This window comes from Euprymna scolopes, chromosome 11, assembly GCF_053919585.1.
Source record: "Euprymna scolopes isolate OS-2025 chromosome 11, ASM5391958v1, whole genome shotgun sequence".
In the NCBI taxonomy this organism is placed as follows: domain Eukaryota; kingdom Metazoa; phylum Mollusca; class Cephalopoda; order Sepiida; family Sepiolidae; genus Euprymna; species Euprymna scolopes.
Genome location: NC_136492.1, coordinates 119,554,519 through 119,675,786, shown reverse-complemented (window position 1 = coordinate 119,675,786; position 121,268 = coordinate 119,554,519). Strand labels below are relative to the sequence as shown.

Sequence of the window (121,268 nt, the reverse complement as noted above, 5' to 3'; positions counted from 1 at the left end):
TTCCAACAGACCGGAAAGCAAGCTTCATTAAGGCATTTGTTGTAGAGTTTGGAGAGAACTGAAGCTACTTCGGCTGAGCACATTTTTAATAGCACAGCTGGGATAAGATCGGGTCCACATGCTTTTGAGGTATCAAGGTTTTTTATGATAGCATGCACCTGAGCAGGGGTGGTTTTCAGATCGTCTAGAGTGGCGTCTGTCCGCATAGGAAAGTCAGGTAGGGGGTGGTTGGAAGGGTCCAGTGTGGAGTTTGAGGCAAACCGACTGGCAAGCATGTTAGCCTTGTCGGTTGCCGAGGAGACAACCTCGTGATTGTTGGTTAGTGGGGGAATTGTTGATTGCCCATTATTTACTACACTGTTGTAGATTTTCCAGAAGTCTCGAGTTCCTAGTTTTCGTGCTTCGATGCGCTTTTTAGTGGTTTCCGTAAATTCTCTCTTAGCTGTCGCTATTTCTTTCTTAACGTTATTTCTAGCTTCTATATACTTCAGTCTGTTTGAACTGGACTTATGTCGGTCAAACCTACGGTATGCATGCTGCTTTTGAGCAATGGCAGTTGCACAAGTCGACGTAAACCATTGGGGAGAGTGGGGCTTACTATAAAATTTCCGCATGGGAACATGCGCTTCGATTGCAGTTTTGAACCAGTCAGTGGTCTCGTTTGCACATTGTTCAGCAGGGAGAGAGAAAATATTTTTCCATGGAGCATCTCTAATTAGTTCCCTGATGGCTTCCCAGTCAGCCTTATTATAATATCTCGTTGTTTTGAGCACTGGCTCTTCAGTTTTGGGTCTAGAGTTTAGGGCGATTTCAACCATTATCACTGCATGATCAGCGTTCCCGAGTGGGCTGTGGGCCTTCGTTATGCAGTCATCGGGAACTGTGGTCAAAAACAGATCTAGAAGTGATGCGTGTTGTTCTTCCTGGTCAGGGAAACGGGTTGGAAACGTAACAATTTGTGATAGGGAGTGAGATATAGCGAAGCTATGGGTTGTGCTGCCCGCTGCATCTGTGTGAGTAGAGAATCCAAGCCAGTTTTTGTGGTGGACATTAAAGTCACCAAACACATGTATTTGTGCGCTAGTGTCGAGGGTCAGTGCCGTGTCTATGCTGTCAGATACTTTGTTTATTATGGAGCAGTCCTGAGTCGAGGGAGAGCGGTAGAGAAAATAATAGTAGCTAATATTGTGTTGCATGTTTAGTCTAAAGCACATAAAGGCTTGATCATCTGTTTCTAGGTTTGTTTCTCTAGTCAAGGGAAGGGTATTACGAATGTAAACTCCAAGTCCGTGCATATGTCTGTCAGAGTCCTTACGGCAGAGTGGGAGATATCCAGGCATGTTAAAGTGGTTAGAGGGAATGGAGGAGTGTAGGTTAGTCTCACAGTGCTAAGATATCCGGGGTATTTGTTAAGAGAAATGCTTCAACATCAGCTAAGTTAGTTCTAAGCCCACGGATATTTGTGAATGAGAGCCTCAAGGGAGGAGGCAAGTTGAATTTGTTTGTCCCTAATCCTGGTTTAAGCTTATTTTTAGATTGTACTGTCGTCATATTTTTTTTTAAAGAGTTTCGGTAAGGGGGAGCTAAACAAGAGGTTATGCGGAGCTTCAGACATGCATCACAAGTAGACCATCAGCTGACCTTTTTCCAATTAGGATTGTGGCCTCAGGAAAGCCCACCGGGGATGAGTGCAGGGTCCCTTTCCATGCGTGTCATGGCACTACAAACAACCCAATATTATTCAACTGTTGATGGAGCAGCCGCTCTAAGCGCTACCAAAGAGTTAGGTCTCCTGTACTACCAGTCGGGAACAGCAGCCAGGAACTGTCAATCCGGTACCCTCAACCCTTTAGAAGAAGGTCAACCCAATCTAATCGCTCAGTCATATCTTATACTCCAGCACTCCCAAATGTTCAGTTTTAGGGGTGGGGCGTGCTGGGAATGGGGAAGAACGGCGTTCATTGCCCTAGCCAGGAAACAAGATCTACCGCTGGGTGTTTCTGTCGAATCACTGAGATAGTGTCTCTGCGCTTGACTAATAGGCAAAGAAGGAGTATGGAAGCTGGGCGATAGACAGAGCCTATCTACTCCTTAAGCAATTTAGGTTTACAAACCGGTGAATTTGTTTGAGTCACCAGCTCTAGGAAGGTTGTCATCCAAGACTGAAGAGGCCTCTCTCCCCTTTGGTTTTGTTTCAGAGTTTTCCTTCTCCTAGACGGATGATCTGGGAAGACCTACTGGGTCCGTCAGCCCCGAGAGGGTTTTATCCGCGCCTAGGTTCTAATCCAGGTATTTCTGCGACCCCTGCGTGGTTAGTGTTACTGGGTTAGTTTGTGGGGGATTATATCTCTACTGATTAGTTACACTCCTCAAAGTGATTTAGGGACATGCTATTTACTTGTTAATGGATAAAGGGGGTGGGTGAAGTTCATGCAGTGTAAGCGTCTATGATTGTAAGAGGGCTTGTTAGGGAGGAGATAATGTGATTTTAGTCTTACCCCTTTTTTTTATTATTTTATTTATGTTAGCTTAGGTCTAGGATAATGTTACAGTATGAGTAGGTATTAAGAATTGAGCTACGAGTTGTGCCCGAGCTAGCGATTCCACTGCAGATGCGGGGCAATGTGGGAGTTTAGTGGCAGATAGGTTGGAAAGAGTAGATTGTTAGCGTTCAAGAGAAGAAGAGGGGTTATTTATTTACAGATAGATTTCCATTAGGATTTGAGTTACAGGTAAGTTTAGTTTGAAGAAGGGGGGAACTTTTTTTTTTTGCATGCAGGTAAGACAAACACAATCGTCTTGGAGGTAAAATGTATAAGATTTCGTAGCTAGCTATTAGGTTTTTTTCTCCCAGTTACAGGAACAGCTAGTTTGTTGGGATTTGGAATTGTAGTCATTAAGGTCAGGCGCAGAGTGTTGCATCTACTCAGAAAATTAGCCCTAGTATCACAGCTTTTTTTTTATTACATGGAAAAACATTGAATTATCTCAGTCACAGAGAGAGACTTTCGACTTCTTTTTTCTTTCATTTACGATTTTTTATAAAAATATTTTTGTAAATAATTTAGTCATTCGTCTCAGTCATCTTTGCATATTATTATTCATCCTTGCTTGCTTGTCTGACTCCATTTTACACTTGATTTCACCTTCTGATTCTTAACACTTATCACCATCTCCATCTTATCACTATCGCCATGATATACATCTATTACCACTATCACTACTATTCCTCCTGAATTATTATTTTGAGTTTGCGTCTTCAACATTTAACACGGACCCGCGGGGCCCGCAACATAACCAAGCCATTAACTGCTCGATATTTGCTTTCATAAAAGTATTATTTATGCAGTCTTTATACCTCCATATTGAATTTGTCCGTTTACTAATTCTCCATATAAGCGTTGTTTAAAAATTAGTCAATTTGTAAACGACTTTTTCAGGACAAGCTATTAGAAATTTGTCAATGTTTGTCGGGTTTTTAATATTGTGAAAACAACAGTTTTGTCCCTTAGACCACGTGTTGCCTCCCTTTGTCTGGGTTTAGTTGGCATGTCTTAAACTTTAACTTAGAGTTATTCCCCTTTGTAAGCAATCATGTAAATGAAGACAAACGGTTTCTCCGTATTTGTGTTAAAAAAACATGTTACGTGTTGATTGATTTGTATTTTTGTCAACCGTCGATAGGACTTCCAATATAAATTTTATTTGAAACAAGCAAGGTATATTTTTTCATTTAATTCATAATAAACTATCAAAGGTTATTAATTAACTAATTAATTAACTAATTAATTAATTAACCAACACAACCTGGCATGAGGATACTTCTCCCTACAAGGCCTGACCAAATATTCCAATAACATTATTTGGGTTTCAAATACTAGGATTCATACGAGGAATCGTGTGCCTTCTCAAGTAACAATACTTAGTTGGATACTCGACCAGACCAGATAAATTCTTGTCGTTGAAGCTGGTAAGGCCAAGAAACCAAAAGGAATATATACTATAACATTAGTTAACAGGTTAGTTCGAGAGAGAGGAAAATTAACGTTCTTAACTTTCTTACTAACTCAATTTTTGAAAGGAAAAGGAGAACTAATGGAATATTCGAATATCTATATATCTCATATAGAAAGCGAGCGACCCCTTAATTTCTGAGAACTTCGACTGAAGTAAAATGAAACAAAGAAATAAAAATGGAAGATTTTGACTATGGTTTATATATATCGAGTTAAGTTAAATAGAATTTATTTCAGTTCAAGTTCTCAAACATTACATGATGATTCACCACAAGAATCAGTACAATTTCCAATGGATCAGCATCTTTAGACTTGAGAGTGTAAAACATTGATATGGTTAAACAAACATTCACTCTATAATCTAATATTACAATAGAAAAATGCAAGCATGAAAAGTAATATGGTTAAGCTTAAACATGGAAAAGTAAATGACTAGTTGTTAAAACTGGAAAAGAAAAGGGAGAAGATATTCTAGTAAAAATGCCTGTGTAAAAAAAAAAAAAAAAAAAAAAAATTTATAACTTAAAAATATTGCAGCATTAAGAATTGATTATATAATGCTATAAATTGAATGAAAAAAATATTGATGCTGCAATATTTTAAGTTATAAATTTATTATATTTTTTACTAGAATATCTTGTCCTTTTCCAGTTTTAACAACTAGCCCTTTACTTTTCCATGTTTATGTTTCCTAGTTCAGATTTGTAGTTTAAACACAATTTATTTTATTTTGGGAATTCATAATTTGTGATTACTTTTTTTTCCTGTAATAGATCGGTTTGGAACTTTGCAAAATGTTACATCAACTATAAAGTTGATTTTTACATTGATGATAAAAAAAAAAAACGTCAAGATTTCAAAATCTCTTTCGAATTTGAATTCATATGTTATAGTGAACAGCCATTTTAATCTATTATTAACAAAATATTACCAAGCAACATTGGGAAGATACAGCTAGTGGTTAAGAAAACACAAATTTATGGAAATATTGAAACAAGACTTGCGGCTATATATATACGGCATAATCGCGTTGATACACCGGTTCTCATCAGATCAGCGAAGTTAAGCAACATCAAGCCTAGTTAGTACCAGATGAGTGAATATTTGGGAATTCTAGGTGCTGTATGAGCTCTCCGCTTATCTTGGCATTTGTTTCTAGTCGTCCTGTAAACACTTCACTTGCCACTGGTATTAAACAATGTCGATTAAGGAGAGGTGTGGTTGGAGATCGCACACCTGTCACAAAAATTTCACATGCAGGCACCATTTCGTGGGTATCCATAGTCTGTCAAAGACTAAAAGAGCCCCCCCCCATATATATATACACACAGGGTGACCCCCCCCCCTCAAAGAAAACGGGCCCAATTCTAATTAGGCCTCGTTTCTTAGTGTTTTGTCCAAATGAAATGAAACTTTGGTCATAACTAGTTTATTATATTCAAAACATCACATCAAAACACTAGGGTCTTTGGCCTTTTTTTCTCCGTTGACTGTAAAATGCTCAGAAAAACAATTGAATATCCTGTTTTTTTTGGGTCACCCTGTGTATGTATATATATATATATACACACACTTCACTGTTTAATATAATCAAATTTCAATCAAAGTAAACCAATATGTCTAGCTCAATAGATTTCTGAATTTGGGTTTCAATAACAGAAAAGCATTTGGATTCTAGAGCAAAAAATAATTATTTTTAATCAAAAATATTTGTATATCCACATTTTACAAATGTTTCGTCATTAAAAAAATGTACAAACAGAATTGTCATTTTACAGTTTAAATGTAGTTTGAATTGCTATCGAGTCTTAATTGTAAAATCATGATTCTGTTTATCAAAAAAAAAAAAAAACTGTATAAAGATGAAACATAAGATGTGAATATACAAATATTTGGAAATTTGGAATTGTCGGAAATACAAATTATAGTCATCCACAAACAGCTTTGTTGTATTACAGCTCTTTAGTGCGGTTAGAATAGCACTCATTTTGAACCATCTAGTCGGCAATCAGTGTTCATAAATCATATCTCCAGGTCTTTATATAAACACTGACCACCATTTTTTTTTTTTTTTTTTAAATACTCCGTATTACACAAATTAATTAGCAGGCAATATCAATGAAAGTGCTTTACTCTAGAAGATGTATTATGATGTAAGCCATTAAGAAATTAAAACCAAACAATTAGATGTGTAATATTGTAAGTTACGGGCAAAATGTGAAATCTAATAAGTCATTCGGTTTCCGGAAAATATGTACATTTGTTTAAAAAGATTAAAAAAAAAAATTTTTTTTCAACCATTTTTTTTTGCATGAATTTGCAGTATGTTTACTTGGGTTTAAGATAAATGTTTTATTTTGAAATTTACATGTATCAAAACATACATTCATAAATCATTCAATGAAAGGAAAATTAATGCTGAAATTTGTTCAAGTTTCATTTTATTTTTTTAAAAATTGCTTTTTTCATCTTTTATTTCATTTACATGTTTCAGCTACTAAAAAGTTCTTCGTATATAAAAAAAGGGACAAAATATAATAAAAACATGAAACCAAATATTAAATGATGAAACTTAATGTTTAAAAGATTTGTCATTTTTTGTTAGAAATAAATACACAAAAACAGGGCTATCCGATACTGCCCAGATGGAGGGAATAACATCACATTTAACAGTTTAGTAAGAAAATTTTTTTCTATAATACATTTATTATAGAATGACCAAGTCTCTTACTTTATTTTTTTTTTTATTTATTTATTTTTACACAGAAGATCTTTATAAAAATCTACATTGGAATAAAATTTTGTCTTCTTGCTAAATTATCATGAATATGAGAATACATTTTAGGATTTTGCGATTGTTATTTTTGTTGATGTATAAAAAAAGGTATAAACAACTTTCGCTTATATGCATATGAAAATAAATACATTCAGGGGAGGTAACTTCACATCGACGAATTTATCTCCCCTCACTTTTTTTTTTTTTTTTTTTTTTTTTTTTTTTTTTTTTTTTTAAATTAGGAAACTTTCTTTCACAGGGAAAAGAATCCAAAAGTACATATGATTCCACTCAGGACCAGTTTCAAACCAAATTAACCTTTAAGTATGTTAACATAGAAAAGTTTATCGTGAAACCTTCAGTTTCTCCCAATAAATATGTGGCATTTTGAATGCAGAGATTTAATATGAAGAAAAGATTGGGAATAATGATCCATCAAAATGTACAAAAATTAAAAAAAAACAAATGGGTGCTTGTACAATATAATGGAATTTCAAACAAATGTATTTTAGGTAAAAACATGATCACGTACTCGTGTATCAGGTTGAAATTAGTATAAATTCCAAAAATTATTAAAAAAATGATCCAGTAAATGTGCTAGATCTATTTTACACACACACAAAAGAAATCAGACATTAGCCGTCCAACATTTTCTAGTTTTCAAGGAAAGCAAGGGAGATAAGTCATACAGAATTTGTCGCACACCTCTTCCACATTAAAACATACAATAAAACTCGATAATACGACAAATTCTATTTTTACTTTTAATTATTCTTCTACTGGATCATTTTTGCTAATTTTTGGAATTTATAATAATTTTGTTATGACATATGTGATAATGTTTTTACCTAAAATGCATTTGTTCAAAATTCCATTATAAATATATTATTTGAAAAGCTTCACGAGGAAGAAAAATGAAGGGGAAATATTTGTAGAAATGTTATGGTCATTACAATGGCTAGAATTGAGAGCGAGTAAAGTAAAGTGTTCTTTCATTTCTCCATTAAAAAAAAAAAAAAAAAAATTTCTGCACATTCCAAATGAAGCTTTTGATTCGAATGAAATTAAAATGTTGAGTACTTTTATCATTTTCTTTCTTTTGCACTTAACACACACACACACACATATATATACACACACACACAGATGTGCAGACATGCACAGCTACATGTCTGTATAAACAAATGCAGATGCATATATATATATTTACTTTATTTATGAGGTTAGTTTGCTTTTTTCCAATTCATTTATTTCATCTTATATATTTATACGTGTACAAACATATACATGTGTATATACATTATTTATGAGTTCAGAACTTACTTTTTTCAAACCAAACAGGATATAAAAACCCCAGCTGACAGGATAAATAAAGGGACAGATTTTGACCAAGACCAGTTTAACCATAACCTTCACACATAGACATGGCCTCTGTAATCAAATATGAAATAACCAAATTGTTCTGATTTTCATCAGCCAAATTTACTTTTTATGTGGAGTGTGTTTTTTTTGTTTTTTTTTTATATTTACAAAACTTTTTAAATGGTAGGTATTTTAATTTTTAAATAAGAAAAAAACTCGCTGTTCCAAAGAAACTGAAAAAGAAGAAAAGAAAAATTTACAAAATACTTTGTGGGGAACAGGATTTTCCCTACATTAAAAAAAAAAATCGACGTAAGAATTGAGAATTTTCTGTCTGTAGTCAGTATAAACAAGCAAAATGTTAAAAACACAATCTTATTTACAAATATTTATAGCTTATTTTATATAAAGAGATGATTTGCTATTTGCCTGCCTCTCCACAAAGTCAAAGTTATATACAAGTTTTTAATGTAAGGAACCAAACATTTAATTAAGACATTACAAAATGAAAATATTAAAAAAAAAAAATTATATTGTACGTACTCGTTATGGAATTAAGTTCTCATCAAAAAAAAAAAAAAAAAAAAAAAAACTTTCCTTGATTTGATCAAGTAGTTTTTTTTTTTTACAGAGGAAAATCAAATTTTAATGAGATTGATCGTATCTCGACCATATTGCCTATTTCACGGATGAAGAGCAGGGGGCGCCAAGAGAGGTAACTCCATCACTGCTTAAAGTTTGTCAAAATTTGACGAGATTTTGAAACATGGGCAGAAAAAAAAAATACCTAGATAAATATTTTAGTTTTTTGTTCACTTAAAGTTTGTCCTTTTTTTAAATTCCTTTTTAATTTTGTCCATTGTTAATCACTTTTTCATTTAAAGGCACCCCCCTCCTCGTCTGTAAAATAGGCAAGATATCATTAAAATTTGATTATCCTCTGTAAAAAAAACAAAAACAAAGAAACTGCTTGATCAAATTAAGTTAAATTTTTTTACGAGAACTTAATTCCATAACGGGTAGGTACAATATAATTCTTTTTCAATATTTTCATTTTTTAATGTTTTGATTAAACTAAACAAGTACCAAAAATACATTTAAATAAATGGATGTTGTGCAGAGATGGTATCATACAATTTGAAAAAAAATATTTTCCAAGTGCCTTTCATGTCACAGGAATTCCTTCAGATAAGAATCTGAGATCTACGACAAAGCATTACACCATTCATGGCAATTCCAATAACTTCTTATTGTCTGTGTATAGATTTGGTTGAGTTCACAAAATAACGTGAATGGTTAATCAGTTGTTATCATACAATATACTTTTTATTCATCGCCATAAATGGTTATTCATTGTAAAACATTTTTTATTATTAGTAATAATGCCTCTTTTTGCTACTATCTCCATATATCCTATTTCACGCTTACTGTTTGTGTCAACCAAGTCAAAAACCCGTGATGGCTTGTGAGTGCCTCTTCCATGACGATGCTTTGGTCTGTCATCTATCTAGACGATTGTTCCAGACCAGAAAGTCCTATGGGGTTGTTAATAAAATATTTCATGTATATTGAATGTTGCATACATATATTGTGAGCTAGTGTTGCCAAAACATTCAATTGTATCATGACATTTTTTGATTTGTTCTTTGGCTACTTAGCTATATTGCTAATATCCATGTCTGGGAACTTAGATTAAAAAACAAACAAGAAAAAAGTTGTATCATAGATATTCTGTTTTTCTATTTCTGACACTTTTTATTTTGCCATTTCCAAACGTACCATTGAATGTTTTGTTCATTTTGTTCAGGACCATTGAATGTTTTGTTCATTTCATATGGATATCACAGCATTCACAATTTGCTTGTAAGTAGGCAATGCTGTTTCATCTATTCAATTACGGATAAATTGTCTGTTGAAATCAACTAACATACAAAATCTTAAAATTTGTTACAGTATTTAATTTTTTTTTTCAAATATTAGATTTTTTTTTAATGTCCAATACAATTTTAACTCCAACTTTTCATCATTTAATAAATAGATCATGGGACAGGTATCATGGGATTAAATAAAAATGTAATATTTTAAAAATTGTTTAGAAATATAAATTATTGTTGCCAAATTTATTGTTTTACAGAATAATTAAATATTGAATTGTGTTAAAAATGCACACACAAAATTTTTTCAAAACTAGCCTTGATCATTAGGCTAGGAGCAAAGTGTAGTATACATTGTGATACTACACTTTATCTTTATAAAAAAGAAGTTGTATAAAGATTTGTAAATAAAATTACATAGTTTTAAAATTTTGCTTGTTTATACTGATTGCTTGCAGGTGTGATTTTCATATGTATAAAAATAGCCTTGGTCTTGAAGGATTTCTCCTTCACTGACTGTGAATAAAGAGGGTCAGTGCTCTAAATTCTCAATTCTTACATTGGTTTTTAATGCAGGGAAAATCCTGTTCCCCCAAAATGTTTTGGAAATAGTATAATTTTTTTTTTTTTTTTTAAAATCCAAAATATAAATGCCTACTAAATATTATCTATAATAAAATACATACTATTCCACTCAAAATGGAAAACTGGATTAGAACAGCAGGTTTTTCCTTATTTAAAAACTAAAATTTCTGCAATTAAAAAGTTTGGTTTAGATAGTGTTATTAAAAAGCTTTGTAAATGTAAACATACACACTCTACATAAAAAATAAATCTTGTTGGGGTAAATCCGAACAAGTCGGTTATTTTATATTTGTTTACAGAGGACATGTGTATATGCAAAGGTCAAGGTCTAACCGGTGTTGACTAAACTCTGTTCCTTTTGTTTCTACCATCGACTGGGGCCTTCATACCCTGCAAGGTCCCTTTTTCCATGTGATTTATAGATTCACTTTTGTTTTCGTTTACTTCAGTTCTCAAAAATTGAGGGGGCCCCTTTCTGGAGCTAACACTTGGTTTCTATGAAATATATAGGTATTCAATACATATACATGTGAGCACACACACATTATATATATATATATATATATATATATATATATATATATATATATATATATATATATATATATATAATGATTGTACTGCTGTGATTTCCTAGACGTTAATCCAATGAAACTTTGGTATATATAAAATAATGTTCAATAACAAGTAGATTTGTATTTTATTTATATAATATATATATATATATTACTTGTTTATTGTTATATAAACATGGTCACATCCTGCTGCTACAAATAGCCACTTGTTTCAATCAAACAACAGATATCATCAGGCAGCGACTTGACTATTCAAAAGTTCAATGAATATTCATTGAACTTTTGAATAATCAAGTCGCTGCCTGATGATATCTGTTGTTTGATTGAAACAAGTGGCTATTTGTAGCAGCAGGATGTGACCATGTTTATATAACAATAAACAAGTATTATCAGCTATTTTTATTGAGCACTATCTAACAACCTCGTTGAATTCATTAGTCCATTAATTTTGAATAAAAAAACCCGAGTATATATATATATATATATACACACAAACACACACATTACTTATGAGTTCAGAGTGCTCTATCAGGGATAAAGCTTATGTATACAAATTCAATCAGTGTATCTATGGTATTTGATCGTAATTCTCAATTAAGCACTCAATATTATCACCGGATGACAATATTGTGATGTGTTAAATGTTTATTATAATTTACATGCGTAAAATATTCATTTTATTCTTGAGCCCATTCAATCCACAGGCAGTTCATTTCAGTTCTACTATTTAGATTCATTGTTTCAATTTTTTCGTGACACAATTTCTGATTTCTCATTCTTGTTTTCCTATCTTTCAGGTTTTTAACTCGCATTCTTTTTAACTCGCTCTATCATCTTTACAGGAGAATCTTTCTTGTCACTTAATCTGCCACGTTTTATCTCGATACATCTTGATGTTTTACAGCCTACATGGTCATACTTTATACAAGTTAGCGTCGATTCCACAATTTAAACGTTGTTGCAGTGAGGTGAAAGTAAAAGCTCATTTAGTTTTGTTTAAAACAGTGGTTTTCTTAGCACGTCACGTTTATGTTTGAAATAAAATCTTTAAGATTCAGATTGACATGTTGCATTTTCATACTGGATTCATTCTTGTTCTTACAGACTGCCCAACAAACAAATACGAAATTTAGATTGTGGCCAATAGGATGCCTTTATACATGCATTTAACTATGTACAAACGTTCAGGAACATAAACCAAATAAGACAAGACCTGTTTTAGAATACAAGTGCAGGGCTCCTCCTCTCAGTTTGATAGATCCACACACCTTGTCAGATCATCCATGTAGAAGGAAAACTGTGGTGTAAAACTTGTGCTACTAATTGCATGTGCCTTGCACCAAACAAACTACTGGGAGAGGGACACCTTAATCCTGGTTGACAATTCCTAGAGCTGATGACTCGAACCAATATGACAAGACAGAGCCAACGTCCACTCATTCAATGATATGGTTGCCTGGCTCAAAGCTGATCAATACTTATGATGCTGACTAAATCAAATGAATGACCTCCAGAAAGATTTCAAAGTAATGGATTTTTATCATGATAGTGCATGTATAGGTGTAGTGACTTGAAGAGTAATTTTAAAGCCCAACTTCAAGTGTAGATGTCCGGGACAAAAACAGCATATTTAATGGTTGTACTAAACAAATGGGATTAGATGACAACACTCTGGAGGTAGTAGATTCTTTCTGCTATCTACAAGATGTGCCGAGTGTAGATAGTAGATTTAAATTCAGTACAATCATAAGAGCAAAGGTAACATGGTGTAATTTCATAAGCTGTTGCCTTTAATATCATTGCGAGCCATCTTCCTCTACAGTTAGAGTAAGTTGTATAGCAGCTGTGCCAGGAGTATATATGGCAGCGAGTGCTGGTCTCTTGCCTAGTCCAACTGCAGTGTATTAACAGATCAATGAGATATGTATATATATATATATATATTATAGTGATCTAGGTAAGTTTATATGCACAGGATAAAATATCTAAAGACTTATTATTGTGTTCATATAAACATGCTCAATAATAAATAGAGCCGTTTATTAGGCATTAATAAATTATTTTTTATGCAAACATCTTTTTGGCAATCCAGACTTCTTCAGTACATCTTTTCTTTATAATTGCATTTAGAAACTAAATTCCACTAAATGCAACTGTGAAGGAAAGATGTTGATTTGAAGAAGTAATTCTGTAAATGGCTCTGACCATGGCTGAATATTTGTTGCCAAAAAATATTGGTGTAAATTTTATATATATATATATGGTTTATAAACATCCAATATATTTCATTCAATGGAACTATTTTATATTATATATATATATATATATATATATATATATATATATACACACACACACCTTGTGTGTGAGGAACTGTCTCTACCAAACTACTCTGTCAGTTTTTCATCTACAGACTTTAAACTTGATATAAGTGTAGAGATGTGATTCAGAGGATAATGAATAAGGCTGGAGAGCTGTATGTTTGGATTTCAATTCTAGCTGATGGCACCCAAGTCTTTCTTTTTTTTACTTTTTAAATCATTACTTTATATTGGGTACAATATAATAATCGCTAGAGAATTGACTAAAATACGAAATTTGCATAAATAAAAATACTATATTTACACATATTTTACAACCAGACAAGCTTGCTAGTATATCGTAAAATTCTTTAAGTTCACACAAAAGTTTATGTTGTAGATCAATATTGTACAGTAGAACTAGACGTTATAAAATATTATTTAGGAAATATTCCGAATTTCATTTAAAAACAGATTTAACAACTCCTTCTGTCCATTCTTAAAATATATATTTTCATGATATACAAAACATCAAAAAAAAAAAAAAATCTTAGGCAAAAAAGAAAATGTCAAAATTGCAAAAAATTGATCATACATCCCTTAATTTATACATCCTTTTTTCACTTCCTAAGTAAAATTCAACAGTAGTTACAAGTTCAAAATATGTTATGACAATCAAATATTTTTCACATTTTCCTTTCAAACCGTTCATACTAGATCAACAACAAAGCATACTTTGCATATAAATGAATAACCAATAAACACTAACAACATAACAGTTCATATCTATTTTTTCCCCTTTTTTCTTTACTTTTTTATCCTTTCATCATGACTTGGTGACGTTCATCCAGGATGGGTAGAATCAGCTCCATCCATAGAACACGATTTCCATGCACGATTGTGATCACAGCAGCCATGATAGTTATGGGCAGCTAGTCCGGGAACCAATGCTGAACATTGTAGACCTGTGGACAGAAGGTATGTTCAACTTCAGCTTCAACAATGTATAACCACATCTTCAGCTGCCATCCCAGGTGTCTTTTAAGATCCATAACTCTCATCAGTCAAGTCTCTCAGCTTTAGAGAAAAAAAATCATATGAACAATGTGGGAGACCAACATTATGTAGAGGATGAGTCATCTAAGCTGGTAAGCTGGGTATAAATTATGAACTAATGAGTTTAAGATCTATAGTAATCTCTAGTTTAATTTTATAAAAATATATGTTTAAGGTGTTATATGTAGGCTGCTAAGCAGGTGTGAAGTAATTGAAGTTTTTTTTTTTTTTTTTTTTTTTTAGAAACTTACCCGAACCACTAAATCTATTTCCAATCTTTTATGTAGGCATTGGTAACCGGGTGTATTTAGATATACAGGTATTAGTTTTCTAATATTTCATTTAACTATTAGTGTTTGTTTTTGGTCCCGTGGTATATGGAAAGTAAGGTTTGTTTGAATAATCAAAATTATTAAAAAAGCATTTTTGGTTGGTGCATCTTTCTTTGAAAGAATCATCATCAATGTCGATATGGTATTTGTTGGTTGGATCTTCTTTGCAATTGTAGGTTGATAAACATTTCTGCTGTAGTGGACATTCTTTTTTATTAATGCAATTACATGCATATCTTTGGCTTTTATTAGAGTTATTATCATTCAATATTTTATTGTTTTTTTTTAAATTATATTTTCTAAGTTGTCACTACAAATGTAACTTAATTTAAGAGTATTTTTATTAAAGATTTTATTGAGGATATTGATAGAAAAATGGAGATTAGTTAAATTAAGGGATTTCTTTTTCTAGTTTGGTCTTAAGCATTTGGTTAAATGGAGTTGTGAATCAAATAATTTTCCCGTTTTTTACTTTTTAAGTGTGTCATTATTAATTTATTTGATTTGGATATTTTTATAGAAACTATCTTTCAAATCTTTGTTTTAAAAGGTTTCATGTGCATTGAAGATTACTTCAATAGCAGAGTTGTTGATAATTTCTTTTCAATTGATTTAGGAATATGTTTATAGTTTTTGAATGATTTGAATTTGTGTATGTACATTAGCTAGCATTGTCTTTACTATTAGGTTAACAAAAAGGTTCTTGCGGAATTTTTAATTTGTATTCCAAATAAGGTTTTGTTATACCTTTCCTTTATATATAATTTTAAAGAGCGCTTTTCCCTCTAATTGTTTAAACTACAATCGTTTAAAAACTATTGGAAAAAAAAAAAAATTTGCACAATTTTCTTATTTCAATTCAAGCTAAGCCAAAAAGCTGCTGAAACAGCTTGCGATATCAAAGCATTTGGCACAGAACCACTACTGAACACACAACACAATGGTGATTTAAGAAATTTCGTGGTGGCAACGAGAGTCTTGAAGGTGACGAGTGTAGTGGTCAGTTATCGGATGTTGACAGCAATCAATTAAGAGCTTTAATCGAAGCCAATCCACGCACAACATTTTGAGAACTTGCTTCTGAATTAAACGTAATGTATATAATGATTTCCACCCACTTTAGAGAGATTGGAAAGACAAAAAACTTAATAAATGGGCATCTCACGAATTAAACAACAGCCAAAAGAAACACTGTTATGATGTATCATGTTCTCTTCTTTTACACAACAAGAATGACCCGCTTCTTGGCTGCGTTGGAACTTGCAATGAAAAATGGGTTCTTTACAACAATTGGCAAGACTCCGCTCAGTGGTTAGACACCAATGAAGCTCCACAACATTTCTCAAAACCATTACACCAGTTAAGTACTGTCAACAAATGGACGAAATGCATCAGAAACTACAACAACAACAACAACAGCATTAGTCCACAGAAAAGGCCACATTTTCCTCTACGACAATACCTAACCGCACGTTGCTAAACCAAGTTGCAGAAGTTGAACAAATTGGGTTTTGAAACTCTGCCTTATCAGCCATATTGTCTCTCACCATTGAATACCACTTTTCAAGCATCTCGACAACTTTATGCATGAGAAATGCTTCAAAATCCTAAGTGATATCAAAAACCCCTTCATCTACTTCATCACCATAATGCAAAATTTTTATGTTACTGGTATAAATACACTTGTTTTGCGTTGGCAAAAATGTGTTGATTCTGATGGTGCTTATTTCGATCAATAAATTTTTGTTTGAGCCGAGATATGTTCATTGGAATTTAAAAGTTCAAAATCACAAGAACTTTCTTGTCAACCTGATATAAGGCTCATACATCCCTTTAATGTTTATGGGTAAGAAATTAATTTGTTTTGTGTTTGATGTTATTTCTACACTTTGAGTCCTAATCTTTTCATTTCTTCCCAAACATTTTTTTCAGGTTTATTGGAACTTTATTTTATTTCAGTTTTTTTTTTTTTAAATATAGGCTACATGGTTGTGATATCTGTATTTAAATAGACCACCAATTAATCCAATATGTACAAATTATTTACTTTTTTAAAAATAATTTCAGATTCTTACTATACTTGATGTCAAACAATTTAGTGGGCAGATTACATTTTTCATTCCTTCTTTAGTTTGTACAGTTATTTATAACATTTAATTTTTTGTTCAATGAAATGATAGCATTTTTTCTATACATATCATTGTTGAATAACATACCTTCATTGTTGCAATTTTGTTTAACAATTTTCATTAAGATTTGAAGCAATATGCAAAAACTTTCAATAGTTATTTTTATGATCAATTTAAAAAAAAAAAATAGATTTCTAAAGTCCTTTTAAAATTATTTCTAATTGTCTAGATGAGCACTTTTGTGGTAAATAAGGAACCATCTCAATATAGAACTCCGTAATTTAGATATATTATTCTCTATTCCACAAAGTATATATAATCCTACCAAATAAGTTACCTACGTTGAATCCAAAGTAATGTCAACATTGAAGTATCTATCCTTTCTGCTCCATAGTTAATCATCATATTAAATTATCTTCTTTCTAGCTAGTTTTATCCAAATGTGTATGTGTGATTGATAAACAGTATGCATCTATATCAAATTGTATGCTTCAAAAATTGAAATTGATTTTAAAATAAAAAGATGAAAAAGATTTGATTGTTATAATATATCTGGAACTTATAAGAAGTGAATGGAGTTATAGTATGAATTTTCCTTCAGTCTGTGTGAAAAAAAAAAATGAATACATTAAATGAATACAGTTGCATTTTGACATTTTCATTGGTTTCATTCTAAAGAACATACACTGATGTTAATATTTTGTATAATGTGAAAATATCTACTTTTGGGATTGGACAGAAACAATTACCTGATAATAAAGTGTTGCTGGGTGGAATGTGGAATATTTTCTGAATAATTATTTAGTTATTTATTTTTAATAAAAATTGCTCCAGACAAGTTGTGAAGCTCTTTAAATATAAAGGATAAAAATTAATAAAAAAAATACTACTTCAATGTCAAAAAATAGATTCTGACACAAAAACCAGCAATTTTTTCTCCTTTGTTAGAAATATTATTCATGGACTGTGAGAAATGAGTGTTACAGAACTATGCAAAAAAAAAAAAAAAAAAAGTTCACTTTCTACTTTCCTAAAGTATTATATATATATATATATATATAGATTCAATACCTATTGAAAAAGATATGTGAATCCAGCTCCATTACCATGTATAGCAATAAATGTATGATGCATTCTGTTTTTGAAGCTGGATTTAAATATCTTTTGAATATGTATTGAATCTATTCATCTATATGAAGCTCTAAGTTACTTAAATAAACTACTGAATTGAAACTACTTGAACATTTGGAGCAATTCGCATAGCGAACCCAGAACTGGTTTTCCTGCGAATGTAATTCAAAATTTATTTAATAATTCTTACTATATATAAAACATCCAAATTTCCTGTTAAATGCAATATATCTACTTAAAATATGCATTAAATGATACATGTGTGTGCACGCATATCTGTTCTGATTATTCAACACCTAACTGAGACTCGTGTCAAGTTAATGGTTCTACTTTGCAAGCTGGTAAGCTCTGTGTTGTCGGATTTGCCTGTTGGCTCAATTGTCGTTGAAATTTTTGCTTTTGCAGAGCTCTCCACCTCGCCACACGTTTCTTGGTTTTTTCACGCCTTTCTCTCAGAAGTCGCAGTTGCTCTGCCTCGGGCAGCAACTTTTCCCGTTCTTTTCGGCGATTCCGCATCCTCCGCTGCTGCTCAGCATGGGTCTTCTTGAAAGTTTCATAATCCCCGCATTCCTTCAACTTGTTCCGATGTCGGGCTTGTCTCTCAGCTGCCGTAGGTCTTAATCTGGCATCTGAACAAAAGAAAATATTTTGTAAACAAGAAAAAACAGTTATAAATTAACAACTACACTTCTAAGTGTTTAAAATTGTTCAAATATACAAATGCAAAAAAAAAACAAAACATCTTTTTCAAATAATAAATGAAGTGCTAATTAGTTTTGGTCAGCAATCAACTAGAGATGATGTCTCCATAAAAAAAAACACTAGCCTCCTAGGTTGGTGTCAGAAAAGATCTAAAATTTTATAGCCTCAACATAGTAAAATAACTTCCAAAGAAAATTAGTCAAATTTCAGGTTGTACCATTTGAGTGTTAAAAACTATGTGGAAAGTCTGGTGAGAATCATAAGCTACTTGTCCAACACAAGTAAATACTTAAAACAGATGTTAAAATAAATATGACAATATGAAGATGAAAGCAAAAATTTTAAAAATATTTCTTAGAGATTTTTAGGAATAATAAAACTTTTCTTTTGCAGTAGTGATGGAAATTTGATTTTTATATCATTTTTAAAGCTGTGTTAAATTAATCGTCAGAAATATTTTTTATTTTTATTTTTGAAGCTGTGTTAAATTAATAGTCGGAAATATTTTTGATTCTCAAAATTGTGGAAAAATACAATTTTTGATATCTTCTGCAAACACGTAAATACAAAATATTTTTTCAGCTACAAGTGCTCTGGATACCCGCTACAAGCCAGCTAGCAATGAGATAACTCATTTTGTGTATTATTTGGATTCATCGGACTATTGTTCTCATTTTGAGTGATTTTCACGTTTCGGTTGATGTAATCTCTGACCTTCTTCAGGTGTATCTTGACGAATTCAGGAACGTTTCTGTTGAACTCAGGAATTTGGATGGAATTTCAAACGGAACCCTTTATTTACTTCATGCGTGTAGCATGCTCGATCTGTCAGCTATGACTGAATAGAGGTCTTAAGCAATTCGCAACTTTATTTGTCGGTTGCCCACACTAAGAATTGAACTTTCAATCTACAGGTGAATATCACAATTTATTTTTGTAAGTACTCTAACCACTGCACCATGGGCCCTTTTTTTTTTTTGCTATCACAGTCAATGAAATATGTAGCAAAACAGAAAATGTCCTCTGAGAAACTTGTAGAACTTATGCTCCCTCAACATCAATACCCCCAACCAATCAGTGAATCAGCAAAATCATACCCTTTTGTTATAAACCTTCTCTTATAGTTTCTTCCATTGAACTGTTAGACTTTAGAATCCCACCCCCCTGATCCTCAGCTTCCGACTATACTAACATGCAGAAATTTAAATGTGATGTAGAGAGACATCTTGCTGCTCAGCTCCCTACATAGCATTTCTATAAACATGGTCCAAAATAGTAGCTCCATTACATCCAAGTGGCAATATGCCTTGTTTGGAGAGAATAATACGTCATTGTCCTATTGACCACTGTACACTTATTAACCCTTATCCTCGAGTGGCATCTGGACCTTGATAAATGGCGACTCCTTTTAAAAAAAGAGAAACAAAAACAAGAAAAAAAAAATGTCATTTTGGTAATATCAATGAAAAAGAAACTGATGTTTTTTGATGATGACAGAAGAATGGCGTATATTACATTCTTTAATGAATCATTAGCATCCAACATGAACCTTGCTTCTTCAATATATCTTTCTCTCTTTCTGGGGACTGAATTTTGAGTTTTATGCTGTTTATTTTTTTAATATATTAACTTTCAGAATGTATTTGTATTTTTAAAGAAATCATGATGGAAATGTACTCTATAATAGTGTTTCTTTGAAGGTGTTAGTTATACATATGCACAGTTGGTTAATAAATGTTTTTGAGATTTCTTTTTTTGTAAAGTGATTTTTTGGAGCTTAAAAACTGCTATAATACTGTCATCTATGGTAGATCTACTTATACAATTGAATTTTTGAAAGAATGGAGCCTGCAGTATTATCAAAGTAACTACTCTATTCCCAACACTAATGGAATATGGAACCTGAGAAAGTACAGACTAAGATTCAATGACAGTGAAAAGTAACATGAAATAGGGGAATATTAGCATCGCTAATTGACAAGATCATTCGAAAGACAAAACTTAGTGGAGAAGTATGATAATGTCTTGATGATGATGTTCAGAAAGTGGTCATCATCACTAATGGAATGTATATGATAACAGACGATGATGAAGGCCCTAGCATTCAAGGAAAGTCAACAAAATCCAATCTTTCAGAATTTTTAAAATAAAGATTGATAAATTATATCAGACTAGCAGGACCTGTGAAAATTCCACAGCGGCATCTTCTATCTGCAACATATTGCTGCCGGGCATCCTGTGGACGTTCAGCCTGAATGGAGACCTTGCGATATTATTGTAGTCCTTTTGTTAAAACTGTAAAAGTATTTACATAATCTGGTTATATAGTGTCAGAATATATCTGGTTATAAGTGTTTATTTCTAATATCCTTATAGGGGAGTGTGACATATTTCCATTGTATGGACACTCGGTGTGAATGGAAATCCTACGATATCATTATACCATCTTTAGACAGAATAGATACTACCCTTGGATCCTAACCAGAAAACCAAGAAGGTTTATCTTAGTTTCACGCCCAGAAGTGAAATCATTTTTTTTTTTTTACATTGCGTCTTCCGTGATTGGGAAATCCTATTTATTAAAAAGGAGGATAGAAGTTAACATACTACGAACATTAAATTAGTGCATTTATATACTAATTTAATGTTCGTAGTATGGTATCACCTATTCTTTTTAATAAATAGGATCTCCCGATCGAATAATTCATAATCTGGAAAGCGCAAGACATGTAAGTACCTGCATTAAAGATGCTCTGGTATTATTATATACATTTTTATTATAATATACATTGTTATTATATACATTATTATATATTACATACATTATTATATACATTGTTATTATTATATACATTATTATATATTATATACATTATTATATACATTGTTATTATTATACACATTATATACATTGTTATTATTATATACATTATTATATACATTGTTATTATCATATACATTTTTATATACATTGTTATTATCATATACATTTTTATATACATTGTTATTATCATATACATTTTTATATACATTGTTATTATTATATACATTATTATATACATTGTTATTATTATATACATTATTATATACATTGTTATTATTATATACATTATTATATATTATATACATTATTCAGACTAATATATTAATCCGACATAACTTCTCTTCTTCACGTGCATTTTATTGAACTCCAGAGTCTATGCAAAATTTTAAATTGAACTCTTTATTTAATCCAAAGGAGCAAATTGTTCTTGTTGGGTTAACCATAATTGCATAGAATTCAATAACTTTCATTATATTCTTAGTGTTTCCCAGTGATCATCGAACCTTCAAGTTCCAGAAGTTGGTACCTTGGAACTACTTATTATTTACTTCTATCTGTTGTGGACGGCATACATGGTAGCAACAAGCCAAGAAAATTAATTGTACACTGATATCAGCTTCAAATTCAAACAAAAAAGAAAAAGTTTCTTACCTTCACCCAAGACATTTGCATATCCAAATGAATTCCCTGGGTTGGAAGCACCAACATTAACCAATGACTGGAATTCATCCATAGTGACATTGGTTAGGCCACTCAGTGTTGAGAAACTGGCATTGTTGTTGGCATAGGTTGATGTTGCCAAAGTGTTAAGGCTGGCAGTTTCACTCGCGAAGCATTCATTTGTGTAAAGTTGTTGTGGCCGGAGAAGGGAATGAGTTGCTTTAAAAAGAAAGTAAAATAACATTATCACACTTACTAAGACTTATCGATGAGCAGCAATAGTGTAAAATCGTTTTTAAAATCAAATTAAATGTTTGAGAACTTGCTATCCATGTCAGTTGTTTTAAAAGAAAAACCTTTATCTGGAAAAAAAAAAAGAAAAAAAGTGAGGCATAAAATTATCCAAATTGATGCAAGACATTGCCGACAGCAATAAAAGGAAGACTAGTTGTGTAAACTTTACGGGCTAACCGAATTAGGAGAACCAGTCAATATCAAAATAATCAGTTGTTAAAGTTTAACATTTTAAAGGATATGTTCACTAGTAGATATCTGATAATTTAAATTTACAGGCTAATGTTAACAGGTGCACAGGAAATTGGAGTTGGGGGTAAACTTGTGTATCCAGATGTCACTTTGGCTGGACTAGAAATGGACATATCACATGGCTTAAAGAAAGAGTGAGTAAGAGAAGAAGTTTATTTTTGGGGAAGCTTTGAAGTGGACAGCATGTGTAATGATATGACATAAGAATTAATCATTAACAAATGCAACTTCAAAACATATCTCTATCCCTACTATTATATAAAAGAAACTGTGTGCATGCATGTGTGAGTTTATTCCCCATGGACTCTGAAACAGCTGAGCCGATTGTTTTAAATTTAACACAAAAGATTCTTAATATGTTTGAGAGTGTTCTTACATAGGTTTTGTATCAGAATGCATCTGGTAAGTATTGAAAAATTAATAATCCAATTAAACAAGGAAGTCCAATTATAAACAAAGTTAACTCTTTTATATAATCTAACATCACAAGTGCATTTATTTATCAATTTGTGGACTGTTATCCCCATCTTCATAGTTGTTGTTTCACAATGTTTCGGCCAACTATTCCTCTGGCCTTCGTCAAGTCATTAATCATGAGGAGATAGGAATGCTGAGTCCTAACTGTATCCTCAGTAATTACTGCTTTCCATAGTTGCTGTCTTATCACCATGTTTCAGCCAATTAATCCTCTGGCCGACTTTGGGTAGGATTTAAACCGCTATCTTTTAGACAATGCTCACCTGGAACCATAGAGATTCAATGCTTCTATCCACTGCGCCATGAGTCCTGAAGGTGAAATGACAAATATGAAAGGCAGTAATTACTGAGGATACAGTCAGGGGTCAATCCTGGGCCCAACTCTCTTCCTGATCTACATCAATGACCTCCCTAAACACATACTTAAATCATTCGTTGACATCTATGCTGATGACACGACCATCTACGGCAAAACATCAAAGGCTGTAAATGACAAAGTTCTCTCTGATTCTCTCTCCTCTGATCTCGAGCGCGTGGTTCAGTGGGGGAAGATGTGACTGGTTACCTTTAATGCATCCAAAACCAAACTCCTATCCTTACATCATCAACGCTCTGATCCCCAGCTGGCATCAATTGTGATGGATGGCTCTCGTCTGGGTGAGGCCCCGTGTTTTGATAAGCTTCTGGGTTTGACCTTTACTCCTGATCTGAAATGGAACACGTACATCAAGTCTATTGCCAAGGTCGCTGGAAAGATGGTGGGATCCTTCTACCGTTCCAGAAGATATCTCACTACTGATGCAATTCTCTATCTATATAAAAGCCAAGCACGTCCAAGGATGGAATACTGTTGCCATATCTGGGCAAGAGCTGCTAAAACCAGCCTATTCTGCCTTGACAGAGTACAAAATAGACTTCGTGGCTTAGTGGGGGATGCCCTTCTTTCTACCCTGCAACCTCTCTCTCACAGAAGAGACGTTGCAAGCCTGTCCTTGTTTTATCGTTATTTCCATGGTAGATGCTCGTCTGAACTCCAATCTCTTGGTCCCCCCTCGCCAATCTTTCACGAAAAACACCCGTCTAGCTGAAGCCACTGTGAAAAATTTCACCCACTCTATATCTGTGCCTAAATCAAAACGTAGATTCCATGAACAAAGCTTCTTTCTTAGAACTGCACGACTGTGGAACTCTGTTCCGTCTGCCTGCTTCCCTCCGGACTACAACTTGGATGTCTTCAAGTCCAATGTTAACAAATTCCTAATGAACCGCCCCCCCTTAAGTAAACACTTCAGCAAATCTCCTCACTAACGTAATGTACTTGCAATAACCCTTATCCCTGAGTGGCTTCCGGGCCTTGATAAGTGGTGATCACTGTGTAAAAAAAAAAAAAAAAAAGTTAAGAGATTCGGCATTCCTATCCAGTCACGTTAACCATCCCATGAAAAGAGACGAATAGTTAGCTGAAATGTGAAACAACTATAAAGAGGAGTATAACAGTCTGCAAATAAATAAATAAATAAATAAATATACCAATTACTCATCTCAAAGGTTGTTTGGTTGTTTTTGTTTTACGGCATATCAACCCTTGTCAGGTTATTTAATGCTGAATTCAAAGATTTTGAAGAAAAATTTTTTAATAGAATATATTTGTTATTTTCAAGTCAGTTTCTATTTAACCCATAGTTGGGACCCTAACAGATACTACCACTCCAGGTGAGAGTGGACCTGGGAGCAATGGCAATTAAAGTGTGGCTCCACACTCCCCAAAGCCCATAAGCTGAGGCCTCACCACTAGACATAGTTTAAGGTCATATCCAGGACCCATCTCAAAGGATGGCAATAATGAAATAATCATAAGTGCATTTGAGAAGTTTTATCATCACACAAGTAGAAAGACCCAGCCTATAAAATCAACTGTAGATTCTTTTACAAGACAGAGGTGCGGCCGAAATGTTTCTTTTTTGAGCACAATTAAATCCTGATACTTAACTTTTGTACGTTTAACTTTAATTCAAGTGATTATGCAAAAATAATTTAATAAAATAAACAGTTCTTTGATAAAACAGAGGCACATTTAAAATGAATGTTTTTGTTAGAGCACAACTGAACCATGATACTTGACTTTTGCATTTTAAACTAAGTGATTTACAGATAATTTTATAAAACCAACAGTAGATTCTCTACAGTGCAATGTTGACTGCAATGTATTATGTACAAAGTCACTGTGGGGAGACATGTGAAGCTTTCTTCTGGTACACTGTGGGGGGTGGGAGGTCCCTAACTAAAGCAGGCAATCAATCTATTTGATTAAAAAATGGGTGATTTAACTGATTTCAATGACAACAAAAGTATGGGAGGGTGGATATTTGTTGATCCTCATTTAGTCCCAGACAATGTTGGGTCTCCTTGCTAGTATATATAGATTAAAAAAATTTTTTTTTATCCATAACTATATAATATCTATTTTCACACATACTTCATAAGCATTTTTAGTTTTAACTTAAAGTATTTTAGAGTCTCAGCTGTATTTCTTAAAGGTTTCCTTTCTAGGAGCGAGTAGTATTAGGTCTATCATAAAATTATTTGAATAGTTTTAACAAAAGAATTTCATTAACTCACCAAAGTTGAGATTCGTTGACTGATCCATAGCAGACCCCATGGCCTGCGATTTGTTTGCAGCAATTGCCGCTCTGTTTATTGTACAAGCAATCGGAACCGGATTCAAGTGGTTGATGGAAGACTGGTTAAAACTAGGCAACGTGCTTGCAACGGATGATTCCTTGTCTGTCAAATCAATTTGGCACACATCTGAAGTGGTTGGCACAAAACCATGAAACATTTGGTAAGGGGGAACTTCATTCTGCGATGAATCCAGACAATTGTCAGCTGATCTATCTAAAAGACATGTTCAAAAAATAAAGATTGAAAAAGCGTTGGCTCATGACTGTCACAAACATAAGATTCATTATTATTTTGTTATAGTCACATGTGACACACATTATATAGATTCATTATTATTTTGTTATAGTCACATGTGACACACATTATATAGATTCATTATTATTTTGTTATAGTCACATGTGACACACATTATATAGATTCAATATTATTTTGTTATAGTCACATGTGACACACATTATATAGATTCATTATTATTTTGTTACAGCCACATGGGGCACACATTATATAGATTCATTATTATTTTGTTACAGCCACGTGTGACACACATTATATAGATTCATTATTATTTTGTTATAGTCACATGTGACACACATTATATAGATTCATTATTATTTTGTTATAGTCACATGTGACACACATTATATAGATTCATTATTATTTTGTTATAGTCACATGTGACACACATTATATAGATTCAATATTATTTTGTTATAGTCACATGTGACACACATTATATAGATTCATTATTATTTTGTTACAGCCACGTGGGGCACACATTATATAGATTCATTATTATTTTGTTACAGCCACGTGTGACACACATTATATAGATTCATTATTATTTTGTTATAGTCACATGTGACACACATTATATAGATTCATTATTATTTTGTTATAGTCACATGTGACACACATTATATAGATTCATTATTATTTTGTTATAGTCACATGTGACACACATTATATAGATTCATTATTATTTTGTTATAGTCACATGTGACACATTATATAGATTCATTATTATTTTGTTATAGTCACATGTGACACACATTATATAGATTCATTATTATTTTGTTATAGTCACATGTGACACACATTATATAGATTCATTATTATTTTGTTATAGTCACATGTGACACACATATATAGATTCATTATTATTTTGTTATAGTCACATGTGACACACATTATATAGATTCATTATTATTTTGTTACAGCCACGTGTGACACACATTATATAGATTCATTATTATTTTGTTACAGCCACGTGTGACACACATTATATAGATTCATTATTATTTTGTTACAGCCACGTGTGACACACATATAGATTCATTATTATTTTGTTACAGCCACGTGTGACACACATTATATAGATTCATTATTATTTTGTTACAGCCACGTGTGACACACATTATATAGATTCATTATTATTTTGTTACAGCCACGTGGAACACACATAGAAATTTACTTGGAAACAGATCTTGAATGCCTACTAGATACTATTCTCAAGTGCCTAAGGTCTCTCTGTACAGGGGGTTTGTCAGGATAACCTTGCATTCAGATACTTCCTCCACTGCAAGTAAACCTTTAACAAATATTCAAAATAATATAGTATTCTAATCCCAAATAATATCTCACTGACATGGCTTTTATTAGGAATGGTGTACCTTCTCCTAATGATGTTGCCTCTACTAACAGCATGAAGCTAGATACTTCACCAGACCAGATGTAGCCTTGTCCTGTAATCTGTCAAAGAGACCACAAGAATGATATACTATAACAAGGTCAATTGGGGAGTGAAACATTTTTATTTAAAATTTCTTTTTTTATTTCTTTACAAACTCAATATTTAACAGCTAAAGAACTTTAATAGAACGCCTGGATATCTATTATCTCATATAAAAATCAAGTGTTAGCCTTAGCAAGTAGCCACTTGATTTCTGAGAACTTGCACTAAAAAAAACCCAAAGAAAAACAAAGATGGCTTGTGTGCTTGGTACTGTGACGTAAAATGGTTGGTTGCTTGTTTTTGTTTTACGGTATATCAACCGTTTTCGGGTTATTTAATGCCGAATTCAAAGATTTTGAAGAAAGATTTTTTTAATAGAATATATTTGTTGTTTTCACGTCGGTTTCTATTTAACCCATAGTTGGGACCCTAACAGGTACTACCACTCTGGGTCAGAGTGGACCTGGGAGCAATGGTAATTAAAGGGTGGCTCCACACTCCCCAAAGCCCACAAGCTGGGGCCTCAACACTGGATATAGTTTAAGGTCATATACAGGACCCCCATTGAGGGACTTTCATCCTCTGCAGGGGGGCAGTCGGCGTATTCTAATGCCCCACCGACAGGGCCGACGTAAAATGGTTATGGCAGATGAAGAAACATTCCAACGACCTAATGATACAAAGCTGAACCAATAGCAGCCATAGAAAAGAGGAAGAGACAAGCTATGTGTGAAAGCATGAAAAATGTTCTCTTTTCCTTTATATATCTAATGTGTTCAATTGCAATCCTAAAACACATTCACCGAGACAGAAATACATTAATAATAGTGACATGAATGGAGCCTCAAATCATCCTGTTTTACCCACTTCAAAACCACCTGAAAAATGTGAATAAAGGAAGAACAAGTAAACTGTTATCAAAGAGGCGCATAACTAATCTTAGCTTGTATTATTTAAATTATTCCAACTATGGTTTTCATCTTTAATGTTATTTTCCACACAAGTTTTTGCCAATATAATCTCCAACCTTCTTCAGATGTATCTTGTCGAACTCTGGGAATCTACACAGAATTTCTAATGGAACCCTTTGTTTAATCCACTGGAGTAGTGTGTTCTCGTTTCATCAGCCATGAATGGGTAGAAGTTTTAGGTAATTTGAAATTGGATATTGAGTATCACATGCACTGATGATTGAACCTTCAACATCCAGAACAGTGTGACTTACAACTGAATTTACCAATCACGGGTCCTTGTAATCTTAACTTTTTTTGTATCTTTTATCAAATGTCTTGTTTTATATCTTTTAAACATAGTCAGCTATGTACATAAAGACTGAATACCAATTCATGAATTAAAATAACATCATCATGCTGTAACAACCTTCCTATACATCTAATAGTAGCTTTTTCTTTCCTTCAAACTCAAGAAAGTCATCAAGGGAGCCCACTTTGATCATGTGGAGGTCATCAAGAGACAAAAAGTGTCCGTCGACTAAACAAGCCGAGCATGCGGGGTCGCCTCCATGAGAGAAAAATTTACTTTCACCATGACCAATGTTTTACGGCACAATCACGTTGACACACCGGTTCTCGCCAGATCACCAAAGTTAAGCAACATTGAGCCTGGCCAGTACTAGATGGGTGACCATTTAGGAAAGCTAGGTGCTGTATGTATCTTCTGGAAAGGTTGGGCGTGTAAAAAGAACTTCTTACTACAAAAGCATCTACAAAATTGTAAATGGCCTATGCCCCTCCAGGGGCTCAAGCTATGGATGGGTGACCAGTGTTTGTGCAAAATTTTTAAAAAATCCAAGGCGTGGTTATTGAGAAAAGTGCAAAGGGATAAACAGGAGTAAACTACTAGGTCCAATCCCTCCTTTTTCTGTGGACTAAACAAAGGGTTAGATTAACTAGTGTTCTCTCAAATAATCTTGTAAAAAGTAACTGAGCAATAAAGAGACAAAGGAGTCATAACAGTAGGAAAAAAAAGTTATGATAACTAGTTTAGTCAAAGATTTCAAAGAGGAAAGCCAAGCATGTCCCAGGATGGAGTACTGTTGCCACATCTGGGCAGGAGCTGCTAAAAACAGCCTATTCTGCCTTGACAGAGTACAAAATAGACTTTGTAGCCTAGTGGGGGATGCCCTTTTCTCTTCCCTGCAACCTCTCTCCCACAGAATGGACGTTGCGAGCCTGTCGTTTTATTGTTATTTCCATGGCAAATGCTCGTCTGAGCTCCAATCTCTGGTCCTCCCTCGCCAATCTTTCACGAAAAACACTCGTCTATCTGAAACCACTGTCAGTAATTTTCCCCACTCTTAATCTGTGCCTAAATCAAAACATAGATTCCATGAACAAAGCTTCTTTCTTAGAAGTGCCCGCCTGTAGAACTCTTCCATTTGCCCGTTTCCCACCTGACTACAACTTGGATGTCTTCAAGTCCAACATAAACAAGTTCCTGATGAACCGCCGCTCCCCTTAAGTAAGACACTTTATCAGATCTCCATTACTAGCGATTACAATATTATCCCATTGATTACTATACACGCAATGACCCTTATCCTCGAGTGGCTTCCGGGCCTTGATAAGTGGTGACTTCCTTGTAACAAAAAAAAAAAAAAAAAGAAAAGTTTTAAACCAAAAGAAAACTATTTGGGCAGTTGGCATAAAACTCTGTCAATGAGCAAAGAGAGATATATTATAACTGAAAAGATATCGAGAGAAAATCGAATGCTGATGTAAGATAACAAAAAAAACTGCATGAAAAAGACACACAAAAAAAATATATATGTATAAATATATTTTGAAACACAAATAACAGTATAACATCCGTGCTAAGAAGCAATAAACTGACTTTATTACTAAAATAAAAATGTTCTGTTTCAGTTTGGTAAATTTTCAGACTCAGGATCAACAAATATTAAATACTATGCAAACTCTGATTTGATCTTGCAATGATTTGATTAGCTTTGTAAAATATTTTTAATATTTGAAATTGTATTCTTGCACAATCAAGCTGAAATACTTCAACACTGCGCCAGTGAAATTTTTGAAAACAACAAACAAACCCCCAAAACGTCCTCATAATTTAAACAGTTCACGGATTTTTTTTTCCTTTGCAATGTATTAAAATATTGCCTTTAAATATTTGAAAGAAAATGTTAGAATTCCTTGATTTTTACAAATGAAAAAAAAAGAATAAATAAGTAAAGGAATTTCAAATGAAAATATATATATAAAATAGAAATATTTAACAGACCATACATTAAGATATTTTTATTTTTATTTAATTATTCATGTTTTATTGTGTGAACTTTGTTTTCTTTAGTTACCTCAGGTAAAGAATGTTTTTGGAAGGGAAGGAATGTAACAGAGTGCGTATGAATGCATAGGGAAATATCAGCAGGAGCTGCAAGATAGCTGGCTTGCAATGATATTAGCGACAGTACCCCCCCCCCCCAAAAAAAAATGCAAATTGCAAGCTGGCACAACAAGAAAAAGAAAAAACAAAAAGGACAGAGAAGAAAAAGTACAGTTGAAAAAAATGAACGCGTGAAGTCAAAGACGAGAAATGGCTGTCTATGGCCGTCTATGGCCGGCGGGTTGTAAAGCAGAAAGAAAAATGCGAACCAGGTAAGATGGCTGTGGCTCCATAGTGGCAGCTAGAAACTCTTTAAGCTAGTGACGAGATGGGGAGAAAGAAAAGCAGTAATACACAACTTGTGTTAAAAAGAAAGAAAAGCCGAGTCCAATTCTTTGTTTGTTCCTTTTTGACGGTGCCGGATGGCGTGAGGATCTGAGAGAGGTTTGAACTGTAACAAACACGATTCAAGTGTAACGGCAATGGTTTTTGAGCATATTCAATTTCTTTGAAATTAATCATAAAACTAATTAAAAATTTAAATATAAATTGAAATAGATAAAACTAACTCAAAATTTAAATATCGATTGAATGGCCTAATAAAAAAGAACCTTCAAAAATACATAGAAGCAATCCCTGGAAAATCAAGCTGTAAGGAAATACAGATAGCCGCCATAAAGGGAACAGTGTCTATTCTTAAAAGAACCTTCGGATATAAATTTAAATTATAATAGAATCAAGTGTTAACTCCAAGGAGGAGCCCCTTGATCTCTTCAAACTAACAAAAGTAAAATTAAAAAAAATAAAAATTTAAATATGAATTGAAATAGATAAAACTAATTAAAAATTTAAATATAGATTGAAATAAAACTAATAAAAAATTTAAATATAGATTGAAATCGATAAAACTAATTAAAAATTTAAATATAGATTGAAATAAAACTAATAAAAAATTTAAATATAGATTGAAATCGATAAAACTAATTAAAAATTTAAATATACATTGAAATAAAACTAATAAAAAATTTAAATATAGATTGAAATAGATAAAACTAATTAAAAATTTAAATATAGATTGAAATAAAACTAATAAAAAATTTAAATATAGATTGAAATCGATAAAACTAATTAAAAATTTAAATATACATTGAAATAAAACTAATAAAAAATTTAAATATAGATTGAAATCGATAAAACTAATAAAAAATTTAAATATACATTGAAGTAAATAAAAAAGTACAAATTACAAGCTTTTTAGGACATGTTATTGGTAGTAATGCCAATGTAACCATTAGCTTTATTATTTTTATTATTATAGGAGTGACATTCGCTCAAAGGGCATTGTAACTTATAAATAAAACTGACTATTTCCAACGTTTTTGGGGTGAAGAGAAGATGCATGTTACAAGATTTTGGGTCTTAAATTTCTTGTAGTAAATAATTAGTCATACTTTATCATTGCTGTCAATAGGAGACATATCAGAGTGCAATATTTTTTCTTCAATAACAATTGATTATAATAAAAGTAAAATAAAAAGTTCAACTTAGATAGAAATAGATAATGAGATATAAAGAAAAATATGAAATGCAATTTTCTCAACATACCAAGATTGCGAGAGACTGTTTTATCTAAGGTCGGACTGGGTGTAGTTGCATTAGTCAATGACGTAGTGTTACGGTTACCAATGTTGACTGTAGTAGGAGCTTCTGTTTCATTTGGGGGCAGGTCATTTGAGTCTGTCTCATTAAGGTTAATCTGGCAGATGTCGGAGATAACAGGAACTGGATTTCGAATCAAAGAAAAGGCGGCATTGTTTATGGAATCTACATTAGAATCCGTTGAGAGATCTGGAACAGAAAAGAATCGATGTATTAATACTGGTCTAACTAGCTAAGTAAGCACAAGCCGACATCTTATTGTAAACTGTAACTTGTGAAAAAATTTAACTAAAACATTTTATGAACTGTTCTCCTTTCTGGATCTGAACTTGCATAATAAACACTAGGATTAGAAACAAAAAGAAATGAATACATATAAACAAGTACACACCCTCCGTTAAAAATGCTGAAAACTCCCAATGCAATCCTCTATCTACATAAGAACCAAATATGTCCTAAGATAGAATACTATTGCCATATCCAAGATGGAGCTGCTAAGATAACCCTTTCCTGCCTTGATAGGTACAAAGCCAGATTAGAAATCTAGTGGGAAAGGACTTTTTCTCTTCCATACTTCCTCTTTTTCACGATTGAGAGTCTATCACTGCTCTATCGTTATTTTCATGGCAAACTGAGCTTCTTCTACATGGTCCCTATCTTTGTAAAACATTTGCAGCAGAAACTCGTCTAGCTACAACAACTGTCAACAATTTCCTTTATTATCTGTCTGAAACTGAACAAAAATTCAATGAGCAAAGTTTCTTTCCTAGAATTACTCATCTATAGAACAATACCAGAAGGTTGCTTCACAGCTGATTATAACATGATCTTTTTAAACTTTAATGTAAACAAGTTCATGTTGAGATCATCACAGCGTTATCTCACCAGCTACCTGACAACAAGTGATGACCCAGCTAATACCCCCCCCCCCCCCCAAAAAAAACAAAACAAAGATAATCTCAGTTTGAAAGACTTTAGTCTTTGTGATGTACAGGGTTTGCATGTACTGTACAATAGTCACCTGGTGTTCTTCACATTGTATAACTGATCTTTGCAGTTCCTCTCATCTGATCTTGACTTGATGACATTCACCTAGGATGGGGAAAGAACTTTCTTCCCATAGAACACATAGCGTCTCGGATGAACGCAAACCAAGCACGACAGCCTGTAATGGCAAAGATAGTTATGGGCAGTCAGTCGTAGGACCAGCAGCAACTACCGTACACCTGTTGACTGAAAGTAGGTTCGATGTTGGCTTTGATCGAGTCTGACCACATCTTCAGCTGGCCTCCCGAGTATCTTTGCCAATCTTGGAGTGATTCTGGAGCTATTACTTTGTAGATGAACTCTCCTGTGATGTGGTACAATGGTTGCCAGACCAACAGGGCCTCCTTTTTAAAAGAGCTTCATTTGAACAGAACCAGTTGGATTAAATGTTTAACATTGCTGAGGAGTTTTTCCTGGTTTTCCTAAGGTGGTTTTCACTGTCGGAGGTGAATAGTTAGCTTTTGTGACTCTTGTATTAGAAACAATGAAGATTCTTATTCAACAATTTCTTCATAGTTGCCACTCCGAAGCTCATCTTTTCATTAAGGTTCACACTGCATTGTCGTGACTGTACCATACTTCTTTTTTTTTTCCAGCTTTGATGAATTTTGTTTTGTGCACACAGAATGCCTGCTATGATTCTTCCTGTTGCCACATTTATCCAGTTTATATTTCAAAGAATTCAAAGAGTACAGAGCTGCAGATCACTCTCTTCCAATATTCAAATATCTTAGTCATCTTTGGTGTCCCGCACTCATACCCACCAATAGTACCAATGGTTGACGGGACCAACTATCCATAGCACCATACTGCTATTAAACACATCAATTGCTTCTGAAAAGAAATACTTAAAAAAAAATTATCAAATTTATCTGCAAACACACACTATGTATATATTTATCATGCATAGAAAACAACTGATGTATGGAAGTAAATTCTTTAACTGTTAAAAAAGAACTTACTTTTTGGGATGGTATTGATATGCGATGAAGAATCGGCCAAAATGTTATGCCTGTCTGCTAAGTCAGCAAAAGTGTCAGTCATCGGTTCTTTGCCAAAGACCGTTTTGAATGGGCTTGCATGTTGATGATTGGCCACAAGTTTTGTGTTGGAGATAACTAAAACACAAAAACAAACAAAACATTTTCTTTCAAGTGATACACGAATTGAAAAGTAAAAAAGTTATTTATTTTATTTAAAAAACAGAAATATTGACTCTTCTATGAATAGGATAAGACCAATAGGGTACATATGATATATTTTAGAAATCGAAAATCTATACATTCAAAATTTACACATCACCAAGGTAACAAAACTTCTAAAGCAGCTCAATAACCTTGTTATCCAAATATACTTTCTCTACAGTGCGAGTTCTCATTGTATTTCACTTCTTGCACACAAACTGGTTATCATATTGCAATTTACCTATAATTCCCCCGCAAGTGGTTGTGTGCTAAATGCTTACATGTTCAACATAATATCGAGTTGTACTCTTTCAACAAACTGGGCAGAGAAACTTTCTTTCTAAAGATTTCCTAGCACTAGAACTAATGATCATCACTTTAGTCTTGGTAACATTCACTTTCAGACTTATCTTTCATGACATCACTTCAAGTCTTTACATTAACAAGTAGACCATCCATTTTTTTCAAAGTCAAATAGTAAATCCATAGCATACAGCATCTTTATTAGACAATCTGTAAAGAATGCTGTGGACAATCCTATTGTTGGCAAGTTATTAACCTTGAAGTAGTATTTAATTTTTAGTTCCTTACATCAAGTGGCTTCATGCCATGTCTGGATCAATTTCCATAAAAAAAAAGGACATAAATGAAAAGCAACATCCTCAGTACAGAAAACTGATGTACTTCCAGTTTAACAATAATTCTAACATGACTTTGAACATTTCTGTATATTACTTGAACAACCTTTACTAATAACATGTTTACCACTAATTTATGCAAAGTCCAGTGCTTGTCAATTATAATTGGATATAAAAAAAACTACATTTTTTTTTAATTACATTTTCCCTCCAATCAGAGCACAGTGCCACTTTGATGTAGAGGCTACTATCAAGGACATAAGCTGCAGGGATACTATGTTGGGAGTTGAGCAGCAAGATGTCTGTTCACATTACACTTGAACTTTTGCATGTCAGTACAGTTGGGGAAGCAGGAACCTGGAAGGGAATTTCAAAGTTTAGCAGTTCTGGAGAAGAAACTATTAGAGTAGAAGGCTTTCTTACATCTAGTGATCTGTACTTTGTAGGGGTGGGATTTGGCTGCTTGTCAGGGGGAACATTACCATCCATTTTTGACCTCATTCTACGACAGACTGGAGGTCTTCCTCTAGGGTTTCCGCCATTGCCTTGGATATGTGTCCATTAGTTTTCCCTGTTATAGAGTGTGGTGTTGTCAGCAAATATACCCATCTCAGAGTCTATCAGGGAAGTCATTTATGAATATCAGGAATAATAAAGGTCCAAAGATCGACCTCGGAGGTACACCTGCATTTATATTGTATTGTTTAGATGTACGACTATCGAGGACAACCTGAATGCTTCTCTTATTTAAGAAGGATTTAATTATGTTGAGTATTCGTCCAGTAATAACATCTGATCTTCATGAGAAGACCATTGTGCCATACTCTGTCAAAAGCCTTAGATATACCTTAATGCCCTCCCCATCTAGGGCTACTGCCTTCTCCTCCACTGCCTTATCCAGTGTATTTTTACAAAAAAAACATGGTTACATTATTATGTATCATGCTGAAATGAGTAACAACTAAAAAAAACAAAAAAAAAACAAAACAAACTTAATCACCAGAAAAATTAAAATTTATCAAATAATGCAATCTTATCAGTTTCTTGTAGTGCATACATAACCGCATGACACAACTGACTTCTCCCTCTTGTTTCCACTTAACTTTCACTATTTCAAATTAGAAAATGATGGATCGAGAATATATGATAATGCAATGTATTTTTTAGGAAAAAAAAAAAAATATATATATATATATATATATATATATATATATGTGTGTGTGTGTGTGTGTAGCAGATCTTCTACAAGATCGTTTCATGTAATTTTTAATAATTTTGACAGTGTTTATTACTCAAAATGCATTGTTTTGATATGCCATTATAATGCACAAGCACCCAAAGACCACCAGCTAAACACTGTTGGCACTTTGGAAAAAACCTTTCTCCAAATCTATAAAAACAAAATACAGACACTTCTTACATTTGTTGGAGGATAAATATAGCATCAATGGTTCTTGAGTTGTAAGCCATGTTTAGTTTCAGAAGAGTTTCCAATAGATAGTTATTCTATACTAGTCCTGGAGATGACGAATTCTCAATGGACATATGTTCTGTACAGGTTCCGGACTTCATAATTTTGTAGCCAAAGAGCAAAAGACCTTAAGTTGACACAAAAAAATATGTGCTAGGTTGCTAAAAAAAGATTAAATTTTTATGGAGCAATACTGGTTTCTGATTGGTTGATAGCAGAACGTGAATTAATTTGATTCATTAATTCCTAGCAGCAGCGTCTATAGAATCTCCCAACTCAGAGGGACCATATCCCCATTATGAGTCAAAAATATTGTAACAGCAGATATAAAATCAAACTGCATTTCCCCCATGTTTATTTGGCTTATTTGCTGCTCAATTATTGTTTGAATAACATTCAGGATCTCTGTAATTACTTCCATCTTGTAACAGTTCACAATTGAATTCAGATGCCAGTCTTTTGGGTGAAACCTCTTCATTTATATACATACTTCAATATGCCTGACGACCCGGCAGCATTACTCTTCTTCATCTTACAGATTCCAATACCATTTCTTTCGCAATATTTGTAGTTGGATCAGAAACTGCTTCCACAATTTCTTTTGTTTCCATAAAATATAAAGATTCAACAATCTTTCATAATAGTATTTCCAACCATCTTCAGGTCTTGTTAGAACTCTTATCATTTCAAATGCACTCCTTTCCAACAATATCCATATTTATCATTGCTAGCTGTTTAGTTATCAATACTTCATTCTTCTGGGCATTCCTTTGTAGTATATTTGAAAACTTAACTTGCCCAGCCTCCTCCTCTGCTTTGTATATTATGCTTCTTGCTATAATCTATGTCGACAGATACATATCTGTATCTACTAAATTGCTCCTCCATTCATTTCATCATTTCCACTTTTCTTTGATACATTCGCAACTTCATCATTCCACCACCATGTCAACCTGTCTTGAAGGCCACCTTTCATATACCCAAATGTCTGTCTTATTATCCTAACTTACAATCGTGTATTCTTCAACTTCTCCCACATCATCTGAAGTGGATCTGATAACCAAAATGTTCATCACTTAATTTATAAACTCGTGTTTCATGTTTTCATTCAAACACGAGTATGTATATACATACACTAGCAAGGTGACCTGAAGTTGCCTGGGATTGAATGATGATCAACGAATGTTTCACATTCTGATTTTTTTGTCATCGAAATATATGAAATAGCTCATTTTTCAATCAAATCAAATAATTGTCTGCTCTAATTGGGGACCCTCTGCAATGCACCTGGCGGAAGCTTCACATGCCTCTCGCAGTGACTATGTTCACAAACATTGTAGAGAACCTACTGTTGATTTTATAAAATTATTTTTTTATATATAATGGCTTGTATTAAAGTTTAAAAAGCAAAAGTCAAGTATCATCCTTCAATTGTGCTCTAAACAGAAACATTCATTTCTAACGTGCTCGTGTTATATAAAAAAAAACCTACTGTTGATTTTATATGCTCAGAATTACTGCTTGTGCGGTGATAATGGCTTGAATTTAAGTTTAAAATGAAAAAGTCAAGTATCATGGCGCAATTGTGTTTTGAACAGAAACATTCATTTTAAAAATGCCGCTGTCATATCAAAGTTGATTTTATATGTAAGACCTTTCAGCTTGTGTTGTAATAAAACTACTCAAATGCACTTGTAATGTTTGGTGGTGTAAGATGTTTTTGGCTGTTCCTTCTTTCATCAGATTATTTCGATTATTGATACTTATTGAAAGCATTATGACAGAAAACCTATCTAATAACACTGCCAGGCACATGAAGTACCTTTGTGTAAAATTTCATAAAAATCGACCCAGCCATTTTAGAGCCCATAGGGAATGAACACACAGATATAGAAAAGGATCTTTATCTATGTAATAATAGAAATATGTAAACAAAGAACTTACACTGCAATTTGCTAAGTTGATCTTCCCAAGACTCTGCAAGAAGCTCTTTTAATTTATCCACTATTTTCCAATGGGCTGGGCCTGATGAGGCTAAAGGTTCTTGCAGACCAATAGTAACTTTCACTTGCTTTGACCATTTCCTCAGAGAATACTCCAGCCGTTGAGCTTCTTCAAAGTCTGTATCATAAATAATTTGTTTTGGTGAGCCAAAATAGGCAAATACATTCTTTGCTATACCGGAAGCCAGTTCATCGATATCTCTTATGTTTAATGGCCAGAGGATGCTGTATTTGGACCAGAGATCAATGTAGTGGACAAGGCAGCCGAAACGTCTTGGAGGTGACGAAAGATTCAGCAGTTCTTGGATGTCGATGATTCTCACCTGCAAAACAATATATATATATATATATATATATATAAAAAAACAACTCTTTTATTACTTTATTTTATTATACTATTGATGTTTCCCCTCAAGTGTTGAGAACTGGGTGAGAAAGAAAGTATGACAACAGACAAGAGGAAATAAGTTTATCAGGAAGAGATGCATTAGAAAAAATGAAAAGAAAGTTGTTCTCCAGAGTTGACAAAGACAGCTGAAATCGTATTGTTAAGCAAGGTGGGACAGTTATTTTAAGACAAAAGAATGAACAGACAATCAGTCAATATATTTCAAAGTTAGTGTGTGGCAAATCACAATCTTAAGTGTGTGAGTATTATCAAGACCGTCTTAAAAGACAAGATGGCCGGTGGGCAAAAATAATTTAATCTGCTGACGTCATCACGGGTAGTCCATTAGTTGTTTCTTTACACCGGTAAACACCGGTAGTAACTCGTGGATATCTCCATTAAACAAAGTAAGTTTTAATGTGCTCCCCCTCCCTGTATTTAACACGATGTAACTATAATTTAATTCAATATTATCATCCTAAGTTTTTTACCATTCAAAAGAAGCGTCAAATAAATTGCTAATATTAAAAAAAAATTTTTTACAGCATACAAAACTAATGAAAATGCGAGACAACATCGACTCTTTTGAAGAGACGATTTTTTTAAGCTGTTGACACGTTTTAAAAATTTAGCAAAAATTAATTTTCCTGAAATTTTCAATATTTAAAAATAAATTATGCCGGCTGATAACATTTTTAAACTTTTTTTTAAAGCTAGAAAGATAAAATTTAAAAATACTTATATATTTATATATATATATATATATATATATATATATATATATATATATATATGTATGAAACTTAAAAGTAAAAAAAAAAAAACGCGCGTTCATTTCGGGTTTGTATTACTGTACACAGATTCGAAAAAGTTGTCAAAAAACAAATATATGACAAATAAATGTTATCAAAGGCAAGATAAGTTACTTTTCTACCAAACTAGATATATTTTTCGTGTTTTTATTCAATGTAACATGTTTATTCAGCTCCAAAAACAAGGTGTTATAAATAAAAAAACTAGAAAAATATATGTCAAGCTATGTCACGGTAACATATATTGAGCGAGTTTTTTTACAGTATTTTAACCAGTTTTTTATTTATAACACCTTTTCCCAAACTTACCATGTTAAAGAGGGAGTCAGACGCCATCTTGAAATTTCCGGGTTTGTATTACTGTACACATAGATTCGAAAAAGTCAAAAAATAAATGTCAAACAAATAAATGTTATCAAAGGCAAGATAAGTTACTTTTCTACCTAACTGGATATATTTTTTGTGTTTTTATTCAATGTAACATATTTATTCAGCTCGAAAAACATACAGTGTTTACCGATGTATTGGAAAATTTAAAATGGCGGCCGACTCTCTCTTTAACACGGTAAGTTCGGAAAAAGGTGTAATAAATAATAAACTAGACAAAATACTCTTAAAAATTTGCTCAATATAAGTTACCGTGACATAACTTGATATATATTCGGTGGTTTTTTAATAGTATTTTTAAAAACAGTAATGAATTTTCCGAACTCAATATTTTTCAATTTTTAAACTTTAAAAATCTATCAAAATTTTTTTATTGATTCTATTTTTACGATATTTTCAGGGTCAATGTGAAATTTTATGTTCTTTCCAATAAACCGAATATAATATTTTAGACAAACGTTTTTTTTTAAATTCACGCCCCCCCCCCCAAGTGTCACCCATTTTTAACTTTCTCTTAAAAAGTAAATAATTAATTTATGTCGGAGTTTTATATATCACAAATTTAAGAGAAAAGGTCAATAAATAATATATTCAAATTTAAAACAAAAAAAAAATGCCTTTTTTAGAAATTTACCTGTAAAGTCCGAAGTTTAAAACCTTTTTTAAAAAAAAAAAACATTTTTTTTTTTTTTTTTTTTTTTTTTTAATAAAACCTTGGTCCTTGCTCCTTTAATTGAAAAAAAAAATTAGGGCTTGAATTACATTTTTCGAGGAGTTATAAGCTTGGAAAGATGGGGTGGAATTATTCACTATTTTCACGAAATTTCTGACACTGCTATCGGTAAACACTGTATGGTTTTCGAACTGAATAAACATGTTACATTGAATAAAAACACGAAAAATATGTCCAGTTTGGTAGAAAAGTAACTTATCTTGCCTTTGATAACATTTTCATTTAATTATATTAAATAAACTTCAAGTTTACTACAAATCAAATCGTGTTCCTTCACTTTTTAAAAATGTAATTTATAAGTAATTAAAGAACGCATTCTAATCTTTAAAATCTATAATACAACAAAATATTCAATTGCTTATAATACTTAAACAAACAACTTGTGTTTTATTATTTTTTTATTATTAATATTAGATGAGTTTCAGTATAAATCATCGTGTTCTTTCTTTATTTCAATCTAATTTTGAAGTTTTGTAACGCTGTCTGTAAAAAATACTGTTCATTATTGACAGTCTAAGAGTTCCACATATCTTGCTTGTTGGGACCTCGGCGATGACGTCATTTTTTCAGCTGGCCGGCCATCTTTATAACGAAGGCCACGGTATTATGGTAAAAAAATAGTATCTCCACATTCAAATTTATTGTTTTTTTGTTAAATGTTAAAATGAGTTTTTTCATTTGTATCTTTTGTTTTTTATCAGACTTGTTTGTAATTGCTCTAATCTAAACTCAAGAAATAAATCTTATGTTTTTGAATCTTATAGATAAGGATTAATTATGTATTATTTGGATTCTTCGAACTACTATTCTCATCTGGAGTGTCTGGAGTGCTATTTTCACAAAGTTTTGGTCAATTTAACCTCTAAACTTTGTCAGGTGTATCTTATTGAACTCGGAAATTTAGAACATAACTGGAAACATTCCAAAGTTCAACAGAAAGACAACAAGTGAAATAAATACAGAATATCTCATTCTATTAAATGAAGGAATACTTTATCTAAATACATACACACATATATATATTATTTCCTAGGGGCCCCCTTTCAACAACAAACTTATCAGGAGTTAATCGTTGGTATATCAACAGATGCAAAAATGAATTGTCACGCAAGAGCAAATACGCTTTTATAACGTTATGTACAGTCAGATCGATGGGGGTATTTATGTTGAAGAGGTACAAGGGCTAGTAGTTCGGAACACCAACCATTAAAATACTTATAAAACAGGCAGATGGATGCAACATTTCGTCGATGTGACAGTGGTTGAAGCTTAGATGACAGTTCAGGACCTATCAGGTTGGCGATTCTTTTGAACCCTGTTCAGGAGTGAGAGACTAGTAGCAGATGCACCAGCCTAAATATGACAACAAAATTCCATACATGGGTGAATAGTGGCCTTGTAGAGGTACAGGATACTTTCAGGTGTATATAACTTTCTAGCATGGTAGAGAGAGCCAACCTTCTTACTTTTTTTCTACAGTTTATCGCAAACCAACTTTCACCGGTCTTTATATGGATTGGCGCTCATTTGTGCCTACCTAGAGAAAAATAGGACATTAGTATATAGAGCCCATAGAATTTGTTTTTCCAACTAGCTCGAACATGAATTGAATACTGTCAAAGACATTTTCATTCGTAGTGCCTATCTGGAGAATTTGACTAATTATTAATAATCAAGTAGAAAATACAATTCTCTTATAGCCCTGGGTCTATCCAAGTCTCCTGTTTATTTAAAACTACTTTGGATTGGAGTTGTTGGTCATTATTTGAGCAGACGTATAATTAAGTGTTAGGTGTTGAAACATGTTGAACAAAGATGGCGGTGAAGAATCAGTGCAGTTCCGATCTTGTATGTTAAGTAATTCCTAGTAACAAAGATAGCGGCAAAGAATCAAATGCAGGTTCATGACAGATGACGGTGAACTCATTGAATCCAAAATTTTACAAGTTATATAGTAATTTGGAAACTTCTGATTGGTTGGTTATTATAACTTGTGGTTATAAAAACGCTTGTTGAAATCATTGGTGGCATACCCCATTAGGAGTCAAAAACATTTTAACACACCCCCTTTTTTGATATCATAGAAAAGTCCTTTTGGATTCAATTTGGTTTGAGTTGAAAAAAAAAATAAATAAATAAAATAATAAAAATAAAATAAACAAATAAAATAATTTTTTTGTTTGTTTTTAGGGAATTTGTCTTTATTCTCATTGGTCAAAAAAGAAATATCAATATATTGGTATATTGTGTGCAAAAGAAGCCATTTTTTTTTTTAAATACATATAAAAAACACTTTTCAAATATATATACATACAAATACATAGATATAATCCTATTCAAATACATATACAAATATACATTTTTTTTTTTTTTTGTTTAACAAAAACTGGAAACATTCTGTTCGGTATTAGTTGGTTAATTTGGTTAGTAAGATAAAAATGGTCACAGTTTAATGTCGTGCCCAGGACAATATCAGCTAAATATTTCTTAGTGGCGAGGATAGTGTCGAATTTGTTTTTTAGAAAATAAACTATAATTAAACCTGTTCAGAAAGTTCAGAACATAGCTTAGAGTGTTTCTCCTCATTGGGGTGATGGGGCCTGTCAAGTCACAGTGCACAAGGGAAAGAATTCTTATGGCCTTTTTGTCTGGTGTTTTGCTTATATATTATGTCATTTTCCCCTGTGCACAAATATCACAATTTCGGAGATCGTTTGAAGGTATTATTTTCATGCCTTCGTCTACATTTGGTAATTTTTTTAATATCAACTGTATTGCAGTGTCCTAGAATTTTATGCCAGGTTTCCAAGTCGTGACAGGCAGTTTTTGAGGGAACCATACTTTTTAAATAATGTAATCAGCCATTTTCTTTAATGTCAAATGCAGTTCCATTAGGGTATATCAATTTTGACTTGTTTTGGCCAAACTTTATATTCGCGCCTTGCTTAATGGCAGTCTGCACGGAATATATCTCTTGCTTAAATGTAGGTATGAAAAGAGCATTTTTTAGAATAGTTACAAATTTTGCCTTTATTATTTTTTAGTGATATTTTAGCATCGCCTCTTTTCAAGACTATATCATTTATTTGACTATCGTCGGCAAGTTCAACAAAATGACTTTGAGGATTAAAGTTTGAATCAAAATTAATAAAATCAGATTCCTTGGTGATAACATGTGCTGTAGCGCCACAGTCTACAAGAAGATTTTACCGTTTGTCGTATTGTCAAAGTTACATGTGAATAGAAATGTATGTTCTTCATCAAAGTTCTCAATGTTTTTTATGGAGTCCATTTTTGAGCTTTTATATCGACATTGGAAACTTTTGTGGTTGGGTCGTCCACAATTATAGCAGATAATTTTATTTTTTTTCGTGGGAAAATTACTTTTGGGGAAAACATTGTGGTGAGATGTGTAATTTGGTTGCGTCTGTTTTCGAGAACCATTTTTGAACTTCATGATATTGCTGGAATTATTATTGTCCACAAACATCTGATTCATCTCTTCGTAACTGTACAATGCCACTTTAAATTCACTGAAATTTATAGGTTTGTCTTTTTATGTTATAACAGTTGTAAATGGTTTACAATCGGTTGGAAATCCCTTGAGGGTCATTGATATTAGCAGGCTATCGCTTTTTATTTCAGAGTTTTAAGGTATTGGCAGTTGTTTCTGCCCTTATAATGTAGTCTGTAATAGTTTCATCCTCGTTACATTTTAGAGACATTAGTTCTGTATATAGCGATATAATTTTTGGTTTCCCTTTTGATAAATAATGCTCTCATAATATATTTAATGCTTTCCGTCCATCATCCAGGACATCTCTTACAATCAGAGACAGATTTCTATTGTCTAAGCATTAAATCAGTTCTGCAAAAACAGTTGCGTTCTTTTCGAGAAATCCGGGGTCATTAGGGTTCTCTGTTGAAGATTGCATAACTTTGTGTAATTTCAGAATCCTTAGATACGCCAGAAATTTAACCTGCCACAATTCGAATTTAGATTCCGAACCATCAAAGAAAAGACGATGGCTGGGCGCATAACCTGTGTTGAGACATTATGTTGAACAAAGATGGCGGTGAAGAATCAATGCAGTTCCGATCTTGAGTGTTAAGTAATTCCTAGTAACAAAGATGGTGGCAAAGAATCAAATGCAGGGTCGTGGCAGAGATAACGGCAAACTCATTGAATCCAAAATTTGACAATTTATATAGTAACTTTGGAAGCTTCTGATTGGTTGCTTATTATAACTTGTGGTTATAAAAACGATTGTCGAAATCATTGGTGGCATACCCCATTAGGAGTCAAAAACATTTTAACATTAAGTCTGTAAAAAATTGTTTCCAGTCTGTTGTGTTATGGTTGGTCTTTAGTGTGAAATCTGCATTCCCCCTAGTCACAAACAAGGTTTGCCCTACATCACGCAAAGTAATGTTATTTATGAATTCAATTGCCAGTGTGCTGCTGGCTATGTGTGTTGAACCTCTTTAAACTTGCAGATAGGCATCAACCAACATATACAGGCAGAAATTAAGTCATGTCGTTTTCATCCCTACTTTTGCTTTGGAATCTGGCATTGGCCAACATCTAATTGAAAATCCAGCTTGTGCCAATGTCTATAAAAAAGATTGTTTCAGAATATTGCGCAGGGCTGACTCTCAGAATCATTTAAAGATTTTGGAGTTGGTCTCAGTTTTTTTGCATAAGCCATTGTTTTACCGACAGAAAGAATTTGTTAAATCATTAGACATATTTTAATCATTCTCATACCCCGTTCATCTTAATTGTATGCATATTTTATATTATTGTATATAATTTACACATTCGCCTTTTCTTCTTTTTTTTTTGCTTGTATATCTCCAAGTATTTGCCTTTACATAACAAATTAATTTTCTACACCTTTTGATATACCAAAGATTAACTCCTGATGAGTTTGTTGGTGAAAGGGCCACCTTGGTTTTTTTGTAGATTATTTTTAAAGTGCTATATAGTTTTTGTATTGATAAAAAGTTATTATTTCATGTATATAGAAATATAAAATAATTTAATACTACACACACACACACAAGGTGGGGCAGAGCAACTTGCTTATTGTGTTTTAATTGGTATTCCAAATAAGCAAGTTGCTCTGCCCAACCCTACACACTATATATATATAGTTTCTACTATATCGGACATTTGAACACTACACTTCAACATCTGAAGGAACACAGGCCAAGCATTACCATCATGATCATTGTATGTAAAAAACATTCTTTTCCTGATGAACATTCTGTTATGCATTGAAATATTGAATTTAATTTTAATAAATAAATATGTTCATCTATTGAAAAACATTTTTTTTGTCACTTTTGGCCTTTAAACAATTAAATTTTGAAATTTACATATACATATATATATATATATATATATATATATATATATGTTATTATTTAGAAAGATTCTAAACATGGGAAAGGGAGGCGTTTTGTAAGTATTTGGTACTTTCATCTAACAATTTAATAAACAAAAGATACTGTAAAAATTTAACTTGAAAATTCTATCTAAAAATAACACAGTCCATATTTTGCATAATTACCTAAAATAGAATCATTGTCACTTTCTGTTATAAAAGAAAAAAATGTAAATACAAACCTGCCCAATGGCCATGAAATGGTCCGCATCCATTATCATTGCTTCAGATTCATTTGGATCTCCCGTGGCCACTAAAGTAGACAATGAAGGCATCGACAAAGAAGGTGCTGTTTCTGGCTCCTTTTTGCAGTCTAAAAGCATGCTGGAATTTACAAAGTCTGGGCTTTTGTTATGACCTTGCGGATCATATGGGTGTCTTATTTTTTCCATTAAGGGTTTGAAGTCGGCCTCATCATCTTCCCTTTGCAAATGAGACAATGTCACAAAATCTCCAGAAACAGATGAATGTCCATTATTATTGTAAAGGGATGAACATGTAGGACACATTTTCACAAAGCTAAAGACAATATCACGATGAACATAGGCATGATGGCGACTAATCTGTGAAGAGAAAAAAAAACAAAATCATAAAATAAGTTGAATTGTTATTAGTAAAACCTGTCGAGATTTAACCTGTTCAAATTGCAAGGAATTCAAATATTACAATAGGTTACATAGTCTTCAAAATCATCTAGTTTGGAGATATTACCGCAATAGTTTGGAGATATTATATAGAGATTGCGATAATCTTGCAATATGATTGAAAAAAAAAAAAAAACCCCACAAAATTTTGTCTTTCTTGACTTTGTGCTTAAAAGGATTCTTATTTGTACTTGGATGCCAAAAAGAAAAAAATGGAACAGGACTTTAGGATATTTCAATGCATCAAAGGTTAGGACTTTATATCACATGGATAGTTCCTATTGCTGCACATACAAGTGAAACATGGACTATACTAATAGAGTAGGAAAGGAAGTTTTATGTTGTTGAAACTGTTTAAGAACTATCCATTAACTTTGCAAAATGGATGAAAAAAATGTAGAAATCTACAGAGTTTGCCGCTGGAACAGAAAATGGCTAACGATAACCCAATCATTGACTTCAAATCATCGGCATTAGTAAGGAATACAGTGGCAAGGATGGATAAAGCAAGCTCAAATCACTTCAGGTTATTTCAAATATAAGTAATGATTGGAATGTCTGTGTTGGCTGCTTTTTAAAAGAATCCCTTTTTTTATTACACTTTCACCTTAAACAAGGCACAGTGCCACTTTGCTGTAGGGGGCTATTATCAGGGACATAAGTTGCAGGGATACTATGTAGGGAGTTGAGCAGCAAGATGTCTGTTCACATTACACTTAAACTTCTGCATGCCATACAATTGGGTAAGCAGGAACCCGGAAGGGAATTCCAGAGTCTAACAGTTATGGGGAAGAAACTATTAGAGTAGAAGGCTTTCTTACATCAAAGGATCTCTACTGCGTAGGGGTGAGACTTTGCTGCTTGTCAGGTTTGATGAGAGTATTTACTTCGAGGGACTACAAGGGCTTGTAGTTCGTCAGAGCATCCATTATTAAAATACTTGTAAAACAGGCAGAGGGATGCAACATTGCTATGTTGGTCATTATTGAAAAATGCAACCATCTTAAAAGTATTCCAAGAGAGATACAATTTTTTTTAACAAATAAACTGAATAAAGATACATGTCTTTGTTAACAAAGTTCAAGGAGTTCAACAGCTAAATCAAAAATCCGGTCAAGAGATAGAGAGGGAAGATCAAAGTGAAAAAAAACAAAAGTATAAAATGCACAAAAAAAAAATAAAAATAAATAAATAAATAAAAAGTAAAAGCAAATTATGCAAACTCAATGTCATTTTTTACATCTTCAGTATTGAATGCATATCATTATTTTAAACTAATTGTGGTAATCTAATATTGCCTGGGAGTCATTTTACTTTCATTTTTGTTTTGCTTTTTTTGTGTTTTTAATTTTTTTTTCATGGAATTATTAATCAAAACAGATTTCCATAAAGTTATATCTAATTTTGTTAAGATGGTGCGGTTTAAATCTATACTTATGAAATTATTGGATGTAGAAAGCTACAAAACTTTTTCATTTTTTATTACTTGAAGGCTTTTTTGTGTTTGTTTTTAACTATGTCATTTTTTAATTATATTTTACATGGAACTATTAATTGAAGCAAATTCCCTTAAAACTATATCTAATTTAGTTAGAGTAATGCAGTTTTAATCTATGTTTATGAAATTATTTAGTGTAGAAATTTTCGAAAACTTCATTTTGTTTTTATTACTTAATGTCTTGCTAAGAATTTAAACTCCAGAAATGATTTTCTATTCCGCCGTTTAAATGCTTCCAAATTTCTTTGAACTCTGAATAGTCACAAAGTGATTCATTTTTTTTTTCTTTTACAACCATAGATATTAAGATGGCTGAATTGTTTATATGAGGAAACTAAAATGTATTTTGAGAAATTTATTTTGTAATTATGTTTTAAAATAGAATTAAAAACATTCTATTTATTTAATACTATTGCATTCATGATTTCAACAAAAATGTTTGCTAATTGTAGTTAGATTTTTAAATACCATTTGCAATTTTATCCTTGATTTTAATGTTATTTTATTCACTTGTACTTATTTCTATATTTTCTATTTTGTTTATTTGTTGTGTCTTTTATTTATACAAAATAATTAGTTGCCACTTCCAATTCTTCTTATTCGATATACTATCCAAAGAAATAACTGTTTGAAGTACATTACAAGATTTTGGGAGATAAGCAAGGAGTTCAAATGGTATAGTACTGTTTTGCCTATTTTTTATTGTCAAAAGATCATTCTAAGATCATTCATTGACATCAATGCAGATGACAACCATCTATGGCAACACTTCGAAGAGCATTAATGATCAAGTTCTTACTGATTCTCACTTTCGACCTGGACATGTCATCCAATGTAGAAAAAGATGACTGGTTATTTTTAATATGTCAAAAACTAAGCTTCTCTCCTTTCACAACCAATGTTCTAATCCACATTTTTCCCCCAACTGTAATAAATGACTCAACTTGAGGAAACTCTCTGCTTTGACAAGCATCTGGGACTGAAATCAAAAGACTTACACAAAATTCATTCGGAAGATTGCTGTTACACCGTCTACAAGTCAAACTCAATAATCCTTATCCTTGAGTGACCTATACGCTTTGATAGGTGGTGATTTCATTGTAATAAAAACACATCTGGATGGTTTCATTGTTGCATATGCGTTGTATGTATTTGGCTCAAATTGTTAAATATAAAAAGGTTAAAATTTAATAAAAATCAGTTAATCATGAAATTCATAAATATTAAGCAAAATTGAACCCCCAGTTTTCCACAAAAAAAGAAAAAGTCACCAAGATTTACAGATTGGCTTTTAGGGTGTTTTGATCTTACAAAAGGTGTTCCCTAATCATCTTTTAAAACAAGGCCGATAGCCATTAGTCGCATGCTCTCGTGTAATGAATGAATGCGTGAATGTAGGATTGACATGAAATTCTTAAAGATAAACTAAAATGACTGAAATTACTTAAATAAAAAGTAAATGACTTAGAATGATTTTAATGAACTTAAGGATGAATTGAATGACCTTAAGAATGACTTGAATGCTTAAAAAATAACTGGAATCTTTCAAAAACAACTTGAATGATCTGGAGAATGACTTGAATGACTGAGACTGACTGGTTGTAAAGTGGGTGATCATTTTACATTAAATTAATACAGAAAAGTGATCCCCCACTTTATATCACAACGTTACAAACATAAGTACAGCGTGTAGTAAGAACAAATACTACACTTTGATCTTGGTCAAAAGGACAAGAAAAGCTTAAAAAGCTAAGAACAGCATCTATTAACAACAAACCTTTGATCTTAACCAAAAAGACCAAGCACAAAAGTGTTACGGACAGATCAACAAACTGACCGATGGAGTGACTTATAGAGTTGCTTGCACACGACTAAAAAGAAAAAAAGATTATGTTCCCTTTCATCTTCTATGGAATTAAAACTAAATTTGACTTCCATGAGTGAAGTTTGGTTCCAAGAACTATCCGTCTACTACCCAGTTGACTATATTCAATATAAAATGCTTGTTAAGTCATCTTCCTAAATAACCTAATTTGAACCAGTCTTAACCATTATTACCAATCCTCACATTGCTTTACTGTTCTCCTGACAAACTCAATCTTTATCCCCAAGAGGCCTATGAGCTTTGATAAGTGAGGATTTGTTAGCAGATAAAAAGTAAAGAAAATCTAAAAAAAACAATTTATTAGGCAATTTATCTTTAATCAACTCACTTAAATGTCTTCTCAAATTATGATCCATCTTATTTTAAAATAGCAACCATTAACAAAATTGTTAAACTTATGAATGCATGTTTAAATTCCTAAAACTTACTTGATGCTTTCCTTCATTGATGTAATAAATTTTATTTTTTAATAATTTATATTACTAACTCATTCTTTTTTTTAAATAGAATAGAATCATAGTTTTGAAATAAAAAAAAAAAAAAGGTTTACCTAAGGCACTGTAAGTTTTTAAATGTGAATAATTGCACAAGTTTTTTATTACCAAATATATTTTTTAATAACAGTGTATTACACTCACATACAATGCAATTTTTTCTTGAAATAAAAACACAAGCTAAACATAGATAACATAAAATAAAAAATAACTTTTTGAGAACAGAAATCTACAAATTAAGATAAAGTTTAGCATGGCACCAAAACATGCTTTTTTTTCATATTCATATGTGGATCTTAACATTGGAGATTTTTCTAATTATATTTGGTAACAAAATATCGAGATGCTGGCAAGAAGAAAGGAGCACACTGATGAAGATGTTATAAAAAAACAAACTTGTATTTGTGAGGAAAGAGAAGAAAAGGAAAGCTTGTTAACAGCGAGGTTTGTGGGAATTATTTGAACGGAATGTCTTTTTAACGGTTTTATATTTCCGATGTCATTTTGGCACTTCTGTGCTTCAGTTGCTGATTTAAAGCCTCACAATTAAGATATTTTAAGCAATTTAATTTTTGCATATGTTCTGCTACTTGGAGGCCATTTGGAAGAACAAATAAAGAGTGCAAATGGTGCCGCTATGGGATTTTTCTGGGTGTTGGTTAAATAAACTTGTGCTTCATCCTTTCAAATGGGTTGTCGAATAATACTTATTAAAAAGAAAAAAAGAAAAGAAAGCTGGTGAGAATAGAAGTACTGTTTGTAATTTACAAAAAATTACATTTAATCTGAGTGACAAATCCCACCCGGATAAAAACATCTATTAACTACCATTAACCATGTCAATAGTGCCCCCATCATACAAACCATCTTAAAACCACACAAACACCTTAAAAATAAAAAAAAATTTTCCTCTTATATAAAAATAAATTGCACTAAAATGCTAGGATAGCCTGGAAATAGTTTACCTAAAATTTATATGTAAAAAATTATCTCCCACCATAAAATAATTATTTTTGTTTTTTTTCTTTCTGCTAAGTTTTCAGGGTGTTCATACATAATTGGCATAGTTCTACCACCACAAACTTCAAGTTCAGGTGATAAACCTCCTCCTCCTCCTACAAAACGGGCTAAATTAACTTGAACACCATCCTTGCAATTGGGTTGCTGAGTAATATTTATTAAGAAAAAAAAAACAGCTGGTGAAAACGGAAATATTGCTCGTAATTTACATAAATTTCTATTTTCAATTTTCCACAGATTCAATGAGTCTTTCTAAACATTTTTTAGAGAGTTTACATAATTAATTGAACAAGTATTTTAACAAGAACTGGAAGGAATGTAAGAGTCATGCCGTTCTAAATGCTATTTTTTTTTTTTTTTTTTTTTTAATTTTCTTATTTTAGCTGAGAAAAGGGCATCCTATTGGATGCCAGTCACTCATCCACTATCTCATACATTCCAACTGAGTGGCCTTTTTTAAGATTCTAACCATCTTTTTAAGTGCAAGTGTTACTCTCTTAACTGATATGTTGTAAAAATTGAATTTCCAGTAACAGAGTATATTTCCAAGAACTTTTCATCAATGGAACACATTAGCACAGGATTGTTTCCCTACAGCATGGTCATTATTAAGTCCATATTGTTGAATAGCAGGGGTATGTATTTAAAGATGACGAGAGTTCATATTGGAAACACATTAACCATGGTGATGATTATAGACTGCATGATATGATGCAACAATAGGGCAGGTCGATTTTGGAACCCCGGCGAGGCAATGGTGATGATAGTTGGGGTTTAACATAAAAAAGACCTACACAAAATATTTTTCTCAAAATCGTTATCTTTACTTGAGGAAATGACTTTAAAAGTTGAAAAATTGAAGTGATTAAAAGTTTTTTGGTGAATTGTTAAGAACGTCCCGTCATCCAAACAATCCGTACTGTTAAGAAAATGGAATCATTATTTAGAATATGTTTTAAACTACATTTTTAAATAAAATGAGTGAGGATAATGAATTAATAAAATAAATATTAAGTGTAAAGGCAAAATTATGTTTTTTAAATAATAACGAGACCAAAGTTCGCTTTTTTTTTGGGTGGAAACATTTTAGATTTCACCGTCGCAAAACACGCTCGTTATTGATATTGAACATTAACGTTTCTTTATTATTTAATTTGAAAACATTACGATTTAGGCTTAATTATTTCGAAAGGAAAAACGAAAAAATTGTTTAAAACATATATTATTATATTTCAAGTGTCTGCAGTGAATTTAAACATATTCATTTTATCTTTTTTAATTTGTTTTTCTATTAGATTGGTGCAAAAATAGTGGCATTTTTTTTACGTTTAAACGAACGTCAAAAACATTATTTTTGCACCAACCTAATATTTCACATCAAATTCTATTTAAAATGTTTAAAATATGGTAATACTCCAGTTTTATATTAAAACAAAACAAATAGTCCATACAATTTTATTCTACACATTCTTTATGAAACATAACCACGTAAATTTTCAAGTTTTTCTACTTAATAAAAAATATTTTGCAGAAAATTAGTGTCAAATTTTTATTTCTTTTATTTTTAAATAGTAATTGTTTTTAAGCAGTGTTTTTCTTCTAAAATTATAGTTTTAAAATCAGATAACCTACAAAGATTAATACCAGTAAATAAGGAAACTCCTTTAAAGGTTTTTCATTATTTGTGCATCTATGTTATTGTGCTAAAATAAATTTATTTAGAAAGCCATTCTTAATATGGGAAGGAGGTTCCATTGTAACTATTCTGTACTTTCACCTAAAAATTTAATAAACAGAAATTTCATAAAAATTAAATTTAACTTAAATACTATTAAAAATAGCATAGTAACATAGATGGACAAGCACTGGTTTTTCAAACTCTAAACACTAAACGTGCATTTAAAATGGCACAGCTACATCAAGAATGAATCTATTTATGGATAAATTCATGTTATCGAAGGAGGAACTAAAATCGGCTAAAAATGTCTAAACTAAACACTACTATGCGTCTGATTTGGTTTGGTCCTCTCTCTTCAATACATCTAATTCAACTCTACAAAGTTTTTCATTATTTCTTATAACTAGCGCTTATTTTTTTTACGTATGAAACTGGAAGATAGCCTAATACAGTTTTTTTTTTTTTTTTTTTTTTACAAGGGTGTCACCACTTATCAAGGCCCAGAGGCCACTCGAGGATAAGGGTTAATAGGTATACATTAGTCATTGTGATTTTAGCATCGTAAACAGTGGGAATTTTGCAACTTGGATTACTTAGGGGGGCGACTCAATTAGAACTTGTTCACATTGGAAATTTTTTTTTTTCATAGGTATCATCTCATTATCAAGGCCAAGAGGCCACTCAAGGATAAGGGTTAAAGAGTGTACAGTAGAAATTGGACAATATAATAATCATTAGTAATGAAAATTTGTTAAATTTGATAACTTATATGGAACGGCTCATCAAGAACTTATTTACGTTAGACTTGAAGACAACCATATTGTAGTCAGCCGGAAAGCAGGAAAACGGAAGACAATTCCACAGGCGTGCAGTTCTAATAAAGAAGCTTTCTTCATGGAATCTACGTTTAGGTTTAGGCACAGATAAAGAGTGGGGGTAATTATTGATAGTGTTTACAGCTAGACGAGTGTTTCTTGTGAAAGTTTTGCGAGGGGGGGACCATAGATTGAAGCTCAGTCGAACACTTTCCATGAAAATAACGATACATCAGAGACTAACTCGCAACATCTCTTCTGTGAGATAGAGGTTGCAAGGAAGAGAAAAGGGCATCTCCTACGAGGCTACGAAGTCTATTTTGAACTCTATCAAGGCAGGACAAGTCCTTTCTAGCAGCTCCTGCCCAGATGTGGCAACAGTATTCCATCCTTGGACGTACCTGGCTCTTATATAGATAGAGAATTGCATCAGCAGTGAGATATCTACTGGATCGATAGAAAGATCCCACCATTTTTCCAGCGGCCTTGGCAACAGATTTGATGTATGTGTTCCATTTAAGATCAGGAGTAATGGTCAAGCCCAGAAGCTTGTCAAAACTTGAGGCCTCCTGAAGACGAGAGCCATTCATTTCAATTGATGCCAGATGTGGATCAGAATGTTGATGATGTAAAGAGAGAAGCTTGGTTTTAGATGCATTAAAAGTAACCAGCCACTCCTTTCCCCATTGTACTACATGCTCAAGATCAGAGGAGAGAGAATTGGAGAGAACTTGGTCGTTTACTGTCTTAGATGTGCTACCATAAATGGTAGTGTCGTCAGCATAAATGTCTACAAATGATTTAAGGATGTGATTTGGAAGATCATTAATGTAGATCAGGAAAAGAGTTGGGCCCAGGATGGACACCGGCATTAATACTGTGGGCTTCTGATTTTTGCCCCTCAACTACTACTCTTATGAACCTATCAGAAAGAAATGATTTAATAATTGAGAAGACATTTCCAGCTATACCATAGCTAGAGATCTTATGAAGTAAACCTTTATGCCATACCCTATCAAAGGCCTTAGATATGTCAAGAGCAATTGCCCTAGAAAGGTTGCCTCCGTCGAGAGATTTGCTAATCCTATGAGATATAACTGTAAGCACATCTGCTGTAGATCTAGCAGAACGGAAACCATATTGAGTGTCACTAAGAAGGTTATTTTTGTTGAGATGGTTGATTACTTCTGTATTTAACACAGATTCCAGCAACTTACTCATGACGCACAGGAGACTTATTGGCCTGTACTGAGAGGGGGATGAGCGATCACCTGAATTCTTAAATACAGGGCATACAGATGAAATTTTCCAGGGAGATGGGAAACTATTCTCCTTAAGACAACGTTTAAATAGTTTTGTAAGTATGGGCGCTAGTTCAGGTTGAAGTTTTTTGAGTACAATAATTGGAATACCGTCCGGGCCAGTTGCTTTACTGGAATCAAGGTTTTTGATTAGCTTCGCAACATCACGTACAGATATACGTATATCACATAGTGTGTTTTCAGATACAGGAGGAAATATTGGGGGTTGGCGGCCTTGATCGCAAAAGGTAGAATTAGCTGCAAAGTTCTTGACAAAGAGTTTGGCTTTGTCTGATGCTGACGAGATTACCTCAGGTCCATTGATGATAGTTGGAATGGAGCGCACATTTCTGTTCAGAATTCTGTTTGCTATTTGCCAAAACTGGTGGGAACCAAGCCGCTGCTCAGCTACTTTGGACTTAACAGATTGAGCATACAACCATCTTGCGCTCTTTATTACTTTCTTACAATGGTTGCTGGCAGTCCTGAAAGCGGCTTTAGTTTCCATACATCTATTACGTTGGAAACAGTGGAAAAAGTGATTTCTGTGCGCAATGGCAGCAGCACATTCTGGAGAGAACCATGGCTGGCTGTTAGGTTTTTGCTGAAACTTTTTCAAGGGTATGAAACGATCAATACCTACAATTAACCATTCCGTCAGGTCTAATACTATAGAGGACACATCCTTTTTAAATATGGAATGCAGAGGTAGATCAGTTATAAATGTACGGAAGCTATCCCAGTCAGCCTTAGTGTATCGATATACTGTACGATGGAGAGGTACGTCTGGGAACTTATTACATTTCATTTTTATCTTAATTGATACAACAGAGTGGTCGGAAGATCCAAGAGGCGACAGAACAGAAACTGAACATAGTTCAGGGCAAGTTGTGAGAAAAAGGTCTAGTAGGCTTGCATACTGGCCGTCATTGTCGGGCACATGGGTGGGTTCCTGAACAATCTGAGTGAGGTCATAGGCAATGGAGAAATCATGACAGAACCTCCCCTCATCATCGGTCTTGTTTGAGTGGGTCAACCATTCGACGTTGTGAACATTGAAGTCTCCACATACGTGAATGTTAGCTGAAGGATAAGCAGATAGGACTTGGTCAATTTTCTCAGATATGCTTTTAAATATAGTAACTCCGCTGTTGTGGGGGCGATAGAGAGTAAATAAAAATGCCGTACTGTGAGCTAAAGCAACCCGGAAGCACATATAGGGTAAGTTAGGATCTTCCCTGGAGATGTCCCTACCACATGGAAAGCTATCTTTAATATAGGCACATATTCCATGCCCATGGCGATCTTGGGGGACAGATTTAGAGGTTAAGTTAGAGTATCCTTTAATTGCAAACTCTTCTAGGGAAATAGCCTGTCCAATGCCAGTTTCACTTAAAAATAAAAGGTCTGGTTTAGTCTCCTGTAATTGGGTTTCAACCTCTGGAAGGTTAGAACGTAGACCCCTGATGTTGGAGAAGGAGACATGGTAGTATGGGTCTACGTTGGAAGTTGTAGAACCGGGTTTAATCGTGTATTTTTTCTTGAAACTTGTCATGATGAAATTTTGAAATTTGTGGACTAGGTCGTCAGATTTACTTAGCGCAGGACAGAGAGGGGAAATTAAGAGAGAAAAAGAAACGAAGAATTTTTTTTTGTATTTGTAGCTAATGATAAGATAAAGCCATAACAATTACCCACTAGTATGGCATCGAGAGGCCCCACCAGAAGCTACTGCATGGTCCAGAATCCATTCACCAAATGGCAATACAGCAGCCCCAGTACTTTGCACCTGCTGATAGGACAGCCTCCTTAGTGGTTAATCCAAGGTTCGGGTCCCTGACTATCAGGCGGATAACGTCAGCCCAGACAAAACGTTTACCTCCAGCACCCTTACTAGTGACATGGCTACAATGATAGACATAGAAACAGAAAATTTCCGCCATCTCAGCCAACTGTTCGCACAAAATACTGCCAACCTAGAAAACAGCTTTTTCTTCTCCCTTTGTCAGAAAAATCACTCATTAAAAAATGAGGAATGAGGGACAAATAAGAAGAAGCGAGAGTAACAGGAGCTGCCGATAACGCATCCACAACGCGTTTTCTACTCTCCATTAAAAAAAAAAAAAAGAAAAAAAAAAAAGGAAAACTATTAAGTATTATACTTAATAAAAGTCCAACAGACGTGTTTAAGGGAAAGTATGGTGATAGATTCCCCTCACACGAACTAAAAATGAGTACAATTCGTAATCTATTTTTGCAATCAACTCGGTAGATAAATAAACATTTATGTACGAGGAAAAAAAAAAAAAAAAAAAGCTAGCATTTAATAAAACAGAAATACACAAATTTAAATACTGAAATAAAATGGAGTTATTCATATTTTAAATCTAAAATAAAAAGCATGATTCAAATTGAAATCACTTATCTCAACAAAAACAATTCCGTCTCCAAATTGCAAACTGTAGTGAAAGAAAATTGAGTTAGCAGCATTCAAAACATTTTTTTTTTTAAATTAACCGTTAAAAGAAAGCGTGATTTTATTCTGAAACTTAAGCTAGTCATGTTTTAAGAAGCTTACGATGTAAAAGAAAAGGCAGATGGGGGGGGGGGTTCTTCCGAAAGTAAGTTGGTGACGTTATAAGTAATTTCGAGATAAGATGGAAGCCGGTATTGGACGAGAAAAAAAGCTAGCATTTAATAAAACAGTTTCCTTCAGTTATAATCCATTTATTTTACTTTTCAGATTAGAATGTCAGTAAAGGCACAACGTTCAGTTTTAACCCATGGTTCACAAAATTTGCTGGTCCACCTTGTTATTTGGATGAAACAGCACCCCCAATTTCACGACAAGACGTCCAGTTTAGTTATTTCCTCGACTTAAAAAATAGCGAGATTTCTAAGTTAATTGCCAAGGAAATAATTAGTATTTGGCAAGCAGTCAATCTACAATTGCCCTTGTTAAGGTAACATATAGGACAGAAGGTCAATATATTTTTCTATAAGAGGGACAAATAGATTGATTGCTGCAAGAGATTTCCTGTCAAAGTGAAAAGAATGAAGGAACAGCTAGACAGACTGTTTGATATATCTTCTTGTAGCTATAAAATTTCTGTCTTGATGTGATGACTTTGTAGTAAAATGCAGGACTGAAAATTGTCAAACAAAGCACATAGTCTGTACTTGTCCTCATAACAAGGAGGTAAAATTAATTCTATAGATTCACCTGCAATTATGTTGCTTTTTTGTGGAAAATAAAATAATATATATGGTATTTATTATGTAATCTAGCTCTATTATTAAACCTGAAAATGTTTCAATTTTAAGGTTCCACTAGAAGAACTGCCATTCACAGCAATTTTGTAATTAATTGATGGAACAACAAAAAGCCTTACAACATTTACTGGTCCTTTGGGGAAACTTTGTATCAATAATTATCAAGATTTGCCTCAAGTAGAATTCTAAAAAATTAGTGTCCCTCCCGATCATCATTATCTGACAGCAGAAGAAACAAATAATTTAAGTGTGAAGACCAGAGGCTACTTTTGTAATATGCTGTTGGCATTTTTTGTGGAGAACTTAACTTAGAAAATTGGGCCCTTGAATCAAGGAATATGGCTAACATAAACCACAAGGTTAACGTGTTTATGGACCAGAGGTGTCTATCCTCAAACACTATGATAAATTAAACATTTTGGTCAAATTTATCATCCAAGTGTATGCAGTTAGTTGGTTTAAGATCAAAATCAACAATATTTTTTTTTAACCAACAACAGTATATTTTAATATGATTCAGAGAACAAAACAGTTAACTGAAATCCAAATTACTGTTTTAAACAGTTCAAAATATAGTGGTTTTGCTCTACTTCCAGAAAATATAATATCGATGATGAACTCAGATGAATTGGATGTGAAAGAAGAGGGCATTCAAACGATTTTGTCCATTAGGTAAATATTTATCCATTAAATTTTATTAGTTTTCTTAATTTACCCAAACAATAGTTAGTTTTACATCGCAAAAATATAAAAAAATAAGTGTTTTCAAATAATTGTTTTTCTTTTTTTTGTGCGTGTTGTGTTTTCCAGAAATAGTGAACAACTAAAAAAAAAAAAATGAAAAAGATTACTGCTATCAATTTTTCAGCCACACACTGGTCAAATTTGATTGATTTTTTTTCTCAAAAAGTTGTATATGGGCAAGAAGCAAGACAGACACATTATTACAAAGTAATCGTGCCAACAAATTAGACTTTCATTTTCCTCAAAAGGAAATTATATAGAACAATTTAGTTCTATTATAAGTTTATATTATTGCCTCTAATAAAAAATTAAAATACATGGTTCTGTAATTTGTATCAAGTTGTTATATTGTGTAATACATCTCCACATATCTTTTTGAATTGTGAAATTTAAAAAACTTAGTTGCTAATTAGCTTTTTTTACAATTTTTGTTTAATTAATGCAGTAAAAGTTTAGATATTGTGCTAGTTGTGATTCATAATTAAAATTATAATTCATGTATTTTTCTTTCAATGTATTTCATATAAATATATCAATTTTAATTGAATATTTTATAAAAATAGTGAAATTTCAAAGTCAGTGTCGTGAAAAATGCTATGAAAATGAAGGATTTTTCAGTATTTTTCTACAAGATATTTAAAATTAAATGCTCAATTTTCTGTTCAAGATGGGAATCTAATTTTTGGTATATGTTCTTATCACATCAAATCCCAACTATCATCACCAGTGCCATGTTGATTTTCTGAAAAAAGTTGCAAATCGACTTGCCCTAATGCAACAACAGTTCTTATAAACATATAGAGAGGAGGAGATACTTCACTTATGATGATGATGGGAAGGACACATAATACGTGGAAGGGTTGTGCAAAGTTTGTTATAGATGATGATAAAACACATTTACTTTTTTTGTTGTAATGGATGACGAGATGAACAGTTATAAACATAAATGGTGATATATAAAAAAAAAGCTTCATCTGATCGGCCCGTTGATGACGTCAGGAATTCAAACTTTGATCTACATGGTCTAATCTTCTACCCTTCGCCTCTAAGGGGCTCCCACTCCAACTGATTCTCTCTCTTCAACTCTCTACATCAACTGACTGACGACTGACCTAACTCCGAACCCTCAGATCCTATATTGAGAAATCTCATTTGTTTATGACGTCAGAAGTGTGTTTTTCAAACATGACTAATTTTCACGTAGCTTTACATGTTTGTCCAAACACACTTTTGGCAAACAAAAGAATCCTCAATTCTTTCTAACCTATTTTTAAACAATTTCACTTGCATTGTGCATTCATTTAACTGACATTTTTAATATCTAGATTTCTAAAGAATGGACAATCAACTCTTTTTCTGATATAAAAAATATTCAACTATTTCTAATAGAATTAACAATGGACTTAATTTCTAACATTCCATTTTTCCATTAAGGGTTCCATTCTAACCTTATCCTAATATCATTTTCACTTATCTAGTATGTCTTATTTACATGATAAGGGACAGCCCTTCATGTAACACAATGTCAACAAATACTCCTAAACAATCTTTATAAGTAATAAAATTTAGTCCATCCTATTCATTGTTTTTAACTATCATAATATTGCCATAATCCAATTGACGATCTCATTAAGCCTTTGGCCTTGGTAAATAATGATTTATTAATATTACAAAAAAAAAAAAAAAAAAAAAAATTAAAAAAAAAAAAAAATCGATTTTTATATAATCTCAACCTCTATTTCTACCTTCGTCCATTACAGTCACTATTAGGATTTCTTTAAAGGATATTCAAAAAACATTACAAGAAAAATTAAACATTTTTGTCAAGATATCTTTCTTTTTAGTATGAAAATCTGTTTTTTTTTTTAGAATGAAATTTCTTATGAAAACCTGCGCCTTTTTTTAAAATAAAAGCTGTGCCATTTTCCTAGTATGAAAAGTGGTGCCATTTTCCAGTACGAAAAGCTGTGCCATTTCTAGTACGAAAAGCTGTGCCATTTCTAGTACGAAAAGCTGTGCCATTTCTAGTACGAAAAGCTGTGCCATTTCTAGTACGAAAAGCTGTGCCATTTCTAGTACGAAAAGCTGTGCCATTTCTAGTACGAAAAGCTGTGCCATTTCTAGTACGAAAAGCTGTGCCATTTTTTAGTACGAAAAGCTGTGCCATTTTTTTAGAACGAAAAGCTGTGCCGTTTTTTTTAGAACGAAAAGCTGTGCCGTTTTTTTTAGAACGAAAAGCTGTGCCGTTTTTTTTAGTACGAAAAGCTGTGTCGTGTTTTTTAGTACGAAAAGCTGTGTTGTTTTTTAGTACGAAAAGCTGTGTTGTTTTTTAGTACGAAAAGCTGTGTTGTTTTTTAGTACGAAAAGCTGTGTTGTTTTTTAGTACGAAAAGCTGTGTTGTTTTTTAGTACGAAAAGCTGTTGTTTTTTAGTACGAAAAGCTGTGTTGTTTTTTAGTACGAAAAGCTGTGTTGTTTTTTAGTACGAAAAGCTGTGTTGTTTTTTAGTACGAAAAGCTGTGTTGTTTTTTAGTACGAAAAGCTGTGTTGTTTTTTAGTACGAAAAGCTGTGTTGTTTTTTAGTACGAAAAGCTGTGTTGTTTTTTAGTACGAAAAGCTGTGTTGTTTTTTAGTACGAAAAGCTGTGCTGTTTTTTAGTACGAAAAGCTGTGCTGTTTTTTAGTACGAAAAGCTGTGTTGTTTTTTAGTACGAAAAGCTGTGTTGTTTTTTAGTACGAATAGCTGTGTTGTTTTTTAGTACGAAAAGCTAGGTCATTTTTTTAGTACGAAAAAGAAAAAGTGAAAAATGAGTTTACAAAATAAAAATAAAATAAATTAACGTTTTTGTTTTAAATTAATCTGCTTAAAATACATGAAAGAAACATGTTTACCAGCAGTGAGGTGGAAACAAATAGAAAAGATTTCCATCTCATACATTACACTCAGTTTTGTTTGGATCAGTTATTGAAGCAATGTTCAACTATAGGATCGATTTTTTTTAACATGCATGTTTGAGTATTGTTTCGTTCAAATAAGGAATCATTTGAATAGAGACATTCCACTGAAGTTTACATTTCCTTTATGTTAGCTTTATAATCATTGCACAATGCTATCATTATTATGTAGCGCAGCACAAAGGATTAAATGGACGCATGTTATGTTAGATACATCCACCCATCTTTAGAGAAGGCTTCATCCAAGTAGCAAGTGGTATTTTGGTTGGGCTTATAAGCTTAAATTTAAAATGGAATTTTCGTCACTGTCACACTTACGTGTGAAATGATATTTTCATTGGTTTGCTATGCTTAAGTTTGAAATAATATTTTCATTGGTTGATCATGTTCAAATTTTAAATGGAATTTTAAAATCTGTTAAGAAACCAGATAATATGAAAGATTTTTTTTTTTTCCAAATAAATGACTAATTATTTTTTTTTAGTAATTCAAATTTTCAGTTCCATACAGAATTTTTTTCCTTTTAAGATCTGTACATTGTAAAAAAAAAAAAAAATAAAAATGGCTAGATCAACTTAAAAAAGGCTTATAAAGCTAAAAGTTTGGATTAAAAAAAAATATTTTAATTAAAAAAGTAATTAATTTATTTGAAAATAAGCTGAGGATGTGAGGTCTCCGTTCACAAGTGTAAAATTTACTTTCATCATCACTAATGTTTGTACAAAATTTCCAAAAAATAATTCAAGGAGTGGTTATTGAGACAAACAAATGGATGATTTTGGGTCAATTTTACCCCTATAATGGCCTCTAAAGAGACAAACAGTTATCCTGAAAAATTCTGTCAAAAATTTACTTTAACTATGACTAATGTTTGTACAAAATGTTTAAAAATCCAGGATGTGGTTATTGAGAAAAGTACAAATGAGAATGAAGTACTAGGTCCAATTCCTCCTTTGTTTTTTTTTTTGTTTTGTTTTTTTTTTTGCTTCCCCAACAAACTCCTGCATCATTACATCATGTTTTTCAAATTTCTCATTATACCGATGTTACTTCTGTAGTAAAATTTATATTAATATTTAAGTAGAATTTTCATTGGTTGGACAGGCATAGGAATAGAATATATATTTGTTAGTTCATTATGCTTACATTGAAATAGCAGTTTCGTTATTCAAGCTCAAGTTTGAAATGGCATTTTTACTGGTTGATTATGCTTAAGTTTGAAATGGAATATTAGTTGGTGCAGTCACATCTAGACTTTAAAAACATCATTTATAAGCAATAAATTCACATTGAATGGACATCTTATCAGTCATTATTTCTAAATAAGCATATTGAAATATTGAATTGTTCAGGTTTCATATTATTAAACGGATTTGATGGTTTAAATCACAACCTGACAATCTGTCAACGATTATACTCCCATCATTGCTATCCATTTTATTTTGAGAGTAGAACGTTTGTTTATAGAAGTTAGTATTAAAAAAATGTCATTTATTTAATGACTGAAAGGGTTTAACATCGCTTAACTGTGGAGAACCGATGTTTTGACCTAAATTATCTGAAGTCTACTTTTGTTATATATTACCTTTATATAAGGCATCAAGTGATATTTCGATCGCATCCTGACCCTATATGCACCGTAAGTATAAAGTACAATTTCAGATTCCATCCCAAGTTACGCATTTATAAAATATGTGTGCAACTTAAGCCTTAGCAGCTTTGGGCAAAATGGAAGCATTAAAGAGACACACGCATAATGTTAATTTATAATGCACACGGGAGAGGATATTTTTGCAGTGATATTAACGAGAAATAAGCAATAAAATTTTTTTTCTTTTATAAAAAGCCAAGCAAATCATAGAAGCATTTAAATGTGCACAAAAGCTGTCCATAACACATTCACTTGGACTAGAGTGAATACGACAGCTCGTGTATTCAATACCAAAGAGAAGAAAGGCAAGCAATAACTGTGACTCACTCTTTCTCTCTTGCCACTTAAGCCAACAAAAACCTGCAGCAGTTGAACAATGTAGACAAAAACGCGTTTCTTGTATTGCATGCTGTTGCCATGATAGCCAACCATTTCTAAGCCATCGGTTGGTGGCGCTCAAGTACTTGGTACAAGGGGAGAGTGGTGGTGGTCACAGCAGCAGCTATGTTTTTCTCCCCTGCAAGGAGCATCTGGCAGAGTGCATCAGCACAATAGAGAGTGAGAGATAAATGAGGAAAATGAGAGGGGAAAGGAGAGAATAAAAAGAAAGAGAAAAAAGAGAGAGAGAGATAGAAATGAAGAGAAATAAGATGATGAAAAGAAGGTGGAAGGGGGTAGATGGAGTACAAGGGCAGAGAAGAAGATATAGAAAGGGGGAAAAAGAGAGACAGAAGGGGAAGAGAGAGATATAGAAGAGGCAGAGAGATATAGAAGGGTTAAAATGGAGAGACAGAAAATTAGAAGGGGCGAATTAGGGAGAGAGAGAGATAGAGGGAGCAAATGAAAAGAAAGACAGAAGCGGCAAGTAGGGAAAGATAAAGAGGTAGTAGGGGCAAATGGAGAGGGAGAGAAAGAGATAGAAACAGCGAATGGGAGAGAAAGATAAAAGAGGCGAATGGGGAGAGAGGAACAGATAGAGATAGACGCGAATAAGGGAGAGTGAGAGATAGAAGGGGAAAATAGGGAGAAGGGGGAGAGTGAAGGAGGGAATGGGGGGAATAGAGTTAGAAGGGGAATGGGGTAAGGGATATAGAAGGGAAAAACGTGGGAAGAGAGAGAGAGATAGAAGGGGCGAATGGGGGCAGAGAGATAGAGAGAGAGAGAAGTGGCGAATGGGAAGAAAGAGAGATAGAAGGAACAAATGTGGACAGAGAGAGAGAGTGATAGAAGTGGCGAATGGGGGGAGAAAGAGAGAGAGAGAGAAAAAAGATGGAAAGGGCGGATCCGGGGAGAGACACAGACAGAGGGGCGGATTCGGGGAGAGACACAGACAGAGGGGCGGATCCGGGGAGAGACACAGACAGAGGGGCGGATCCGGGGAGAGACACAGACAGAGGGGCGGATCCGGGGAGAGACACAAACAGAGGGGCGGATCCGGGGAGAGACACAGACAGAGGGGCGGACCCGGGGAGAGACACAGACAGAGGGGCGGACCCGGGGAGAGACACAGACAGAGGGGCGGACCCGGGGGAGAGACACAGACAGAGGGGCGGACCCGGGGGAGAGACACAGACAGAGGGGCGGACCCGGGGAGAGACACAGACAGAGGGGCGGACCAGGGGAGAGACACAGACAGAGGGGCGGACCAGGGGAGAGACACAGACAGAGGGGCGGACCAGGGGAGAGACACAGACAGAGGGGCGGACCAGGGGAGAGACACAGACAGAGGGGCGGACCAGGGGAGAGAGACAGACAGAGGGGCGGATCCGGGGAGAGAGACAGACAGAGGGGCGGATCCGGGGAGAGACAGACAGAGGGGCGGATCCGGGGAGAGACAGAGGGGCGGATCCGGTGAGAGAAATGAGGAAGGAGGAAAGGGAGGCGAGGAAGGAGGAAAGGGAGGCGAGGAAGGAGGAAAGGGAGGCGAGGAAGGAGAAATGAACAGAAAGTAGAATGTGAGACACAACAAGAACGAACATCTTCAAGAAGATAAGGATTACTGGAAAGTTTAATTATAAAATAACCAATAGGAACATGATCCAATTGATACCCAAAAGAGTGAGAAAGCAGTTTTCTAGAGTTGTGGTTTCAAATAAAAGATGTAAATGAAAAGGCAAGTTTTTGTTTTTTTTTAATTAAAACACACACACACACACACACACACACAAAACTACAATGGGAAAACATTTTTTTTAAATAATAATTTTGAACGAACTAACAGTAAATGGAGATGAGTAGATGTTTTTAACAACCAAAAAAAAATTTTTTTTTGCTTTGGAACAGAAAGTGTCATCATGAAAGAACATAATTGAAGAAGTGTTTACAAAAAGAAAAGCAAAGATTAGGTTTTTAAAAAAATAAACAAATCCATGAAAGATACAATAAATACTTTATAATTTTTTTTGATTTTGCTTCGAAAGTTTTTACATCCAACCAGAGATTAAAAAACATTACTTTCACAAAATTAGCCACCGTTTGGCTTAATAATTTACAATGATAATACAGTAACAATTAATTTTAACTTTGAAAACTATTTTAAAACAATTTGTTAAAGATAAAACAAAACTATATATATAAAAAGACTCATGCAAACCATAGTTTATACACGCACGCATTGAGATCTACATAATTCCAGTAATTATAGGAGTAAATAGACTCATGCAAAAGAATTTCAACAACTACATGGCAAATATACTCTGAACCAAGTGCACGAGATACAAACAATTGCAGCTAGAGGGATGGTTAGAATCCGTAAAAAAGATTTCTTGGTTGGAATGTACGAGACAGCAAATGAATGTCTTGCATCCCATAGGATGCGCCATCCCTAACTAGAACAAAATAAGAAAACATATTTCTTATTTTGTTCTAGTTGGGATTGGAGCATCTTACTAGATACCAGACATAAAACCACTATCGCATAAAAATGATTTAACTTTGGAGATCATAATATCTCCAAAAGTGAAAACATTTTTATTCAATTATTTTTATCGGAGGATTTAATTGCTTAACAGGATATTAATCATTTTCTGCATTGGAACACTATACTTCTTGACTCATTAGCAAGCCACCCGGCATTACCCGGTTGTAAAATATGCATGAATATTATAATTAATGCAGATTTCTTATTATAAACAGAAATACCATAGGTATAAAATCCAACGTCAAATTCCTTAAAAAACATGAAGTAAAAAAAAAAAAACGGACAGAAACTGAGACATGTGCATGTAAGTATTAGGTTTTTTCTAAACAGTGCACTTCACTTGTATGTAAAATAACAAAAACTGGAGCTGAAATCAAAACGTAAAGAGAGCAAGAGTCAAGTACAATTACCATTAGGCTAGCTTCCCACAATCTTCGAAAAAGGATTCTCCAACCTACTCATTCTTAACATAAGGAAGCTGTTGTGTTTGACCCCCTCTCCCTCCCCCATGTACCAAATTTTCAGTTTTGACCCCTTAGCAGTCATTTTTCCGGATGAAAACGGATTAAAAAGTTTTCCACATTCCTGAATATTATACCAAATCTCAAATCTGCAGATAAAAGATTAATTGAGTATATAGGTTGGGAAGTATCCTCACACATACATTTTCACTATATATATATATATATATATATATATATTTGTACACAACTTGTTGAAGACGAACTATAATAGTATGTATGAATCCAGATTTGATCTGAGAGAGTTTAAACAAGACTTTCTCTTTCCATAGTTAACATTCGCACTCATAGTGTGCCCCCCCACAACAGATAAAAGTTTGTTTTAAATAAATAGTGGTGAAAAGCATTTTATAATGTAAATAAAAAAAACAGACAATTAAAAAGTAATGCTACCAATTAATATATATATATATATATATATATATATATATATATATATATATATATAATTGATTAAGTGATTGATTTTGCGCTACGTCACGAATTGTGTAAGTCAACTGATTTAAAGGAATGAATTACAAGATGGTCAACATCATAAATTTTGGAATATAACTTTTTGTCATTTATTATCTCTCTCTCTCTCTATATATATATATATATATATATATATATATATATATACACACACACACACACACACACACAGTCCTGGTCAAAATCATAAGATCACTTAAGTAAGCGTTTACGCATATTATCAAATTTTTAATCAAACAAATGGTTGAAACCATTGCCAAAAGGGAAAATATGATGGAAAAAAATGAAATCTGCTTCATTCGAAACCTTAATCCTGATCTAATAATTATTTTTTAAAAAACAAACATTTTCACCTGGTCAATGATCCCAGATGCACCAGGTGTGATTAGTTCAAGAAATAAAACTAAGATGCTACCAGCAAAGATTGGATTATAAGTGCCAAGAGATGATATTGTATATTGATAGAGTCTTAATGGAGTCAGTCCCAAAGATCAACCAAAAAGAAGAGGTACTGATTTGAGGGAGTTCCCTAGAAAATTTATTGAATTCAGACAAAAGTTCATGAATAAATCGTAATGTTACTGTATCCCTGTGATATTATCAACGTCACACTCCCCCCAAGTGTTAGGATGTAAAGAAAAAAAAAAAAAATTATCATCAGCAGAACAATGATGAGGAAGTTTTTCGCCATGTACACAAAAGAAGCAGTAACAGGATTGTTAATCAAGGTGTCACAGTAACATTAACAAAAGGACTGAACAATGGCGGTCGATATGTTTATGGGCAGTTTTAGGAACATCAAGGAGTTTTGCAACAGTTCACAACAGTTAGTGAACATTGCGGACAGTCTTGGGTTTGCAATGATTTTTCAGTCTTGGAGCTAAATACAGTTGTAAGTTTGACAGTTGAAAGCAGATCATAGCTTTAGGATATCAAGATAAGCTGACATCAATTGACAAACATGGCCTCAACAGAACATAGATGTGGACGTTAGCGTGCAGAGGGTCGATGATGCCACACACACACCTAGAGTGCAAGTGATATTTGCAGAATGTGTCTTTTTTGTGTTTTGCTTTATTTAGCCACCAATGTAAGAGATGCTGACACACCCAGAAAAGAAGATAAAGAAGAAAATCATGGAAATAATGTTAGGGTCAACAATCATCGCTGAGAGGGAGCACACGTGGTCTTACATCCCCACTCTAAGATTGAGCATTTCTTTTAGTCTTGCCATTTGTAAATTTTCTGTTTTACTTGATAGATATCAAAATAAAACCAATATACTTCAGTATTTTTTAATAGGCTATATTTTTTGGAGAATTGTGGTAAAACAAAATTATTTCAAACCCAATCTGAAGCGATATGGTGTGTAACTTTAAATGTGGCTCAAAATAGTGAAATAGGATGCAGAACTCATTATTAGTCAATGTATCTATAGTGTTTGCCAATAGTGATGAGATTGGTCATCATTTGTTTCAATGTTGGTAATGGATAACCATGCTTAGTAAGCCCTTGTTCAGAACTTGATGAAACCATTAGAAGGATCCAGCCAAGTCAAACTTAATCTTAAAATCACACAATTACAATTCAAAATAACTTCATGATGCATACATTTTTACAAATGTAACTTGACATGAAAAGAAGTCAATTTTTAAAAAGTAGGTTTAAATGGAAAAAAAGAAAAGAAAAATTTTTTTCCACTATTTTCATTACTTTTCTCCCATTTTGACAAATATTGATGTGCAATATTTTCAAGAAATCTTAACATGAGTGCTGTTACTTTTCCAGATTATAAAATTCAATACTAGTATGAGAAAAAAATATGGCTTTTCATAATAAAAACAAAACTTCTACAGCACTGATCAATGTCCTATCAGCTGATTTCTTAATGGCTTTATTGTTATGCCAGGTATAAATTATCAGCAAAAAAATTCAAATCATAATTTAAAGTTTGCAAAATAAAAACCTGATATTCTCAAATTATAAAAGACATTTTTTAAAAAAAAGTTTATCAACTTCAAACAAATGAACATTAATTTCTATTAAATATTACCTGTATTCATCTTGCATTGCTAAGGAGGAGAATATTGCTGGTTGAAGTGCATAAGGAAGAATAGTTAAAAATATAGTCATGTTTATATTTATTTTTAAAAATTAATTTTAGGTTTTCCTTTATTTTTGTTTTGATTTGAATAAATATGCAACTATCTGTAAATAATAAAATTATTTAAGATGCATTTATCAAAATTACATATATGTGAAAAGCACAAACAAGAGCTTGTCTCATAGTATTACTAGTACAAAGATTATTAATGAAGCAACATTTCAGCAAAATGAAAGACCATGTAAACAAAATTGAACAAATTTCTAATCGACATAAAAGATAAAGCGTACATATGTAATGCATACACGAAAATATCACATCGATTAGAAGCAAAATTTTGTTTACAGATTGGTACAAATAAAAAAAAGTATGATGAAAAGAGATATGCATAAATATAACCAAAATGGGTCCTACCTCTCGGAAAGTTTTCCTGGGTCCCAAATGTTCACCAGAACCTTTTTGTGTGTGGATCTCATTTATTATATCAAAAAATTCTTCCTTTACAGCAATACGCCTATATTTTCCAAATATTCCATCACTATTTAGCTGCAAAAAGAAAATAGAATTTAAAATATATGTAATTCAAAAATATACTCTTAATATAAAAAGTCATTTTTATCATGGTTCTGAAAATACAATTTTAATCATATAAGATTACTTAAATTGGAAAAAAACGTTTTATTTATTGACAGTATATCTATACTCTATGGTTGACTTGGATAGCTTCCACACATTTATATCAGATCTACCTCTGCATTCCATGCTTAAAAAGGATATGTCCTCTATAGTATCAGACCTGACAGAATGGTTAATTGTAGGTATAGACCGTTTCATACCCTCGAAAAAATTCCAGCAAAAACCTAACAGCCAGCTGTGGGTCTCTCCGGAACGTGCTGCTGCTATTGCACATAGAAATCACTTTTTCCATTGCTTCCAACGTAATAGATGTACTGAGACTAAAGCCGCTTTCAGAACTGCCAGCAACCACTGTAAAAAAGTAATAAAGAATGCAAGAGAGTTTTATGCTCAGTCCGTCAAGTCCAAAATAGCTGAGCAGTGGCTTGGTTCCCACCAGTTTTGGCAAACAGAATCCTGAACAGAAGCATGTACTCTATCCCAAATGGGCCCAAGGTAATCTCGTCAGCATCAGACAAAGCCAAACTCTTTGCCAAGAACTTTGCAGCTAATTCTAACCTTTGCGACCAAGGCTGTCAACCTCCAATATTTCCTCCTGTATCAGAAAACATGCTATGTAATATATAAAAATATCTGTACGTGATGTCCAGCTAATCAAAAACCTTGATTCCAGTAAAGCAACCGGCCCTGACGGTATTCCAATTATAGTACTCAAAAGACTTCAACCAGACCTTGGGCCCATCCTTACGAAACTGTTTAAACATTGTCTTAAGGAGAATTGTTTCCTGTCACCCTGGAAAATCTCATTAGTATGCCTCGTATTTAAGAATTCTGGTGATCGCTCATCTCCCTCACAGAACAGGCCAATAAGTCTCCTGTGCGTCATGAGTAAGTTGCTGGAATCTGTATTATATAGAGAAGTAATCAACCATCTCAACAAAAATAACCTTCTTAGTGACACGCAATATGTTTTCCGTTCTGCTAGATCTACAGCAGATGTGCTTACAGTTATATCTCATAGGATTAGCAAATCTCGCGACGGAAGCTACCTTTCTAGGGCAATTACTCTTGACATATCAAAGGCCTTTGATAAAGTATGGCATAAAGGTTTACTTCACAAGATCTCCAGCTACAGTATAGCTGGAAATGTCTTCTCAATTATCAAATCATTTCTCTCTGATAGGTTCAGAAGAGCAGTGGTTGATGGGCAGAAATCAGAAGCTCTTAGCATTAATGCTCGAGTCCCTCAAGGGTCCATCCTGGGCCCAACTCTCTTCCTGATCTATATTAATGATCTTCCAAATCACATCCTTACATCATTTGTAGACATTTATGCTGATGACACTACTATCTATGGTAGCACATCTAAGACCGTAAACGACCAAGTTCTGTCTGATTCTCTCTCGTCTGATCTTGAGCAAGTGGTACAATGGGGAAAGAAGTGGCTTGTTACTTTTAATGCATCTAAAACCAACCTTTTATCTTTACATCATCAATGCTCTGATCTCCATCTGGCATCAATTGAAATGAATGGCTCTCGTCTTGGGGAGGCCACATGTTTTGACAAGCTTCTGGGCTTGACCTTTACTCCTGATCTTAAATGGAACACATACATTATCCGTTGCTAAGGCCGCTGGAAAAATGGTAGGATCCTTCTATAGATCCAGTAGATATCTCACTGCTGATGCAATTCTCTATCTATATAAGAGCCAGGTACGTCCAAGGATGGAGTACTGTTGCCACATCTGGGCAGGAGCTTCTAGAAAGGACTTATCCTGCCTTGATAGAGTTCAAAATAGATTTCGTAGCCTTGTGGGAGATGTCCTTTTCTCTTCCCTGCAACCTCTTTCTCACAGAAGAGATGTTGCGAGTTTGCTTTATCGTTATTTTCATGGCAAGTGCTTGGCTGAGCTCCATTCTAAGATCACTCCCCACCTCGTCAAACTTTCACAAGAAACATCCGTCTAGCAGAAAATACTATCACTAATTTCCCCCACTCTTTATCTGTGCCTAAACCTAAACATAGATTCCATGAGCAAAGCGCCTTTCTTAGAACTGCATGCCTATGGAATTGTCTTCCGTTTTTCTGCTTTCCAGCTGACTACAATATGGTTGTCTTCAAGCCCAACGTAAACAAGTTCTTGATTAGACGTTCCACTTGTTAACAAATTTACCTAATTCCCATTTACTAACGATTACTATATTGTCCAATTTCTACTGTACACTCTGTAATCCGTGGCGATGCCTATGTAAAAAAAAAAAAAAAAAGTTTTAAAATTTTAAATAAACTGAAAACAAAAACAGTTCAATTAATAGGCCACATATTTTGAGAATTACAACAACACCATGTTTTTTTTTAAATGTTCACATCTTATACAGCATCATGTATGAACATTTATGATAGAAATTGAAATAAAACGATGGAATTTTTAAATTATATTTTTACTTAATATGTTAGACTTTTTACATCTTAACTATCTTTTTCAGAGCAAAACTATCGTTTTTCCTTAACTTTTTTTCATATTAATCTCAGGGGATGGATAGGGCTGTGAGTCCCCTGTTGAGATAGAAAATATCTAGCAAAGTATAAGTCAAATCTGGGTGATATGTTGTGCTTGATGGCGTGTGCATGAATAAAGAAATGTTCACATTTTATGAAGCGTCAAACTTAAAGAAATCTGAAAAATAAAAATTTAAATCTAAGAAAAAAAAAAAAAAAAAAATTTACAAAAATAAAAGAAAAACAATTATTCCAGAAATGTTTCCATGACACAGACACACCAAGTAACTCTCCCCGGCAAACGATTGGATTACACATACATTTGCTTTTCTCTTGTGAATTGAGCTCCACCTGAGAAGATAACAATTTCCACTAAGTGTTAAGCATTAGGTTTCATAATTAGAATAGAGTTCTCTCAGTAACAGAAATATAAAACAAAAAAAAAACAAAAAAAACAGAAGGGTTATAATTTCTGTCAGGGTCAGCATAATAGTGTAGAGGAACCTGCTGATCACACAAGCGATTTGCCAGTTGCGTTTTGAATCTCAGAAATGCAGTGACATATGGTGTAACAGTTTTTTGCGGATGACATATAGATAATAAAACAGTGTGAATCAGTTTGCATATGATTTAAACACCTCATTTTCCGTTACATTGACCTAAGATTCCATTTCTAAAGAGGGGAAAAAAGTTCAGTTTCATGATACACAGGAATATGTAAGAAAAATGCTGTTTGCCTTTCAAGTTAGAAACTACTTTATATTTGTTAGTTTAAAAGCTTCAAAGTTATTTTCAGTCATGGCAGCAAATTTAATCCTATTTTAGCCATTCAAATTCTTTAGAGTGAAATCGGTTTCACCATTACTCCCAAACAAGTTAATATTTTTACGGTTAAGTCCAAAAATTCAGTAATTTGAAGTGGACTATTTTACCTAAATATAAGAGTGGTAGTCACTGAACATGAAATGAAATACATAATCATATGGAAATGATTTATTTCAAAATTTTAGTTTTAAAACTTCTTGTGTTATCATGAAACGATAAAAAATAATTTTTTTTTTTTTTTTACATTTCTATAGTTTTTTTTTTGCTTTTAAAACTAGTGTTGAAGATGGCGACCTCAAACATCTATATGTCAAAGTTATCGTGAGAAAAAAAGAATTTTTATTATTTACATTTCTATGAATGGTGTCTTTTTGAAATGATATATTTATGTCTTTCATAAGTTTTATCACAGAATTTTGTCTTAAATGATGTATGAAAGATTTTTATTGGTACTTGTGTCATCACAAAAAACGAAACAAAAAAAAACAAAACTTTTTAAAGATTTGGATAACAAGCCGCACGTGCGTGGTCCCCCTCTTGTGCTGCATGTGAGATGACGCCACAAAAAAATAGTGAAGAAATGACGAATGTGAGAAGTGTGAAGAGCCAACGTTGCCTTCAGATTTGATCAAGTTTCAGAAAAATCTAATGGATGGAGCAAAAGTTATGGGGTAAAAATTGTAATTTTTCCACAATTTTGGGGCATTTGTGACCCCTTTTTTGCTCCTAGAAATGCTGAATCCCAGTGAAAACGGACAGACAATGCAGTTGCATGCCTTAAGACATGTATATTTGAATTCAGCACCATGGAAAACAACTATATAGGTATACCTATCAAGTTCTTGAGTAATATGAAAAAAAAACTCCAAAAAGGCATGTTTTTAGCCCTAAAAGTCCCTAAGGGATGCGAACCAGAATCTTGCCAGAGTCACCCATAATGAATTTATATTAAGAACAATAGCCTCCACATTTTGGCCAAGTTTCAGGAAAATCTAATGGATGGATCAAATGCTAGGGGGGAAAAAAGTGTCATTTTTGGTCATTTTGAGGCATGTTTGACCTCTTTTGGAAAATTTTTTTGTAAAAAAAATTTTTTTACTGCGCCCATCTATTTAATGAAATACAATTTGTAGCAAAATTTCAGGAAAAAATTAATGGACACTTCTCTGCCAACAGTCCAGATTACCGGACGCACGGAAGACACTGAAAACATAGGTCCCTCTCTGATAAGTTGGGGGGACCAAAAAAAAAACGTCTTTTAAATGAATTAAATGGAATTTTGTCATAAAATCCTATCTGTAGTGGAATGGTAAAAAAAATGGATGGTCACATGCTTGTTTCCTTCAATAATTACAAGAAACCGTCTCTACCACCAATAGCAATGCCCAAAATCACATTACCTGAGAGTACTTTTTTTAAACTCCTTGGCCTAATGTTCATAGGGAACATGAGTTGGAACATATTACATTGAGAGCATTGCCAAGGCTGCTGCAAAGAAAGTTGGCTCTCTTTACCATGCTAGAAAACTACTTATGCTTGAAAGTATCCTATACCTCTATAAGGCAACCATTTGCCCATGTATGAAGTATTGTTGTCATATTTGCGCTGGTGCATCTGCTACTAGTCTCTCACTGCTGGACAGGGTTCAAAAGAGAGTCACCAACCTGATAGGTCCTGAACTGTCATCTGAGCTACAAGTATTTTAATGATGAATGCTCTGACGAACTATAAACACTTGTACCCCCTCGACATATAAATACCCACCCATCAAACTCGACAAGCAGCAAAATCCCACCCCTACACAGTAAAGATCCCTAGGTGTAAGAAAGCCTTCTACTCCAATAGTTTCTTCTCCAGAACTGCTAGACTTTGGAACTCTCCTCCGGGATTCTGCTTTCCCAACTGTACTGACATGCAGAAGTTCAAGTGTAATGTGAACAGACATCTTGCTGCTCAACTTCCAACATAGTATCCCTGCAACTTATGTCCTTGATAGTAGCCCTTGTTTGACGTGAAAATTGAATTAAAAAAAATAATAATGTATGAAAGTTTTTTTTATCAACATTTCTAACTTAATTTCATTTCATGCTTAGTGACTTCATTTCATATTCATGAGACACCGGCATCTTAACTTGGAGTACTGAATTTTTGCAATTACACTTTTTTTTAATACTTAAACCATGTTTTAGTCAACAAAATGACATTAAAAAGAAGTTTCATTGTACATTATGAGGTGCTAAATGAAACTTGATGATAGATCCATTAAGCAAGTTACTCAATAAATGCCTGACTACCTATAATCTGAGTCATACCCGCTAACAAGATCCAAACAAAAAAGTAAACCACCTATTCTTCATGGATGACCTCGAGCTGTATGCCCACTCAGATGCTGACTTAAATCTATTCTTGTAGGTCATACATAACTTCTCCAAAGATATTGAAATGAAGTTTGGTTTGGACAAATGTGCCAAGTGCTCCATCAGAGATGGGAAGAAGGTTGAAATTGAAAACATACGACTCGATGAAAATATTGACATCAACGACCTAGAAGAGCAGGAAAAATACAAACCTTAGTATAGAAGACAATGATTCAATTTAGCATGCAAAGATGAGAGAAAAAGTTGGACGTGAATATATATGGCATGCAAGAAAAATTTGTAAAACAGAACTTACAAACGAGAACAAAATAACTGCAATTAATCAATTGGCCATGCCAGTCGTAATATACAACTTTGCCATTGATGACCGACTACAAAAAAAACAAACAGACTAGACACTAAAATGAGGAAAATGTTAACACTACAGAATAACATACAGAATTCAATGTCCGCCAAGGCTATATCTGTCCAGTAAAGTGGAAGGTATGGGTCTCAGAGATTGACCATCAGCATCGTGCCACTATCGTAAACACTGGGCAATACCTGATGAGCTCCCAAAATCTAAAGCTCAAAATCATACATTAACATCACAAAACAAGAGCCAGCAGAACAACTTCAATCATGAAACTGGCCAAATATTTTGGACAAGACTCTTACAAATGAGACCGAATCAGAAAAAAAGTCCGCTACTGAAATAGCCCTCAAAAATCGGCAACAATACATCAAGAACTTCAATTAGAAAAAACTGGAAGAATGGGTCAACCAACAGTGTGTTAAGTATTTGCTGGGTGAATTCACTTGGGATGATATAGATAAAGAAGGCTCTATAGACTAGCTAAAAATAGGATTACTCCACTACGATCAGGAGAGGATTACAATGGCTGCCAAGATCAAGGATTGATGACAAATGTTTTTAAAAAGATAAGTGGTTTCAGCAATGACAACAAGTGCAGGTTCTGCCAAACAGAAGTAGAAAGATTGAGCCACCTAACATCCAGCTGTAAGATTCTGCTGGGGAACGGCTACTATATGATGCAACACAATGGAGTGTGTAAATATCTCTACTGGACCATCTGTAAAAAGTTGAAAATCAAATGTAGCAGCAGGTTCTGGGAATATACAAGTTAGAAAAGCATTTCATCCAAGCCATGAAAATTGTTAAACAAAATGTTTTTACTATATGCTTTAAAAATAAAAGTACAAGATTCAATTTGAAACTTATTTATCTTCAAAGTACACTTTTATAAATTTTACAAAGTAAGGTATAAAAATTTAATTTAAATTGAATCAAAAAATTACCTTGGATTTATTTTATGTAATGTACATTCTGTTGCACTATTTAAAAAAAAAAATCATTAAAAATTTTATATCTATCTCATTAATTGCTAGATGAAAGATAATGTTTTTAAATTGCAACAAAATATACATTATATAAAATAAATTCAAGGTATTTTTTTAAATTCAATTTAAATTAAATTTTTATACCTTACTTTGTAAAATTTATAAAAGTGCACTTTGAAGATAAATAAATTTCAAATTGAATCTTGTACCTTTATTTTTAAAGCCTATAGTAAAAACATTTTGTTTAACAATTTTCATGCCTTGGATGAAATGCTTTTCTAACTTGTATTTTTTAAGATTATATTTTAAAACTCCTTCTCTCTATTTCAGTTTGTATTTCTCCTCACACCACAACTCATTTTTGCAACCTCCTCTTTGTATTATTACAGGTCTGAATATTCTCTCCGTTTCAATTGTATTTCTCCTCACACCACAACTCATTTTTTGCAACCCCCTCTTTGTAATAAAGGTCTGAATAATGAGAAAATCTGAATTTTTTTTTTAACAAAAACTTTAAAATAACTTTTTTAGATTAAATTTTTTAAAACTTCTTTCAGAATAGAAAATCTTTAAAATTTAATAAGGGACATATTTCATATAGGTTTCATTAACAAATATTCAGTACATAACGAGAAAAATAGAGATTAAAATTTCAAAAGGATTGTATAACTGGTTACGGTCAATAGTAGTCTTCGCCAGCGAAAGTCTTTGTTATTGTTATTCTATTATTATTATTATTATTATTTAAAACATTTTGTGTCCTGCTCTTTCGCGCGAGGACTTATACGAGAAAGAACAGTTGGAAATAAAGAAGTCATACACCATCCATCATGAATATGCAATTCATTCAGCTATGTACTTCGAAAACGGATCTATTAAAACTGACATAGTGATATACGAGAAGAAAGAGAAGGAGGCAACCTTAGAAGTTAGCAATGATGCTAGGTTAAACAGATTTGAGAGGGAAGATTTAAGGAAATACCAAGGCCTTATATATGACATGAAAAGAAACTGAAACCTTAGGAATTATAGGAGCAACTGGACTCATAACCAATTGTACGAGAAATTTTTAAAAATTGCACTTAAAGGGATGATCAGAATCTTAAGATCTCTCGGTTGGAATATATAAGATAGCAGGTGAATGTCTGACATCTAGTAAAACGCCCCATTCCCAGCTTGAAAAAAATAAAATAACTTAAGAAAAAATATAATTAGCATCTTTACAAAAAAGTTACAAAAGAATTTGTCTATTCAACAATTTTTTAAAGATAAATATAAAAGCAACAAGAAACAGATGACAACCTGGATCTTTCTATCAGCCAAGAAGGATCTGATTATATTGTAATAAATAAAATAAACTCATTTTTTCCCGTCTGATTTTGACATTAATAGGATTAAAAATCAAGATATTTCATGCAAATATAATATGCACAAACGGCAGAACAATATCTGAGGTGTGTTATAGGCTTATTATTTCTCAAATTCCTCGATAATCTTAGATTTCTATACTTTTTCTGCTGAGAAGTCACGGCCAAAATCGGTTAAGATCAATGGAAGTGGTAAAATATTTTCTCTCTTATAAATTCCTCCCCCCCCTGCCACTACTTAACACCGTTTGGGGATCGTTCACAAGGAACAGTTGAGAAGAGAACACCGGTTTGGCTTCGTAGTTCTTTCATGTGAAGTTATTTAAAATCACTAAACTAAGCTGCAGTGCTCTGTGGCGTAGTGGTTAGCATGCTGGACAATTCACATTATATTTTCACGTTCGCGCCGACCTACCATAGTCGTTTTTTTTTTTTTTTTTTTTTTTTTTTCCTAAACAACTGGAATGGACTTTTCTTGGTGGCCGAACAGTTAACGTTGCAGATGTTTTTTTTTTTGTTTTTTTTCACACTTTATTTTCCTACTTTTACTCATGACTCCGGGTTTGATTTTGATCCTTCCTACTTACCTACCATAACATTTTTTAAAACTCCCCCCCCCCCGTCCCGGAAACAAACACTCGGGCAACGCCGGGTACCCCCGCTAGTATTGTAATATTGTACAAATTAATTTTTTTGAGAAAACCTTCACGCCAAACCTTGTCAAAGGCTTTGTATTTATCAAACACTAGTTTTATCAGTGTTATCCAGCATATGCTATATGCCTTTAGAAATGACTTGTTAGGATATTCTCAGTAGAATGGGCTTGATGGCCAGAAAAATGTTTAGCATTCATGAGATGGTGGACTATCAATTGATTGAGTGATGCTTAAGATTTTAGTGGGAAGAGATTGATTGGGGGGGAGGGGGATAATTTTTCAGAGTTCTTCAAAACTGGTTCCACAGTGGTAATTTTCCAGATAGCAATATTCAATAAGGTGTTTATTGTAAAGTTTTAATTAAACAGGAACCAGTTCAGCAGACCATTTCTTTGTTAGTATAGCAGGGATAGAATCAGGTCTACATGATTTGAAATTGTCAAGGTTTTATTTTCATGATATCCATGACTTAGGAAAGGGAAGATCACCATATTATAAGGTGTGTTCACAGTGGGAAATTTAGGTAGTAGTTTGTGAAATCCAAAGTGAACAGCTAAGTAAGCAGTTCAGCCTTATCACTTGCAGGTGATATCATGGTGGTCGAATAGTAAGAGAATTAATGATTGTTTTATATATTTGTACTTGACTTCTGATGGTTAACAGCATAGATCATCTTTGACGAATGCCTAATTAGCCTGTTTGTTGTATTATTTTGAGTAATGACTCTTCAGCTTGGGATTGAATGTTAAGGATGAGATCAACCATTATCACAATGTGATCAGCATTTCCGAGTGGACTAAATAACTCGAGCAGTGTAAACAAGAATAGATCAAGAAAGGAAGCTTACTGAACATCACAATCTGGAAAGTGTGTCAGGAAGGAAAGTGAAAGTCTGTGAAAGGGAACGTGCACTAGAGAAACTATGCATACTTTTACCAGCTGCGTCTGTATCGCTTGAGAAACCAATCCAACTACTGTGATGATCATTAAAATCCTTAAATATTAGGTTGGCCAAAACGTACATATTTCCAGTTGACTAAAATCTGTTTATATTCCTAGAGACACTGTATATTGTGTAGTGGTGTAGTGAGTATGTTGATGTCAGTGTATGACAAGCCTCTGAGCAGTTCTTACATTCTAGCTTGTATTTCAAACATTTAAATGGAGGATCAAGTAGAGCTCTACTGAAATCTGATGCTTAGTTTTCGTATTATTACGAATACTTAGTTATTATTAGCACAGAAAAAATAATTAGTTATTATTAGCACAGAAAAAAAAAAAATCAGTTATTAGCACAGAAAAAAAAAAAATCAGTTATTAGTACAGAAAAAAAAAACTATAATATGTCGTGTATACGAGGAGAATGCTGTTACAGAAGGGATGCGGCAGAAATAGTTTACTCAATTCACTCTTGTCATCCAAAAATGATGGACAGTGACAAAACGAAAGTCATAGTTGCACGAGATTGCTGTTTAAAAACCAGACAAATAGCTACATTCTGAAGATTCCCAAATCAAATGTAGGAAATGAAAGACAAACTTGGGTATATTTTTAAATTTGATGTTCATGTTTCGCCTTTCTAAAGAAAACATTTCAGCCAACCTAATGCATGTATTAGTGCATTCAAATCTAAAGATAGAGCTGCAGCAATACTGTTAGCGACATAGTTGCATGCTCTATCTTTAGATCAGTGAAGGAGACTTATTTTTGTTCCAATCCAGAGCACCTCTTTTTTTTTTTTTGGGGGGGGGGCTGGGTTTTCCTCATAAAAACAGACTTACATCTAACTGTCCTCGTAGAGGGGCAAACAAATAAGAATAACAGCCAGGCAAACAGGAACACAAAGTAGGAATTCTTGGTTTAGACAAAAATTAAAATTGTTGCAGTTTAGGATTTCTCCTTGACTAACCAAAGGAAGGAAATGTATTACACTTTAACGTTAATTTTAATTTGGAAAAAAAAAAGAAAGAAAATCATAAAATGAACAAAGAATGAAAGCAAATGTAAACATAAGCATCAATTTTTTGTTTTTTAAATATTCCAAACAGACAAATTTTTATCACTTTCAAATGGTTGCCATTAACTGCTTAATTTGAGTCACATGAACCAAATCTTTGATTGTGACTGGTAGTGGGCATAAAAACAACTGTCCATGAAAACGGTTAGCTCGTATATTAATGAATTAAAGAATTATTGAAACGTATTTTCTTTGGTTTGTATTCTTGTTAGAGGAATCCCTGGCAGATTGGAAGCCAAGGACACAGGAAATCAAGTCTCTATTTAATTTCTCTCTGATAGGTTCATAAGAGTAGTGGTTGATGGGCAGAAATCAGAGGCCCACAGTATTAATGCTGGAGTCCCTCAGGGGTCCATCCTGGACCCAACTCTCTTCCTGATCTATATCAATGATCTCCCAAAACACATACTTAAATCATTTGTTGACATCTATGCTGATGATACAACCATCTATGCCAACTCATCAAATGCCGTAAATGGCAAAGTTCTCTCTGATTCTCTCTCCTCTGATGTTGAGTGCGTGGTACAGTGGGAGAAGAGGTGGCTGGTTACCTTTAATGCATCTAAGACCAAGCTCCTATCTTTACATCATCAATGCTCTGATCCCCATCTGGCATCAATTGAAATGGATGGCTCTTCTCGTCTAGGGGAGGTCCCAGGTTTTGATAAGCTTCTGGGTTTGACCTTTACTCCTGATCTGAAATGGAACATGTACATCAAGTCTGTTGCCAAGATCACTGGAAAAATGGTGGGATCCATCTACCGCTCCAGAAGATATCTCACTACTGATGCAATTCTCTATCTATAGAAAACCCAAGTATGCCCAAGGATGGAATATTGCTGCCACATCTGGGCAGGAGCTGCTAAAAAATGGCTTCAGATTACATTAGCGTTTATGTTGGATAACAAATGTTTTCATATCTGGTAAACTACTTATCAGCCCCAGATTTAACAGTGATATTTATTGTCAGCATACCTGAAAACTTCTACAAATCAACATTTCGAATGTGAATGGTGAGTTGCAGTTAATGTAAAAAAAAATATACCAAAATTTTTTTTGTTTAACGGCATATCAACCCTTTGTGGGTTATTTAATGCCGAATCCAGTTATTTTTGGAATAGTATTCGATGTTGTATCCAGTTATTTTACATGAGATTTTTATTCTTCAAGCTCCTTGTATTTTCAATAGTTAGTTCGTAGTTTTTGATTTGGTTGTTTCATAGTGGATTTTGTCATTTTTGATCTCTGCCTTGCAGAATATGATTGGGTTTTGTAATGGAAGGGGGAAAAGGATTACAGTATTATTAAGTCCTGTATTATGAATGCAGTTATATTGTTGATAGTGTTTTATATTCAAATTGTCCTCATTCTTAAGGAAGGTTTCTTGGAGATAAATAACCAAAGGATTAAATTTGGTTTGCAACAATAAAATTTCATTGTAATTTGCCTTTAATCCATGGCAATTCCATTGGATTTTCTTGTACTTTATGAGGATTTTTTTTTGGTTTGAGGAGTAACTTCAGTTTCCATGTCTTCTAATTCCATAGTAGTAGTAGTAGTGGCTTCTGTTTGTGGTAATTTATTTATATTAATTTGTTTTTTGGTAGACATATTTTTAGTTTATTTTTCAAGTGTGTTTTTTCACCACGAGGAAAACGTATTGGTGACCTGTGTGGTCTTTCTTTTAACTGATTTTGTTTTTCCTTAGTTTCGTCTTTTTCAGCATCTGCATGATGTACTGGTGATTTTTGTGGTCTTTCTTTTGATCGACTTTGTTTTCTTGGATGTTCTGATTTTGGTCGAGAATTTGTTTTATTGGTAACATTAGTTGATGATTTAATGAGATGATTAATTTTTTATATGTTTGGTTTGATTTCATTTATAAATTTGGGCGAGTCGTTTGGTCCCAATTGTAACAATTTGTTTATTAGTATTTTGTATTTGAAGTCTTGGTTAGTGATGTTGGAGGATATACAACTTGAGGTGACTTGAGAGTATGTCTTTTCCTTCATGTATCCATCTACTATTTTCCTGGCTTCGAGGAAGGAGATGTTTTTGGTATGTTTTATTGACACTACTTCCTTTTCTTTCTTCCAGATTCTGCATGCTCTAGCATAAGCAGGATGGTTTTCTCCACAATTTGCACATTTGAAATCAAGATTGCAATCATTGACAGTGTGGTCTGGATCTCTCTGGCCACATCTGCCACACACTGCTCGTCCCCTACATGCATCCTCATGGTGCCTAAACGTCTGGCATTTAAAGCACCGAAGTGGGTTTGGTATAAAAGGTTCAACTTTTTCAATGTTGAACCCAATTTTGATTTCTTTTGGGATAGTGGGTCTATTGAACTGCATAATGTAAGTGTTCGTATGTATAGTCTGATTCTCTATTTTTATTGTAATTCTTTTAACGTTTATTACTCCTTGGTTTTTAAGTTCTTTTGTTAATCTCTTCAGTAGTGCACATTGAGAGGTCTTTCAATTTTACTACACCTTTGGATGTATTCAGATTCTTGTGTGGATAAGTTTTGATATTTATATTGTGGAAATTTTTCATTCCTAGGAAAAAAGTGGCATGTTTTTCTCTTTCCACTTCCATCAGTAGGGTTTTATTTTTTAAAGGTTTACATTTTTGGGGGTAATATATGCCGATATAATTTTATGTATAATAATCGGTGATAAGTCAATTATTTTGGTTTCTTTGGTGGATTCCAATGCAATAAATTTTGAGGATGTTTGATGTAGTTCATTATCTGAACTATCAGAGTCGACGTGTTAGTGCTTGCAGTTTTTATATTTGGCCATGTATATATATATATATATATATTTTAAATTCATTGTTTATGCTCCCCACCCATGTCAGAGTCCAATATTGGGGCATGTTAAGGGGGAAACCCATTCGCCTTGTCATGCCAGGGCTACATAAACAGTATACATGTTCCAAATGGGAGCCATGAGCACCCATAATCCTTTAATTACACAATCCAAGTCATTTGTGGTAACTTCCGGCACTATACAGCCATGTCATGACTTTAATCATTTGGCACATTTGACCCTAGCCACTGCCTTCTAACATGGAAAAGCGGGGAAAATATGCATATAGTTTATAGTGGTACAGGGTAGAACTGTATTTGTTACGATTTAGAGGAAATTGATAGAAAAGTAGATGTGTTAGGGTTTTACATAACTAGCCTATTGATCGGATCGGGCCCCTCCGACGCCCATCTAGCCTTGTACGAGGCTAAAGTGGAGTGTTGCAACTGATATCTTTAATTTCCCTAGATATCAGTTGCTCAGAGCCACCAGGATCCTTTTCAGAGTCATTATGGGTCGCCACCCACGACCAACGGGTGGTCCCTTTGAGAGGTTTTTACTCTCTGCAGGGGGACAGTCGGTGTATTCTAATGCCCCACCAACAGGGTTGGGAAGTAGAGAAGGACAAAAAAAAAAAAAAAAAAAAAGGGGGGGTAGGGGAAAGGGAAAGGGGGCTGTTTTTTTTTGTTTTTGCAGAACATAATTAAGTTTTACAAAAGAGAATCAAAAACAGAAGTTTAATGTAGGTGCATTTCGTCTCAGGAAGCCAATAGACAGCCTGATCTGGTAGCACCAGTTAAAAATTTGTATTTTAGAAAGAACAATTATTTTAAAAGTATCATTGAAATTCATATAAAGATATGAATTTCAATGATACTTTTAAAATAATTGTTCTTTCTTAAATTTTAATACTTATTTATATTTTATTAGTTACGAAAATTTCTATTTTGTCTTCAAATAAACTTCTACTCTGTGTTGTCATAATTTTCTTAAAACTATTTGAATTCGATAAATATGTAATGAGAACTTTCTGAAAAAATACAACACACGCATTCAAAAACTTTAGGATTTTGGTTTGAAATGAATATTTGTTTATCTAATCACTAAATGAATAAAAAAGAACAGATATATAGGGAGGTCTTCATCTTATTTTTTTTTACAGAAACGAAAAAGAGAAATTATTTATCGAAAAAAAAAAAGAAAAGAGAAGTTATTTCAAGTAAAGGAAAAGCTATTTAGAGAAAAGAAAATTCCTTGAAGGGAACAGGAGTAATAATTTAAAATAACATTATTAAAGTTAGGCTAGACTATGAATATTTTTGATTTCAGAATCTCTAGCAATATTTACATCTTACTTGGAAAAATGATGAAAGAAGTAAGGAAACATAAGAACCTGACATTAACCCAAGTAAGCTTTTCTATCAGAACTGTACTTAGAATTTGTCCCCTGTTGTAAAAGATATATGTAAGAAAAGTATGAATTTTTTTGCATTGAATTTTGTTTTTATTCATGAGGGATTTCAGGCAAAAGAAAAATTGTCAAAAAATATTTATTGTCTTAAAAGACAGTAAATAATCTGTAAGAAATGAAAAAGAAAAGTTTTATTTTCCAAGCCTGTAAATAAATATCTTGATTCCATTTGCCGTAAAGTATGTTTAGTAAAAGAATAAAATGACTTGGTGCCATCCGCTAGAATCGAAACCAAAGCATTCAGTGTTCCAGCCATGTTCTCTACCGATGTTGTTACCGAGAGAAACATAATAAAGTCGAAATATCAACACACTTGAAGAAATGCATTTTATGTGAGCATGCACAGAAAGAAGTAAAAGCATGTCGGTCAGTTGAAATGAACATTTCGCATTTCAATCTGTTGATATATGTCTGTACGCGTTATCAACCCCAAACAAGATTTTACTTGTTATAAACCATCCTTTGTGTATTTACGGCTATTTGTCTATTTCCTGTTAATTTCAGTGTTATGTGACCAGTAGTTTTAGAGTTTACCTGTTAAATATTTACACACACACACACACGCATCTACTGTTTTATTTATATAGATTTTCATTTTTCCTCATTGCAATTACTATACAATAAATATTGACAGTGGTTTCAGCTAAACGGGTGTTTATCGTAAAAGATTGGCAGCAGACTTGATGGACGTGTTCCATTTCAGATCAATCCCAGGAGCATGTCAAAACATGGAGCCTCCTCAAGACAAGAGCCATCCATTTCAACTGATGATGCAGGATGGGGATCAGAGCATTGATGATGCAAAGATAGAAGCTTGGTTTTAGATGCATTAAAAGTAACAAGCCACCTCTTTCCCCACTGTATCACCCGCTCAACATCAGAGGAGAGAGAATCATTTGTCATTTACGGCCTTTGATGTGTTGCCATAGATGGTCATGTCATCAGCATAGATGTTAACAAATGATTTAGGTATGTGTTTTGGGAGATCATTGATGTAGATCAGGAAAAAAGTTGGGTCCAGGATGGACCCCTGAGGGACTCCAGCATAAATACGGTGAGCTTCTGATTTCTGCCCATCAACCACTACTCTTATGAGCCTATCAGAGAGAAATGATTTAATAATTGAGAAAAAATTTCCAGTTTTTTTTTTTTTTTTTTTTAAATTTTTTTTACACAGTGATCACCACTTATCAAGGCCCGGAAGCCACTCAGGGATAAGGGTTATTGTAAGTACATCATGTTAGTGAGGAGATTTTATGAAGTGTTTAATTAGGGGGGCGGTTCATTAGGAATTTGTTAACATTAGACTTGAAGACATCCAAGTTGTAGTCCGGAGGGAAGCAGGAAGCAGGCAGTTATACCGTAACTGGAAATCTTGTGAAGTAGGCCTTTATCCCATACCTTATCAAAGGCCTTTGTCAAGAGATTCACTAATCCTATGAGATATAACTATTAACACATCTGCTGTGGATCTGGCAGAACGGAAACCATATTGCAGGTCACTAAGAAGGTTATTTCTGCTGAGGTGGTTAACTACTTCTTTATTTAATATGGATTCCAGCAATTTACTTATGACACACAGGAGACTTATTAGTATGTACTGAGAGGGAGATGACTTATCACCTGAATTCTTAAATACAGGGCATACTAATGAGGTTTTCCAGGATGTTGGGAAGCACTTCTTAAGGCAATGCTTAAACAGTTTTGTAAGTGTGGGAGCAAGTTGTGGTTGAAGCTTTTTCAGCACTATAATTGAAATGCTGTCAGGGCCAGTTGCTTACTGGAATCGAGGTTATGGATTAGCTTGGCGACCTCACGCACAAATATTTGTATGTTGCATAGCGGGTTGTCTGTTATAGGAGGAAATATGGGGAGTTGATGGCCTTCGTCGCATAGAGTACAATTAGCTGCAAAGTTCGTGGCAAAGAGTTTGGCCTGATGCTGACGAGATGACCTCGGGTCCATCCATTGAGCACATGTTCAGGATCCTGTTTGCTATTTGCCAAAACTGGTGGGAACCAAGCCGCTGCTCAGCTACTTTGAATTTAACGGACTGAGCATATAGCTCTCTTGCATTTTCTATTACTCTTTTACAGTGGTTGCTGGCAGTCCTAAAAGCAACTTTAGTCTCAGTACATCTATTATGTTGGTAGCTATGGAAAAAGTGATTTCTGTGTGCGATGGTAGCAGCACATTCTAGGTTTTTGTTAGAATTTTTTGGATGGTATGAATCGGTCTATGCCTACAATTAACCATTCGGTCAGGTCTGATACTATGGAGGATACATCGTTTTTAAACATGGAATGCAGAGGTAGATCAGATATAAATGAACGGAAGCTATCCCAGTCAGCCATAGAGTATTTCTTTTCTTTTTTTTTTTTTACTCAATTTTCACCCCAAACAAGGCACAGTGCCACTTTGAAGCAGGGGGCTACTATCAGGGACTTAATTAGCAGGGTCATTATGAAGGGAGAAGAGTAGAAAGATGTTTGTTAACATTACACTTGAACTTCTGCATATCAGTGCAGTTGGGAAAGCAGAATCCCGGAAGGGAGTTCCAAAGACCCGCAGTTCTGGGGAAGAAACTATTGGAGTAAAAGGCTTTCTTGCACCTAGGGATCTCTACTGTAAAGGGATGAGACTTAGTAGTTTGTCGGGGGTAGTTACGTCGGGGAGGTACAAGTGTTTGCAGTTCATCAGAGTATTCACCATTAAAGTATTTGTAGAACAGGCACAGGGATGCAACATCTCGTCGATGGGACAGAGACTGAAGCCTAGATGACAGTTCAGGACCTATCAGGTTGGCAACTCTCTTTTGAACCCTTTCCAAGAGCGAGAGACAAATAGATGCACCAGCCCAGATGTGACAACAGTACTCCATACATGGGCGAATGGTTGCCTTAGAGAGGTATAGGATATTGTCAGGCGTAAGTAGTTTTCTAGCACGGGAGAGGGAGCCAACCTTCCTTGCAGCAGCCTTGGCAATGCTCTCAATGTATCTATTCCAGTTCATATTCCCTGTAAACGTTAGGCCAAGGAGTTTAAAAGTACTTTCAGGCAATGTGTTCTTGGCCATTGCTATTGGTGGTAGAGAAGGTTTCTTGTAGTTATTGAAGGAAACAAGCTTAGTCTTAGCAGCATTGAATGTGACCATCCATTTTTGTCCCCATTCCACTACAGATTGAAGGTCATCCTCTAGTGTTTCTGCCATTTCCTTGGATATGTGTTCATTTGTTGTCCTCTCATATCTGTTATAGAGAGTGGTGTCATCGGTAAATATACCCATCTCCGAAACAATTTTATCAGGGAGGTCATTTATGAATATCAGGAATAATAGAGGTCCAAGGATAGACCCCTGAGGTACTCCCGCATTTATGTCATATTGTTTAGATGTACGACCGTAGAGGACAACTTTGATTTTTCTATTACTTAAGAAGGATTTAATTACATTATGAATTCTTCCAGTGATTCCATATGAGCTAATTTTCCTTAGAAGACCATCGTGCCATACCCTGTCAAAAGCCTTAGATATATCAAGGGCTACCGCTCTACCCTCCCCTGTTTTGTCCAATGAACGGTATATACGTTCAGAAACTACAGTTAAGATATCTGCTGTTGAACGGGCTTGCCTGAATTCATATTGTCTGTCAGTCAGGAGTTTAGAAGCTGTTAGGTGCTGGACTAGGGCTTGATTAACTAAGGACTCAAATATTTTGGCGAAAAGCGGGAGGAGGCTAATGGGGCGATAATTTAGTAGGTCAGTTCTTTCACCAGAATTCTTGAAGACTGGTACCATAGAGGCGGTTTTCTAGCAGTCGGGAAAGCAAGATTCGTTAAGGCATTTATTGTAAATTTTGGAGAGAACTGGAGCAACCTTGGCAAAGCATTTTTTTTAATAGCACAGGCGGGATGAGATCTGGTCCACATGCTTTTGAGGTGTCTAGGTTTTTTATAATAGCATGTACCTGAGAAGGGGTGATTTTCAAATAGTCTAGTGTGGCGTCTGTTCGCAGAGGAAAATCAGGGAGGGAGTGGTGTACAGAGTTCAGTGTGGAGTTGGAGGCAAACTGACTGGCAAGCAGATTAGCCTTGTCAGTTGCTGTGCAAGCAACCTCATGATTGTTTGATAGTGGGGGAATAGTTGACTATCCATTATTTACTACACTGTTGTAGATTTTCCAAAAATCCCAGGTTCCTAATTTCTGTGCTTCGATGCGTTTTCTGGTGGTTTCAGAGTAATCTGTCTTAGCTGTCTCTATCACTCTCTTAGAATTATTTCTATCTTCTATAAACTTCTGTTTATTTGAGCTGGACTTATGTCGGTTGAATCTGCAGAACGCATACTGCCTTTGACAAATGGCAGCTGCACAAGCAGAAGTAAACCATTGGGGAGAGTGGGGCTTGCTATAGAATTTCTGTGCGGGAACATGTGCTTCAATAGCAGTTTTGAACCATTCAGTGGTCTCATTTGCACACTGTTCCGCTGGAAGAGTAAAGATATTTTGTCATGGGGCATCTCTGATGAGTTCCCTGATGGCTTCCCAATCAGCCTTTTTGTAATACCTCGTTGTTTTGAGTAGTGGGTCTTCAGTTTTAGGGCGAGAATTTAGGCTGATTTCTACCATTATCACAGTGTGATCAGCATTCCCGAGTGGGCTGTGGGCATTTGTTGTACAGTCATCGGGAACCATTGTCAGAAAGAGATCTAGAAGTGAGGCATGTTGATCTTGCTGGTCTGGGAAACGTGTTGGAAATGTAACCAACTGAGATAGGGAATGGGATATAGAGAAGCTATGTGTTGTGCTACCAGCTACATCTGTGTGATTAGAGAATCCTAGCCAGTTACTGTGGTGGACATTTAAGTCACTAAATACATGTATTTGTGTGCTAGTATCGAGGGAGAGTGCTATATCTATGCTGTCTGAGACTTTGTTTATTAGAGTACAGTCTTGGTTTGAGGGAGAGCGGTAGAGAAAATACAAGTAGCTAATATTGTGTTGCATATTTAGTCTGAAGCACATAAAGGCCTGATTGTCCGATTCTAGTTTTATTTCTCTAGTCAGGGGGAGGGTGTTACGAATATAGACTCCAAGCCCATGCATATGTCTGTCAAAGTCCTTACGGTAGAGTGGGAGATAACCAGGCATGTTAAAGTGGTTAGAGGGAATGGAGGAGTGAAGGTTAGTTTCACTTAATGCTAAGATATCCGGGGTGTTTACAAGGAGAAATGACTCAACATCATCTAAGTTAGTTCTAAGCCCGCAGATATTAGTAAATGCAAGCCTCAAGGGAGGAGGCAGGTTGGTTTTCTTTGAGTTTGATCCTGGTTTAAACGTAACTTTTGCTTGAGCTGTCATTTCATTTTATTTAAAAGTTTCAGTTAGGGTGAGTGAGTGAGGGGGTGCTGGACAAGTAGTTGTGCAGAATACCAGACATGCAATACAAATAGTCCATCAGCTGTCCTCACCCACAGGATTGTGGCCTCAGGAAAGCCCACTGGGGATGAGTGCAGGGTCCCTTTCCATGCGCAACATGGCACTACAAGCATCCCAATATTTTACAACTGTTAATGGAACAGCCGCTTTAAGCGGTACCAAAGAGTTAGGGCTCCTGTACTATCAGTACATCATATACAGTACGGTGGAGAGGTTTGTCTGAAGACTTATTACATTTCATTTTTATCTTAACTGATATAACCAAGTGGTCGGAACATCCCAGAGATAGAATGGAGCATGAACATAGCTCAGGGGAAGTTGTGAGAAAAAGGTCTAGAAGGCTTGCATACTGACCGGTAGTATCGAACATACGGGTGGGTTCGTGAACAATCTGAGTGAGGTCATAGACAATGGCGAATCATGACAGAACCTCCCCTCATCATCTTTTTTGAGTAGGTTGGTCAGCCATTCCACATTGTGGACATTGAAGTCACCACAGATGTGAATGTTAGGCAAAAGATGAGCAGACAGGATGTGGTCAATTTTCTCAGATATACTCTTAAAGATAGTAACTCTGCTGTTGTAGGGGGGGGGGCAATACAGGGCAAATATAAATGTGGTGGTGTATGCAAGTGCAATCCGGAAGCACATATGAGGTAAATTAGGGTCTTCTCTGGAGATATCCTTACCACACGGAAAGCCATCTTTAATGTAGGCATATATTCCATGCTCATGGCGATCTTGGGGGTCAGATTTAGATGTTAAGTTAGAGTATCCTTTAATTGTGAACTGATCTAGGGAAGTGGTCGGCCCTATGCCAGTTTTGCTTAAGAAGAATATGTCCGGTTTCGTCTCCTGTAATTGGGTTTCAACCTCTGGTAGGTTGGAACATAGACCCCTGATGTTAGAGAAGGAGACATGGTAGTAGGGGTCTATGTTGGAGGACAGGGTTCTAGGTTTATTAGTGTTTTTTTTCTGGAGATATTTCATGTTGAGGTTTTGGGATTTGTGGAACAGGTCGACAGACTTGGCTAGAGCAGGAGAGAGAGGGAAAGTAAGAGAGAAAAATAGGAAATTAAAAATGTTTTTTTATTTATTTTTTTTTGTAGTACATGATTAGGTAAAGCCGTAACAATTACCCACTAGTATGGCATCGAGAGGCCCCATCAGAAACTACTGCATGGTCCAGAATCCATTCACCAAATGGCAATACAGCAGCCTCAGTACTTTGCACCTGTTGATAGGGCAGCCTCCTTAGTGGTTGATCCAAGGTTCGGGTCCCTGACTATCAGGCTTTTAATGTTACCCCAGATAAAACGTTTACCTCCAGCACCCTTACTAGTGACATGGCCACAATGATAGACATAGAAACAGAAAATTTCTGACATCTCAAGCTACTGTTCACGAAGTACTACTGACCCGGAAAGCAGCTTTTTCTTCACCGTTTGTCAGAAAAATCACTCATTGGAAATGAGGACCGCGGGACAAATAAGGAGAAGCAAAAGTTACTGGAGCTGCCGTAACATCCACAGTGCATTATCTACTCTCCATTAAAAAAATAGGTACGAGGGACTTATTAATATCTACTTATAAGTCCGTTGCTCCATTTCCAATTCAGGACGATATTTGAAGATAGTCTCCACTCCTATATTAATGCGTGGATTTGTAATGTGATACACAAGGGATTACATATCAGATATGAATAATAATAATAATAAAAACATTTTAACCATAACAATTCAAGTCATTAGCTTTCATACAAGCCTTCATTTGTTAAATTCTGATCAGGAGTTACTGAGATTTTGAACTCAGAAAATTGCCTCAAAATGTGGTATATCTATATATATGGATATATCTATATTTGTTGCAAAATTGAATATTGAAATGCTCATATCTTTGGTTCTATGAGCCAAACTGCATGAACATTTTCAGGCTTTTAGAAAATTATAAAACTATTCCATGGTTAAAATTTTATGACAATTGGTTACCCCCCCCCCAAAAAAAACCCCTATATATTCAAATAAGTAAAATATGCCCAAATAAGTATACATTTATATACATAGTGTCCTATTAAGCGAACTTTAATTTTGCTGCTTTGGGATGAATTTTGCTTTGGATGCTTTTTTGCGTGTTTGTCTCACCTGTCGTCTTGCTAGGCCACTAATATATATATATATATATATATATATATATATATTATATATATATATATATATACTACTTATTTGGCAATTTTATAAGTTCAAAATCTCAGCTATTATTGATCAGAATGTAACAACTGAAGGCTCGTTGGAAAGCTACTGACCTGAATTGTGTAGTGGGTTATATGACATTTGCTCTTAAGGTTGCACATTGTTTCAAAACGTGAGGGATCATTTTTCTATATTAATTTAACATAAAATGAGCACTCACTTTATGGACATCTTTTTTTGGGGTGGAGGGTCTTATTTTTTGTAGGGAAAATGTTTATTGTGCCCTGGTAGAGCAACACAAAACCTACCTTAAAAAACTTGTTTTCTATAGGTTTTCTGAAAACGAATATCGCATTTAAATTTTTCGCAAATACATATTTTTCCGGGTATTAAGCAAAAATATGCGCGCTCTTGCACATATAATAATGGCCACCACTTATAACAAAGTATTATATTGCTTAATACCCAGAAAAATACTTATTTGCGGAAAAATTTAAATGTGATATTCATTTTCAGCACTGCCGAAAACCTAATGAAAACAAGTTTTTGAAGGTAGGTTTTGTGTTGGTCTGCCAGGCCACAGTTACCAAAAAAATACCAAGCCAAAAAAAAAATAAATAAATAAATAAAAAATAAAAAATAAATAAATAACAGACGCCCTCACCTCCTAAAAGGTGATTATGTTGGGATATGCGAAAACACTTAGCCCAATGAAAGACAAGAAAAAGGAATTATTTCAATTCTTTTAATGAAGACAAAAATAAGAAAAAGAAAAGGCAATATCTTAATGGATAAAGTTTCTAACCTCTTAAGAAAATGATTAAAAACTACAATCTATGGTAATTTTCCAGAATTAATATTCTTTAAATGTGTTTTTTAATGATAATACAATTAAAAAAAAAAAAATTAAAACAGCAAATATGAAAGATTTTTTTGGAGTGCATTTAAAAAACGTTTTGGCCATCTGTTATGATTTTTTTTTATGTTATTAAAGGGATAGTGTTTGGTAAATCGTCGGTGCTTATACAGATGAAGTTATGGTACTATTTTTATATATATAGAATTTTCAAGTCAAATTCAAGTTTTACAATATCTTTTTTTTAATTAAATTGTTAGGTGAAAATACAGACTAGTTACAAAACACCCTCTCCCTTTCCATGTTAAGAATGGCTTTCTAAATGTTATAATTTTAGTATTGTAACTTCTCTGCATAAGTACCAAGATTTTCTTTTGCAAGAAGGAAACCCATTCTTAATATGGGGAGAGGAGGGTGGTTGGTAAATTTTTTTTTTTTTTTTTAATGTTTTTACATGGAGGTCACCACTTACCAAGGCCCGGAAGCCACTCGGGGATAAGGGTTATTGCGTGTACAGTAATCAATGAGATAGTATCGTAGTAACCATTAGTATTGGAGATTTGATAGAGTGTCTTACTTAAGGGGGCGGTTTACCAGGAATTTGTTTATGTTGGACTTGAAGGCATCCAAGTTGTAGTCAGGTGGGAAACAGGCAAACGGAAGAAAGTTGCATAGTCATGCACTTCTAAAAAAGAAGCTCTGCTCATGGAATCTATGTTTGGATTTAGACACAGATAAAGAATGGGGAAAATTAATGACAGTAGTTTCAGCTAGACGAGTGTTTTTCATGAAAGATTGGCGAAAGGGGACCAGAGACTGGAGCTCAAACAAGCACTTGCCATGGAAATAACGATAAAACAAGGACAGGCTCGCAACGTTTCTTCTGTGGGAGAGAGGCTGCAGGGAAGAGAAAAGAGCATCCCCACTAAGCCACAAAGTCTATTTTGTACTCTGTCAAGGCAGGATAGGCTGCTTTTCTTTTGCCATTGAGGCAAACAATAATTGATTGACATTTTGTTAGTCTGCTTACTATAATTTCATTGCTTAACTGTTTTTGGCATATCCTAAGAATTTTGTTGGGGGGTAAGCATTTTGGCATTTCCCTGTGATTCCTATTATCTGCATTAAACTTTGGTCATTATCATAGCATTTCACGCCATCATGAGATCCATTGTCAGACAGTGTCCGATGCATCCCTCAGGTTCACATCAGATCATGCCTTAGGGGACAGTCTGTGAGGATGTGTGTGTGAGTCTGCATGTTGTCACCGCAAGGACACTGAGTGTCCTTCCTGTACATAGCTCAATTTGTGCAATCTTCAGTTGGGCCCAGTTGAGTATTACCCACTTTTTCTGAAGAAGTTCAGAGCCTTCTGGTAGGTCTTCTTTCAGTGTGGGAAGAGCCTCATTATTATTGCCATCATTCCACTAATGCAGGCGGAAGGACACTAGTGTTACTCGTCTGAGGCCTGTAACAGTGGGAAAGCTCTTGCAGGATGGTAGTTGTTGTGGCATCTCTTAGTGTCCAAACAGGGATGGCATTTGTTGCTCTGCCTTCACTCTTACCTCTCGACGGATTTGCTGTAGAACGATTCCAGGATCCTGTAGACAAATGGCAGTTGCTGGTTATTGTTCTACATGTCTTGTTGAGCTTGACATCAACCTCCGCAGTATAAGCAGAATGAGCTCATTCCACTGTGCAGTATTTTGCAGTCGAGTAACACAGTGGTAAAGTGGACAGGTGTAGCATTTGTGCCTCAGCTCCCTAAGTCAAGAGCAGGCTGTTACATATCAATAGCTTCTTGTGGAGCTCCTCAGCAAAAGTTCTGTAGGAATGTCCTGTCGAGTGTCATGCTGAAATAAGTTGGATATAGGGTGTTTTCCAAGACTTTACCTCCCCAGGTAATGTTGAACTTCGTTTGCACTAGGTGGTCCTTAAGATGGAAGGAACACATCTTAGTTTTAACTGCATTTGGGTTGAGATGCCACTTGTCATAGTATGTTGTCAGCTACATGAGCGCTTGCATCAATCGATCTTTGATGATTTTGAAATCATTTAATCGAGTTGCAAGGCATATGTAGTCCGTGTAGATGAACATGCGGATATTATGAAATATTGCCATGTCATCTGTATATATGCTGAACAGTGTGGAGGCTAGAACTGAACCTTGTGAGAGGTTGTTCTTCTACGCCCTCCACGTGCTCTTTTTCCCCTTCATCTCTATGTTAAATTGACATATTATTTGTCAGAGAGGTAACATAGATGCCCAAGTTCTGAAAAAAATGCATCAGTCTAGAAAGATCAAAAATAAAAAGTACAGTATCAAAACGGATACTAAAAAATATTGCAAAATAGGCAAATATTTAAATCATAAAAAGATAAAAATATTCAAGGTATATGCTAAAAAGATATTCAGAGCAGACGATTTAAAATGATTGTCCTTAATTCATGAATTTAAGTCATTAGTTGACTCGTGGAGGATCGTGGCGAGCATCAAAAGTACTTTCAAAGTGGTTTTACAGAATTTGGATCAAACCTAAGACTAAAAACAGTTTGGTTCAAATTCTGTACAAGTACCAAAATAGAATATAATCGTTTAGTGAAATATGTCTGGCATTTATTTATTTCGTGGCAATTCGAAAAATATATTTGAAGTCTTTAAACTGGCGAACAGAAAATAATTTATTGCTTTAATTTCGGTCCAAATGCGCTGGAGTCCCAACTAAAGACTTAGCTTTTAAAAAGTTGATTTTAAATGAATAAGCGCGCAAAAACAAACATGGCGACCAGCGAAAACCTTTAACATCCTATGTATTCCTTATAATTTTCACTGGTCGCCATGTTTATTTTCGCGCACTTATTTTTTTTTTTTTTTTGCGTGCGAAAGCAAACATGGCGACCAGGGAGAACGTGGGATAATAAAGATCTTAATATAAAAAAAATACTTCTCAGCAACAATTATGTTATATTCGTTCAAAATAGACCCGAATACACCTAAAAAAAATCACTAAAAAAAAAAAAAAAAAAAAAAAAAAAAGAAAAAGAAAAAAAAAGGTAAGTCTCTAAGTTGGTACTCTAGCATATTTTGACCATAACTTCATATTTGTAATTTTAGAGTAAAGGAAAATATTAAGTTTTCACCGCTGTGCTGTATTCAAGAACCAAAACTTCGATAATCTCAAATGGAACCAAAGCGAGTGCATTCATCAACATCATTATATATCGTAAACAAACACATTAAACAATAATTTTAACCACAAAATCAGTAAATAACAATTTTTAAATAAACGAATCACATAATTCCATCAAGTTAACACAATAAACCAATTGAAATCGCTACTAAAAATAAAAAACAAAGAAATAATTGAAATATAAAATAAATGAATGCTGTTTTTTAAACATTGTTTTTTTTTTTTATCGAAAGTGTTTTGTGTCCTTCTGCAACGAAGTTACAGTGCTGAAATAAAAACGTTATTTAGAAAACCATTCTTAACATAGTGAGGGTGTTTTGTAACAATTCTGTACTTTCACCTGATAATTTAATAAACAAAAAAGACCGCAAAAACTTGAAAATACTATACAAAAAAAAAGCACAGTAACTTCTCTGCATAAACATGGTTTTATTTTAATAACCACTTACTGATAATTCGTACGAAAATCAAATAATAAACAAGAATACACGATACAAAGAAATGGTAAGGCATTAAAAAGAAATTAATTAATAAACGGTAATCATGCTTACTTTAGGGTTTAATTTTCTGTAGTTGCTATTGTTGTCGTTAGGGAGACAAAGTACCCCCTGTAACTGAAGATCTGGAAAATCTCGTAATTGGATATTTTTTTGTTTCACATAGTATTTCAATTGGGGTAAGGAGACATTCGAACCGCCTCTAAGAATTCTGAGGATGCGAGTCGCCGTTTCTTTACAAATGACTTCTTGGTTCCGAGAATTGGATATATAGTTGTTAACAAAATTATCGAAATTTCGTCGGAAACTATCAAGTTGTTCGACCTGAACTGCCATGTTGTCGATACGAGTAAGCTGTTTCATCCTTCAGCGCGAGAGAGTTAAAACAAGGGAGAGAATTCACACTTTTTAGTTTTTGGGGTGCAAATTATTCCCCTTTATCAGTGTTGCCAATTTAGCGGTTTTCCCACTTAGATCTGGAGATTTTGTTTGCAAAGCGGGTAAAAATTTGATCTAGCGACTAGTGTTTTTTTTTTTTTTTTTTTTTGAAAATCTGGATATTTTCGATAATAATAAATACTAGCGCTTGAAAATACTTTAAAACATAAAGAAAACTCATCCAAGTAGAAAAGTAGCATTTATTGCCTTTGGTGACAATTATTTGTTGAATATTTGTTTTTTCATGTTTAGGTTTTAACCATTCGTAAAATTCGCTATAAAATAATTTTTTTTAGTACTTTTTATGGGTGGGGTTGCTCCAGCGTCTGTAATTTATAATAGGATCCAAGCATTCTCCTTAATTTAAAATCGGATCTAAGCATTCTCCTTAATTTAAAATCGGATCTAAGCAATCTTCTTTATTTAAAATAGGATCGAAGCCTTCTTCTTTATTTAAAATAGGATCTAAGCATTCTTCTTAATTTAAAATAGGATCTAAGCATTCTTCTTAATTTAAAATCGGATCTAAGCATTCTTCTTTATTTAAAATCGGATCTAAGCATTCTTCTTTATTTAAAATAGGATCTAAGCATTCTTCTTAATTTAAAATAGGATCTAAGCATTCTTCTTAATTTAAAATCGGATCTAAGCATTCTTCTTTATTTAAAATAGGATCTAAGCATTCTTCTTTATTTAAAATAGGATCTAAGCATTCTTCTTAATTTAAAATAGGATCTAAGCATTCTTCTTAATTTAAAATAGGATCTAAGCATTCTTCTTAATTTAAAATAGGATCTAAGCATTCTTCTTAATTTAAAATAGGATCTAAGCATTCTTCTTTATTTAAAATAGGATCTAAGCATTCTTCTTAATTTAAAATAGGATCTAAGCATTCTTCTTTATTTAAAATCGGATCTAAGCATTCTTCTTAATTTAAAATAGGATCTAAGCATTCTTCTTTATTTAAAATAGGATCTAAGAATTCTCCTTAATTTAAAATAAGTATTTACTCACTAGGTAAAAGTGTAGAAACTTTAAGAGTCGAAAATTGTAAAGAAAGTAGCAACAACAGAAAAAAAAACAAAAAAAAAAAAACAGTGCTAATGCAGAGAGTGATTCGTGCTATTTTTTAAATCGTATTTCCACGTTTAATTAAAGTTTTATGTTTGTTTATTCAATTGTAAGGTTAAAGTACAGAATAGGTACAAAACACCCTCCCCTCCCCATGTTAAGAATGGCTTTTTAAATAATAACGTTATTATTTTGGCACGGATCACTCTCTGCATGAGTACCCCCCCCCAAAAAAAAAAGACTTATACCATACGTAGTAGAATTTAATTATCTACCGACCTTTATACTTTTAAAGTGCTGAAACTAAGTTTGTTTTTATTTCAAAATATATTGTTTAAATCTGTCTTTCATTATTATCAGCATGCAGTCATTCATAGCTGAAGATGACTAGTCAGGGTTTTGGTGCTTTATCCTACAGTGTTTCCCTACAAGTAGTGCATGGATAGTTACCAAGGCTGTGCTTTTCGTAATGTTTTTGTTCAGACGTGACTTTTATTTTTGCCTCTGTTTCTGCCTTTCCTTTGTGAAGACTACTGTGCCAGCAACTTCAGTTTGCTACTAGCTCTTCCCAAGTTTTTGTGTTTATATTCATTGCCTTTAAGTGGCGCTTTATCACATCCTTGTAGCAGAGTTTCTGCCCATTAATCTTTGTGTGCGCATTTTCCAATTTTTCATACAATAAAATTTTTGGGATGCAATTGTTTTCCATTCTGGCCCCATGTCCAGTCCATGACATGGCGAGTTTCTATGCTGTCCATATTGGCTGTGTTGAGTATTTCAACATTTGATAGGAAATCGTTCCATTTAATTTGCATACTTTTCCTGCTGTAATGCTTTCAACCTCTTTATGTGGTCCCTGTGCAGTGTATAGGTTTCTGCTGAATATAGTAGTGCAGGTAATACTGCCTTTACACACTGAATAAAAAACAAATAGCCGCTTATCGCTTCATGGAGTGAGGGCTTAATTCATAGAAAGATGTAAACAAAATGACTTAATCTACCATTGACCCTAAATTCGAGTCACGCCCTCAAATTTTAAGTTAGTGGTAGCCATAGATTTTTTTTTACATGTTTCAGGAATGAAGCCTCCAACAGTTAAACAACAAGCAACTAATTTATTTGTAAAGAAAAAAAAAAAATTAAAAACAGTTTCAGTAGGTATAAAAGATAATTGAATTTTACTGCATTTGGTACAAGGTATTTGCTGACTTTTGCTATTTACCATTTCTTGATGACTAACCATTCTGCACTTTTAAAATGGACTTTGTCATTCCTATTTAATTGCCTCCTAAGATGCAGCATGTGTCAATACCTCACAAAGCTACAGTTCATGCTGCTTCAGGAGTTTTACTTAATTGAAAAATAAGTATTTTATTTTAAAAAGATTACTGGGTTTATTTTTGAGCAAACATTAAAAATGTTTTCTACAAGTAAAAAACGCCCAGCATTTGTGATAAAATTTGTGCCCCCCCCCACCAAAAAAAAAAAAAAATGCACTCAGGATTGGGGCAACGATTTTTTTTATCAAATCCACAATCTAAAAGGATTTCTCCTTCATTGACAGAGGATGAAAAAGATAAAGTATAGTATAATACTGGATACTATATTTTAACCTTAATTTTATTTTGAAAAGTAAGAAATAACTGAAATGAATCGAAAATAAAAAGATATTGTCAAATTGGCAAATATTTAAATCATGAAATTTTTTTCATTTTTTAAAATATTAAGGCATACAAAAATATATTTGCTTGTGAATAGTGATGGACAGGAAAAATACTGCTAAATTTGGGGTAAAGTACCCCCCCCTCCCCGATTTCCAGGCCTTTTTAATTGTTTATGCCTCAAGATTGTTAACCATTTCTTTTTTGGGATGTGGTATAAATTGTGTGTGCGTTTTACTTTTTAAAGTAATTTTGTGTGGTTTTGCGACTTTGCCAGTCAGCTGTAAGGTTAGAGAAAGATAAAAAATAGTTACCTGTCCAAAAAAGTTAGAATGGCCAAGAAATGAGGAATCATTTTTATATAATTCATCTGAAAAACTGACCCCTCATTTTAAATTCTGAAATGTTTTTCAGTGTGTTCACATGTACTCGCCTAATAAAAAGCAGAACCTCATTTTTAGTGGGATATAACTAAGGGCTCTATCCACTTTTAGATAAAATTCATTTTTTACTTTGATAAATTTCTTAATTTTCTTCTTTTATATATTTTCTCTAAGACTTTTATAAACTTGCGAGGTTTTTATCTTTTGTTATTCTTTGCCATTCATGTACTTGTGCCATTTTTACCTTCCCTCCCAAATGCTCCTTTCAGAATGGTTCTAAAATAGCAATTAATTCACATAAGTTTGTCCCCTGCTTTTTGCAGATTTCTTTTTTAATTTTTAATTTGCAAATATGACATTTTCTGATATTTGCAGATAATTTCTTTGGCAGTATTCAATATTCAGATGCACGATTGTTGTGGTGTTTAATTTGTGACATATATCAATTAATTTTTTACTGTTTGATTTTTTTTCCTTGCAAAACAGAATATAACCTTCTGCAAAAACAGATAAAACCAGCTGATAAAATTTTGCAGACATTTTGAGAGCTAACCTCTTCAATATAATTCTAACAATATAGAGAAAGCACAGAATATTTTGTATATTCATAATATTTTTATGTAGGATAAGATGTTCAAATATAATGTTTTTCCTTTTTGGAGATTTTTTTTGTTTTGAATTAGCAGTTTTTGAAAATATCAGATGGTAACAGTTAAAAAATCTAACGATTTTCTGGAGAGTTTTTTCCCCCCTAATCTAGCCTGTTTTGAAAATCTCAGTTGGCAACATTGATGAAAAGTAAAAAATCTAACGATTTTCTGGAGAGTTTTTTCCCCCTGATCTAACGTATTTTGGAAATCTCAGTTGGCAACACTGCCTTTTATCTTTGCAATTTTTATTTTCGCAATTTTAAAATTATAAGTTCCATCAGAGTAAAAAAAGGTGCTTGATAAAATTTTACTTTCTTTCCACCTTAACAACCACCTTTTAAAATGATGATTTTATGGGGTTTCAGGTATGTTGGAAACGAATATCGCATTTAAATTTGGTGCAAACTAGTAGTTTTCCGGGTATTAAGAAATGCAATTCGTTATGTTATCACTTGTGGTCATTTTGTAAGTGTACATATTTTTGAGGAATTATATTGCTTATATACAAAAACTACTAGTTTGCACCAAATTTAAATGTGATATTCATTTTCAGCATACCAAAAAAACCTTCAAAATCTTCATTTTAAAGGTGATTGTTAAGGGTGAAAGAAAGTAAAAATTTACCAAAAGAATTTCTGGAGTAGATCAAAAATAAAAATGACTTCAGTCACGAACGTCTTCCTCTTCACTAACTAAGAACAGAAAAGACGGTGCTTCTATATGATAATAACGAAAAAAATATTGAATTTAAAGTTAAAAAAAAAAAAAAATGGTACATACAATATTGTCAAGTCGCAAACAGTAGCATATCAAAAAATTACAGACTTGAGAAGGTAGAAAAATAATTATTCATGAAAAACAGTTCTGATAAGGTTACATGCTGGGTTGGATATATTGGGTCACGTGATGTAAACAAAAGGGGAATTAACTCAGTTGAAACACAATGTGGAGCAGGCGGAATTATTTCAGAAAAAAAAAAACTTAACATGTATACATAATCATGACAAACAACTTTTTTTTTTAACCGTTTAAATTAAAAAAAAATATATAAAAAAATAACTGATTGAATTTGTGAAAAATTGAAAACTTTATTATCTGAGCTGTTAACTCTCCAATTTAAATTGGTAGTTTTTGAAACCAAATCGTGAAATTTTACAAATGTCTTTTTTCATGAATAATTATTTTTCTTCCTATGGATATGTTACTATTTGCGACATGACAATTACGTAGGTACCATTTGTTTTACTTGAAATTCAATATTTTTTTGTTATTATGATATAGAAGCACTGAAAAAACTAAGTGTAGGCAGATACAACACTTTGTTCCTAACCAAAAGGCCAAATCTTATTGCCTCAGGTTAGTTCAACGTGATGTAGTCCATAAAAACGTTTAATTTTAATTTTCAATTCCTGACTATATGTATCTTTAAAAATGTATCCTCTTATTATTATCAAATTAATCAGTAATATTTTCACAGTATTAAATGGAAATTTGGAAATTATTTAATTTTGGTGAGTTTTGATTCATTTTGTGATATAATTTAATGTTAAATTATTGCCTCTCTCTCTCTCTCTTCACATATAAGGAAGTTATTTAACGATTTCAATATATAGTAACTAACCATGTGTAGAGCATTGTATGTAAAGATGTCAGATTACTATTTGGGATACTTATGAAGTGAATGACCTGTTTTCTGTGAATGGTGCCTTAGCATATTCCGGCAGCTTATATAAACTTCCAGAATATCACTAAACTCTCAGCCAATGAGAATTGCTCGACCAGAAGATAATACAAATACACTGTGGGAAGAAAATATTAGTTTTTAATCGTGCAAAAATTTAAATCATTAAAAATAAAATGTGACTTTTTTCCAAGTCCTGTCTGAAAATTGGAAAAAAATTATCATGATAATATACATATGATCCGAAAACATGGCAACTGCACAAAATTTAAAGCAATCGGTTCAGAACACATTGTGACTTAGTGGAAAAATTTTCTATGAGACATTTGTCAGGATTATTTCCTTGGGAATTCCTGTCAGATTGGAGGCAAAACCCTACCTGTTCCCATAATAAAGAAGTATATTCTGCTGGGGACCACAGTTGTGCTGAGTGTTGGAAAGCCTAGCCTGTCCCTTCATCGTAACAGATAAAAAGACAAAGTAGACAAAAATAACAATTTTTTGTACCCTCCCCCCACCCACAAAAAAATTAAAAACTCCTTTTTATTTTTACAAGGAAGTCACTACTTATAAAGGCTCAAAGGTTGCTCGAGGATAAGTTAGTAAGTGTGTGGTGGTCACTGGGGCAACAATGTAGTAATCGTTAGTGGTGGAAATTGGGTCTAATTTGATTACTTAAGAGGATGGCTCAACAAGAACTTGTTTACATTGGACTTGAAGATGACCATATTGTAATCAGCTCGAAAGCAGGCGAGAAGAACAGTGTTCTATAGGCGGGCAGTTCTAAGAAAAAAGCTTTATTCATGGAATCTGCATTTGGATTTAGGCACAGATAGGGAGTAAGGGAAATTGTTGATAATGGTTGCAGCTAAACGAGGGGTTTGTGAGGATTTAGCAAGGGAGGGACCATAGATTGAAGTTCAAATAAGCACTTGCCATAAAAACAATTACAGAGCAGAGACAGTCTTGCAGTGTCTCTTCTGTGGGAAAAGATTGCAGGAAAGAGAAAAGAACATCTCCTACTATGTTTTGGACTCTGTAAAGGCAGAATAGAGTGCACGAGCAGCTTCTGTCCAGATGTGGCAACAGTACTCCATTTTAGGATGTATCTGGCTCTTCTAAAGATAGAGGATTGCGTTAGGAGTGAGATATTTTCTAGAGTGGTGGAATGAAGCAACCACTTCCCTGGCGATCTTGACAACAGAGTTGATGTAGGTCTTCCATTTCAGGTCAGAAGTGAAGGTTAGACCCAGAAACTTGTTAAAGCAATGAACTTCTTCCTTAAAACAATAACATTTCTTACAAAAAAAAAAAAAAAAATTAGCCCCAAGAAACATTTCTTACAAAAACAAAATATCAATAAATAACAAAAAAATTTTCATTTGTTACTGCACATTATTTTACAAAAAAAATATTTATTCATGAAACATCATCGTTTTTTATTTATTGTATTTCCATTTTTTTTAATTGAAATTATTATATGATAACTCTTTTTGTTATCATAATGTTTTCTTTATTTTTCTAACGTTTTAAAATTTGATCAGTGCTCAGCATATTCTGTTGGTTTACATAAGCTACATACACTGGCCAAAATCACAGATAAACGGAGTGTTCACTGCATAAGTACACCATTCTAATGCCTTTGATTGATTAGGAAGAAAATGGTCACCATGTTTTAATTAAAAGGACAAACTACTTCTTCACAAATTAAATCAATTATCTTCAACAATTTTATAAACATAAAACGTGGAAATAATAAAGAAATGTTTACATTTTATGAAGCATCATTTATGCATTTTGTGAAGTATAATTTATACATTTTATGAAGCATCATTTATGCATTTTATGAAGCATCATTTATACATTTTATGATGCATAATTTATTCATTTTATGAAGCATCATTTATGCATTTTATGAAGCATGATTTATGCATTTTCAGAAGCATTCTTTGTGCAGTTTATGAAGCATCATTTATGCATTTTATGAAACATCATTTATTCATTTTATGAAGCATCATTTATACATTTTATGATGCATCATTTATGCATTTTATGATGCATCATTTATTCATTTTATGAAGAATTCTTTATGACGTTTATGATGAATCATTATGCATTTTATGAAGCCTCATTTATACATTTTATGATGCATCATTTATTCATTTTATGAATCATCATTTATGACTTTTATGAAGTATTATTTATGCATTTTATGAAGCATCATTTATGCATTTTATGAAGCACCATTTATTACTTTTATGGAGCATCATTTATTCATTTTATGATGCATCATTTATGCATTTTATGAAGCATCATTTGTACATTTTATGAAGCATCATTTATGCATTTTATGAAGCTTCATTTATACATTTTATGAAGCATCATTTATGCATTTAATGATGCATAATTTATGCATTTTGTTAAGCATCATTTATGCATTTTATGAAGCATCATTTATTTATTTTATGAAGCATCATTTATGAATTTTATGATGCAGTATTTATGCATTTTATGAAACATCATTTATGACTTTTATGATGCATAATTTATGCATTCAATGAAGCATCAGTTATACATTTATGAAGCATCATTTATGCATTTTATGATGCATCATTTATGCATTTTGTGAAGCATCATTTATTCTTTTTATGAAGCATTCTTTATACAGTTTATGAAGCATCATTTATGCATTTTATGAAGCATCATTTATTCATTTTATAAAGTATCATTTATGCATTTTTGAAGCATTCTTTATGCAGCTCATGAAGCATCATTTATGAATTTTATGAAGCATCATATATGCATGTTTTGAAGCATCATTTATACATTTTATGAAGCATCATTTATACATTTTATGAAGCATCATTTATTAATTTTAGGGAGCATTATTTATTCATTTTATGAAGCATCATTTATGGCTTTTATGGAGCATCATTTATTCATTTTATGAAGCATCATTTATGACTTTTATGAAACATCATTTATTCTATTTATGTAGCATTCTTTATGCATTTTATGAAGCATCATTTATTCATTTTATGAAGCATCATTTATCCATTTTATGAAACATCATTTATTTATTTTATGAAGCTTCATTTATGACTTTTATGAAGTATTATTTATGCATTTAATGAAGCATCATTTATGACTTTTATGAAGCATCATTTATTACTTTTATGAAGTATTATTTATTCATTTTATGAAGCATCATTTATTAATTTCAGGAGTATTATTTATTCATTTTATGAAGCATCATTTATACATTTTGAGAAGCATAATTTATTGATTTTATGAAGCATCATTTATGACTTTTATGAAGTATTATTTATTCATTTTATGAAGCATCATTTATACATTTTATGAAGCATCATTTATGACTTTTATGAAGTATTATTTATGCATTTTATGAAGCATCATTTATACATTTTATGAAGCATCATTTATTAACTTTAAGAAGCATTATTTATTCATTTTATGAAGCATCATTTATGCATTTTATGAAGTATCATTTAATTATTTTAGGAAGTGTTATTTATTCATTTTATTAAGCATCATTTATTCATTTTATGAAGCATCATTTATGACTTTTATGAAGTATTATTTATCCATTTTATGAAGCATCATTTATACATTTTATGAAGCATCATTTATTAATTTTAAGAAGCATTACTTATCCATTTTATGAAGCATCATTTATGACTTTTATGGAGCATCATTTATTCATTTTATGAAGCATCATTTATGCATTTTATGAAACATCATTTATTCATTTTATGAAGCATCATTTATGACTTTTATGAAGTATTATTTATGCATTTTATGGGGCATCATTTATTCATTTTATAAAGCATCATTTATCCATTTTATGAAGTATTATTTATGCATTTTATGAAGCATCATTTATTCATTTTATGAAGTATCATTTATGCATTTTATGAAGCATCATTTATTCATTTGTTGAAGTATTATTTATGCATTTTATGAAGCATCATTTATTCATTTTATGAAGTATTATTTATTCATTCTATGAAGCATCATTTATCCATTTTATGAAGTATTATTTATGCATTTTATGAAGCATCATTTATCCATTTTATGAAGTATTATTTATTCATTTTATGAAGCATCATTTATACATTTTATGAAGCATCATTTATTAATTTTAGGAAGCATTTTTTATTCATTTTATGAAGCATTATTTATGGCTTTTATGGAGCATCATTTATTCCTTTTATGAAGCATCATTTATGAATTTTATGAAACATCATTTATGCATTTTATGAAGCATTCTTTATGCATTTTATGAAGCATCATTTATTCATTTTATGAAGCATCATTTATGCATTTTATGATACATCATTTATTAATTTTATGAAGCTTCATTTATGACTTTTATGATGTATTATTTATGCATTTTATGAAGCATCATTTATTCATTTTATGAAGCATCATTTATGACTTTTAGGAAGTATTATTTATTCATTTTATGAAGCATCATTTATTAATTTCAGGAGTATTATTTATTCATTTTATGAAGCATCATTTAAACATTTTGAGAAGCATAATTTATTCATTTTATGAAGCATCCTTTATGACTTTTATGAAGTATTATTTATTCATTTTATGAAGCATCATTTATACATTTTATTAAGCATCATTTATGACTTTTATGAAGTATTATTTATGCATTTTATGAAGCATCATTTATACATTTTTTGAAGCATCATTTATTAACTTTAGGAAGCATTATTTATTCATTTTATGAAGCATCATTTATACATTTTATGAAGCATCATTTAATTATTTTAGGAAGTGTATTTATTCATTTCATGAAGCATCATTTATTCATTTTATGAAGCATCATTTATTCATTTTATGAAGCATCATTTATGACTTTTATGAAGTATTATTTATTCATTTTATGAAGCATCATTTATGCATTTTATGAAGCATCATTTATTAATTTTAAGAAGCATTACTTATTCATTTTATGAAGCATCATTTATGACTTTTATGGAGCATCATTTATTCATTTTCTGAAGCATCATTTATGACTTTTATGAAACATCATTTATTCATTTTATTAAGCTTCATTTATGACTTTTATGAAGTATTATTTATGCATTTTATGGGGCATCATTTATTCATTTTATGAAGCATCATTTATCCATTTTATGAAGTATTATTTATGCATTTTATGAAGCATCATTTATTCATTTTATGAAGTATCATTTATGCATTTTATGAAGCATCATTTATTCATTTTATGAAGTATCATTTATTCATTTTATGAAGCATCATTTATCCATTTTATGAAGTATTATTTATTCATTTTATGAAGCATCATTTATCCATTTTATGAAGTATTATTTATTCATTTTATGAAGCATCATTTATCCATTTTATGAAGTATTATTTATGCATTTTATGAAGCATCATTTATTCATTTTATGAAGCATCATTTATCCATTTTATGAAGTATTATTTATGCATTTTATGAAGCATCATTTATTCATTTTATGAAGCATCATTTATCCATTTTATGAAGCATCATTTATCCATTTTATGAAGTATTATTTATGCATTTTATGAAGCATCATTTATCCATTTTATGAAGTATTATTTATTCATTTTATGAAGCATCATTTATCCATTTTATGAAGTATTATTTATTCATTTTATGAAGCATCATTTATATATTTTGTGACTACATTTCAGCAACATTGATACCTGATCTCCATCTCTTTCAGGTCCTGATGCTAACTTTACCTCTCCTTATCACTCACTGAATCCAGGTTCTCAGGAAACCGGTTTATATGTGCATTTTGACACTCATGTAGCAGCACAGGTTTCATCATGTTGACAAGTTCTGCATAGTTGCTGGTCTTATTGTCAAGGAAATTCTTCTCTACCAGAACGAATGCTTTCTAAATTTCCAGTTCCACTTCTTTCATATTTATTTCTAATGAGCTGCCCGATTTGAAGACTGTCATGGATGCCAGCTTTCAATTTCTCCGCGGTCAATCCTGGAAAAGTAAGTGTAGCAGTGATCATTCTTGTCTATAGACTTGTTGAACTGTTTGATTAAGTCAAGCTTGATGTGCAGTGGTGTATTTTGTCTCTATCCAGGTTGGTGATGATGCGACTTTCTTTGCAAGGCCGCACAGGCTAGTCCTTCTTTAAACATGCTGAGCACCAATCTTTGGAAGATTTTAAAGTTTTGTGGCTTCAAATTTTGATATAACCACACAGAACTATCAGACCTGAATACTTGTCATTAAAATAATGATTTCGAATCAAAACAATTGTTCAATATAGCATTTTACCCCTACCACCTTCTTAAACGCCCCACACATGTTTACATGTGAACAAAAGCGTAAAAAACGACATGTGACCATAGAGGGTGGAAAGTTAGGAGTGTAAGTGTATGGGGAAGGATTTCATCGTCACAAGTTTGTGCTTCTGATCTGGCATGGTGGATTGAAATGTTGTCTTGCAGGAGGAGGAGGATATCTTTCTGATCTTGTCTCGACTCTTGATTTTAATAGGGTCCTTAAATTTTCTTAAAAGTAAAGCATGATATGTTCCTGTAATTGCAGTACGTTTCTCAGGAAATTTGTAATTACTACTCCATCCTGATCCCAAACAACTGATCATGACGTTGCCGGCAGAGGAATGCACCTTCGTCTTCTTTGGAAGTGAGGAATCCAAGTGCTTTCACTACATTGACTGAGCTTTGGTCTCTGAATCATAGTGATAGACCCATGTTTCATACTGTGTGTGTGTTTAAAAACTATTACTAATGTTCTTAACATATCTCCAAATTCATTCTGAGAATCAGTCTGGCAGACACCATATGCATATACAAATGGTTATGAATAATAGTTTCCATATACCTTACCCTAATCTTGAGATCTTGGGATATTTAGCGAATAATCATGCATTGATCTTCCAAAAATGCAGCCTCCACTTGACTGACAGATGCCTCATCAATGTTAAAAAGGTGGGAAGGGGATAAAAACCTGGGAACTGTTTCCAGTCATCTTTAATTTACGGAACAGAATCCTACAAGCAGGAAGTTCTAGGAAAGAAGCTTTGTTAATAGAATCTGTGTTTAGATTTAGGCACAGATAAAGAGTGGGGGGAATTGTTGATAGTGGTTGTAGCTAGTAGAGTGTTTTTTTATGAAATTCTGGGAAGGGGAGAACATAGATTGAAGCCCTGACAAACATCTGGCATGAAAATAATGATAGAGCAGAGACAGGCTAGCAATGGCTCTTCTGTGAGAAAGACGTTGCAGAGAAGAGAAAAGGGCATCACCTAATAAGTTTCGAAACCGATTTTTAACTCTGTCAAAGCAGGATAAGGTTCTCTAAACAGCTCTTGCCCAGATGTGGCGATAGTACTCCATAAGTAGAACATACTTCCCTCTTATAGAGGTAGAGGATTGCATCATCAGTGAGATATCTATTGGAGCAGTAGAATGATCTCACCATTTTTCCTGCGATCTTGGCAACAGATTTGATGTATGTGTTTCATTTCAGATCACAAGTGAGAACCAGTCCCAGAAGTTTGTCAAAACTTCCCCAAGACGTATTTATTTCAATTGAGGCCCGATGGACGTCAGAGCGTGGATGATGGAAAGAGAGAAGCTTAGTTTTAGATGTATTAAAATTAACCAGCCACGATTTTCACCATTACACCACGTGTTTAAGCCCCCCCACCAAAAAAAAAAAAAAAGAGAAACGAAGAAATCTTGGTAATTGCCGGCCTTTGAAGCATTGCCATAGATGATAGTGTCGTCTGCATAAATGTCTATAAATGATCTAAGAATGTGAGTTGGGAGATCGTTGATGAAGATCAGAGAAGAGAGTTGACATTAGCATACAATGGAATTATAAGCGAATGACTTCATGGCAAAAATCTTTGATTGCGATGATTCAGTTGTGTGTTTTTTTGTTTTAGAATGTTATTAATATTGTTGATGTAGTAAATTATTTGAAAGGTTATGCAATTGCAATTATTTGGGACAATAATCGAACTAATCGATCTTTATTCAAGAAATCTTATGCTATTCAAACGAAGGAATGGATTACTGAAATTGTTTATAATTTTTTTTTGATTGATTATATAATATACTCGCTGGATGCCCGGCATTGCCCGGTTGTACAATATGCTTAAGCATAATATTTTAATATATGCAGATTGAATATGTATCATTATAGAATCAATCCTCTACTGAATATTATCTATTATTACTAGCCATACCTGGCCACACATTCCTGTGGCTCAGTTTGTTTAAATGGACCCCCCGAAAAGACAAAATTTATAGTTTTGAAGAATATATATTCTTCCCAACTCTCTCTCTCTTTTTACACACACACACACACACACACACACACACACACACACACACACACACACACACACACACACACACACACACACACACACACATATCTTCTGCAGTTTACATTCTGTTTCTCTGTGAATCTCGCTCGATGATGCTCAGCGACGTTCGGCGATGCTTGGCAATGCTCGGCAATGCTCAGCGATGCCTGGTGAACAACGGAAGTCATTGGATAATTTCCAGCGTATGGAACTCATTGACCAAAATTACCATGAAAACAACCAAGCCGAAACAATTCATAACTTTTACAATTTATTTTTCGACGAAAACCGTTGGCTTATACCAAGTGAACAGATCTCATTACAAAAACGACCAAATTCGTAAGTTTTACTACTTTTGAACGAATCTTGACCAAAAGCACCAAATTCATTTACTACTTTTACTTGTCTTTTCCTAATGCTTTTTCATGTTTTTTTTACTCAAATGTCTTTAAATTGACAACTTTTATAATCTCGATTAGATTTTGCTGAGTCAATTAATTTTCTACATATAATGACGCCCGCGCAATAAACAAATGAGGCTGATATGTTTTTACATCCATGTGTTCATGTGTTCCACATCTACTGAAATTTCGCTGCGTAGCAGTAATTTTAAATATCGAAAAATCACATAAAATTGGAAAGAACCAATGTATTTTATTTCGTGTATTATGGGTCAAGTGTGTTTTGTTGGCATAATCTAAGAAAAAGAGGTCAGCAATCTAGTTAGTGGGGAAAAAATTGGTATCATTGCAACGCCATATTTGAATGGTAGGTTAGCATTCATTTATTGATGCGAAGACCGTTAATCCCAAATATAAGAATGGTTAGAGTTCAGCCAATCACAATGAACAGAATCAGGCAGGAGAGACTTTATTATTTGTGAATCAAAAAATAGAAAGAGTATTTTATGTGTATGTATATATGTATGCATGTATGTATGTATGTATGTATGTAAAAACCAGTTAATGGCGGTGCAAGCATAATATCATAGGGAAATATAGAATTTCACCCGATCTCAACTGGTAGTGGTGGGAGCACTAAATATTGAGAGAGAAAAATAGGAACTTCTTCCTCAGTAAATATGGCGATTGTGATGGTGTTGCTCATTGAATGCAATGTAGCATTTTATTATCACGAGTGAATGTGACAGAAATAGTGGTCATAAGCGACATAAGATACTAGCTGTCAGGGTAGATGTATTGAATTTGTATGTGACATCTGTTGTTGCAACCCTACGGTATTTTGGTCCAGAGGGGAATTTTTGCAATCAAAATATTATGTATAGAAATCAAGAATAATTTGCCCAATGAACTAATTTGCAAAAAAAAAAAAAGTAAAAATGTTTCTGTCATTCATCAAATTCTGTGAGTGTTTGTTTATAGTATCATGTCAGATGATATTTGAGCTTGACGATCTTAAAAATAGTCTTTCTTCTTCTTCAAGAGAAAAAAAGAGGAACTTTTTACAGGGCCTATTTTATGTTACACCGACCAAGGTTACACTGGTGTAAAGTAAAATATTCTCCTGTAAAAATTCTTTTTTATCTATAAGAAAGACTATTTTTAAGATCAGATATTTTTTTCAATTTTTGATACTTATCGGATGAATTTCTGTACAAAACAGTGCCAGAAATATAAATTACCTTTGTGTGAAATTTGCAAAAGATAGGCTCAGCTGTTTCGGAACCTATGAGGAAGAAACTCACACACACAAAGTGACTTTTATATAATAGTAGAGATAGTGAATATATATATATATATATATATATATGTATTTATCCTCGAGTTGCCTCCGGGCCTTGATAAGCGGTGACTCTTATATGTAAAACAAATATACAGGGTGTCCCAAAAGTCGCACATCATCTAGGTTTTTATAAAAATAAATATAAAATCTATTTTCTTGTTCATTAGCTCAACAGGTGGACAATTCTAGTACACATTTGAGATGTTCCCGAAGACAAAAATGTAAAGAGGGACAGATCTGGTGAGCGGAGTAGCCACTCCACGAAGATCAGTATATGGTGTGCAACTTCTGAGACACCCTGTATATATATATTTTTAGGTAAAAATGCACTTTCGTAGAAATAACTGAATTCATTCAAAAGTATAGCAAACAAAAACATACAAATAACGTCTATATAAAACACAATACATCCAGGAGATAATTCAAATAACAAATATGAGTTATTAAAATTACAATAAATTTATATTAAAGATATATAATGTAAAATGAATACTCAAAGCTAGAACCCAAACACAGTATGCTTAATCTGCATAACTATTTTTCCACCAGTTTATAAAAAAAAATGTTTTGTGTTCTTCATTTATAATTTTATTATCCTATTTCCTATCTATATGTATGCAGCAGTTCTGTTAATATTAACAATAATTGATTGAAGTGATTTAATTTAAAAAAAAGGATAAATTACCAAAACCTTCCTTAATATATTATGCTCATTAATTTTCAAGGGAAGTAATTCAAAGGACTAACCATAGGCTCTCGATTTTGAATCCAGCTAGATTCAGCGATTCTGATGAGTCGTAGACAACGAAACACATACCAGTGGATAATTATATTTTAAACTATATATATATATATATATATATATATATATATATATATATATATATATATATATATAATTTAAAAGTAAATAGACAACTGAGCTTTGTTCAGAATTGCCGTTTCATTCTGACAATGATGATAGACTTCGTAGCTTAGTAGGGGATGCCTTTTTCTCTTCCCTGCAACCTCTTTCTCATAGAAGAGACGTTGCGAGCCTGTCTCCGTTTTAGCAAGTGCTCGTCTGAGCTCCAATCTATGGTAGCCTCTCATCAAACATTCACAAGAAATATTCATTTGGCTGAAAACACTATCAATAATTTCCCCCATTCTTTATCTGTGCCTAAACCTAAATGTAGATTCCATGAACAAAGTTTCTTTCTTAGAACTGCACACATGTGGAACTCTTTTCCGTTTATCTGCTTTCCAGCTGACTACAATATGGCTGTCTTCAAGTCCAATGTGAACAATTTCTGGATGAGCCGTTCCCCTGAAGTAATCTAAATTTACCAAATTTACACTTCTAACGATTACTATGATATTGTCCTTTTAAATAATGTACACTCTTTAACCCTTATCCTCGATTGGCCTCTGAGCCTTGATAAGTGGGGATTCTCTTTTAAAAATAAACAAAGACAAAAAAACCCCAGTAAAATGGGAAATAGTGAAACATTTTACACATGAAAAGCATAAGAATTAACTGAAATAACGGGTGTTTCATAACCAGTTGAAAGATGATAAAAGTTCCACTGTTTGAAAATGTTTTGCAATGAGACCGTAACAACAATGAAAACTCATTTACTATTACAGAATGAATGTACAAGAGTTTGGCGAAAGTAATGAAAAACGTGACTTACACAAGCGACGGCGCCTCTGTCTATCCCGTCGGGTGACGGAATCAAGACAGGAAAAACTTTCGTCTATAGACGCTTTATTATGCCATTAATTTGCATACGAGGACAATGACTGCCGTAGAAAAGAAGAAAGTGGTAGGCACAGAGCAATCATCTTTTGGACCGCTGAGAGAGATAGGCAGTGGGAAAGGTCAGTGAAGATTACAGTTGAAGTTGGGAGTTGGCAAGTAGGAGTTTGGACGAATATTTATTATTATTATTATTATTTTGAAATCCTAGTTCCCTTCAAAGAGAGACTGTTTCTTAGAAGAAAGTTTGAATTTCTTGAAAATAATGAATTTAAAAGATAAATGATTAATGCCGAACCCTAGATGGGTTGAACTAGCTTCGTCCGTCAGAGGAACTTTCATGAGAATATCAAATTTACAAGCGATCCCCAGTCGCTTATATATATCTCTCTCAGAGAAGATGATGATGTTAGGATTTTGTAGTTCTTGTCAACGATATCTTGCATACAGTGTCTGATACTGACCAGACTCAACGTTGCTTAACTTTGATGATCTAATAAAAACCGGTTTGTAAACACGATTATACCTTATGTTAGGATGCAAAGGTGCAAAGGTGGAGTTGGAATTGCAAATTCTCCACGAAGTAAGGTTTGAATTGAACAAAGTTGGTAGCAGATAAAATGATGGAAAGTTGATGCAAATGTTGATGGTTTAATAAAATAAATGAATCGAAAACTAGGATCAATAAAAGAGAGTAGAATCCTTCACAAGTGGTACTAATATTATTGAGCATATAATGGTTGAATTGATTTTTACAGACATTTCCTTCGGTTCGATTTTGTCATTTTTGATGATTTTCGACTGACATTCTTCAAACTGAATCTTGTAAATATTTACAAGGTTCAGGTTGAGACTTGATGTTAGAAAGTATAGAATGATCCAGGTAATAGTTGCTCAAATTGTGGATATCTGTTGAATGAAATGCCATTTGATCACCTAACCGAAAAACTTTTATACCTAAAGAAATTAAAATGTTCTGCGTTTTTTTTTATATAGCAGGATAAATCACAAGAAATAATTATCTCACAGGGAAATTAAATATACAAATGATACAGCACTTTATTCTTATGAGTATAGAAGGGTTTTGAAAGTTCGGCTAGATACGATTGTTCAGTGAGTGTTTCTGTTTCTTAATGTTCAATGCAAAAATTTATTAACAAAAAACTTAATTTTTGTGTCTGACAAATATATTTTTTTAAGAATTACTTTTAGCACCCAAAGTGATGTAAAAAACCAACGTTAACAGTTACTGAATTTTCGAGATGAGGATTGTATTTGTATTCTTCAGATTACTGTTCGCATCTTGAGTGTCATTTTCACAATGCTTTGGTCAATGTAACCTCCAACAGGTGTATCTTATCGAACTCAGGAATGTTTCTGCCGAACTTGGGAATCTGGATGGAATGTCTGCAATGTGGTAACTAATATCTTATTTCTACATAAAGACCATTTTTATCGATTGATATTACGGAATAATTTGAAATTATTATATGTCTATAAGTAAATCGTTGATGAGAATAACCTTGTAAACTAATTTGCTGAATTACTTAACTATGTCCGGTATAGTTCGATTAAAATAAATTAATAAGATACGTGCGCTTACAAACTGGTAATGATAATGAGAAAATATATTTATATTTAATTAAAAATGTAAACATGCATCTTATTACGTTTCTGAATTTTTAAAATGAGGATTAGTTATTTGTATTATTTGGAGTTTTCAGACAACTGTACTCATCTTAAGTGTCATTCTCACAAAGTTTCGGTCGATGTAACATCCGACCTTCTTCTGGTATATCTTGTCAAACTCGGGAAGTTTTCTGTTGAATGCGAGAATCTGCACGGAATTTCGAACGGAACCCTTTAATTCAAAGAATATGTAATCCATGTGGCACCAAAACAGTATCCAGGAGCGAGTTGACACTCCAGACACACCTTCTGCAAATCAAGTTTTCTTCAGAAAAAAAATCATGACTTAGAACTGTATGTATGAGATCTCATATAAATGTGGAAAATTATATGAGGATAAGACATGTTGTCCATTAAGTAAGGTTAGGAGAACATCGGAAAGCCGTATTACATGATGTGATTGAAAAGCCAAGTATATACGGAGGGAAAAGGGAAACGATCTACGTTAATAGGAAGGTCAAAATTATAGACAGAGATGAACGGTGGAGAGTAAGATGAAAAATGAAGCAATGCATATGTCAGGTGACGATCAACTAAGTAAACCTAGTATATAATTTAATATGATATGGGAACCTTTAATTATAAATAACAGAAAATATATAGAGTAATAATGAGGTAGTAATAATATATATATATATATATATATATGTATATATATATATATATATATATATATATATATATAATTATTACAATAAAAAAATTATTACCTACAGACACGAGTGCTTCTTTCTCTCGGGAAGCATCAGTGTAGGGTGATACGATTACTACCGGTCGGAAGATTCAAACGCAGCCACGACGCCATCTTTCACTCCATTAGCAAGAAACTAACCTCAAGGCCAATTTCAACCGCGAGAAATATCGTTGCTATTTTAACATATATTTTTTAAATGTTGTAACGTCCGACCGTAGTGATCTAATGATTATAACATCAAGATCTGCACTGCGAGCTTAGGCGACCGACTTTAAAGTGCTCAACACTAAGAAACCGTGTTTCTTAAAGGGCCTGACATAATTATTACAATAATATATATATATATATATATATATATATATATATATATATATATATATATATATATATATATATTAAATTGTAATTCAATGAATTTCAAAAAATTCTCATTGAAATGAAATGAAGTGGTTGAGTTTCATATCAAAGAATTTTTATTATTCTAAGCAAGACAAAGAATGTTTTAGAAAGTTTATCTCCTTAACCTATAGGGTTTCGATGTCTACCATCTCATCAGAGGAGTGAAAATATTAGCAAATAGTTATAAAGGTATGCACCCTATTTGCTAAAGTCAGTGAGACATGGAAAGTCAAAGTGAAAATAATACATTTATCAGAAGTCCTGTAGCAAGAGTATTTGTAGAAAAAGGATATGAATGTTTTTGTTGATCCAACTTGTTTGGTAAAATCCATATTATACGTTCTTTACATCCGTTTGGTAATAGTTTCAAAGTTATATCCTGGGTAATCCGCATAGCTGTGTACATATCCGAATCGGGCAAGTGCTTGTTTAAATTTGTTTTGGGTCCAGCCGATAATTATTTCAAAGTCTGGTGGAAGCCTTTTCATTAGAAGCTTATATTATTTTTAGTGGGGCGAAGTGTTAGGGAGAGTAGGCAATGGTAAGTGGTAGGAGGTGGGGTGAGACATTTGTGCATATTCATCCTAATATACACATGAACACACATATACAAACTCAACACTTACACACAATATACATATGTGGACCCAAAACAAATTTAAACAAGCACTTGCCCGATTCGGATATGTACACAGCTATGCGGATTACCCAGGATATAACTTTGAAACTATTACCAAACGGATGTAAAGAACGTATAATATGGATTTTACCAAACAAGTTGGATCAACAAAAACATTCATATCCTTTTTCTACAAATCCTCCTGCTACAAGACTTCTGATAAATGTATTATTTTCACTTTGACTTTCCATGTCTCACTGACTTTAGCAAATAGGGTGCATACCTTTATAACTATTTGCTAATATTTTCACTCCTCTGATGAGATGGTAGACATCGAAACCCTATAGGTTAAGGAGATAAACTTTCTAAAACATTCTTTGTCTTGCTTAGAATAATAAACATTCTTTGATATGAAACTCAACCACTTCATTTCATTTCAATGAGAGTTTTTTGAAATTCATTGAATTACAATTTAATTTATTTGCTCTATCTTGCATATCGAGCAATTCTTGTTTAGATGGGATAACTTACAGAATATTGCTGGCAGTAATATTTTGTAAACCAACAATCTCACGTTTACATAACCACTGATTGTTAAATAAAAACTATTCCGAAGTATATATATATATATATATATATATATATATATATATATATATATATATAAGTTAGTAGTATTTACACATAGAAATAAAATAGGCGTAAGGCTCCTAAGATTTATACTAGTGTCGTCTGTAAGGACCCGTGGCACAGCGGTTAGAGTACTTGTAAAAATTCAGTTGTAAGAGTCAAAATTTTCTGAAGCTTATCTATCTATCTATCTATCTATCTATCTATCTATATATATATATATATATATATATATATATATATATATATATATATATATATATATAGTCAAATTAATCAAGAGTAGCAAACTAGATCTAATATTTGTTACATTTTTTTTGTTCTTATAAATAAGGGAGGTGGTGTTTGAGCATCACTGCTGGGAAGCCATGATTTAATATATTGTTTTGTTTTCAAATCCCCAAAACAGTGTTTCAGGGTAAACAACTGATGATC

At 33.3% G+C, this 121,268-nt stretch overlaps 1 protein-coding gene across 1 annotated transcript; it reads right to left on the bottom strand.

Annotated features, from left to right (window-relative positions):
* Positions 1 to 18,297: 18,297 nt before the first annotated feature.
* LOC145288086 (uncharacterized) lies at positions 18,298 to 99,443 on the bottom strand. Its single transcript, XM_080136140.1, has 9 exons — positions 99,098 to 99,443; positions 71,280 to 71,411; positions 47,074 to 47,454; positions 39,063 to 39,444; positions 34,788 to 34,943; positions 32,725 to 32,967; positions 25,965 to 26,240; positions 22,314 to 22,541; positions 18,298 to 18,765 (listed from the first exon to the last, which is right to left on the bottom strand). Exons 1-9 carry the CDS (start codon positions 99,404 to 99,406, stop codon positions 18,449 to 18,451), a joined length of 2,424 nt encoding a protein of 807 aa, XP_079992266.1. The 5' UTR covers positions 99,407 to 99,443; the 3' UTR covers positions 18,298 to 18,448.
* Positions 99,444 to 121,268: the final 21,825 nt, after the last annotated feature.

Excerpts from the sequence above, each read along its gene's own strand:
- LOC145288086 (XM_080136140.1), bottom strand. The coding sequence starts at position 99,406 with ATGAAACAGCTTACTCGTATCGACAACATGGCAGTTCAGGTCGAACAA. Across the intron at positions 71,412-99,097 it reads ACAGAAAATTAAACCCTAAA|CTAAATAGTGATGGAATATT; the intron begins GTAAGCATGATT and ends TTCTTTTTGCAG. Across the intron at positions 26,241-32,724 it reads AACAGTCTCTCGCAATCTTG|ATAGATCAGCTGACAATTGT; the intron begins GTATGTTGAGAA and ends CATGTCTTTTAG.